Genomic DNA, 111,826 nt, shown 5'->3' with positions numbered 1-111,826 from the left:
GAGTGAAGGAAGACTGAAAAGATTGCTTTGTAAGAGAATGGCTCTTTCAACCTGAACGCTTGCACTGATGCGGGAACACTAAATATATAGCTTTGTGATTATAATAAAAATATAAATATATGTGCACACACAGTATCAGCAGAAATCCTGACAGCTGTTAGCTGTAACATTACTGAAGCACCTTGCTAAAGACAAGCAGTTACTGAAAGCTGCAGTGAAAAACTTCAGCTCAGATCACCCTATTTCTCTCAAATCTACTTCATGTTTAACTAACCTAAAAACATTTGGAAAAAATGGAACAAATCTGTGTCCTGTAAGATTAATTTTTAATCTAAATCTTTATTAATTTATATCGTACAATCATTGTAACGACTTTAAGGAGACAATCTTCAGGGACTAGCAGCAATGCCTCACCCTATGTAATTCAGCGTTTGTTCTTATCAGATCTTCGGAGATACTGGAAAGTTTTATTTGAACAGTTTGAATAAAACTCCCAAAATCACTTTACTGACCCTCCAAGTCCTTTTTGTTAATTTTCCACAAATATTCACTAGAGTTTTTTGGTTTTGGTTTGTGGAAAAATCATTCAAATACTTGTGCAAATGTGTCTGTGGAAATGTTGGGGGTGGAAGTATCTGACCTTTCAGATTTCCCTACCCTATTTATGAAAGCTTGCCATCCAATTAGGGCACAGAATCCATAAATCATGCCATACACAACTAATCACACAAGTAATTAATAGCAGAGCACTGCAGTAACTAGCGAACAACTCATCACCAGAAATCGGTTCACATAGGATGTTCCAAGAATTTGGAGTAATGAACCGAAGTTTGAAGATAAAATTAAACAGAAAAAGAGGCCTAAATTAATAAAATTATTTTCTACAAAATTTGCACCTAGGTGAAATTTTCATTATAATCACGAAGATAGTTACTGAAACTTTGCCTCCATCTAGTGCTTTAAAAGCTCCTTGGGGCTGCAGGGTGCTCATGACCAGAGCTCTTCTTATATGGCCACCAAATCTAGTAATAGACAAGCAGGGACAGACACTTGTTTAGGCCTCAGCACTCTTGGACTGATCTAATTCTGTCTTAATGTGTTAGGGTCTTTGTGCACAGCACATGTACAGTGCCAGTGATTTGCTTGGACAGGATTTCTGGTTTTCATATCCAAATTATTCTCAGTGTAAATCACCAAAGGAAACTTGGAACTTCATGAAAAGCTTGGATCACAGGTATTAAATTATTTCTCTCTGTACTGAGACTATTTTTCTTTTTTCCGCTCTTTTCTTTAAGCACAAATCAAACACCTCAAGATGATTTTACCACTGAAAACTGATTCTTGACCTAATTTTTAAACTCATTATATGCAAGCTTGTTTGCATCCTCAACAAAATCTGCTTGTTCTTACAAAACCCCAGCAAAGCTCTGAGTTTAAAATCAACAATAGCCAGGGAGCTGAAAGGGAAGAGTCAGTCAAGAACCAGGGACTGTTAATTGAATGAGTCGAAAGAATAGTAAATATGGCAGGCGACCAGCTTGGCTTAATGGTGAAATCCTAGCGGATCTTAAACATAAAAAAGAAGCTTACAAGAAGTGGAAGGTTGGACATATGACCAGGGAAGAGTATAAAAATATTGCTCGGGCATGTAGGAATGATATCAGGAGGGCCAAATCGCACCTGGAGCTGCAGCTAGCAAGAGATGTTAAGAGTAACAAGAAGGGTTTCTTCAGGTATGTTGGCAACAAGAAGAAAGCCAAGGAAAGTATGGGCCCCTTACTGAATGAGGGAGGCAACCTAGTGACAGAGGATGTGGAAAAAGCTAATGTGCTCAATGCTTTTTTTGCCTCTGTCTTCACTAACAAGGACAGCTCCCAGACTGCTGCGCTGGGCATCACAAAATGGGGAAGAGATGGCCAGCCCTCTGTGGAGATAGAGGTGGTTAGGGACTATTTAGAAAAGCTGGACGTGCACAAGTCCATGGGGCCAGATGAGTTGTATCCGAGAGTGCTAAAGGAACTGGCGGCTGTGATTGCACAAAGAAAAGGAGTACTTGTGGCACCTTAGAGACTAACCAATTTATTTGAGCATGAGCTTTCGTGAGCTACAGCTCACGCCATATTTTTGAAAACTCGTGGCGAACCGGGGAAGTCCCGGATGACTGGAAAAAGGCTAATGTAGTGCCAATCTTTAAAAAAGGGAAGGAGGAGGATCCTGGGAACTACAGGCCAGTCAGCCTCACCTCAGTCCCTGGAAAAATCATGGAGCAGGTCCTCAAAGAATCAATCCTGAAGCACTTGCATGAGAGGAAAGTGATCAGGAACAGCCAGCATGGATTCACCAAGGGAAGGTCATGCCTGACTAATCTAATCGCCTTTTATGATGAGATTACTGGTTCTGTGGATGAAGGGAAAGCAGTGGATATATTGTTTCTTGACTTTAGCAAAGCTTTTGACACGGTCTCCCACAGTATTCTTGTCAACAATAAGGAAGTATGGGCTGGATGAATGCACTATAAGGTGGGTAGAAAGCTGGCTAGATTGTCGGGCTCAACGGGTAGTGATCAATGGCTCCATGTCTAGTTGGCAGCCGGTATCAAGTGGAGTGCCCCAAGGGTCGGTCCTGGGGCCGGTTTTGTTCAATATCTTCATCAATGATCTGGAGGATGGTGTGGATTGCACTCTCAGCAAATTTGCGGATGATACTAAACTGGGAGGAGTGGTAGATACGCTGGAGGGGAGGGATAGGATACAGAAGGACCTAGACAAATTGGAGGATTGGGCCAAAAGAAATCTGATGAGGTTCAATAAGGATAAGTGCAGGGTCCTGCACTTAGGACGGAAGAACCCACTGCACAGCTACAGACTAGGGACCGAATGGCTAGGCAGCAGTTCTGCGGAAAAGGACCTAGGGGGTGACAGTGGACGAGAAGCTGGATATGAGTCAGCAGTGTGCCCTTGTTGCCAAGAAGGCCAATGGCATTTTGGGATGTATAAGTAGGGGCATAGCGAGCAGATCGAGGGACATGATCGTTCCTCTCTATTCGACATTGGTGAGGCCTCATCTGGAGTACTGTGTCCAGTTTTGGGCCCCACACTACAAGAAGGATGTGGATAAATTGGAGAGAGTCCAGCGAAGGGCAACAAAAATGATTAGGGGTCTGGAACACATGAGTTATGAGGAGAGGCTGAGGGAGCTGGGATTGTTTAGTCTGCAGAAGAGAAGAATGAGGGGGGATTTGATAGCTACTTTCAACTACCTGAAAGGGGGTTCCAAAGAGGATGGCTCTAGACTGTTCTCAATGGTAGCAGATGACAGAACGAGGAGTAATGGTCTCAAGTTGCAGAGGGGGAGGTTTAGATTGGATATTAGGAAAAACTTTTTCACTAAGAGGGTGGTGAAACACTGGAATGCGTTACCTAGGGAGGTGGTGGAATCTCCTTCCTTAGAGGTTTTTAAGGTCAGGCTTGACAAAGCCCTGGCTGGGATGATTTAACTGGGAATTGGTCCTGCTTCGAGCAGGGGGTTGGACTAGATGACCTTCTGGGGTCCCTGCCAACCCTGATATTCTATGATTCTATGAATGTTGCAGTTATGAGCCAGCTCAGGCCAGAAACTGGGTTCCTACTGCTACACTAATTTTTAACTTAACTTTTAGTAATAGTCTGAAAATCCGGGAGGCCACCATTATAGTGGAAGCCCCTTCCCCATCTTTCCAGAGTTTGCCAAGGTCTCACTGCTGACCAGAGACAGAAAGCATTTCCTAAGCTGTCACAAAGTACAAAGGTTTCAGAGTAGCAGCCATGTTAGTCTGTATTCGCAAAAAGAAAAGGAGTACTTGTGGCACCTTAGAGACTAACCAATGTATTTGAGCATAAGCTTTCGTGAGCCACAGCTCACTCCATCGGATGCATCAGATGAAGTGAGCTGTAGCTCACGAAAGCTTATGCTCAAATAAATTGGTTAGTCTCTAAGGTGCCACAAGTACTCCTTTTCTTTTTACAAAGTACAAAAACTGGCAAAGTGTCAGTCAGGAGGTTGTTCTCTCCTGATAACTTTCCTGAAGAGGGAGCACTAGGCCCGGTCTGCATAAAAGAAATGGTCACATTTAATACACTTGTAAAAACATGGTCAAGTGGCAGAAGGGTACAGTCTTGTGGCTAAGACACCATAGGATGACCAGATAGCTAGTGTGAAAAATTGCGACAGGGTGATAGCGACCTATATAAGATAAAGCCCCATATACCAGGACTGTCCCTGTAAAATAAAGACATCTGGTCACCCTAAGGCACTGGGCTGTGACTCGGCTGATTTGGGTTCAGTTCTTGGCGCCGTTACAGGTGCCCTGTGTATAATCTCTGTGCTTCAACTCCCACATCTGCAAAAAGGGGGATAAGCAAAGCAGGGAAGTGTTATCCCCCATTTTGCAGAAGTGCTCAGATACTCTGCTGATGGGGGCTATGGAAGCAGAGATAGGTCTGACTGGTTTATAATTAGTTCATATATGTGGACAGAAAAAAAACATGACCATCATGTTTTTATGGTATTAGCCTAAGTAATTTATAGGGTTAAAACATGGTTTCCAACATCGGTTTTTCTGTTCTCACAGGCAACAGAAAACATGTTGTAACTCAGAGGGGCCACACCAATATTTTCAAACTTTGTGTAATCATTGTTACTTTGTAGCTGAGACATACTAATACCAGGCAGCATGCAATGCCAGGGAACCAACAGGCAGTTTTTATCTCAATTTTATCACACCTGTACTGTGGCTGACAACAAATATTTCTCCAAATAAAATGAAGTTGCCTATTGTTCTGGTTTTTACTTTTTTGGGATGCAAATGCCTGTGCAGATAGGCAGCTGGGGTGAACCCCTCATACACCCAAACTAGGGTGACCAGACATCCTGATTGTATAGGGACAGTCCCGATATTCGGGGCTTTGTCCTATATAGGCACCTATTACTTCCCACCCGCCTCCTGTCTGGTCACCCTAATCCAAACCACCTATTACTCCCCACCCGCCTCATCCCTTTGGGCAGGAAGAAAGAAGCTGACAATTTAGTCAAAGCTTTGGCAAGCTTGTAGTGAGGGGGTTTAAAGAAATTGATTTCCGAGAGCAGGCCTTACACTCTTGAGAGAAAGGTTCAGTTTTCTTTGATGTGCAGCTTCTACTCAGAGGAGGTAACATTATGGGCAGAGATTGTTCTTGGATTTAGGTGCACAGTCTCCCTAAGGTACTGTACCTCTTCTGGATCAACAGTCATACAAGAAGGAATTAAATCTACAGACCCTGGCAACAGTTACAGGATTAAATTCTCAAATGCTCTGGAGGAAGAAAAATTCCACATGCACAACAGACATCCAAAATGGCTCAACATAATTTATTTTTTTATGTTAAAATGTACAGAGTTCTTTTGAAAGTACTTGCTAGAAAGGGGAAAAAAAGTGATATTACATACAAGGAGAGGAAGGGAGGCCCGCCGGCCAGGAGCGCATGACATGGAGAATTACAAAGGCATCTAGGCCCCCCTTCCCCTTAGCTTACAAGTCACCATGAACAAAGTACAAAGAGGTTACAAAACAGGAAAAGCAAATATAAACAGACAGGAATAGACTTAGCTTCATTTGTACATGCGGCTTTTAGAGGCATCTGGAGCTCTATTCACACACTCTAGAGATCTCTTTAAAGAGAATTTTTATCTTTCTTAAAATAGTTTTTAATATTCTACAACAAAGATAAAAAATTTTAAAGATGGAATGAAATGAAAAAGCTCTTATTTTAAAAGGCATCAAAGTCACTAACAGTGATTTTTTTAAATTTCTTTTAGAAGATTACCCAAGTTATTTTGCTAAAAATACATTTTTTTTAAACAGAAGTGAAAAAATGGTAGGTACCAATATTACTTGTGTTGGATAATTTCTTTTATAATATAGAAAAGAACTTTTTTTCTACAATAGTTCTACAGTCACAAAGGCTTGTGGAAAAGGGAGCTGCCCAATTGATTAAAAAAAACATACAAAACCCAAACCAAACAGCAAACAAACTAAATTCACGGCCCTCATTTCAACAGCTTCTCCTCCTGTCTTTAACCCTCTCTCTCCCTGCTCCCCCGCCTTCCCTCCCGCAACCACGAAGCAATGAAACAGCTGAAGATCTAGGAAGGAGAGGGCAGCACGGTGCGCTTTCTACATGGATGAGTTAAAACCGGAATAGTATATACAGAGAAACGGGATCCTACACAGCCTCGCACATGCTCAAAACAAAGAAATAAGGAGTGGAAGTCCTTGGAATTCTGCCTTTTTATATTTGGCAGTTATTGAAGAAAGGTCCGTTTTAGTGCATCTGAAGAAACCTCAAACCTTCATTTGGATGTTTTTTTATGTTGTTTACAACTAATTGGTTTTATTATTGTCTGTATCTCTACAGAATATACAATAAAAGAGAACTTTACACTAAAGGGTAAATAGTGTCCCTTCTTTTTGTATGTGACGGCATGCCGACAGGTGCAGCCCCTCTCTTTTATCACACACAGCTGAGCAGCAGAAAGAAAATGGGAACGGGGGTGTGCACAAGCACCCTACAAAACCCTGCTGACTAGGTCTCACTGCGGTATGCTGATTGTCCCACTCCCATTTCCTCCCTTGAGGAGCTGAAACTCCCTTCACTTCCCACACACAGACTCAAAGGTGATGATGTCAAAAGAAACTGGGAAAGCAGGAATGTGCCTGTTTTAACACCATGACTCCTCTGGAAGAAGGACACACTCAGCAGTTTCTCCTCACATGCACAGGAATGGAATAGTGACACAGACTCTGTAGGTTTCTTGTCAAGTCACTTAAACGTACGCTTCATCTTCCAAGATTATGTGAGTAAAGGAACTTAGAGGCAGACTACTGGCAATGGCTGCTCGAGCTCAGTCAGACTCCAAGGCTCAGAACCAAGACCTTTAGCATTTCAAAGCAGATATTAAAGAAGAGTTTGGGATCTCAGAGTTATGGCTGATTTGCAGGTTGTCAAAACGAGACCCTGTAGCCATTTTCGTCTCTTTCTGATGCACAGTAACCATCTCTTATCCTTCTAGTGGCTGCATTAGGGTTCCATAAAGTTCTCCTTTGAGATGCTAATGCTAGTTCAGACTGACAATGTGTTTGTGTGCTGAATGGGAACATTTTAAAGTGACATTATACTTTCAGAATGAAACATACAGACTGTATTTCAATTAATCAATCTATGAAGACATCACTGTGAGAAGAATTTATGTTTATATATAATTCCAAATTGTACTAAGGGGTAAGAAGGTCAGAAAGGATTAAGAGGAGAAATTTTCCTGCCTCATTGGAATAAAGAGTTAGTTTGTCCTCCATGTCTCCTTCTGAGTCTCCCATAAGTGCCTCCTGCTGGACTTAAGTAGGAAATGCAAAGTGGGGACTAGAGGGATGGGTTTTGTTACCCTTTGAGATGTCTGACATTTTAATGACTGCAGCATTGGGAGCTGCACACAGAGGGACATACAGGAGGAAGAGGAAGGAGTGGGGAACATACACTTGAAAATAAAATTTAAAAAGATGATTCACTGTTAAAGATATTCTGTCTGTGTGGTCAGCAAAGTAAGGCTCTCTTTAAATTATGAAAAGATTTTTGTGCACATTTTCCCCCTAAAACCATTTGAAAATGACTTCAGCTGTAAAACGTTTCAGGATTCTGAAGGAAACAAAAACCCAAAATGAACGAACAAAAAAGAATAAAGACCAGGCTTCCTAAAAAATAAAATAAACCAAAGAAAAACCCTCTAAATCTACAGCAATATTTTTAACTGGGAAAAGGTCCATTTTCTCTGGTTCGTCAGTATAAAAGGTTCCTTTATTTATATATATTTAAGTTTTTAGGTTGCAAGTTCATTTCGCTCATCTTCTCATGTACGGTCCGTTGAGCGACTGCTTGGGCACCCCAGCAGCATTCATGTAGCTGTGATGGGAGGGGCCAGTATACATCATGTTTCCATGAGGGTTTGGCTGCATAGGCTGCTGGGTATAGGCCTGGCTCCCCATCATTCCCATCTGCATCTGCATAGGATACTGTGCTGTCTGGTTCATGTATGCAGGGTTACTATGGTAACTGCTGTTCATCATGGGCTGTGTCATTCTGTAGCTGTTCATGGCATTCAGGGTGTTCATATTCATGGAATTGACATTGTAGGGGGGAGTTGGCATCAAGTTAACCCCCATGTTCATACCTCGCTGAACAGCTAGTGCACGAGGGCCAGCCTGCATGGCAACTGCCGGTGGGCTGCGGCCATAGAGCTGCTGCTGGTGTGCAGTTGCAGAGGGCAGTGGTGCTGATTTAGAACGAATGGAAATGTGCCCCTTAACTGGCATTTGCCCCTGCAACCTTTGTGTGTGGGGGATACCAATGTTGGTAGCAGACATGTTACACTGAAGCAGAGGTGATGTGAGGTTCATGGTGGTGGATGCCAAGTTTGGTGGGGGTGTCATGGTGGCTTGTGCTTGCGGTGTCCCAGCTAATGGATGAGATGGAGCTAGCTGAGGCAATCCTGTGTTGGACAGAGAAACACTGGTTGCATAGGAAGTCACAGCAGGAGAATGGCTATAAGGCATGGCATGAGGGTCCATAATGGTGTTTGTCAGCTGCTGCAACTTGGCTAAACTGAATGTGGCTGATGGCTGAGAGTAGCTCCCAGCACCAAAATCTCCTGGAATCCTCTCATAGATACTTATGTTGCCAGTGCTTCCTGATTCAGGTATTTCCATGATCATAGGTGCTGGGGTGAAACTATTATTCATGCTACACTGAGACAGCGGAGGCTGCTGCTGGGGTGGAGGTGGGGGCTGAGGCTGTTGTGACTGAGGCTGCTGCTGCTGCTGAGGCTGTGGCTGTGTTGCTGGTTGCTGGTTGCTTGGAGGCCTTTCTACCACACAGCTCTGAGGTGACTTAATGTTGCAGTTTGCAGGAGGCTGGACAGTGCTCTGTTGCATCATGCTGCAGCTGTTGCCAATGTTTGCCATTTGCTGAGTGACAACACAACTGTTCTGAGTTAGGCTACTAGAGGAGGACAATCCTCCATAGGAGCAGCTGCTCTGCGAAGAGTTATTTCCACAAATGCTGCCTCCCATAGTGGAGTCATAACTGCTGGGATTTTCATAGTTCTCTGTGGTGCTCTCAATGCTGCCAAGGTCACTGAAGCCACTATCCACCACCTGCTGAGAGTGGTCTGATACAGAAGGCACATCCATCATGGGGCTGGTCTCCATGTTCTGCATAGAAGGTGCGGACAGGGATCCTTGTTCAGGGCTTATCTGGGTGTAACCACTCTCCAGAGCAGGCACGTTGGGACTGCTGACGGAACGCACAGATTGGCTAGGATGGGACTGAACAGAGGATATTGGACTGTTGTGTTCTGACGCATGGCAATCTTCAACCATTGATATTTGAGGGTCCTCATCAGCTTGAGTGTAACTCTGCAGAGTCTGACAAGCTGCAAGAGTTTCCTCACAGTCCTGGTACGCTACGTCATGTTCATTACTTTCCTCCTGCGTCAAGGACTGGACTGCTTGGACAGTTTCTAGATCTAGTTCACTATGAGGAATCTCTTCCTCTTCTTTTAATTCAATTAACCTTTCTTTAGTATTTTGCTCTTCTTCAGGATCATCTTCAGAGCCAGGGACATGCTCTGAGCCCACTGACGTCTCATGGGAAGCCTGCTCTTCCTCAGAATCTGCCTCCGCTTCATTTTTGCCTTTTACCTCTTCTCTACTGCTCTGTATGCTTGTTTCTAAAAAAGACTCCTGGACATCAGGCTCCTCCTTTACTTCTTCTCTAATTGGCAGTTCCTCCAATTCTTTCTTCTTTGCAGATTCCAGATGACCATCGTCTTCATCATCTGCATCATGGTCTTCATTTTGGTTTGTAACTACTGCAACCTCATCCTCTTCTTCCTCATGGTCATGCTCAGGTTCTTCTAATTCTTGCTGTTCTTCTTCTGATTGCCTTTGCTCTTCTAATACCCGTGGCTTCTCCTCTACTTCTTCCTCTACCTCAGGCTCCTTAACATCTGCTGCTGGACTGCTGCTGCTGTCCATAGGAGAAACTGCTCTCACTTCACTGCTGGTTGTATCTTCCTCTTCTCCCTCTCCCACCTCCTCTGTTTCCATATGCACATCTTCCTCCTTCTTTTCCTCAGCGAGGGGTTGCTCTTCTTTCTTCTCAAGAGGCTCTTCTTTCTCCTGCATTTTGGGTTTACGCCCTGGTTTTGAATTAGTTACCATAGCATCAACTCCCTCATCCTGAGCAGATACTGGCACCTTTTCCCGGTTCAGTTTAAACCCTGGTTTTCTACCAGGTCTTTTCTTCCAGTGGATTGGTTTGCGACTTTTGCCTTTTGGCCATCCCTTTTTCTTTTTCATGGGTGTGGAAGTATCTGGCTCAAATGGAGAAATCTTTGCTTCACATTTTCTGAGCACAGATACTGGCTTCAAGGTAGGGGTGCCTGGAAACACAAAACAAAAATACCACTTAAACTTTCCATAATTACTTGAATGTTTCCTCTTTCCTGCCTTCAAAGGAATCCTCCCCCCATTTCAAAGTCCCAAGCATTCCACCCCATATATTAATTCAATGTTCATGAACAATAAAAGAGAACAAAGAATTTTTAACCCTTTCTCTCATTTAAACATTTGCTCATTAATAACACATTAAATTAACTGCATTTGCAAAGAACATCTTTTCAGAGTTTTGAGCCTTTAATATGTAATCCAAATTCAGTGACATACCATATGCTAGATCAGAAGAACTAGAAAGGACCATCATAACTTTGCAAGTACAATTAATGTAATGTGTTTTAATAGGAAAATATTCCACTTGAGCAAGATACTTCCCACACCCATGAACGTACATTGCACATGTTTACATTTAGTTCTGCTCTTCAGAAGAGATCTAAGGTCCAGAACTATTTCTCTTACCAGTCATTGCTGAAACTGATTAAAAATCAAAGTAATTATTTAGATCCAATAGAACACCAGAGTTACGAATTCACCAGTCAACCACACATCTCATTTGGAACCGAAAGTCAGCAATCAGGCAGCAGAGACAAAAACAGCAAATACTATACAGTACAGTACTGTGTTAAACATAAAATACTAAAAAAAAAAAGGGAAAGTTTAAAAAAGAAGATTTGACAAGGTAAGGAAACTTTCTGTGCTTGCTTCATTTAAATTAAGATGGTTAAAAAAGCAGCATTTTTCTTCTGCAAAATAAAGTTTCAAAGCTGTATTAAGTCAATGTTCAGTTGTAAACTTTTGAAAGAACAACCATAACATTTTTTCAGAGTTGCAGACAACCTCCATTCCCAAGGTGTTCATAACTCTGAGATTCTACTGTAATTTTATTTGGCAGCTGAAGAACACTTTGTTTCTGCATAAATAATAAAAGGAAGCCAAAATTTTCTCTCTTTTGTCTATTTTTTGATGGATCTTTTTCATATTTAAGCTACTTTCCAAATGTTATTATAGATTCATAGATATAAGGCCAGAAAGGAGCACTGTGATCATCTAGTCTGACCACTGGTATAGCACAGGCCCTAGGACTTCCTTGAATTAATTCATGTTTGAACTAGAGCATTTCTCTTACAAAAATATCCAATCTTGATTTAAAGTTTTGAGTGATGAAGAATCCAACACAGCCCTTGATAAACTGTTCCAATAGTTACAAATTTGAACCTTATTTCAAGTTTGAATGTATCAACCTTCAACTTCCAGGTACTGGATTACATTACACTTTTCTCTGGTAGAAGGAAGAGCCCTCTATTTCTGCTCCCCAAGTTGGCACTTATAAATTGTGATCAAGTCACTCTTAACCTTTTCTTTATTAACTTAAACAGACTAAGCTCCTTGAGTCTCACTACAAGGCATGTTTTCCAGTCCTTTAATAATTGTTGTCTAACTGATCACTGTATTTGGGGTTGGGAAGGAATTTTCCCCCGGGTCAGATTGGCAGAGACCCTGGGGTTTTTTTTGCCTGCCTCTGCAACATGGGGCACGGGTCACTTGAAGGTTTTTACTAGAGTAAATCGTGAATTCTCTGTAACTTGAAGTCTTTAAACCATGATTTAAGGATGTCAGTGAAGGCTAGGACTATAACAGGGTTTAAAAGAGAACTGGATATGGCCATTCTTATGTTCGGTAACTCAGCCAGAGGTTAGGGGTCTAATACAGGAGCGGGTGGGTGAGGTTCTGTGGCCTGCAATGTGCAGGTGGTCAGACTAGATGATCACAATGCTCCCTTCTGACATTAAAGTCTATAAATCTTGTGGACATCAGACCTGAACATAATATTCCAGTCGTGGTCGCAGTACCAAATACAGAGATAATGTAACCTGCCTACTCCTACTCAAGACTTCCCTGTCTATACATACCAGGATCACATTAGCTCTTTTGGCCACAGCATCACACTGGGAGCTCATGTTCAGGTGATTATCTACCATGAGCCTGAAGTACTTTTCAGAGTCACAGCTTTCCACGACAGACTTCCCCGTGCTGCAAGTATGGCCTACATTCTTTGTTCCTACAGTGTAATTTTATATTTGGCTGTATTAGCACACATATTGTTTGCTTAAACCCAGATAACCCAGAGATCTAGATTGCTCTATACCAGTGGCCTGTAGTCTTCATCATTTACCACAGACATCCTTGCTCTTTATGGGCCTGTTCCTACAAGGTGCTGAGTGCTGTCAAGTAGAGTTTGTGAAGTCAAGGGGAGGTTGGAAGTTTTTGACACTTCTATTAGTCTCTCAGCACCGTGTAGGACCCATCCTACCCGCAGTAAATCGTTGAAAAATTATTAGTTGCTATATGTTTTCATACTTTGACTTTAAACCAATGGAGCCACCCTAAACAATTTGTCTCTCTCTTTAGTGTTAAATACTTCAAAAGTATTTGAAAGGTGTTGTCCTACTTCCCATTCAATTGACATTTAGTCATGCTGTTCCATTTGGTTCTTTAAAAAAAGTTACTAACCTTCCATAACTGATGTTCTTCGAGATGTGTTGCTCATGCCCATTCCATGTTAGGTGTGTGCGCTTGCCACATGCACTGGGGCCAGAAGTTTTCCCTGTAGTGGTATCCATAGGGGGACTGGCTCTGGTCCCCTCTGGAGCGGTGTGCATGTGTGTCGGTATAAGGGATGCTGCCAGGTCCCCCCTTCCTCAGCTCCTTCTTGCAGAAACTCCGACAGAGGGGAAGGAGGGCAGGTCATGGAATGGACATGAGCAACATCTTGAAGAACAACAGTCATGGTGGTAAGTAACCGTTTTTTCTTCTTCTTCGAGTGCTTGCTCATGTTCATTCCATGTTAGGTGACTTCCAAGCAGTATCTGTGGAGGCGGGTAGGAGTTCATGGATGTGTTGATTGCAACACAGCTCTGCCAAAGCCAGTGTCATCTCTGGCCTGCTGGGTGATGGCGTAGTGGGTCGTGAAGGTGTGCTGCTCTGCAGATATCCTTGATAGGGACTTGTGCTAGGAAGGCTGCCAGATGCAGCCTTGAATGAGCTGTCACTATCAGTGCAGGTACAACCTGTGTCAAATCGTAGCAAGTACAGATGCAGGAAGTAATCCAAGACGAAAGTCTTTAAAAAGACACTGGGAGGCCTTTCATCCGATCAGCCACTGTGACAGAATCGAGTCAATCTACGGAAGGGCTTGGAATGCTCTAAGTAGAAAGCCTGAGCCCGCCTGACATCTAGAGCGTGCAAACGCCTCTCCTCGTTGGACACGTGAGGCTTTGGGCAGAACACCGGGAGGAAAATGTCCTGGTTAACATGAAAACGCAACACCACCTTTGGAAGGAAAGCAGGATGGGGAGGCAACTGACCCTTGTCCTTGAAGAACACCGTGTAAGGGGGCTCTGAGGAAAGGGCTTTAATCTCAGAGACTCGCCTCGCTCAAGTGATAGCCAAAAGGAAAACAACCTTCCACGACAGATGCGCAAGAGAACAGGAGGCTAGAAGGCTCAAAGGGAGGGCCAGTGAGCCTAGAAAGGACTAGGTTAAGGTCCCATTGGGGTACCAGGTCCTGGACTGTGGGGAAATGTCTTTCAAGGCCCTTAAGAAATCTGATCGTCATTTCATGCAAGAATACCGATCTGCCCTGGACGTGAGGATGGAAGGCCAAAATGGCTGCCAGGTGCACCTAGATCGAAGAGAAGGCCAGACCTTCATGTTTTAGGTGAAGCAGGTAGTTCAGAATGGACTGCAGAGATGACTGGGTCCTCCGCTCTGACGCCCAGCAGGAGAAGCACTTCCACTTTGCCAGGTAAGACACTCTAGTGAAGGGTTTTCTACTCTCTAACAGAATGCGCTGGACTTGACTAGAGCAGGCGTGCTCCTTTGGGTTCAGCCACACAGCATCCATGATGTGAGGTGGAGAGAGGCGAGGTTCATAGAATCCTAGAATATCAGGGTTGGAAGAGACCTCAGGAGGTCATCTAGTCCAATCCCCTGCTCAAAGCAAGACCAATATCAACTAAATCATCCCAGCCAAGGCTTTGTCAAGCCGGGCCTTAAAAACCTCTAAGGATGTAGATTCCACCACCTCCCTAGGTAACCCATTCCAGTGTTTCACCACCCTCCTAGTGAAACAGTGTTTCCAAATATCCAACCTCCCCAACTGCAATTTGAGACCATTGTTTCTTGTTCTGTCATCTGCCACCACTGAGAACAGCCTAGCTCCCTCCTCTTTGGAACCCCTCTTCAGGTAGTTGAAGGCTGCTATCAAATCCCCCTTCAGTCTTCTCTTCTGCAGACTAAATAACCCCAGTTCCCTCAGCCTCAGCCTCTCCTCGTAGGTCATGTGCCCCAGCTCCTTTATCATTTTTGTTGCTCTCCGCTGGACATTTTTGTTGCTCTCCAATTTGTCCACATCCCTTCTGTAGTGGGGGGACCAAAACTGGACGCAATACTCCAGGTGTGGCCTGACCAGTGCCGAATAGAGGGAATAATCACTTTCCTTGATCTGCTGGCAATGCTCCTACTAATGCAGCCCAATATGCCGTTAGCCTTCTTGGCAACGAGGGCACACTGCTGACTCATATCCAGCTTCTCATCCACTGTAATCCCAGGTCCTTTTCTGCAGAACTGCTGTTTAGCCAGTCGGTCCACAGCATGTAGCAGTGCATGGGATTCTTCCTTCCTAAGTGCAGGCCTCTGCACTTGTCCTTGTTGAACCTCATCAGATTTCTTTTGGCCAGTCCTCCAATTTCTCTAGGTCACTCTGGACCCTATCCCTACCCTCTAGTGTATCTACCTCTCCCCTCATCTTAGTATCATCTGCAAACTTGCCGAGGATGTAATTAATCCCATCATCCAGATCATTGACAAAGATGTTGAACAAAACCAACCCCAGGACTGGCCCCTGGGGCACTCTGCTTGATACTGGCTGCCAACTAAACATGGAGCCATTGATCACTACCCATTGAGCCCGACAATCTAGCCAGCTTTCTATCCACCTTATAGTCCATTCATCCAATCCATACTTTTTTAACTTGCTGGCAAGAATACTGTGGGAGACCGTGTCAAAAGCTTTACTGAAGTCAAGATATATCACATCCACCGCTTTCCCCATATCCACAGAGCCAATTATCTCATGATGCAGCAATCTCCCATGATCCTGAGAGCAGGTCTGGGTGGTTAGGAAGTGTCCATGGGGATGCTGTTGCCAAATCCACGAGCATGCTGAACCAATGCTGAGGCGATCATGATGACTTGGCCCGGTGCCTCTAAATTGTCAGGAGGGTCCTGCTGATAAGCGGGATTGGTGGGAAGGTGTACATCAGGTCTTCTGTCCAAGACAGGAAAAAAGCATCTGAGAGCGATCCGCTGTCAAGCCCTTGAAAGGAGCAGAACTGGTGGTACTTCCTGTTCTGCCTGTTGGCGAACAGGTCCACTTGGGGAGTTCCCCAGCTCTGTAAGATCATTCTGATGACTTCTGAGTGGAGGGACCACTCGTGGTGAGAAAAGAACGACCTGCTAAGGCAATCAGCCAGCATGTTTCGGACGCCAGGAGATGTAGAGCCTCTATTTATATGGGGTTCCAGATAGAAGAAATCCCACAGCCGGAGGGCTTCTCGACAGAGGACCGTGCTCCTCCTTGCCTGCTGACATAAAACATGGAGGCCATATTGTCCGTCAACACCTGTATCACCTGATGGAATAGTTGCAAAAGGAACACTTTGCAAGCTGAATGGATGGCCCTGAACTCCCTGACACTGATGTGCAATGCCAAGTCTTCCTGGGATCACAACCGCTGGGTCTTTAGTGATCCAAATTGGCTTCCCACGCATCCAACACTAGCACCATTATGGGTTTTGGGGTCGCAAAGGGTACTACTTCGGGCATATTTACTGGGTTGGACCACCATTCCAGAGCAGTAACTACTTGTGGTGGAATTGTGAGGACTCTGTCCAGGTGGTGCCTGGCTGGGGTGTAGACCAATGCCAGCCACATCTGGAGGGGTCTGAGACGTAGTCGTGTGCGTTGAATTACATATGTGCATGCCGCCATGTGCCCTAGCAACCAGATGCATACCCTGGCCATGGTGATTGCGTGACCAGTGAGTTGGGTAATGAGATCCTACAGGCCTTGAATCCGGGTTCTGGGAGAAAGGCCCTGGCTCGGATAGAGTCCAGAACTGCCCTCAATGAACTCTATTCTCCGTACTGGGACCAATGTGGATTTTTGTTCGTTTATCAACAGACCCAATGCTCAGCAAGTGACTTGGACCAAATCGACGCTGCGATGAACTTGTACCCTTGAACGACCCATGATGAGCCATGAGGTACAGGTAGATTTGAACGCCCTGGCGCCTCAGATAAGCTGTGAACACCCATGCATTTTGTGACCACCATTGACACTGTAGCCAGGCCAAATGGAAGCACTACGAACTGTTAGTGAGCTCACTCCATTACAAACCACAGGAAACTTCTGTGTCCATGGAAAACTGAAATATGAAAAATACGCATCCTTCAAGTCGAGGGCGGTGTACCAGTTTCCAGGAAGGGGATAATGGAGGCCAAGGAGACCATGCAGAACTTCAACTTTTTGAGATATTTGTTGATGCCTCACAGGTCCAATATGGGACACAGGCCCCTTTTGGCCTTCGGTATCAGAAAGTACCAAAAGTAGAAACCTTTCCCTCTTAGATGCATGGGGACTTCCTCTGCGGCCCCTACTTGCAGGACGGCTTGCCCCTCTTGGGTGATAAGTTGCTCCTGAGAAGGGTCCCTGAAGAGGCACACCCTCAAAATACCCACTTGCTTCCAGGCAGGTGGTGGAAGGAGCCCAAGTGGGAAGAAGGAGCTAGTTGTTGGCCTTGACTGCGCTTGTAGCCCTTGCCCTTCTTACAGCAGAGCTCCGGTCAGGCCTGACCACTTGGTCTTTGAGGTTGCTGCGGCTTAAACCTCTTTCTAGAAGAGGCTGGTGTATAGAGACCCAGGGAACATAGAGTAGCCCATGAGTCCTTAAGCCCATGTAACTGTTTCTGTTTGTTCTGCAAACAGGGCTAGGCATCAAAAGGTGGGTTCTGAATTGATTGTTGAGCCTCCGTCGACAGCCGTAGCGATGGACCTGGCAGCTGAGTCTGCCAAGTCAGAGGTGGCCTGAAGGGAGGACCTTGCCACATTTCTCCCTTCATCTAAAATGACAAGGAACTCCTGCTTGGAGTCCTCTGGCAGTGAGTCTGCGAACTTGGCCACAGATTGCCACACATTAAAATCATACCTCCCGAGTAAGGCCTGATGGTTTGCCACTCGTAACTGGAGGCTGGCAGACAAATAAACTTTTCTGCCAAATAAGTCTAACCTCTTGCCGTCTTTGTTTTTGGGAGTTGGGCCAGGTTGTCTCTGCCTGTCTCTCTCGTTGGCCGCAGAGACCACTAGAGAGTTCGGAGCCAGGTGGGAATATAAATACTCAAAGCCCTTTACAGGGACATAATACTTCCACTCTGCTCATTTGGAGATAGGCGGGAGAGAGGACGGAGTCTGCATAAGGCTTTCACCATCTTTACTATTCCTTCGTGGATCGGGAATGCAACCCTAGACAAGTCCACCATGGGCAAAATGTCAAAGTATCAGAGGTTTCTGCCAGTTCCTCTGCTTCCCATCCCTGGTTTGCGGCCACTTTAGCAGCTCCTGGTATGCCTTGGCATCGTCCTGTGGCACTATTTGGGACGGTCCCGCCACTGCCTTGTTGGGTGAGGGCGGGAGGAGGGGCTGGCTCAAAGTCCCCCGCATGGGTGGCCTCCACCAAGGTCGGAGGGCTCCTGGGGACCTTGCTCGGACTCTTCCTCTGAATCTGGAGGGGGGTGGGGGACTGTTGCCGACCTCCTCTCTGACACCCCCGACACTGAACACTGCATCTGGGTTTCTGATTCCTAGGAGAACCCCCACGGGTTACAAAAGTGCCACGAGTTAGGCCATTGACCCCGGGGCCATTCACCAGCGGGTAGCCCTGGTGGAACCCCTACAGATCTGGCTGGGTGTGCCTGGCTCAAGGAACCCGCCATCTCCTCAGCCTTTGAGGCTGAGGAAGAAAGTTCCTCCCTTGGGGACCACAGTGGCACTGACGCCATGTCCATGTCCCCTCTGCGTCTACCATTCCAGCGTCTGCAGAAGAAGTGCTGGGGCTCAGGGTCCCAGTGCGCCTGTCTGGGGACTGGTGGTGGAGATCGACGGATCGGTGACGGTACACGAGCGATCGACACCTAGAGCTCTGGGAACGACGCTGGGAGTCTGGCAACCGACAATGGGGCAACAGAGAATGCAGTCTCGACTCTGGAGATTGGTGCAGCAAGTCTGGGAATCTGCGTCTCGGCCCCGGGGACCAGTCACGTGGTTCTGGGGATCAGTGTTGTGGTGCGGATGATCTCTGTTGCCCCGAGGAGTGACGCCCATGCTCTGGTGACTGGTGCCATGATCCCGGAGACCAGTGGCATGCTTCGGCTCTGCATCGCCTGTTCGGCGAGTGATGCCACGCCTCGGGGGACCAATGCCAAGAGTCCAGCAAATGGTGCCAGGAGCTCTGGTTGTTGTGGGCAGGTCAGAAGTGCATCCCTGGGAATCGCTGCTTCGATGCCGACCGCTGTGGAATGATGCTGCACCGATGGAGACCGTTGCACAAGCCCCAGTGCCGGCTTCCCTCTGGAGATGACGAGGTCTTGACGGGGCATCGGTGGCACCAGCAAAGACATGATGTCTTTTGCAGCCTGGAAGGCCTCTGGCTGGAATCTCCTGGTGCCCATCCCTGGGCTAAGTCCCTTAGGGGGCTAACTTACCTGCAGTACTATTTCGCTAACTATTAAGAGAGCAATGAAAAATACTTATCTAAGAACTATTTACACAATGAGTGACAGGAAAAAAGAACCACTTCCCAAAGCAAGGAGATGGGTGAGGAGCATCACTGGCGGTAAGAAGGAGCTGAGGGAGGGGGGAGCCGGCGGCACCCCTTATACTGGCGCATGTGCGCACCACTCCAGAGGGCACCAGAGCCGGTCCCCTACGGATACCACTGAGGGAAAAACTTCCTGCACCGGTACCTGTGGTGAGCACACACCCCTAACATGGAATGGACATGAGCAAGCACTTGAAGAAGAACTTAAATTTTCCATATCAATAAGTTCAATATAGATTTACAGGTTTTAAGGGGCCTCCCACCACTTCCCTTACATTTTTTGAGAGATTGATGCCGTAGGGTTTGAATCCATAAAAATGTTTCTTTAATTATAAATTGAATATTCCATATATTACAGCCTTCATGGTTATGAAATTTTTTTCCTTCATAAAAGCTGACCAAATGAATGGAACAATCCAGCTGAAATTTAAATGCAAAATGTCAGGAAAGTCAAAGTTATTGCCAGAAATGAAACTTTCTAGAAGCGCAGTACTGCCATATCACCTATATAATAACCCAGTTAAAGTCACTAATATCATCCTCTTTTTAAAAACCAAAACGTCAAGATTCACAAATGCCAAAATTGAGTAAATGTGTTTTTCTTCCACTTCTGTTCACCTTTCTTATTAGTTACCCTCTTCTTGTGTAAACTCTATAATTAGATTTTAATTTTAATTTCTTCTGGGCATGGACCTTTTATTTTTATTTGTACTGTTAAGGATCCAGAACATTTTTGGGCACTGTAAAAACAATAGTGAATCAATCATATCTTGGTCCCCTTATGATGATGTAACGTTTTCTGTTATAAGGATATATACGCATGCACATCTGTGTAGTATATGTGACTAATCGAAATCAGTGTCTACTTAAATCTAAACAGAAGGAGCCTGGTAGCAATCATACTGAAAATTGCCCTTCCTTGTTCTAACTGTAAGTTCTAAGAATTTTAGTCTTACATGGAAAAAAGATCACTCTCTTCCATCATGTAAACGACTGGACACTATGGTATTGGATGTTTTAGAAATGTTAGTAATTTAGAGAGCAGAGTACATTGAAAGGATACATTTTGTCTCTCTAGAGCACAGACTTGCTCACAGAGGCATCTCTGAAGCCAAGATTCCTTTTAAATTCAGGCCTTGGACAATGTACCACCCCTTTCCCCATTCTATCTAGTGGCCCCAATGTGGCCAAGACACAACTCACCCTCTGGCCTGAGACCAAATTTCAGACCATAAGGTGACGTTTTGGGGACGTAATAAAACATTTTAAATGTTTGTCTTAGCCTAAAGATAAATTATTCTGGAAAATTTGAGCCAAATCCCTCCTAGACAGGGCCTAAAAAATCCACTTGCCTGGTATGACATCAGTTTCTGGCGAATGACATAAGTTTCTGCAGAATCTGAGCTTTCGTTAAAAAACTTCCTAGCCTTTATGGTTGTGAAGAAAATCTTCTCAATGTGAACTGACTGTAAATGAATCCAATGTAGTCTTTCTGAGACTGAAACCTCCTCCTGTGCACCTGCTCAGAGCTTTCTCAAACTGCAGCAAACTAAAAACTGATTCAAGTTTTTGATTAATCTATAAATTCTTCTCCAAAAATGGCCTGCACTGAACTAGTTATAATGACCTTTAAATTGTTATCTTGTTAAATGAGAGAAATTCACATTTTTCTTAAAGCCCAATGCCATTTTCTGCAGGATCTGCAAAGACGTCAGCATCAAAAGACACAGGAGTACACAGTAAATGATTCCAGTGCAACAATATCTGATATAGTGTGCTCATTTCTGGGAACATATTACTTGAAAGATACTGACAAATTTGAGGAAGTTTGGAGAAAAGCAACAGAACTGACTGGGGGCAAGCAGGATTAAGTCACATGGGAAGATAAAGAAAATTAAATATATGTAGCTTGATTAAGCAACAACTGGAAGGACAGGAATTATTTGGTATGGTAAACACAGCCATAACTAGGAGACATGAGATAAAATTAAGAGAAGAAAAATGTAAGTCAAACATCAGGGGAAACCTGGAAATGTGATGTATTAGTTTATATAATAGTTTCCCAGGGAAAGTACTGGAAGTCTCATTGCTTAAAATGGACCGGATAGATCTTTTCTCATCTCAAGTTATTTTTTTTAATCTTAACTATTGCATGTTATGACATTTTGTTATTCTTTCTGCCCAATCCATGTTGCATTCACACTTTTTTTTTAATTTAATTTTAATGTAAATGGGGATTAGCACTGTAGGAACACAATGGTGATTGTTGCTATATAAATAGCAAAGACAGACAGAATTACATCATTACCTCTTCAACATGTAAATACAATTAGGGATGATTCTCCTCTACTAATGAGAGGCCAGTTGAGTGCTATAAATTACTTAGGAAGTTCCAGTAAGAATCACTGAAGGTGGGATGAGAACACCAAACATCTCCTTCTTATGGTCCTTTATTTTTATTTGGCGGTTTGCCCTCATAAAATGTAGGCAATCAAAGAGCTCCCACAGGGTATATGCAATGTATTAAGCAATAGTGGAGCATATAACAACTGTGAATTAGGTTATTAGTGAAATACCTGAATGAGAGATGCTACATCTATAGTGTTACAGCACACTAAATGCCACAGTTCAGACCAAATTTATTTTTCTTGTCTGTATTAAAGGTTTAGTACCAGAGTACTTTGGGGAAGGACGAGAAATTGAGGGCAAGTATACCCAATATAAATGAGGAACAGATCCCAAATAGACCCTTTACTGTCTATTCCTCCTACTTTATTTAGTCACTGTAAGGGGAGGCTGAGTAAGAGGTTGCTGCGATTTGCTTTGCTTTTATTTCTCTAAGTGATACATTTGCGTAACCATTACTACAGCCACATATATTTCCTTCACTAAGGAAGTTGAATAGGTGAAATGTGAAGATGACCTGTTATCTCTTCACATGCTGAGATGATCTTTAAATATAAAAATACATTTTTCACATGAGTTATAAATATCAGAGGTTGGTTTGATTGGTAATCTGTGCCTAATTAGATATTTTATCTGGAAATTACATGGCAGTGTATACCACTTCCTGAGGGATTCAGGCTCATCAACTCATTCAGTACCCTTAACTATATCAAGGTGCCAATTCACAGCTTGCTCATGAAACATACCGTTAGTGTCATCAGACTCCTCTTCATCTTTGGACTTCCTCTTAGAGGAGGGTCTGCGCCTGAGGGTATCCTGGGGGGGTAAGTGGCGAAAGTAGCCCCGGGTGAACAGTTCACTCTCATCCTCTTCCTCTTCCTCCTCGATCTCAAAGGTAGGCTCTAATCGGGGCATTGGTCTCTCGGAGTCAGAGTCCTCAAAAGGTTCGTCTAGTACCTCTGTGGTCTCAGAGATTGTTTCAGTGACAACACTGCTGTTGTGGTGCTTGCGCTTACGGACTCGCCTCTTCCGATGGAGAATTGGTTTCTGGGAGGAGGGGGAAAAGGCATTTGATCACATACAGCAAAAATAAACCACTGAAAAAATGGAAAAAAAAAGACTTCTGAACTCAGTCTGCGTTGGCTCAGCCTCCAAAATCTAGACACTCTTGAAACCATGGCCCAGACTCTCCCCTCAGTGATGAAGGTGAAAATACAGAGGAATACTACTACTACTACTGCCCCCCTCTTGTACAGCAATTTTGTCAGTAGATCTCAAAGCACTTTGTAAAGGAGATCAGAGTCGTCATCCCCATTTTACAGATGGGGAAACTGAGGCACAGAGCAGTGATGTTAGTTGCCTAAGCTTACCCTACAGGCTAGTAGCAGAGATGGGGCTAGAACCCAGCTCTTCTGAGTTCCAGTCCAGTGTTTTATTCACTCAGCCACACTTCTATGAAGTTAACTGGATTTACACCAGTGTAACACAACAGAATCTGTTTGTAAGAGCTGAGGATCAACAATCCATCAATGGCCTGCTATATAACAGTTCGACAGGTTTACTGTCCAACAGCTAACTAACTAACTAACAGCTAACTAACATAATTTCAGCACATACGTATGTGAATTAAAACCATCTACACAGATCATGCCGAAAAGATGACTTCTACTTTTTGTTTGCAGCATCCTGCTACTAACCACAAGGCTTTCTTGGTCATGTTTATAGAATTCATATCTCCAAAGTCAGGCATGGTGAAGTCCGCACATTGCAATTTATTTTAATCTTGCTGATTAGTTAACGTTGTTTTGTGAAGCTCCTTTTCTAATGAATGCTATTTCCATGTTTATTGTGTTGTATATGACATAAAATAGATGTATTTTGTAACAGAAGAGACTGGAAAATCAAAAGCCTTGGGGAACGGAGAAAAGTGAGCTGTAGCTCACGAAAGCTTATGCTCAAATAAATTGGTTAGTCTCTAAGGTGCCACAAGTACTCCTTTTCTTTTTGCGAATACAGACTAACACAGCTGTTACTCTGAAACCTCTACTAAAAGAGTTAGCAAAAGTGTTCTCCACACATTGCCTTCTCCACACATTCGAGAAACAAGGACAGTCTCTTAGATTCTTTGAAAAGAGGCAGATCAGACGCTATATTGTAACTTGTATAGCTTTAAACCAAGTATCTTCAGCAATGTACCCCAAAATGGTACCAATCCAGGGAGAACGCGTACTGCAGCATGCAGCCAGAGATGAAGGAGCACAAGAAGCACGTACCTTTCGTTTTAATGTTGGCTTGGTGAGAACTGGTGGAGAGTTTGAACGAGGACTCACGGGCTCATCCTCCTCGTCTTCGCTACTCTCACTAAAGCACCTCAGGAGAGTCCTATCCCCATCACTATAGCGCCGGGGCAATCTGTCACACTCCTCTGTAAATCTGCATTTCAGGGGCTCGGTGCTGTTCTTTAGCTGCCCCCTCCACATTTCCATGCCTTCACTATATCGCCTCCGGGGTGCTGATGACTTTTCAGCTTTGCCATACTGTCCCTGAGGGACTGCAGACTTTTCCTCATCTTCACCATAGCGCCCCCGTGCAGCTGGAGATTTCTCCTCACATTCTCCACATCGCCCCTGGGAGGCTGCTGACTTCTCCTCGCATTCTCCACATCGCCCCCGCGAGGCTGCCGACTTCTCCTCGCATTCACTACATCGCCCACTGGGGACTGCTGACTTTTCCTCCATGAGAAGTTTCTGTTCCTTCTCACTAAAGGGCTCCTGCAGCTTTTTTCCTTTTCGGCTCCATCGGCCTCTCCGTGATGTCTGGCTGTTTGCAGGAAGACTGTCCAGGGGAAGAACTTGTTTATTTGGCCGTATAGAATTGTTTGGAATTACGTCTGGCTTTTTTTCACTCTCTGTAGGAGAATAAGGCTCTTGCTCCTTCTTCTCCCACAATACAGATTTTACCACCTGAATTAAATAAAAACAAATAAATTTCACATATTTTATTTAAATTATGTTTCCATCCTGAACCCCACCCTAAAAAAGCTCTTGACCAAGACAAGGGACAGTACTGGAAACTGAAGGACTCAGAACAAGGTATCAGGGATGACTCCTGGGAACTGTAGAATGGCAAATAGATAGATCTCGAAGGGCTGCAAAGGGGGGTCCAAAATCCCCGTTTGATAATGTTCTCCCACAAGCTGCCTGACAGCTTATTTCTGTTACCAGTGACCATATTAGTTTACTGATACCTGCTGGAATGAAAATACAATAATCTTACACCAAAGCCCAGTATCTGTTAAACCTTGGAGGAAGCGGGATGTAAAAGCCCTTTTTTCATATATTGCATATGGTCAAAGACAACAGAAGTAATTTTCTGTAGCAATGTAGAGTCAAGTGTATTTCACAGTTTAAATGCTATAGCAGTGTGCAATCAGCTTGTCAACAAGAGTAAGGTAATCTATTTAGGTCACTCCTCAACGCTGTTACTGACGTGACAAAGTGAAGTGCTTGAGGATATGATGGCCTCCTGGTTTCCCATGCTTTGTGGGCAGTGATACAAGGGCAGGGTCACACTGCTTTGGTGTTCTTCAATGTGTATTTTCATACTGGCTAATGTCTTCTGCGTTTTTAACTGTAAACTTATCTTTGAATATCTACGTTGTCTAATGTTTTTGAAAAAAACAAATATTATTTAAGGGAAAAAATCCATAGGAGAATTTCTAAATTATTACAACCTTGGTTCCATTTTTACAGTGTGTGGCCTGTGCATTTCTGTAGGTTAAAACAAATTAGTAATTGTTCAGTGACAGCAGCCCTGTGGAATTTCTAACCACGCTGCACCAGGATGGGCTCTACTTCCCTCCAGACTATGCCCCATTTGGATTTCACTTTTCTGGTTTCTGATCTGAAAATAGACAAGCAACCTAACCAAAATTCTGATGTCTTCTACCATTAAATAAAACCCCATAGCTTCCTATTTAAATTTCTCGTCTGGAAACAAAACACCGTATTGTCTGGGGAGGTACAAGAGCTGTCCAAGTAGGACTCAAATGGCACACTATGGTCTATATACAGAGAACAGATTCACTCTTACACTGACCTCTCTCTCCTTCTGCTGCTGCTCTTCATTTTCTCCTTCCTCAGTCTCTTCGTCTTCATCCTCAGAGACAACAGTGTTGGAAACTATAACAGGTGTCCAACGCAGACATTCTGGATCTACATCTACGGGCCGGAGATTCACCTGGAGCTTTGCCATATGATCCTGGATAAGTTTCTCCCGACGAACAATAACAAATCTGTGAATAGAGAAAAATCCTTCAGTCTGCCATATGTGTGGTGCACACTTTAAACACAGACAGAGAGAAACTGATGCAAAGCAAGATATGAAAGAAGGACTCTGTACCATCAATCGATGCCCATCATGTCAGACTTCAGGAAGGAAAAGTAGCAGAGGACAGTCTGAGGGGACAACATTCTATCATCTTAGATATCCTAAGACTGGGAGGGAGGACACCTTCAGTCTTTAGAGCAGCGGTTCTCAACTTATTTATCGTTGTATTAGCTGGGCCACAGGTTGAGAACCACAGTGCCCCCCACCTAACCCCCTATGCTCAGAGCCCTCCGCCCAGAGACCTCTCTACAGAGTGGGGCTAGGTGCGGAGAGCCGGTCGTGTGACAGGGACCTGACCCCAGACCCTGCTGCTTGGGGATGGGGGGCAGTTGGCTGCCTGGACCCAGCTGCGTGAGGCCAGCCGGCAGCCCGGACCCCAGAGCCCGCCCCGAGGCAGGGCCACCCGGAGCATGGACCCCGCCATGCGTCAGGGCAGCCAGCAGCTCAGAGCCTTTAGCACATAGCTGAGCTGGGCCGCAGCTGTGTGCTAATTGGGCCGCATGTTCAGAGCCGCCACTAATGTCTTCCCATTCCTTGCCACTGCTAACAGTGATATTGTTAGCTACAGAGCAAACTGCAAGTTGAATGTTACAACCTCATTTGACTTTAGGGGTAAATAGTGAGGTGGCAAAGTTTGCAGGTGATACAAAATTACTCAAAATAGTCAAGTCCAAAGCTGACTGCAAAGAGTTACAAAGGAATCTCACAAAACTGCGTGACCAGACAACAAAATGGCAGGTGAAATTCAATGGTGATAAGTACAAAGGAATGCACATTGGAAAACATAATCCCAACTATACACACAAAATGATGGGGGTCTAAGTTAGCTGTTTCCACTCAGGAACGAGATCTTGGAGTCATCATGGATAGTCCTCTGAAAACATCTGCTCAATGTGCAGCAGCAGAAAGAAAAGCTAACAAAATATTAGGAACCATTCGTAACGGGATAGATAATAAGACACAAAATATCATAATGATACTATATAAATCCATGGTATGCCCACACCTTGAATACTGCCTGCAGTACTGGTTGCCCCATCTAAAAAATATATATATTATAATTGGAAAAAGTAAAGAGAAGGGCCACAATGATTAGGAGTATGGAACAGTATCCGTAGAAGGAGAGAGTAAAATGACTTGGACTGTTAATCTTAGAAAAGAGACAACTGAGGTAAGATGTGACAGAGATCTATAACATCATGAATGGTGAGGAGAAAGTGAATAAGGAAGTGCTATTTATCCCTTCACTTAACACAAGAACCAGGGGTCACCCAATGAAATTAATAGTCAGCAGGTTTAAAACAAATGAAAGGATGTACATCACACAACGCCCAGTCAACCTGTGCAACTTGTTGCCAGGGGATGTTGTGAAGGCCAAAAATATAACTAGGTTAAAAAAAAAATTAGATAAGTTTATGGAAGATAGGTGCATCAATGGCTATTAGCCAAGATGGTCAGGGATGCAACTCCATGCTCTGGGTGTCCCGAAGCCTCTGACTGCCAGAAGTTGGAACTGGACGACTAGATGGATCACTTTATAAACTGCCCTGTTTTGTTCATTACCTCTAAAGCATCTGACACCGGCCACTGTCAGAAGACAGGATACTGGGCTAGACTGACCATTGGTCTGACCCAGTATGGCCATTCTTATGTTCTTAGATGAGGGTATTAAGACTGTGGGATTGGGTGTATATACACTGAGGGAGAGGCAGCCTAAAATGAAGGGAAGGAAACGATGAGAGAGACACACTCATTACTTAGGGTACATATCAAAGGCTTAATGCTACTCAAGAACACAGTCAAAAGGCTAAGTCCCAACTACAAAAATGTGCTTTAACTGTGTTCGGGGACATCAGTGTTATAACTTGAGCTGCTGACATGGTCACTTTTAGAATGTAAACAAGACCTTTGTTGCAGGACAAAGAGTACCTTTGCTCATGTGATTTTGAATGACACAATTCCATACTACCTCCACAAAGAAACAGGAAAAGTAAAAAGACACATCACTGCTATTGTGTAAGAGCTGATGGTATGTTACTTGGCTTTGATGCTCAGATTATATATTTGCCCTTCTCAACATTCACCCTGGCATATTACTGTGTGATCTGTCCTGCTAATGCTGTCTGAGCAGTCAGAGCCAGCTCCTGGGGAGCAGGGGAGATGTTACACCACCCAAGTGTATGAATATGACCCCTCCCCCAGCTCTGTACAGTTGTATCTGGATCCCAGTTGAGAAGCCGTGCGATTGCTATACTCACTGGTCCTTGCGGAAGTCAAGCATTCGCAGGTGATGCAGAGTGGAAGTGATGTCTTGAGGGCAGATTCCAGTGAGTTTGCTTAACTTTTTGATGCTGATTTGCTTGTCATTTTGATGATAAAGGCACTCCAATATTACACTTTTCCAATAAGCCATGTATGAAAGACGGCCCAGATCAGACAATGGCTTCTCTGGGGACCCTGCTTGGCCCTCACGCTTTGATAGCAGATAGCCTAAGGAAACACAAAGCAACTTCTCACAAGGACTGGCATATGTAGTCATCCTACATATGGATGTAGGATGCATATGTTACATCCTATCCCAGTGGCAACATTATAGAGAAGTTTGTACAGTGGCATTCTTCCAAAAAAGGGACAGAAAGTGTTTGAAAACCAAGACTATATCCTGCATCTACAGGAGACACCGAATAATCGGTCAGATCTTTTCCATCTCTAACCTCCATTATTCTATAGTACATTCAGACATTTATAAACTGCATCCTGCTTTGATTACAGATTATGAGCTATTACCACTAGATGGCATAATCTGCCTATTTTGAACCTAGAGAGACAAGATGGGTGAGCTATCTTTTATTGGACTACTGTTGGTGAGAGAGAAAAGCTTTTTAGCTTACACTGAACTCTTCTTCAGGTGAAGAAGGACAATATAATGAGAAAGTGCCTTGGAACTGTTATCTGGATATTGAGCATGCAGTTAAAGTGCAGAAAGCCTTCTAAATATCCTTTTCAAATTTATTTTAGAGTACACTAATATAGTAATTACAAAACAAAAAGAAAAGGAGTACTTGTGGCACCTTAGAGACTAACCAATTTATTTGAGCATGAGCTTTCGTGAGCTACAGCTCACTTCATCGGATGCATAACATGGAAACTGCAGCAGAGTTCCATGGTATGCATCCGATGAAGTGAGCTGTAGCTCACGAAAGCTCATGCTCAAATAAATTGGTTAGTCTCTAAGGTGCCACAAGTACTCCTTTTCTTTTTGCGAATACAGACTAACACGGCTGTTACTCTGAAACCTGTAATTACAAAACAGTGTACTGTCACTCTATTGTCTTTAATCATTAATGAAAGACAAGAGGGAAAAGAACTATTTCATAACCGACTTCAGCCTAAAACAGCAGTAACCTTCTCCTCAGAGCACACCCAGATATTTTTGTGCTTGTGAAATTGAATATTCCAGGCACAAAACGTGATTGAAATGATGACTGAGGATTTCAAGGGGAAGCACATATTTCCACCACTTGGCTAAACCAAAAAAATCCCAAACCTTTTAAAAAAATATTATGTTGGGAAACTTCAATTAGATCCCTGAGCTTCTCATATTCTGGTACTGACCTATAGAGCCCTAATGGGCCTAAGACTGCCTATTTTCCTGTGATATACTACCATAGTTGTGATCAGAGGAGGCAAGGATGCTAGATAGAACAAAGAGGCAGTTGCTGGCAGACAAGTCATTCCCTATCAGAGCCGGGGGCTCCCACTCCTGATCTGAAATAACCTAGATTTGTTGATTTTCAGGGCATTTTGTAGGGCCCATGTATTTTACCTGGTCCTTGAAGAGAGTTAGGACTGGTCTACCCAGGGAAATTTATTGGCAGAACTATTCCAGTATAGTTGTACCATTATAACAACCTGTGTGGACACTAATTCCAGAATAAGAGTGGCCACACAGGGGTTACCTCAGTATAAGTAAAGTGGTTTAATTATACCAGTATCGTTGTACTGGTAAGTGCAGACAAGCTGACAGTGGAGACTGAGGTACTGGCCAATGTAATGGGGTGTTATTGTTTGTATTTAGAGCTGCTGGTCAGTAAGAGGAGCTGACTGAAATTTGTATTTGAGTTCGTAATTTTATACAAATGACAGAGTGCTCAGAGCCTGTGTATAGATGTTTTTGATTACTCTAAATCAAAAGATAAAATAAACAAACTATTATTAGCATCTGCTTGAGAAACTATAAGTCTCTTAGTTCAGCTGCTGACAGTTTCAACAAGCAATGTAGTTTTAGGGTTTACTTGATTTCAGAAAGAACTACTAAAGTATTACCTATTACCAGCAGGAGAGTGAGTGTTTGTGTGTGTGTGTGTGGGGGTGGGGGGGTGGGGCGCGGAGGGTGAGAAAACCTGGATTTGTGCTGGAAATGGCCCAACTTGATGATCACTTTAGATAAGCTATTACCAGCAGGACAGTGGGGTGGGAGGAGGTATTGTTTCATATTCTCTGTGTATATATAAAGCCTGCTGCAGTTTCCACGATATGCATCTGAGGAAGTGAGCTGTAGCTCACGAAAGCTCATGCTCAAATAAATTGGTTAGTCTCTAAGGTGCCACAAGTACTCCTTTTCTTTTTGTGAATACAGACTAACACGGCTGTTACTCTGAAACCTACTAAAGTAGGGTTACCTTTTGCCAGAAACTCTGCACTGAGCATCTCTACAGCTTTTGGCATGAGGCACTTATGTGGTAAACATGGGAATCAGAGGGAGAATCATGTATTTGTTTTCAGCATTTAGCTTTCCACCAGTTTAAAGAGCAGAGCCCAGAAGCCTGGATGTTTTCTGGTGCTCTCAGAATACAGCTAATTCTGGAGAAGGTATTTCACCCAAGAAAGTTCCTGGATACCTGTACATCTTCCACGTCTAAAAATATGAAAGGCCAAACAAATATGAAAAGGTGAAAAAAACATGAATGTGAAAGTGATCCTTACTGAAGTCAATGAGGAACCTGCCATAGCCCTTACGCTGGTACTGGGGAAGAATCATTATACAGGAAACGTTGTACTTCTGTTGGCAGTGCTTCTCCTGATAGAGAAAAGAGAAAGAAACTTGAAAAACAATGGTTTAGTGAGATGGAAAAGAAGCTGCTGTGTGTGAGCTAGTAATTAATCCTGAACTAAAGACTAAGAATGAAAGCCCCAGTCACAGCTCCTTGGGGACAGCAATGCGCAGCAGCGAAGCACAGTCCCCAGTGAGTTAAGATGGAACAGTACCAAGTCATTGTCATTACTACTGAAACAACCACCCCAGGAGGGGGGAAAGAATGAGACAGTGACATCTGCTACCTTCTTTGACTTAGAAACAAAGATAAATTCCTACACTGACGGTCATTTTTAAGTCCCCACCAATCACTCAAAAGCACCAAAATGGAGGTGCTAAAGACATAGAGATAGATTCTCATATCCAAGTAACACTGGTGTAAATCTAGAGTGAACCAAGATTCACACCACTGTAACTGAAATCAAAATCCAAGCCATTGTGTGCTGGTCTAGAAGTTGAAAGATGACCATTGATTACTGCCACTGGGGTTTTTTTGTTTGGTTTTTGCCTTGTTTCTCTGATGGCTAGGATTGCAAGCAAAACAACTACTGCTGGGACAAAGAGACTTGAAAATGTAGCTATTTGAAATCTTTGTTTGGCTTCCTATGCCTGGCTTCTATATGGGGAACACTAAGATATATTCAGCACCAGTGGACTCCGCATTCCTAGCATACAAAATAAAAGGTTTGAAAGGAGGTTCAAATTGCAGACCAAGAAAAGACATTCTCTGCCGAGGAAGAGCTTAGATAGCTTTATGTGGGTAACAATGTTTACTTCACAAGCAGTTCTACCTATCACCATCAAGGGAATAGGAAGTCATTTAAAAACTTTTCCCTTTGAGCTGCTAAGTGCTGTACTAGTTCCTTTGAGGATATGCTCTGTTCAACAATATGAAGAGGAAATTTGGCTTTATTAGTTGCTACATGTCCCTGAATTCTTCATACACTGTCTAAGACCAGGACTGCCACAATTAACGAAAGACCCTTTGGCAACACTATATTTCAAACCGACACAGAACAGGTCCAGCTCCAAGTCCGAATCCAAGATTACTCCATGCTAAAATACTTACTTTCGAGAAATAGCCTACAAGGTGGCAGCCCTTGACATCATTCTGTGTCAGCACATAGAAAAGAAATGGCTCCACATCATAATAGAGTGTCTTGTGGTCCAGGAAGAGTTTTGCCAGCAAGCACAGGTTCTGGCAGTAAATGGTACTGACATTGCCATCAACCTTACAGAAACAGAGAACAAATGAAGTCATTACACTTATCACCATACAATTATCTGATTCTGTTGGATATCTCAATTCATTCTAACCCTCAAACATTAAAGAAAGGATTTCCAGATAATGCATAGTGGCTCAGATGATTGTCAAAGTGGTAGAGTACACTTAGGGGGCACTGATCACTCTGTTATATTAATATATCAGCCTGAAGGAGAAATTAACCCCATTTATGGCTTTTAACATATTTTGAGGTCACTAATCTACTCATGAACTTAGCAGCACTATGACACTCAGGGCTATCATTCACTTCTTCATTCTTTACAGAGCTGAATGATTTAAGGACAAAGAGAAGGCAAGATTTTTAAGGGTATATGAATCCCACGTGATCTATATGAATGTTGTAAAGGCATCAGTGTCACATTTTAAATGACACAGGAAAGCAGCAGTTATCAATCATTTTCCTAACTTACCTCAAAGACTGAAATATTGCTCTTTCTGTAAATTTCATTGGCTGGAGGATGAAACCAGCCACATTTCTTCATATGCTGCTGGAGGATAGTTCTACTTTTCATATACTTTAGACAGAATTCACAAAGGTACAATTTAGGTAGCCTGTAAGTAAAGGTAAAGAAAATCAAAATCTATAAATACATTGTATGCTTTTGCTTATTAACTATAACAAAAGTACCAAATTCCTCAGTCCTGCCAATACAGAACTTGAGGGAAAAGAAAATGATAAAAGCAGTCTCACTAACCAAACAACTTAACCAAATATCTACTTCAGCCAAAAATATAAAATAAATCTAAAGCTACCCCATTTCTTTATTCTATAATGAATACACATTTTACATATACACAGTGTTCCACGTACTGAGCTCTGCTTAAGTGTGAAACAGTATCCAATGGAAGTGGTGAAGGTCCCATTGTGTGCGTCAGCTAAAACTCTGGAGAAATACTGTAAGGAACTGTTCTGCATTGGGGGGAGGGCTTTGTAATTTTCAGTCTCTAAAATTCAATCTCTAATTTCTATGAAGCCTTTCTCTGTTCAAGTCATTCACTGTGATGGGGTTGATGGTGAGCCTGCTATTATTGACTTGACTCCAATTACTCTCTCCAGCTACAGTGTTAATTACAGTTATTTTAACTAATCCCACAGCATTTGGAAGAGTAAGAATTATTTTTTACAGTGATCCCCGTGCTGCATGACTGGGTGAGAGAGTGTGTTTTGTGGTTTCATTCTTTCCCCTCTATGGTCTTATTTAAAGCTGGTCCACATTCTGAACTGACTTTTTTTCTGAAGGTTGGATAGCTTGTGGTTTAGACAGTTTGCAAGGTTTTCAGTGAATAGAAAACAATATAAAAGCGACCAAATAAATTTTACTCTCTGCTACATGGCAGTCTCCTAGGTCAGGAAACAGACAAATTTACCATATTTGGGTTTGGTAAATGTGAGGCATTATGCTGATGACAACTGTAAATAAATATCTGGAACCAAAAATAATTTAGCAACAGTTCATATAGTGTAATTTTAAACAAATTATTCTTAGCAACTTTTCTGCTTATTTCTTTTTCCATTTCCTTCAAGAATGCATCCTGCCATTTCACAGCTCTAAATCAGATTTCAAAGTTCACCTCAGCACAAGCTTTAACAGTTTATATTGTAATGTATGCTAATGAATATTGTTTATATTGTAATGTATGCTAAAACTAAAGAACTGATGAGACCTCAAACTCAACTTCTCCAGTCATCTACATGTTTAGTAACAATGTATTGCCAGATCACTTAGCCTGGGAGTGCTCTCTCCCTTGGGAACACAGCATCTCAACTCTCTGCATATCCATCTTATGATACCTTTCGAAAGCATTTGTAATACTTGCAGTATATAGAGACATGAGAGAATTTATCAATTTTTTGATTAGGCCTAAATGGACCCCAAGATACTCATTTCATTATTTATCATAAATCACATATATGCTCTTTATATACTAAAATTCCAGTTCACCAGCCTGGGATTTCTGCACCTGCCAGAGTAACTATCACACAATTTGTAAACACCAATGAAGGTGAAGAGTTTGCACAGTGTACCTTGAGTATTCCTGTGGGTATGGGGAGGAGTACCAGGTGTGGATTTCATACTTCCCAAACTCGATAACCGAAGGGCAGCGGACTTGTGGATCAGGAGGCCCTGTCACCCCTACTTTCTGTTCAAGAAAAAAATATTTTTGTAAATTAGAAAATCAAATACTTATCAGTTTCAGGAGTACAGGGGGGAGGAGGGGAGGAGAAATATGTTTATATCCATCTAGTCTGTCTTCCTCTACATGGCTCCACAGAGAAACAGGAAGATGCTGACATCCGCTTTTAAAGCCAACAGCAATACCACTTACTCTTCATGTATGGCACCCAATCCAGAGACGGGAGAGCTAGCAAACACCTTCATGACAATCAGATGCATTTAATATTACCCACATTTGCTGCAGGTCATAGCCCCAGATATAGCCAGCACGCAACAAACACTCTTATAAATCACTCAACCTAATCTTCTTTCAGTCTAGGTGCTTTTGTGTCCCCACCACTGCAATATCTAAGCAGAGAAATAGATAACTGCTGATGGTGTTTGGACATACACGTACATATATCCAGTGATAATGTATACCCACACACACCACATGCACTGCTGTGAGTTACAACAGTGGCAAACAAATCTCTATTCAGGGTATGGTCATTGGTTTAAGATGTTACCCAAACTCCTATTGACAGTTCCTTATCTGAGTTTGCTGGCAAACATTCTCCAGGATATAAGCTTTGGAATCCAGGAATTGCACACCCTCTCAATTTTTTTCAACTTTTTGTCAGTCCATGATCACATTACTTCAAAAGGCTCCAACACTCACATGGTTAAAATCCAAAGGTTTTCAGTGACTTTGCATTGTCACATGTCTCAGCATGGACTGCATAGCTATTAATAAATGAGACCACTTAGCAGTAGGCTGTCAGATATTAATATGAAGAGTGTCAGTGAAATGCCTATAAATAAATGTATTCCAGTAGAATGAAATAGCTAAAAACATCCTTGGCATTTGGGTTACGGCATGAGATGCTACCATCCCAAATCCAGATTTTTCCATTTAGTATAACTCTATCTGTTAAGTAGGACTAATGAAGAAGGAGGAAAGCTCAGATTATTATTCATTCAGCTCTCCTAGGTGTACACGTTTGAACAAAATACCTCAAGATACAGAAAAGAACAAAAGCCTCCTGTCCTAGAGTTTTATCCAAAAGCACCACATGCGTTAATCAGCAACGGAGGTGCTCGGTTCATATTTCCTTCCATTCTTATCAAGGCTAAGTTTTTTCAGAGGTTGATAAAAAAAATCTCAAAAATTATAGTTTGGTATCTGTTTATGATCAAAAGTTCCACTAATTGAAAAAATGCCTTTCTCCCTCAGCTTATTGATTCCATAGGCCCTTCCCTTTTAGGAAAAGGCCTGGGGGGTTGTCTCAGGTTCTCTAATAGGAAGGGAGCTAAATGAAGGAGTGAATTTACCTTCCTTTGAACAGTAAAAAGGTTTTACTGAAAGACAAAAAATCCTGTGCTAGCTGGATTAAAACAACCTTTGGTGCTAAAAGCTAACACTAGTGTTAGGCTAGTATTTGGATCCCATGGTGAAATGAAAGTGCAATCACCCAACACTTTTCAGAATTGGATATATGCAACATGAAAATTTCACCTGTTAACAAAAGCCAATTTATAAAGAAAGGAGTAGGGATCTTTTAATATCTGTGCAAATCCATAGTGAAGAATCTCCTACACTGTATTCTGATAGGAATCTCTATTCTTGTCTAGTCGAACACTACTGCATACTCTTCCTTCACTGTTCCTGAGAGCAACAATGCAGAGTTGGCAGTCAGTCACCAACACAATCATCCCAGGCATCGCCAGGCATGTTTCAAGGAAGAACAAAGAGTAATGTGCACCTGTGGCAATGTCTCCTGCGTCTGTGCCCTCGCATCAACAATCAACCTCTCGTCCAAATGAATGCCCAGTGTAAATGTGGAGACCCGGCTCCAGTACAGCTGTTTGCACATTGCAGTGGTCAAGAGAAAGCTCTCACCAAGAGATGTACTGAACAACTCGCAGGCTTGCTGTGGTCTGCCCCTACACTACTTCCATCTCACACACTTACAGATTCAGTCTCTTCCCTGCGATACTTCATTCAGCTTGTGCATTTCCGTTTGTTCAGGTGCAGCATTTAGCTCAGCTCTACACAGGCACTTGCATCAACTGCATCTCAACCACTGTTTAACCCAATCCCTGCCAAAACCAATCCACCAGCTACTTCACTTTAAAATTACATTTGCCTTCACCAGATTATTTGCAATATCAAATACATTACATCTAAAGTTTGTTTTTCAAAAACTTGTTCCTTTTCTGTCCAGCAACTGTTTGACAAGGGCATCTATTTACTAAATTTCTGTCCAAACTATTGGAAGTTTAGATTCAGATTTTCATTTACTTTTCTAAGCCAAAATTCTCTGACTGAAAAAGCTAGTCATTACAGCACTTTATTATGAGTTTTTTGTTTTGTTTTTTTTAAAATCACCCATGTAATAGTATCAGAAATAAGCAATTATGTACAGCATTGCTGCATTTGTGCTGGGATCTGAAGGGTTAATGGCTCTCATATTAGTTTGGTTTATCTCACTGCTGTGGTTTAGTGCAGACTTATCACAACTCATTATTCATTAAGGCTCTTTGTATATAGTGACTATATTTAGGTTGGGTTCATTCCAATTACTATGGAACAACAAAAGGTAAACAAACAGAAGCCCAAATATCTGGAGTAAGGGGAGGGAACAAACTGCGTAGGGATAGTTATACTTAAGGAAAGAGCAAAACTTGTAATTTTAGAAGGAATAGATCATTCAAGACTGTGAAAACTATAAAAATGGACAGAACAACACAGAGGCCCACAGGCAGATGGTGATTTTATATAGGCTAATGCAATTTTTATATAGGAAAACAGAGTTCAGAGAGCTGGCAATTTCTCAAGGAGACAATATTGAAAGCAGAAGTACAAACTATCCCCATGCAAAGGAAAACTAGAAAGAATAGTAAGAAGCCAATATGGCTCCATTAGGAGCTCTTTAATGACCTGAAAATCAAACAGGAATCCTACAGAAAGTGGAAACATGGATGAACTGCTAAGGAGGAGCACAAAATAGCAGCAAAAGTATGTAGGGACAAAATCAGGAAGATTAAAGCACAAAATGAGTTATACCTACTAACAAGAAAGATAAAGGCAATATGAAGAGGTTCTTTAAATACATTAAGAGCAGAGGAAAGACAAAGGGAAGTATAGACCCTCTGCTTAACAGGGAAGGAGAGATGATAACCTATGACATTAGGAAGGCTGAGGTGTTAACTATTTTGCTTCAGTTTTCACTAAAAAAAAGTGAATGATGACCACATACTTAACACAATCAATATTAACAGGGGAAGGAACAAAAGCCGAAGTAGGAAAAAAAACAGGTTAAAGAATATTTAGAGAAGATAGATGTATTCAAGTTGGTAGGGCCTGATAAAATTCATCATAGGATACTTAAGGAACTAGCTGAAGCGATTTTAGAACTGTTCAAGAATCCATGGAGGATGGATGAAGGCCAAGAGGACGTGAGAAGGGGCAAACATAGTACGTATCTTTAAAAAGGGGAACAAAGAGGACCCAGGGAATTATATAACAGTCGGCATAACTTTGATAACTGGAAAGATACTGGAACAAATTATTAAACAATCAATTTGTAAGCAACTGGAGGATAACAGGGTTATAAGGAATAGACAGCATGGACTTGGCTAGAGCAAATCATGCCAAATCAACCTAATTTCCTTCTTTGACAGGGTTACTGGCCCACTGAATGAGAGGAAAGCAGGAGATCTTGATTTTAGTAAGGTTTTTGACACAGTCCCACGAGACAGTCTCATAAGCAAACTAGGGAAATGCAGTCTAGATGAAGTTATTATAAGGTGGGTACACAACTGGTTTAAAGACTGTACTGAAAGAGTAGTTATCAACTGTTCATTGTCAAACTTGGAGGGCGTATTTAGTGGAGTCCCATCACAAGGGTCAGTCCTGGGTCCAGTATTATTCAATATATTAATTAATTACTGGGATAATGGAATGGAGAGTATGCTTATAACATTTGAAAGACAGGATTAGAATTCAAAACAACCTTGACAAATTGGAGAATTGATCTGAAATCAACAAGATGAAATTCAATACAGACAAGTTCAAAGTACGTCACTTAGGAAGGAAAAATCACATGCACAACTACAAAATGGGGAATAACTGGCATGACATTACTACTGAAAAGGATCGGGGGGGTTACAGTGAATATGAGTCAACAATGTGATGCAGTTGTGAAAAAGGCTAATATTTTGGGAAGCATTAACAGGAGTAAACATAAGACACAGGAAGTAATTGTCCTGCTCTACTTGGCACTGGTGAGGCCTCAGTTGGAGTATTGGGTCCAATACCAGGCACCACACTTTAGGAAAGATATGGACAAATTGGAGAGACTCCAGAGGAGAACAACAAAAACTATAAAAGGCTTAGAAAACCTGACCTATAAGGAAAGGTTAAAAAAAATGAGGCATATTTATTCTTGAGAGAAGACAACTGAGATGGACCTGATAACAGTCTATGGGTATGTTAAGGGCTGTTATAAGAGGTTGGGGATAACTTGTTCTCCATGTCCACTGATGTAGGACAAGAACTAATCGGTTGAATCTGCAGCAAGGGTGATTTAGGTTAGATATTAGGCAAAACTTTCTAACTGTAAGAGTAGTTAATCTCTGGAACAGGTTTCCAAAAAAGGTTTTAGAATCCCCATCGTTGGAGGGTTTTTAAGAACAGGTTGGACAAACACCTGTCAGGGATGGTGTAGGTGTACTGGGTCCTGCCTCAGCGCAAGGGGCTGGATTTGATGACTTCTCAAGGTCCCTTTCAGTCCTACAGATCTATGATTCTATCATCACCCTGGGCCAGAAACAGAGCAATTACTTACAGAATACCATTCTAAGGAAGCTAGAGGCTCCATACAATACACTTCCTAATATTTAGGCTCCAAATTGCTACTGTTTAGGCAGTCCAAATATACAACAGCTCCCATCAGCCAGTCCTGCTCTACTCTGACCCTTCTAATGCAACACCCTTCAAGGCCATCCACAGCTCTATTGTTACCTACTGCTCATCTTGTTCGCCGGTATTCTTATGTTCATGTCCTATGACTTGCCAATTCAGTGCATTTTTAGCTCCCTCAAAGATGAAACAAAATATAAACAACAAGAGATGTATGCATCAAAAGTGTTTTATAATCTTTTACTGCAGCTCTCACCTTCCCTATTTTTGGCACCTTAGAGACTAACCAATTTATTAGAGCATAAGCTTTCGTGAGCTACAGCTCACTTCCTCAGATGCATATCGTGGAAACTGCAGCAGGCTTTATATATACACAGAGAATATGAAACAATACCTCCTCCCACCCCACTGTCCTGCTGGTAATAGCTTATCTAAAGTGATCATCAGGTGGGCCATTTCCAGCACAAATCCAGGTTTTCTCACCCTCCACCCCCCCACACAAATTCACTCTCCTGCTGGTGATAGCCCATCCAAAGTGACAACTCTTTACACAATGTGCATGACAATCAAGTTGGGCTATTTCCTGCACAAATCCAGGTTTTCTCACATCCCCCCCACCCCCATACACACACAAACTCACTCTCCTGCTGGTAATAGCTCATCCAAACTGACCACTCCCCCAGATGTTCTGGTTTAACTTGGATTTAAACTTGAAGAGTGGTCAGTTTGGCTGAGCTATTACCAGCAGGAGAGTGAGTTTGTGTGTGTATGGGGGTGGGGGGGATGTGAGAAAACCTGGATTTGTGCAGGAAATAGCCCAACTTGATTGTCATGCACATTGTGTAAAGAGTTGTCACTTTGGATGGGCTATCACCAGCAGGAGAGTGAATTTGTGTGGGGGGGTGGAGGGTGAGAAAACCTGGATTTGTGCTGGAAATGGCCCACCTGATGATCACTTTAGATAAGCTATTACCAGCAGGACAGTGGGGTGGGAGGAGGTATTGTTTCATATTCTCTGTGTATATATAAAGCCTGCTGCAGTTTCCACGATATGCATCTGAGGAAGTGAGCTGTAGCTCACGAAAGCTTATGCTCTAATAAATTGGTTAGTCTCTAAGGTGCCACAAGTACTCCTTTTCTTTTTGCGAATACAGACTAACACGGCTGTTACTCTGAAACCTTCCCTATTTTGTTTGCTGCCTCCATCTGACCTTTGTCTAACAGACTGTAAGCTACTCATGGCAAGAATCTGTACTTTCAGTTTACCTGTAAAATGCTATGCATGCCTAATGATTAAGGCTGTGAGTCTGTCATGGAAGTCACAGATTCTGTGACTTTCTGGGACCTCCAGGACTTCTGCAGCTGCTGGTGAGGCTCAGGCAGCCCCTGGGCCAGCCACACCGGCTGCTGCTGTGGCAGTCTCGGGCCACCGCTCCCCGAGCAACAGCAAGAGTTTGGCTGTGGGAGGGGGCTCAAGGCTGGGTCAGTGGAATGGGGCACGGGAGGGGATGAGGGCTCCGGGCGGCGCTTACCTTGGGGGCTCCCTGGAAGCAGCAACATATCCCGGGGCGAAGGAGCGGCCAGGCGGCTCTGCGTGTTGCCTCCGCTCCCAGGCACCACTGCCCCAGCACCCCCGGGAACCATGGCCAATGGAAGCTGCGGAGCCGATACTCAGGGCAGGGGCAGTGCACTGAGCCCTCCTGGCCATACTTCCACCTAGGAGCCGAGGGACATGTCGCTACTTCCGGGGAGCCGTGTGGAGGCAGGTAGGGAGCCTGCCACCCTTCCCAAACTCCTCCGCCATGCAGCAGCGGTACCCCCAGGCTGTGCCCCACCCCCAGAGCACTCAAGATTTAGTCAGGGGTATATAGTACAAGTCATTGACAGGTCACGGGCTATGAATTTTTGTTTACTGCCCGTGACCTGTCCATGACTTTTACTAAAAACACCTGTGACTAAAATATAGCTTTACGAATGATGCTATAGGAATAACTGCACTACATTCAGTTTCAAACCGCATATGTGGACAGAGGTCCTGAACTAATCAGATAGGTCATGCCTGACTAATCTAATCGCCTTCTATGATGAGATTACTGGTTCTGTGGATGAAGGGAAAGCAGTGGATGTATTGTATCTTGACTTTAGCAAAGCTTTTGACACGGTCTCCCACAGTATTCTTGTCAGCAAGTTAAGGAAATATGGGCGGGATGAATGCACTGTAAGGTGGGTAGAAAGTTGGCTAGATTGTCGGGCTCAACGGGTAGTGATCAATGGCTCCATGTCTAGTTGGCAGCCGGTGTCAAGTGGAGTGCCCCAGGGGTCGGTCCTGGGGCCGGTTTTGTTCAATATCTTCATCAATGATCTGGAGGATGGTGTGGATTGCACTCTCAGCAAATTTGCGGATGATACTAAACTGGGAGGAGTGGTAGATATGCTGGAGGGCAGGGATAGGATACAGAGGGACCTAGACAAATTGGAGGATTGGGCCAAAAGAAATCTGATGAGGTTCAATAAGGATAAGTGCAGGGTCCTGCACTTAGGACGGAAGAACCCACTGCACAGCTACAGACTAGGGACCGAATGGCTAGGCAGCAGTTCTGCGGAAAAGGACCTAGGGGTGACAGTGGACGAGAAGCTGGATATGAGCCAGCAGTGTGCCCTTGTTGCCAAGAAGGCCAATGGCATTTTGGGATGTATAAGTAGGGGCATAGCGAGCAGATCGAGGGACGTGATCGTCTCCCTCTATTCGACATTGGTGAGGCCTCATCTGGAGTACTGTGTCCAGTTTTGGGCCCCACACTACAAGAAGGACGTGGATAAATTGGAGAGAGTCCAGCGAAGGGCAACAAAAATGATTAGGGGTCTGGAACACATGAGTTATGAGGAGAGGCTGAGGGAACTGGGATTGTTTAGTCTGCAGAAGAGAAGAATGAGGGGGGATTTGATAGCTGCTTTCAACTACCTGAGAGGTAGTTCCAGAGAGGATGGTTCTAGACTATTCTCAGTGGTGGAAGAGGACAGGACAAGGAGTAATGGTCTCAAGTTGCAGTGGGGGAGGTTTAGGTTGGATATTAGGAAAAACTTTTTCACTAGGAGGGTGGTGAAACACTGGAATGCGTTGCCTAGGGAGGTGGTGGAATCTCCTTCCTTAGAAGTTTTTAAGGTCAGGCTTGACAAAGCCCTGGCTGGGATGATTTAATTGGGGATGGGTCCTGCTTTTGAGCAGGGGGTTGGACTAGATGACCTCCTGAGGTCCCTTCCAACCCTGATATTCTATGATTCTATGATTCTAGGGCAGGGCAGTGCCTGACAGATACAAACCCCCAAAGCACTTAGTATAGATTTTCTATTTCCTTAGGCCCAGATCTCAAATTTTGCAGAGAATGAAGATGGGGACGTGCAGGAAAAATACTACTAAAATGTTCACAGATATTCCACACAAGATTGTTTTACAGTATAAAACAGACATTGCTTATATTTTTTTATATCCGTCTCTCACTCACTCTGAATGGGATCTTTCTCAGTTTGACCAAAAATACCTAAAAATATCATTGGAGAGACAAGGTGAGTAAGGTAATATCTTTCATTGGACCAACTTCTGTTGGTGAGAGGAACAAGCTTTTGAGCTTACACACAACTTTTCTTCAGAAGCTCTGTGTAAGCATGAAAGCGTGGCTCTCTCACCAACAGAAGTTGGTCCAATAAAAGACATTACCTCATCCACCTTGTCTCTTTCATATCCTGAGACCAACATGGCTACAACTACACTATATACAACAATAAAAACGTAAAAAGAAAAGGAGTTCTTGTGGCACCTTAGAGACTAACATTAGTCTCTAAGGTGCCACAAGTACTCCTTTTGTTTTTGCGGATACAGACTAACATGGCTGCTACTCTGAAACCTGTCAATAAAAATGTAATGATTTTTAAGTCCAATATCTCAAAATCTTCCAAAAATAGAAGCTATGATGATCTCTCCTTTTCGATGCCAAAATATTTCTGATTTCTGCACTGCAAGATCTGAAATATCAGATTTTATCAAAAATGTGGTCACTGGACTACAGCTGAATCTTGACCATGTTGGGCTTCAGGCAGACGCTTTTTTGTTTTGTTTTCTGTGGGTGTTCTGTCTGTTTGTTTGTTTGTTTTTGGGGAGGGAGTGTTTGAGGGAAAGGGAGGATTTCCTTATTTGGGGAAGAGAACATTTACCTTACAGGTGGTGGTTGTTTTTTAATGATTGCTGGATCTTAGAATGTTAGAATAAGTCTCAGGAGGTGTGCACTACTGAGTGGACAGAGGGCATGTAAGATGGTCAAAGGTGCATGATTAACATATATTATTTTAGAACATAAACCTCTTCTTCTCATGAACTTTTTGCAATTTGTGAAGCTAATCAGTCACAACGTTCAGCATCCTTGAATCAACTACCCATTACTATGCATTCTCTCAGAAAGGGGGATAGGGCAATTAGCTGCTCTGACAGACTGATTCAGCAGTAGGAGTTCTTTTTCTCTCCGTTTATATTTATAGCACAGGTTTAAGATTTCCCAGACACTAACAGTTTGACTTTACCTGCAGTGCTTGCTCCTGAATATCTTGGAACAACTCCATATCTTTTTCAGTCATGACATCCTGGCTCCCAAGAAGCCGCTCCTCATTTTCTTGTTTTCCATCCCAGCCATCCTGATTGTCTGTGAATGAGAGAGAAATTTCTCACTGATCATTAGCAAAGCTATAAGTGCATTCTAGTAAGAAGAGGCTCAGCTGCATTTAGGCTATGTCTACACAAGCATTTTTGTCAGTAAAACATAGGTTGCTCAGGGGCGTGAAAAAAGACACCCCTGACCAACATAAGTTACACTGACAGAAGCAGCAATGTGGAAGGAGACACTCTCCCGCTGATATAGCTACCGCTGCTTGCTGGGGGTGGTTTAATTATGCCGCCCAGAGAGCTCTCTCTACAGTTGGCATAGTGCGGCTACACAGGAGACCTTACAGCGGTGCAGCTGCAGCAGTACAGCTGTGCTGCTGTAAGGTTTCTAGTGTAGACATAGCCTTAGTCACTTTGCCACGTTTCTGATGTTTGAGACCATACAGGAATAGATAGTTTTGGATCAATGGCCCTGAAAGAGATAATGCAAACATACTGGACCTGGTTAAATAGCTGGTCTCTTAAGTTTTCATGTTGTTATAATGACATGCACACAATGAGAATTCAGAAACAAAGGAAATTACATATGGCTTACTGCTTTATGTCTGGTAAGCAGGGATCCAGTCAAACAAACATGGGCTTTTTCTGCCCCTCCCAGAACAGACTGGGCTATATACCTCTCAACCACCAGAAAAGATATTCCACTTTATGAAAAATCTGAGTGAAAACTGTAAGGCTCTTGCATCTTTTCCCATCTTTTCACCAGCCCCAGAGAAGGCACTTGAACTCCACAGAGCTACAACATTCTTGGCTCAATATTCAAGTAACCGTCCCTGCAGCCACATCAGCAATTTGACAGCCTGCTTGCTGGGGATTATTTGAGAGTGGTGGAGATTACAGCACTTCATCCCATCCCACAACCATCAAGTGCCCATTTTACACTTCCAAAGTCAACCAGTCTGATGTTCATAATTAAGGATACAATTTGGTCACAGAGGTCACGGATTCCATGACTTTAACAGATCTCCATGACTTCTTCAGCTCTGGCTGTCAGCGCCTTGCATGGTGGGGCTCTGGCTTCGTCTTCAGCCCTGCTGGGACCATATCCTGATTTTGTCCTTTTTTCCCCCGCCATGACTGTTCTGTGAATTTTGCTTAATTTTACTGTGACAAAACTGTATCCATGTTAATAATTATTTCTAAAGACAGATTTCCTGCATGGCATTGCTGAATATTATCCATTGGTTATACAGGGGCAGTTAAAGTTATCAGTGACTAAGTGATCAATCATCTTATTGGTTTCTGGTGCTTTGGAAAAGGGGATATTACTTGACATATAATACAGGAAATTACACAAGACTGAAAAGAGCATAAACACTGTCACTTGATTTGCAACCCAGACAGCATTCTTTAGCTGAAAAAAGTGCTTGAAACTTGGAGACGGAGTGAGGAGATGACAGGTTTCAGTGAGCTGTAGCTCACAAAAGCTTATGCTCAAATAAATTTGTTAGTCCCTAAGGTGCCACAAGTCCTCCTTTTCTTAGAGTGAGGAGAGTTAATGCCCTCCAGAGTGCCATCTAGTGGCATGTAAGAATGTGTCCAGGACTACTCAAAGCAGAACCTCTCATATTCCAGAACAGTACATACCTTCTACATATGCCACACAAAAGAAACTCACAAGGGTTCTTTCTATCATACAAGTTTGTTTTTAGTTGTTCCCTGTTTCATACTTTCACCTCCCTATTTATAAGAAAACTTTTATTAAGTTAGCCCTGGCCTCCGAGTCACTCACTTTTCCCAAACAATATTTGACATGACTTTACAGATTTCTCAGGCCACCCTTAGCCCCTTCCTTTTGGACTGGAACTGTATCTATCTATCTATCTATGACCTTCTATGCTTATATATATATATACACATATACATACACACATACGTATCTTCCATTCTCCAACTTGCTATTCTATCATGGTATCATTGCAGTGTTGTAGCCGTGCTGGCGCCTGGATATTAGAGACACAAGGAAGATGAAGTAATACATTTTATTGCACCAACCTCTGTTGGTGAGATAGGCAAGCTTTCGAGCTTACACAGAGCTCTTCTCCAGGTTTGGGAAATGTACTCTGCGTCACAGCTAAATACAAGGTGGAACAGATTGTTTAGCACAAGCAGTTAACACACATGCCAAAGGACCATTCAAGGTGAAGTGGCCCATTAACACCTCTCCAGTCATAGGATGGAAAGGAAAACAAAAACAAAAAGCAAACAAAAAAACAGGGGGAACCTGCATAACACCTTCAAAAGACAAGCCTGGGACCTTAAATTCATAACATTGCTCGATACTAAAAACAATGGACTGAACAGAGACACTGGATTTATGAAAACAACAAGGAGTCCGGTGGCACCTTAAAGACTAACAGATTTATTTGGGCATAATCTGTTGTTTTTGTGGATACAGACTAACATGGCTACCCCCTGAATCATAGAATATCAGGGTTGGAAGGGACCTCATGAGATCATCTAGTCCAACCCCCTGCTCAAAGCAGGACCAACCCCCAATTTTTGCCCCAAATGGCCCCCTCAAGGATTGAACTCACAACCCTGGGTTTAGCAGGCCAATGCTCAAACCACTGCGCTATCCCTCCCTCTTGTTGGTTTATTACAACAATCTATAACCCACTTAACCCCTTCCCTTCCCGCTTCCTCACCTGTCCCCGCTATGACTGGAAAGGTGTTAACTGGCCACTTCACCTTGAACAGTCCCTTGAAATATGTCTTAACTACTTATGCTAAACAATCTGTTCCATCTTGTATTTAGCTGTGACACTGAGTACGTTTCCTAAAGGAGAGCTCTGTGTAAGCTCAAAAGCTTGTCTCTCTCACCAACAGAAACTGGTCCTATAAAAGATATTACCTCACCCACTTTGTCACTCTATTATGATGTCCAATTCATTTTTGCACTTGAATCTGTTACTCTCTAGATCAAATTTCTACCATCTACCAGCTCTGTTCAATATCTTCTACCTCAGTGAACCCTTTCCTGGCTTAAAAGAGGCTGCCTTGACTGACAAGGGGACAGATCCTTTACCTGTGGGCCAGTCTGAAGTGCTAGATCTTCTGGTGCCCTTTTTCCTGATCCTATATTGCTGAGAATAGTCCACCATTTCCCCTCGGGCTTTCCGCCCATCAGGGGAGGGGGTGAAGAATTTGGTAAGGCCATCAATGAGCCCTTTGGTTTTCTTGTTAAATTTCAAGGTGGTGCTGCTGTCTCTGTAGAAGTCCAGGGCATCTATCCGTTCCAGGTATCCTCCTTCTGCCGATGACGCTGACTGGCTGGATAGAGTGATCTTGCGCTTCCGGCCCCGACCAGGGCCAGTTCGAACTTTACTGAAGGGGCCTTTCGATCTAAAGAACCAGGAGGCGAAAAAAGGGCCAGACAGTAGATGTGGCAGAGAGAGAGAGAGAGAGAGAGAGAGATTTAGGTAAGGTAATAAACTGGTTTAACATCTATGTACCACGCCAATCACCACGGTATCTAGACATCAACTGCACAATTCAATAAAGCCCTGTTTACTGCATGACAGTCTGGGCCTAAGTTCCACAGCAAAATCCTAGACTATTCCTGCTTACTGGAAACTCTCTAGCAGATTATTTAAATATAAAAATGTAGGTTTTTACTGAATGAAAAGTGAAATTGAATTATACAATCTGTACTGCAGCCACAGTATTAGTAATGTTCATGTTAAAGTCAGTTTATTTATGCTGTCCCCACATCTTCATTTTCTGATATGCCAAAGATTTTATATTGCCAGCACACCTGCATTGTAGAAACCATCAGGAAGAAGCTGAAGGCTTTGACAGCTGAGCGAACAATTAAGGACTGTGGGATATGCACATTAGCTGGCTGTTTCTGCTAAAACAATCACCAGTGAAAAAATTAAGAATGTTGAGATTTAAACTGTCATCTTTTAGGTTTTAGGCTTAAAAACCCATTGAAACGGATAAGACAGTTCATGCTTCTCCGAGCTGTTGTTTCAGAATATCTGTTGACTCAGGCAGACATCAATGAAACAACTGCTATTTTCTTCACAGGTTTACTTTGCAACCTAATGGTATGTCTACACAGCAAAGAAAAACTCGTGGCTGGGCTGTGCCAGCCAACTCGGGCTCATGGGGCTCTGGCTGCAGGGCTATTTCATTGCCTACCTCCTCCCTGTCTGGTCCCCTCCTCCAAGGTCCGAGAGCCTGGGCTCCAGCCCGAGCCTGGTAGTCTACACAGCTGTTAAACATCCCCGCAGCCCAAGCCAGAGATGGTTGGCATGGGTCAGGCGCAGGTTTTATTTTGCTGTGTGGACATACTCATAGGGGCAAGAAACGTGTTTTTTTAAATGCAAGCTTGGTATCTGAATGTTGCAACTAAGTCTGCAGTCATGAAACTGTGAAATACACATGACCTGCCTTTCTTGTACTCTATTAGGTTTAAGAGTGGTCTCATCTAAGCCCATTATGTTGTAGAACTCCCCACTACAATGAAGGAACAAAAGAGAATGCTCCCTCCACTGACCTAAACATCAGTGCCCCTTTAAGACCATCACAAAATATCATTTTAATGGGTTGCTCACATTCAGCAACTTCTGTTTCAGATTTCTCATTCATTGTTGCAGTGTATGTAATCTACAACTTTTCTAACTCCTACCAATATTTCCTGAGGACTAGAGTGCAACTAGCCTACGTTGACAGGAGCGGTGCCTTGCTGCAATAGAGTCTTGCTGTAAACCAGCAAAGCTAGTCTGAAGTAACAAGGGTTAAATACTTTAAATCTAAACCTCTAGTTACAGCAAAGGGAGAAAGAACTGAACAAATGCCCCAACACTCCTTGACTGTACACAGTAGTCTGAGAAATCAAATTCTGTATAAAACAGTTAATATTAGTACTGTGAAAAAAATTATGTACTAAGGGTATGCCTACACTTAAAATGTTACTGTGGCACAACTGCAGCCGTGCCACTGTAGTGCTTCAGTGTAGACACTACCTACACAGATGGGAGGGATTCTCCTGTCGACGTAGGTAATTCACCTCCCTGAGAGGTTGTAACTAGTTTGACAAAAGAATTCTTCCATCAATTTAGGGCAGGGGTTAGGTTGGTATAGCTACATCTCTCAGGAGTATGGATTTTTTAACACCCCTGAGACATAGCTATACCAATGTAAGTTCCTAACGTAGACCAGGGCTAGAGATATTCACCTTAAGTAGGACACTAAGCCCTGCACAGAAGTCCCATTTATTCCCCCGCCCCTGCCCCTACTTTCTTTTTCTCCTTAAAGCAACTTACGCTGTGTTTTGGTTCTTTAACCTGTTTTTGGGACGTCCTATTGGGTTGGCATAGCGTCGTTTTATCTGTGCTGCCTTCTTGTGTAAAAGTTTTCTTCCTTTCTTCCGTGGCCGGCATATCTGACATATCCACATACCTGTAAGACACAAAGCCTCATCACAGGATGAAAGAAAAAACAGAGGCAAGAAAGGTCCCCTCCAGATGGAGTGAAGAACAGTCTGACAGACCCCCATTACTATAAGGTTGTAAGAAAACTATCTTTCTGTCCTAGCAACCTAAACTCAAATCCTGCCTTAGTGGAAGCACTCACTCCAGAAAGGCTCTATAGGTAAGTTTTTAAGCATGCTTCCTGCAAGCATAGAGGAGCCCAGGCATCAGATTATCAGAAGAATAGTACAGAAGGAAATCCATTGAATGAGTTCCTACTTTACTTAAGGATAGTGCCTCCAAACTAGGTGGAGACATCACCACACCATGTGGGAAGACTTCGATATAGACTTCCCTTATACATGGCCTTTGAGGTACGAGAAGAACAGAATAAATTGAGCTTATGCTCCAGGAGCTACTAACTGCACAAACAGAAATATCTGCTGCCACTTGAAGGACTGCATATCAGTTTTTTTCTTCTACACAAAGCTACTCACTCACCCAAAGAAGTTGATAATGATAATCTGCTACCATAACCTCCATCCCCTCAGACCTCTGAAAACTTTTAAACCAGGAATTTAACATTTTGATTCTTTCTATTGAAAGTAGAAAAGGAAGAGAATAAAGGATTCTCATCTGAAGGTTACATGGAAAGTACATGCTCTCCTCACTCTATGGCTTTTAATACTGGAAAAGTGGTGCAATGAGTGAGATGAGTGGTGCAATGAGTGGGTAAGGAGGAGACGGGAATTCTCTTATTTTCTGATATGCCAATACTTTCAATTTGCCTCTCTCCCAACATATCTTTTAATTCCCCCATTTGTTACACAGAATCCTCACCTTTCGGCATCCTGGTGAGAGGTGGGTCACAGCACTCCATGTGAAAACCTCGGTCACATGAGTCACAAAATAGCATATTATCCTGCGAAAAAGACAGACAGCTCTAGTTAGCTTCACATCAGAGGACTGCACCAGGTCCAGCTCTCAGTTGCCACTGACCCCAGACAGGCTACGTCAAGTTCCCAACCATAAATGTACAGAGTACTGGTTAGTTCTGAGTCTCACTAGGTAACCAAAGATAAGCCAAGCAGAAGCTGTAAATGTTTGGTTCCAGAAGTACTCACTGCATTTTTGCCCTGATCTCGACAGGAGCTGCAAGTTTTGCACTCAATGCACTGCCATCGTAAGGCCTTCACTCGAACTGTTAGCTCTGGAGAGAACTTCAAACAGGACGGATGACCTATGAAAAAAGGATAGATAACCCCAAGGAAGCAATTCTGCTGCTGTCATTGCTCTGGGACAGACATAGAGGAGGCCTAATTAGTCATATCTTTCACATACAGTTTCAGATACCCAGAAGCGCCTTCTATTTCAACACAGATCTCACCAGGACTTGGTGCTCCAGCTCATATAAACTTACAGCTCAAAATCAGATATATTGCATGAAGTTTGGCAGCCCCTTTCCTAGTTGAATACATTTGGACTTAACTGAAGAAATTTTTGTGAACTGATTGATTCTTTCTCATAGAGACAAATAAAGATCTTTTTATAGCTAAACTGTCCTTTGTATATCATTTTGAACACATGAGCAGATGACTAAAGTGAACTTCTAACTTGATATTTTTTGTAGTCATTTGTAACTCGTTTTAGATCAGAGCCACACTGCAGGCACTTTATAACTACATAACAAAAAGGCTGTCCCTGCCACCAACAGTTTACAATCTAAGTACAGGACAAGGTACAGCAGATGGATACAAATAGGGAGCACAAGGAAACAATGAGACAGTAATGGTTGCGAAGTTAAGCAGTGGTCACAGTACATCAGCTACCTAACCACTGTCAAGTTTTTTGCAGGCATCATGGCAGAACAGAGTTTTAAGGAAGGATTGGCAAGGGGACAACGAGGTGGCTTTGTAGATGTTTAAGGGGAAGTTCTCCGAGGCATATGGTGCAGCATGAGAGAAAAATTTTCAAATAAGCATATTTGGGCTAACAAATGGACAATGAATGCTGGCATCACTGGTAGTAGAGGAGACAGATTATAGGTGGTGAAGTGAAGATAAGTAGTTTGCATTTGATGTGGTGTAGAGAAGAAATAGCAGTGAGTCTGAAAATTGATGTTTCCAGCAAGCGTTCTGAATGGATATAAATGAGGCAAGACAGCAAAGTCTGGGTCTTAGAGAAGTTATGCAAGAAAAAGTGGCAAGATTTAGGGTGGCCATTATGGTCAATGGGAGAGCTGATCCAGTGCTGCAGGTAAAATGAGGTGAGGGCAAGGAGTCGAGCAGCTAAAGAATCAAGTGAGTCATCAACATGGAACAAAGGCACAGAGGATGACTGTGGGATACTAAGATGAGAGACAGATTTTGGAAAAAGAAAAGGAGTACTTGTGGCACCTTAGAGACTAACAGATTTATTTGAGCATAAGCTTTCGTGAGCTACAGCTCACTTCATTGGGTACATGCATCTGATGAAGTGAGCTGTAGCTCACGAAAGCTTATGCTCAAATAAATCTGTTAGTCTCTAAGGTGCCACAAGTACTCCTTTTCCTTTTTGGAGACAGACTAACACGGCTGCTACTCTGAAACCACAGATTTTGGAGAAGTCCTACAGCCTGTGTTATACAGGAGGTTGGACCAGATGATCACAATGGTCCCTTCTGGCCCTGGAATTGATGACGAGATCACTGTGATCATCTAGGCAGACTTCCTGTGTAACACTGGCCATAGAACTTCCCCAAACTAATTCCCAGAGCAGATCATTTAAAAAAAATATCCAGTGCTTCATTTAAAAATTGCCAGTGATGGAGAATCCACCATGAGTCTTGGTAAATTGTTTCAATAGTTAATTACTCTCATTGTTAAAAATTTACACCTTCAGGATGTCTTGGATAAGTGTGGTATAAATGCCTCATTTAGCAAAGCACTTAAGTACCTACTTAAATGCCTAAGTGCTTTGCTGAACTCGGGTCAAAGAAATGACAAAATTAGCCATAAAGAAGACAGCTTTCTAAAAAGTTTACAACGGGCTTACTGGACTAGTTATGTGGCACTTAAATGCAACTGTCCCCCAAGCTGAAGGAGCACAAAGATCAGCTAGCCAAACCCTATTGTTCCCCATCCAGGACAGTCATGTGGGCACATCATATTAGATCAGAGGTTCTCAGGACAAAATTTTTGGTGGTCACTCTCACACTTTTTCCTAAAATACTTAATTAGCTTTAGGAAAACCAAATAAATATGCATAAATTATAATGATCTGGATATGTATATTATTTACTGATAGCTAGTAAGTCTGTTGTGAAAAGTGATATTAACAAACATACAAGTATCACTTTTCACAGCAGACTTACTCAACCCTGGCAAGCCTGGGGACAAATTAAGCCCTGGATGGAGGGTCAGGGGAGGCAGTGGGACCAGCGGAGACAGGGGTTGAGGGAGGTAGCGGGGGGCTGGAGCCTGGAGCCCCATGTCCAGAACCTGCCACCCCAGGGCTGAAGCCCAACGCCCCTGGGAAGGCGGGAAACTTGTTGGCTGCCTGCTCCTACAGCATTGTGCCCCAGGTGACTCCAGAGGGGGCAGGGCCCAATCCCTGCTGGTAGCCCCAGCAATCAACACCAAGGCAGTGCATCCAGGAGCAACAGGGAGGGGAAGGGGGCGGGACTTTGCCCTTCCTCCCCCACTCATCACAGCTCAGGAGGCTGTGGCCACAAGGAAGGCCCATGGTGGCCGCATTTGAGAGATACAGTTGTTTCCAGGAGCACTACAAGTGGTCACCTACCACTGTTGCCACAATCAGCACACGAGATGAGCTCCTCAGGTTTTTTCTCACGATTCTGTTCTTTTGTACCAAGGCAGAAACTGCAGATGGGAATTGGTTCAGCAACCGGCTGTGAGAGAAAAGCAGAGATCAAAGTGCTCAATAATTTATCATTCTATAGCCTGTTGAACAAATTTTCAACTAATTATACAACTTACATAGCATGCAGAGGAAAAATTATATAGAATTATATACAAGTTAGTGCTAACCTCATGATACAACATATATTGTATTGATGTGGCTGGGAATTGTAGCTTTAAGAGGAAATTAACATACACATAAAATTCCATTAAAAAACTATATCAAGAGAACACTAAGGTTGCAGGTTAAGCACTCAACCTTAATTCTGGCATTTCCCAACTTTAATTCTGTACTTTCAGTGTGCCCCCCTTTGTACATCTGCATTAAGATACAGTTTTTAATTACACAATCACACACTAAAGTGCTCCAATATATTATACAATCTTAGATGTTCATCACATCTACTACTGGATGCAACTCTATGCCAGAAAGAAATGCGCAGATCTCATTTATATACAAGATGCTTCAATGTAGCTGGACCAATCCAACAGTGGTCTTTTTGCAAGCAAAAGACTGATTTTATGTAACAGTAATACAACTTGGGGGATGCTATTGTCACTTCTCTCTGTCAGACTTCAGTGCACACCACACACCGGACAGAGACTGGGTTGTGTTTTCCACAGTGTCCACCAGATGGAAGCACTCAAGACAAATGCTGTAGAAAATTCCCACAGTGTGTATCTTGGGGCTAGATGCTAACTGCATAGCAGGATCTGGAAAGGAATGACTATTTGGGGGAAAAAAAACAACAAAAAATGTATGGATAAAATCAGAAGTTTTAATCCTCACCCTCAGATTAAGGAGATTTTAAGAGTAACCTACTGAGAAATGTCCAAGTGGCTATCCCACTGGTTCTGTATCTAATTATATCCCTGGGATAGCTAAGGGATTCCCTTCCATTTCCTCCATTCTTGGTTAGCATTCTGGATAAGAGACCAAACAACACGACAATAGATGGATGCAACACACAGACACTTTCTTCTCTTGTTTGAAGGAGGAAGCTAGGCAGGGTTTGACATGTTTCTTGATGGAAGGGAAAACCAGGTAAAATGAGCCATGTGTAAATATCTCCATCCACAGTTAGGATGGTGATGTGCATGGATCCCTTGTCTTCATTTAAAATTGCGAGAGGAGAGGATAATACCAGGCACCCACAAACCTTATCTTTCCATTCCTGGTTAGGCTTAGGATACTAGACAGTTAGTTGTTCAAGGTTAGTTCTGGGAAATACATGATTTGCTGGTGCATTAATTTATGTTATGTGAATTGATACATTTTAGGAAATTGCCTTTACTCTCTTCCTTTTGTATTTTCCTGTCAGATGTTTTTATCCCACTGCCTCTCCTTAGCTGCAGTGTCCTCTTTCTATGCAGCATTTATTACTCCAAGTGCAAATTACCTTATTATTAAACAAACATGATCTTTGCCATAACATTACCACCTCTCTCTTACACAGCTATTTTCATCAGAAGACCTCACAGCACTTTACAAAGGAGGCAAAGTATCATTATCTGCATTTTACAAATGGGGATACATAGGCACAGAGAGGTGAAGTGACTTGCCCAGGGTCACTTAGCAGGCCAGTGGCAGAGCTGGAAACAGACCCCACATCCCTCTAGTCCTAGTCTTGTACTCTGTCCTCTGGGCCACTGCAGCTCCTACTCAATAAGAATCCCAACAAGAATAGCTATTCTCTTTCAAAGCAATGGTACATGCAGTACAATCCTTTTAGGGTTTAAACTCATCAAAACAACCATTACTGACATTTTTAATTCATTATTTATAATCAGAGATAGATTAGATCAATCATTAACATTTATTAATCAGAAAATATTTCTCATTCATGAACTTCTTTTAAAACTAGTATGTTAATTTGTTTTCAATTCTACCTGTCTAATTCTGCCAGCAACCTGATCACTAAAAATAAGACCATTTCACATCTTGGATTTCATTGTGCCCCATTCTCTCATCGCCCCTCCAAGAGGATATTTTGTTTCAGACTAAAGTCCTATGGTCCATTTGCATAATGAATCTGAACTACATCAGAATAATCTTTCTGACATAAGTTAGTATATGAAACATAAATGCTGTTGCTAACAGAAAATTATTTTACATAACTGACCATTAGACAATAAATAATGATATCTCTATGCCAACATCTGAAACTGTATAGATTTCCAATTCAGTCAGAATTAAGGGCTATCATGATGCTAATGTTCCTTTGGTTAAATTCTATTTGATAGAAGCAATGTAACTAGAAGAGAGCGCTACAATTACATCCAAGTTGTGATTTTATATTATGCTACTTTGTTTCAAAGGTGGCAAAACACCACCAACGCAGAAAGTAAAATTTAAGCAATTAAGGGTACTTACAGATTTGCTTTGAACATAAAAGTTCTGTTCTGTTATAACAGAGCTGGGATAAATACTCAATATAAACAATAAACTTCATCATTTTAGGACTGAATTCTGTGTCAGATCCTAATCTCAGTCACTCACATATCTCAAGGAAAACTTTACAGGCTACTGGTAGTGAAGCCTCATCATCTTTAAAGGACTGTAGGATGATAAAATTACTTCATACATTCCAATAAGCCTGAAGTATTTCTGATCTACTCTTCAAAGCCATAAGAGTGTTCAAGTCTCACACTAAGATGTCATCTGGAAATATGAATTGCTAATGCAAATCACATAGAAAGAAGTCACCACTGCAAGAGAATACAACGTCAAAAGAATGCAAAGCTGTAATTAAACTACTAGCAGCCTGCTCTCCCACTTGTATGTATATGTGCATCACAGAGGCACCAGGAGACTGCAGGTACATACATCACACAGGATAAAGAAACAGGAAATCACAACTGGAACACTGTGCACGGTTCTGGTGATTACAGTAAAAATCCATGTATTTCCCCTGACATTCAGGAGTTACATCAGGGATGTATTTGGCCCAGGGTCCAAAGCTGTGGTCTAATGGACTAAACACTTGGCTGAGAGTCAGAAGACCTGTGTTGTATTCCCATCTTTGCTACTGACCCATAGTATGGCTTCGAACATGTGATTTAACCCATTGGTATACTAGTTAGCCCATCTGTAAAACTGGGATGCCACCACCCACTTTTAGAAAGAACTCTGAGATCTATGAATTTAAAGAACTATACTCACAAGATATTGTTAAAGCAATATCCAAAAAGTTTCACTAGTAAAACTAAAAATTTTTATTTTTTTATAATTTTTATTTTTTTGGACTAAAAATTTACAGCTATTGATTCATTGTACTGATGACTGGTTGCAAAACCGTTTCAAATAAAGACCTTGGCTGCTTTCATACACAAAAAACTTCTTAACACTGTAACCTTGAATCAAATTTTCTGTACTTGATCTCTGCCCAAAACTGCACTTTTTTGCTGCTGCTGAAGGTTTGAGCAATATCCCTTCAAACTTTCACCATGAAAAAAAAATTGTCATCACACTTAAGATAGGTCTTTGGCCAAACAGCTAAATTTGAAACATGAAACAAAGGAGATAATCCTCGAATGAAAACCAGCAATCTGGACTGGTTTTGTTTTAATCAAGGTATGGCTATTTGAAAACTGCAAACTCAGTATATACAGCAGAAAACTACCTTAAACCTACATGTGCACATTTAAACAGATCAACTACACATGCACAACTAGTTAAGTGCACATATGTTAGTTTCAAGAATTTTCAAGCCCTCTGGTGAAGCTCAAAGAGAATGTAAGTGACACAAACCAGTAACCCACAGATTTTAATTCCTTCCCCCAAGACATTAGTTTGTCCATTTTGCACACATGCACTGCAGTATTGGCACTGAAGAATTTTCTCTCTCTCTCACACTTGTTAAATGCAACATCTTACAGAATTACCATGAAATGTGCTAGATGTGCAATATGGTCAAGTTAATGTTGCCAGAGAAACTTTAATTTTGGACTTTTCTAACTTTTGAGTGTTTGATCTCAAAACCTTAATGTTGCATTAGTGTTAGTTTTGTATTTACACATGCCATAGTTTGGGGACCTTTGGTTTATTCCAAAGAGCCTATCATGTGGACCACATACATATATCAATAGGGCCAGATTAGGTTCGTGATATATGGGTGTTTTGTGTCATTGTTTCCTTCTACTCCATCAGTCTCTCTGTATCCATTTGTTGTTTCTTGTTCTATACTTAGATTGTAAGCTCCATGGGCAGGGACTGTCTTTTTATTCTGTGTTTGTACAGTACCTAGCACACTGAGGTCCTGGTCTCTGACTAGAGCTCTTAGGTGATATGATTATAACAATCATTGACATTTTAGGGCTATATTTGACTTAAATACTGAGACTAGAAAATAATTTATTTTAATGATGTAACCTTTTCAGAAACTGGTAAGATTTTTATTTAATTTAGATGTTATATATACTTTCATCATGCTCATGTAACTACAATTAATTGAAGTTACTAAGTGACAAGACTTAAGAGGAAATAGACTGAGAATGATTAAATAGTGAACTCCTGTTTGTAATACCTTATGCCCTGATTCTGCAAACACGTGCTTAATTTTAAACACATACGTAGTTCCAATGAGATCAAGTTCAAACTAAGCATACACATAAATCTCTGCAGAATCTGAACCTGACTGAATATGTACTGTGGGTTATTGCCCACTTTGATAGAAGATTTACTGACTAATAATAAATTAGAAGATTGCAGGTATCCTAATTAAATCTACACAATCTTGATAGAGGTTATATGACTAGGTTAACAGTAATTATAAGATACATAAGGGTTGCAGTCTATTACAAACACTAATCTTAAAATGTAAAAATATCGTAAAAATCATGGCACAATTTATGAGCCAATCATAACAGTTCAATCACCTTTTTATGTTACTTCTTGTGCATCCTTTGTATGTGTTTTGTTTTTTTATTAAGGTAATTTCTTTGGGACAAGGACATGTCATCTTACATATCTGTAAAATGCCTAGTAAATTTTGGGGCACTGTATTAAAATGAAAACAGATATGGCCCTAAAGAAGGCAGATATTTGCTGAAATATCAGCTAACAGTTATTTTCCTTCCAAACATAAATTGCTTGAAAATATGTAAAGGATATGCAAGGAATCTGGTTGAGGACTGTGATTAGAGCTGGGAGAACCTTGCTCCAATGACTATTTATAAAAAGTAGAAAGAAAGGGAGTACTTGTGGCACTGAGAGACTAACAAATTTATTTGAGCATAAGCTTTCGTGAGCTACAGCTCACTTCATCGGATGCATTCAGTGGAAAATACAGTGGGGAGATTTTATATACACAGAGAACATAAAACAATGGGTGTTACCATGCACACTGGAACAAGACTGATCAGGTAAAGTGAGCTATTACCAGCAGGAGAGATGAGATGATAAACATGGGGAAATAGTTTTACTTTGTGTCATGACCCATCCACTCCCAGTCTTTATTCAAACCTAAGTTAATGGTGTCCAGTTTGCAAATTAATTCCAATTCAGCAGTCTCTCGTTGGAGTCTGTTTTTGAAGTTTTTTTTGTTGAAGAATTGCCACTTTTAGGTCTATAATCGAGTGACCAAAGAGACTGAAGTGTTCTCCAACTGGTTTTTGAATGTTATAATTCTTGAGGTCTGATTTGTGTCCACTTATTCTTTTATGTAGAGACTATCCAGTTTGACCAATGTACATGGCAGAGGGGCACTGCTGGCACATGACGGCATATATCACATTGGCAGATGTGCAGGTGAATGAAGAAACAGATTGACAGAGCCAGAAGAGTACCCAGAAGTTACCTACTACAGGACAGGCCCAACAAAGAAAATAACAGAACGTCACTAGCCATCACCTTCAGCCCCCAACTAAAACCTCTCCAACGCATCATCAAGGATCTACAACCTATCCTGAGGGATGACCCAACATTCTCACAAATCTTGGGAGACAGGCCAGTCCTTGCTTACAGACAGCCCCCCAACCTGAAGCAAATACTCACCAGCAACCACACAACAAAAACACTAACCCAGGAACCTATCCTTGCAACAAAGCCCGTTGTCAACTGTGTCCACATATCTATTCAGGGGACACCATCATAGGACCTAATCACATCAGCCACACTATCAGAGGCTCATTCACCTGCACATCTGCCAATGGTTATAGGGAGTCTGCTTTCTCCTTCCCCCTACCGTTTTATGAATCTAGTTCTCCTTTGTTTTTGTCAAATTGCCCAAAATTGAAACAAAAAATTTTGAGTTGGGTCATCTTCCTATGCAGCATGTGGGACACTTGCCAAAATTATCTGGGTGGGTATATCTCACTTAATAATTTCCCTGCCATTGCAGGGCCTCAAGCACTTTGCACTGTAGTCCCTCCTATTTTCTGCCTGTGGGACATAATAGCTAGATGAGAGGAAAAACAGTCCACCACTTTCTCACTTCACCCCACTCTAGAGCCTCCTGGTGGGAGGCCTGTGTACATCTGGTGTACATGTCATTGCTACAATACTTCTGCACAGTGAATCACTCCAGGGTCAGTCCCTGCTGCTGCTCAATTTTCTCAAGCTACACAAGTTTTGACTGACTTAAAAATATGAGTTAGTCTGCAAGAGTAAAGCTAAAAGGAAAGGAGTTCAATTAGGAACACAAGGAATTAAGACAGTGAATCAGACCCATAACCCAGTTAGTCCAAAATCTTGTCACTGACAGCAGCCAGTACCAGTTATTACAGAGGAAAGTGCAAGAGCTCTGAAGTGGGGTAGTTATGGGACAATCTGACAACAGGAAAGTTTCCTCCTAATCCCCAACAGCTAGAGGTTGGTGCCCGCCCTGAAACAGGGTTTATAACCCTTTTAAACAGTTCCCTGCTCCCCCAACAACTCTAGATATTCATGTTAGAGTGTGTGTGTGTGTACATACATGTTAGGGAGAGAGAGAGAGTGTGTGTGTGTGTACAGACACACACACACAAAATCCTTTTTTAATTCTGCTAAGATCTTGGTCTCAGTGATATTTTATGGCAAGGAATTCCACAGGCTAATAGAGTATTGTGTGAAGAAGAGTTTCTCTTTCTCAGTCTTGGATTTGTAACCTTACAATTTCATTGAATGTCTCTTTGTTTTTGTATTATGGGATTTGGTGAAGAGAAGATCCCAACTGGCATTCTCTATACCATTCATTATTTTGTATATTTTTATCATGTCCCCTCTTATTTGTCTCCTCTCCAAAGTAAACAGTTTCAGCCTTTTCAATCTCCCTTAATATATGAGTATTCCCATGATCCTAACCATTCTTGTTGTCAGACTCTGAACCCTCTCTAATTCTGTTATTTTATTTTTTGAGCTGTGATGACCAGAATAGGGATATAAATACTGTTTAAAAAGTTAACCGTTTAAACAATTAAAATTATATAGTTTAAATGTTTAACTGATTAAAAGGAGAGGGGCTGGGGCGACTCCAGCCGCCTGGGCTGGGGTCGGCCAGTGCAGGGCCACTGGGGTCAGCCAGCCGACCTGGGGGTTAACAGGTAAGGCAGGTTAACTGGTAAGACTAATGCTTATTGGCTAACATTTTACATCCCTAGACCAGAACTGAACAGTTAATTTAGAACCCAGTAAGGTGTATGAGAAGTTCAAATAATTCCCTCCAATATGTATTACTTTGCATTTATCCATACTGACTTTCGTATGTCATTGTGCAACCATTTTACTTAGCTTAGTTAGATCTTTTTTGAAGTTCTTCAGTCTTCTGTGGGCTTAATTAACCTCAATAATTTGTGTCACCTGAACATTTTGCCACCTGACAACTCACCCCCCTTTTCATATAATTAATAAATATATTTAACATCACCCCACTATTAACTTTCTCCCCTGGTGAAAACTAATCATCTAGTCCTATTTTTTGTTTTTTATCTCAGTCAGTTTCTGATCCATACAGAACTTTGCCTCTCATCTGACTGCTTAGTTTCTTTAGGAATCCCTTGTAAAAGACTTTTTCCAGGGTCTTTAGAAAATCTAAATAAATGTCAGCTAGTTCCCGTCTATCCACCAATATCCTGACACATTCAAAGAATTCGAGTAGATTAGTGAGGCATGATTTTCCACTGCAGAATCTGTGCTGGTTAGTCCCTATCATACCATGATTTAAGTACTTTATAGTTCTATTTTTAATTGTAAATTCAACTGGTTTACCAGGAACAGCAGTAAGATTTACTTGTATAATCCCTGGGTCACCCCTACTGTCTTTTTTAAATATAGGTACAACAGCTGCTACTCTCCAATCCTTCAGGATTGTAGCTGATTTTAATGAGATTGGCTATTTTAGCTGGCAGCTTTACCACTTCATTCCAAAGGGATGTGTGTATTTCCTGCTCCTTTATTTCTCTGTCCCCTCACCTCCCACAGAAACATGCTGACACCTAGGAAGGGAGCCAAAGCATAAAGAAATGCAAAAAGCACACAGTATTTTTTTTAAGTAGAAATTAAAGCCTTGTTTTAAATAAAAATCCCTCACACATTTTAATACAAGAAGTCAGCAGCAGTGCATTCTAGAACTCATGCCTGCAAGAGGTCTGCCAGAACCCAAACCAGGTAACCAAAATAACAGAATAAAGAGTGATTCCCTTTAATGGTAAGTGCTCGACTCCCCTAGAGTACACTCCCAGAAGGCATGCACTGTTTTTCTGGAACAGAAAGTGAATTCCCTTCTACTTACTAATGGGAAAGATGACAAGTAATTTCACTAGTCTCTGGTTCCGTTTATTAATACATAAAATGGGGATAACACTTACCTGCCCTCATAAAAATTTGCAGAATTCTTCAGCAATGGTCCAGACTCACCATGTTATCCAGATTCACAGTGTTACGACAACATTTTAGACCGCAGAGTAGTGCGTAAGCTTGAAAACTTGTCTCTCGCACCAACAGAAATTGATCCAATAAAAGATATTACCTTACCCACCTTGTGTCTCTGTCTTTTTGATTGTTAAATATGACACTTTTATGATATAAAGAACACAAAGTCCAGATTTTTAGAAAAGCTGAGCACCCAATACTCTAACTAAAGGCAACGTGAGCTACAGGCACTCAACACCTCTGAAAATCAAGCCCATAGTTACTAGGATGATGGATGCTTCAGACATACATACATACATGTAATTCAGTGCTGAGTAATTCACAAAACTGGGTGACGAGGCAACAGAATGACAGCTGAAATTCAATGATGATAAATGCAAAGTAATGCATATTGGGAAACATAATCCCAATTACACATACATAATGATGTGGTCTAAATTAGGTGTTACCACTCAAGAAAAAGATGTTGGAGTCACTGTGGATAGGTCTCTGCAAACATCTGCTCAATGTGCAGTGGCAATCAAAAAAGCTAATACAATGTTAGGAACTATTAGGAAAGGGTAGATAATAAGACAGTAAATATAATAATACCATTATATAAATCCATGGTACGCCCACACTTGAATACTGTATGCAGTTCTGGTCACCCCATCTCAAAAAACATACATTACAAATGGAAAAGGTACAGAGAAGGGCAACGAAAATTATTAAGGGTATGGAACAGCTTCCATTTGAGGAGAGATTAAAAAGACTGGGACTGGTCAGTTTGGAAAACACACAACTAAGGTGAGATATGGTAAAGGTCTATAAAATGATGAATGGTGTGGAGAAACTGAATATGCAAGTGTTATTTACTCCTTCACATAGCACAAGAACCAGAGGTCGCCTGATTAAATTAATATGTAGCAGATTTAAGACAAAAAAAAAGGAAGTACTAGTCACACAGCGCACAACCTGTGGAACACGTTGCCAGGGGATGTTGTGAAAGCCAAAACTATGGCTGGGCTCAAAAAAGATTTAGATAAGTTCATGGAGGATAGGTCCATCTGTGGTTATTAGCCAAGGTGGTCAGGGATGCAATCGCATGCTCCGGGTGTCCCTAAAGCTAGGGCTGCCAGATGTTGGGACTGGATCACTTGAAAACTGCCATGTTCTATTCATTCCCTTTGAAGAATCTGAAAAGTTCTCCTTTTTCCACAATTTTTTTTGGGGGGGGGGCAAGTTTCCATGGATAAGTATATCTAACTAAGTGGCCTCTCCCCATTCAACTTTTACGTATTAATGATAATACAGTATTCCAAAACTCCGGGGATGTATATTACATTAACACCATTCAGCTGTTCAGATGCTGTGCCCTATACTTCCTTACACAGTGGGATGACTAATATCCACAACACGGAAAATATTTCCTTGTCAAGGGCCCTATGCCCAATAGTATTTTCATTCACAGAATTACATTTCCACCTCATAACTCTTGTTTTATACAAATACATATGAAAAATGTTACTTTAAAATTTCACATTACGCATATTGCTTTTTTCATAAGGCATCTGGGGAGGCAATATTTAAAATCAGCAAGGGACTGTGGAAATCCTACCTTTCTGTAATTTTAAAATCCTACATAGGAGAAAACTGTACTCATTCCTCTGCAACACAGTGAAATAGACATGATCCTTGCTAGAATCAATTATTCGCCAAAGAAATGTGCTCTAGAATCATGGGCCGCGGATATTGAAGGCAGGGGAAGGCTGAGCCTCCCCAAACAGCCTTGCGTGGCCCTGCCCATTGCTCCACCCTCAAAAGCCCCTTTCTGCTTCCTGGCACTGTGTTACGGGGGGCTCTTCCCCCTGGGGCCGGGGCCAGAGGCTGGGGTTAATGGGAGCTGGCCTGCGCACTGGGGCTGAGGGGAGGAGGAGGCCCGTGCCGCCCGCCCACCCGGCGCTCCGGGGCTGCGGGCCACGCCGCCCGCCCACCCGGCGCTCTGGGCTGCGGGCCACGCCGCCCGCCCACCCGGCGCTCCGGGGCTGGGGGCCATGCTGTCCCACCAGTGCACTGGGGGTGGGACGTGCTCGGGCGGCCTGAGCCTGTGGGGCTGGTGGCTGCATGGGGAAGGGGAGACCCCTGGGCTTCAGTGGGAGGGGAGGGGCCTCGGGCAGAAGGGGCAGGTGAGCCAGGGGGCTAGGCTCCCTGAGCCCGGGGTTCACCCACCACCCATGTCTAGAATCTAAATTTTTGTAGCCATCATGATTGAGAGAAAAGACTTTAAAATCTGAATCTCTGACCTAAGGCAAAATTTCTTTTCTAAGGACTCTACCCATATAGTGCATCTGGTGAAGACACTCTATCCTGACAGGAGAGAGCTCTCCTGTTGGCACAATAAACCCACCTCCATGAGAGGCATTAGCTATGTCGGCGGGAGAAGCTTTCTCATGGACATAGTGCTGTCCACACCGGCGTTTATGTTGGTGTAACTTACGTCACTCAGGGGCATGGTTTATTCACACCCCTGAGCGATGTAAGTTCTGCTGACAAAAGCTGAAGTGTAGATATAGTCTAAGTATGTGAACAGTCTGTCTAAAGCAATCACTGACAGGTGAAATGTCCCAATCCATTTCAGTATAGTTTTTATGCTGAAACCTATTGACAGTTTAAAGGCCATCATTGCTATTTCACTGTTCAATCATTTTGGCAGAAACAAGCAGTTAATATTTATCCATCATTGCTGAATGTAGTAGTGGCATGGGGATAGTTGGTTTATGCCAAGGGTTTCAGGGGCAGATAGCTCAAGCCACCACTCAAGTTTCTAGTCCTCTATGCTCCTACTCCAGGGCCAGGAAAAATGGATATGCATGTCCTCTCCAGCTCAAGCATATTCTAAGTGCTAAAATCCCAAGCCACTTCTCCCCATGTCCCCAACTAGCCCTTTATCCAGTAGCCAAAAGCTACATCTTTCCTCTGACAAATTCCTGTGTTTCCTGATTGCTTTTACCTACCAGGAACGTTGCCAATACAAGTCCAGTGCCACATCATCAAGTGAATATTGGGGGCAGCGGTGGAAACGTTATAAAAACTGATCTGAAATTAATTTAACATGAAAATAAACACATGGAATACTAAATTGATTGCAGTATTTGTTTTTATTTTTAAATAAAAACCTGTTTCTGAATTTACTTGAAATTGTCAAAATGTCATAATATCTAGTGCAGTTGACCATAAGAAATTGAGGGTGGTTACTGCAGGATTTAGGTCCAGCAGGCTACACTATGGCACTAAGCAAGCAGGAGCAAACAAGAGAGGTACAATCTAATGAGCAAGGATCTAATTAACTAATAGGTGGGTGTGAGAGGCATGTTCCAGTGAGTGTACTTCATTACATTGTTTATCCCAGCATCCTCCTCCCAAGGAACTAACTTCCAAGATCACCTCCACAGAAGAAAAGAACTCCCACTTTTACATGTGCTTTTCTCATACTTTACCCATCTCAGAGATCACTTCTCAGTGATTGGTAACCATGCCTTTATCTTTGCCAGGGAAGCAACTTTGTTTAAAATATTTCAGGAATACTAAAGATTTGGGGTGAAATCCTGCCCCTACTGCAGTCAATGGGAGTTTTGCCATTGACCTCAATGGGGATTTCATCCATAAATGAAATATAGTTGAAACTTCCTGTCAGAGAGCTATAGACTATGTCAATGGGAGTTTCCTGAGAAGCTGAAAAGGGCCAAATCTCATGTAAAGGACAAACTTTTCTGCTGCAGGATCTTCCTATCCCCCTTATTACAACTGAATCTAAAACCACTCATTACCATTAAAATGTGCATATGCATCATGCTTCTGTTTATCTCCTACACGAGTTCTCAGACAGATGAAACATTGTGTAAGATGACACCCTGAAGCAACCCAGCATGTTATTAAAGATGAACTGCAAAACTAAAATAAAAATTGAATCCCAGATGTGTACTAAATACAACCAACCATGTTTTAAGGGGCATTCCACAACTACTAACCTAAAATATTAACTAAATCTTCATTTAGTTTTGCAGTTCACTTTTGAATGGTTTCAGACAATCTCATTAACAGTTTCTGTTTCAGATAAAAATAAGCATGTCAGATTTCCAGCTATTCTATTCAAGTTCTTATATCATGCCTATCAAAGGGGTATCCGCATGCTTTCCAGTGGTGCATGAAGTGATGTGAAGCTTCTGTCACATGTGTTTTTCTCTTTCCTTCTCTCTTTTCCTCTCCCCAGGAGGGAAAATGTATGTGGCTGTATGTTTGGGACAGGGTAGGAGGACAACTGGCAAAGCTTAAGAGCTGGATGCACTAACTATCTTGCAAATTGGGGTTTTTTTGTCCTTAAATACAATTTTTTTCTGCAGCCTGGAGTGGAGGAACTAAGTGTATATCCCTCCACTGAAAACAAGTTCACTCAGGATAGTTGTGCTCAACCAGCAGCCACTGCCCTCTGTGGATAATCCAATTTGGCAGCCACGCCGTGCCATTTATTAAAGTAACCCACTAGTACAGCAGGGGAAAGCGTTATGGTACTTCCTTTGGGAATAAGCATTGGTCTACTTCATGCAGCTGATGCCTGCAGAGAGTTCACATAGAACTCACTTATCTTAAGAGAATTTTAAGAAGTCTCAGTACAATTAAAAACCTGAGTTATCTCTTTCTTGATCTTCTGTGCTGTTCTTATCACTGATTCTTTCACCTTCTTGCCCACAGTCTTCTACAGTAAGGGATCTTGTAAACGTAGCACTCTTTCAAAGAGAACAGAAAGAATTTAACCCTGCTCCAGCAGCACAAGGTGAAAAATCTTTTTCTTCACAACTAGGAGACTTCCTGTTTTCATCAATTCTGAGACTCAACAAACAAGACACTAAAAGCAAACACTTTTACATGTCCAATCAGCTCCAATTTTTGTATTTAATATCCCACCCTATAAAACATTTTTAATATTATTAAGATAATTATAATAAGGCTGAATGGAGATGGGAGCCTCGGGAGAGTATCCCTGTATCAGAGAAAACATAATTGTAAGGATGGAGAGATCTCATTGCTGGTCTGTTTGCTCAGCAAAGAAAATCCTGGCAAGTGAAGAATACATGCACACAATAAGAGATCCGGGAAAACAAGATGAGAAGCAGCCAGCTTAGCTTCATGCTGCAGATTTTTGGCAGACATTCAAAACTCCTTCTGCTGTTTTTCTTGCAAGCACATCTATCTGTGTAATGTCATCAGATCCAGAGAGGGAGGGAGGCAGAGCGAGAGAGAGTGACAGTGTTTTATAGGCTGCCAACCTCTCAGCACATGCTGTTACTATACAAAGGATGTTTAGAAAACCAATGTGCTGTACAGATTCAGAGACTGCACCCCCTCCTAGAAACATCTGCAGGAAGAGAACTGCCTATGGAAAGGAAAAAAGCCTTTAATTAAAAAGACTGTTTTCAGCCAGTGAGACAAGGTGGGCAAGGTAAGATCTTTTATCGGAACAACTTCTGTTGGTGAGAGAGACAAGCTTTCGAGCTTACACAGAGAGCTCTTCTCCAGACCTGAAGAAGAGCTCCGTGTAAGCTCGAAAGCTTGTCCCTCTCACCAACAGAAGTTGTTCCAGTAAAAGGTGTTACCTCCCAACCTTGCTTCTCTAATATCCTGGGACCAATACAGCTACAAAAACATTGCATTCTGCTAGTGGCTCAATTTTGCAACTCACATAATTCATGGAGGAAAAAAATCTATCCTATAACCCCACAGAAAAACCTCCTGGGTTACACCAGTGACCCATAGAATCAGTGCAAGTCATTGTCAACAACTTGAATGTGCTCCGCTTCCTACAGACATTTCAGTGCTGTCAGATGCTCATCAGATATCAGCACCACCTCTACTGCATATATGTCCACATACACCAGAAGGTTTAGTACACAATCCTGCTTTGGGGAAGAAGGACCTACATAGTCATGGAGCTAGGAAATAGAAGTACTGAAACGTTGCAGGCACAGAATTAAAATCACATTGTACAAACATACACTTAGGTGTTTGAGTTGCTCTTGTAAGGGAATGTATAACCTACCACACAGTGACTATTAAGAGAACTGCCACAGCTATAGCGTATTACATTTACCAGATAGGACTAAGCCACAACCCATTTATTCTGGTTCAAAATACTCAATGCTATTTCAAAAGGTACTTGCTGCTCAAATTGATCCAATATCTGCTTCATGTGACAGCAACTGCAAGAAGAGGGGAAAGTCTGGAACCAGAGAAGTAACACCCGTATCCTGTGAAGAAAATTATTTGGAATGGAAGAAACCATGGTCCTGTGGGCAGGACAATGGATTAGGGAGCCAAGAGACCTGGGAATCTATTCCCAGCCTTATCAATCTTGGCAAAATCACTTCACCTCTGTGCCCCCAGTTTCCTCCTCTGTAAAATGAAACTAATGATATTTACCTTCCCTTGTAAACAGCTCTGAGAACTGTGGCTGAAAAGCCCTACAGGGCTAGTAGGCAAAGGTCATTTTATAAGACTGCTTTGGACCACAGTTGGGTGCAGGTTTAGGAACTGCAGAATCAGCCACCACTCCTCCTCTCACTGAGTGCCAACAAATCACAATTCCTGCTGCTCTCTGCAAACAAGATGATCAAGGGGCAATCATAAGGCAGCATGAATTGAAAACACCAGAAACTACTTAAAATACATTTTTGTGCCCAAGGAAATAGCCTCAGCAGTTTATTTTTAGAAAGTATTTGAAGGAAAGCTCCACTGCAATAATCCATTCCTCTGTGTACCTGCATGTTGGTGGGCATTTTCCTTAGAAGAGATTCACTGAAGTGAGTCACGTTTGATAGACTGCTGCCCAAAAGCAAAGTGATTTGGCTCTTCATGAGAGAGACATACAGCTTTGCTCAAGCTAGCATGTTAAACACAGCCGCGTGGATGCAGAGCCATGGGTTAGCCACCCGGATACAAGCCTGCCCAACCCTGTGGGTCCATATTTGGGCAATGACTATGGCCCTACAAAATTCACGGTCCATTTGGGTCTATTTCATGGTCATAGGATTTTTTAATTCGTAAATTCATGATTTCAGCTATTTAAATCTGAAATTTCACGGTGTTGTAATTGTAGGGGTCCTGACCCAAAAAGTAGTTGGGGGGGGTCCACAAGGTTATGGGGGGGTGGGTTGCAGTACTGCTATCCTTACTTCTGCGCCGCTGTTGGCGGTGGCTCTGCCTTCAGAGCTGGGCACCTAGAGAGTAGTGGCAGAGCCAGTGCCAGCAGCAGCGCAGCAGTAAGGGTGGCAATACCAGACCGTGCCACCCTTACCTCTGTGCTGCTGCCTCCAGAGCTTGGCCCTCAGTCAGAAGCCGCCACTCTCTGGCGGGCCAGCTCTGAAGGCAGCAGAGCAGAAGTAAGGGTGGCACGGTATGGTATTGCCACTCTTAGTTCTGCGCTGCTGCTGCGGGTGCCTCCTTCAGAGCTGGGTGCCCGGCCAACAGCCGCTGCTCTCCGAACACTCAGCTCTGCAGGCAGCGGAGAAGTAAGGCTGGCAATACTGCTACCCCCCTGCAACTTCCTTTTGGATCAGGACCCCCACTTTGAGAAACGCTGGTCTCCCCCATGAAGTCTGTATAGTATAGGGTAAAAGCACACAAAAGACCAGATTTCATGGGAAGAGACCAGATATCACGGTCCGTGACATGTTTTTCATGGCCGGAATTTGATAGAGCCCTAGCGATGACACAGCCTAGCCACCTGAGCATAGATCTAGGGTCCTAGGGTGTTGGGCAGGCTTGTATTCAGGTGGCTAGCCCCTGCCACAATGTCTGTGCTGCTACTTTTCGTACACTAACGTGAGCAGAGTTACCGCATGCATGTCTGGCCTAGGAAGCACTCTCCCAGCTGAAGTGCAGACATTCTCATGGAGGCCGAATTATTACACCGCACTACTAAGAAGATTAAGAAAATACAACATTTGTCTTTATGGCATTATACAAATAGACAATACATCCTGACCTTAAATACAGTGGTCAAGTTTGGTCACCTCATCTCAAGAACTACACCTGAAAAAGCTGGGGTCCAAAGAAGGACAACGAAAATAATTTAGAGGCAGGAAGTGAGGACAGGGATTACAGACAAGAAAAAGGAGAGATGGCAATAGAAATATAAAATAATGGTCACACAAGCTCTTTTAATTTATCCCTTCTCATAATGTAAATGTAAGAGGCATGTGAAGCTAAAAGGAAAAACAATACAAATACCTGCTCTTTTTGTTTTTATGAAGGGGGGCTTATGTCACACTGGAGGGGACATCTGAAAGAGTGCCATATTTGTGGGGCTGGGGTGAGATAGGGAAAATAATTGCTCATATTTTAGCATGGCACATCAAGGCTGAACTCATGGCAGCTACGTCATCATGTGAAAGGCCAACTGAAAAAACGGCAGAAATGTTAGTCAGGGGATGAAATTTCAAACGTATAACAAAGAGAAACAAATTTTTATTTTGCAATTAAAAATTTATTAGTAAGTCATCACAAAGGAACTTTATAGCATGATGGGGACAATATAGATATCTAAGTAAATAGAAAATGTTTTTTCATTTGTAATTCACCTTTGAAACACACCAATTCTAAACCCATGACATGCGGCAGGGGCGCTTGGAGTGCTTGTTGATAATGGGCCTTTGTCTCATATGACTGAGACTCCCGAATTACCATCAGCACTATATAGCTCTGGATACATCTCCTGAACCATTCCAGAACCATTAGAACATCAGCTCAAATGCTGACAATCTTGTAGATAGTATGCCTAACAGGAGGAGAAAATCCCAGGCTCACGTGAGTGTAACTTCTCCCAAAACCAACATGTCCTTGATTCAATTCTGAGAGTCGGGGACTTTGTTTGCAGAGGTCTGATTCACCTGGAAGAAGTCTCCATCTCCAAGTTATCAGCCAATGAAGTATGGAGTTGGGTTCCAATTCCCCAATCTGCATGCAGATCATATCTGGCCCTTTGATTCAGGACTCTTAATACTAGTTACTGATAATAATATGAAGTTTTTCTCTACCCAAAGCAGCATTCTGCAAATATCCCCTGCCTTGCTCTTGTTGCAGGTACTTCCCCAATTTTTCACGAAAGCTATGGTGTCATCTTTACGCGTGAGGAGTCTGAAAATTGTAGCTGGTCATAACACTCCTTTTCAGCTAGTGAGATTTTTCTCCAAGAGGCCATAGCTTTATACAGCCATGGCAGAGAAATATATCAACCAAACCACCAGCATTATGTTGGTTCAAAATCCCAACCCCTGCTGAACACCAGTAAATAAATGTCTTTTTATCGTTTCTAACAATAACAAGGTTTCTTCTGGTCATTACGCAAATAATTTCCACAATCAAAGTGACTCTTTCTAGCTTTGGGTACTATTACAGCTTCAGGCCATGATTAGTCATTCCTGTCACAGGTAAGAAACAACACCTTGATCAGAGTCTGAATCTGAACTGCCATTAACACAGGAGCATCCAATATGATACAGCGCCCTACATAAAAACACTGCCTGACGAAGACAGAGTGGTTATAAAGGGATTAAAAAGACATTAGAATTCACTGTCTGGTGAAAAATTTGAACTTAAGAATTCTATTTCCAATTTACTCAGCCCTACCACACAGGTGAAATTATGGGTTTCAGAGTAGCAGCCGTGTTAGTCTGTATCCGCAAAAAGAAAAGGAGTACTTGTGGCACCTTAGAGACTAACAAATTTATTTGAGCATAAGCTTTCGTGAAACTATGTGATCCAGCCTCACAACTACAGTTAAGCTCTATTTACCTAATTATGCAATGCAAAGAACTAACTCTACATATACCCCTTCTCTACCAAAAGCCACTATAAACAGCTTTCTCAGGCGTCCCTTCACAGCAAGATTTAACCAAGTCTCATGTCCTTGAGCCATAGTCTTCATGAATATGTTCAACACAGCACAAAGCCTTCAGACTCACTCTCCTTCCCTATCCCATGTACTGACTGGACAAGCATATAGATCAGTCCTCCAGAGCACAGAAAAAGCCCTGACACATACAAAAAGATCCCCTCCACCACCAGCAAACATATTTGCTGCTGATAGACTGGATATGCACAGGTATCCTGTTTGCCTTACAGGCAGACGAAACGTCCTTGCTGACTGAGAGGTAAGCTAGTCACCACAGTTTTACTGATGGACAATTAAGAGAATATACAATATTGTAACACATCCAAATATAATACAAGAAATATCTTTCTATTTTTCTCTATGTAGACGAAGATAACCCAGATACCACTATCTCTCTTTTGTATGTATATTAATGGTCATCACATCCTGAAGCTTACACAGACCATTTAGGAGTAATATTCCCTCTTTTTCTTTCATACACTCTCCCAGGGAGTTCACTCCAATCATATAAGTTGGCAGACACAAGCCCTCATTCAAAGCCCACCAACGTTAAACACTTAGGAGGAAGCCTTGAAGATTTTAAGAATCCACATGGCTGACAATCCATTCTTTAAAAAAATCTTAAAAAAAGAAAAAAATCCCACAACAAACAAGTTCACAACCCCTCAACTGGAGGTGCTGTGCAAAAGAGTTGAGACTTCTAAAACCAGACTGGACCAAACACTAGAAAGCAAGGGCAAGGAGTCAGAATGGGTGACCCTTTCTACGATTCGCAGAACCCCTGTAATTTCGGCAATATCCATTTTATAGGTAAGTAAACAAAGTGGTGGATTAAATTGCCCAGGGCCCAGTAAAGGAACTAACAAGCCAGGAGAATCCGAACTCCCAGTCCCACATTTAAGTAACAATACTCTGTGTACATAGCAGTACAGTGAGATATGGAATTTGTTCTGCCCAATTAATTCTTAAAAATGTGCTGAACTGATAAGGGAGTATGCACAATTAAGAAAGCATAGGTGATTCAGAAGAATTCCAGCATGTGTGGTACACATCTAACACTGCCTACACTACTATGGCAAAACTTCTTAAGCAGTCTACAGGTTTTACTGTATTACGGATAAATACTGCGGATCTCTGGATAATGAACAGGCTTTAAACTAACACCATTCCTACAGTATCCCACCTGATGTGGGCAGCAGAACTGGCATCTGCTCCACAGAAAGGTATTCACATATCCTCCAAGATCCCTTAGGGGATAAGGATTCTCACTGTAGTCCTCAGATTTGGAAAATAAAGGGACAAAGCTGCTAAGTAAAACAGAATGGAGATTAACACTACTTATAACAGCTCTCTAGGTCAAATTTAGTTCATGATCCTTTGGAAATGCAAACAGCAATACACACCGACCTACCTTCTCTGCAGAGAGAGCAGAGGTCAAAGGAATTCTGTCACACACAGGATTTGTATTGCCATATTTTCTATTGCTAGCATATCAAGTATTTCTTTTTTAATAAGAATTCAGAATTTTCCTTTGGCTAATAGGCAATTATTTTATCCAAAGTTTAAACCATTCTTAACTAGCTCATTTCAACCACAGCAGTGACATTCAGGGAGTGGAAAAACGAAAGCAGTGCATCAACTTAGCCAGGAACCTGGAGGCGAGTTGGTGACCTGCTGTCATTCTCAGTGCTGTTTGTTCTCCTTACATAACAGCTTTAACACCAGAATCAAGCTCTTGTGTACTTAGCAACGTACTCCAGCATCCACCCTCCCAGTCTGTCCATATTTTAAAGCTCTCTGTGATAAATAAGGTTCCTTTATTAACTGCACTTCAGGGATGTGCCATTCCACATCCGCCAACAGTCTGCTGCATAGAAAGTACAAACACTAGGGTTCCAGCCAACATGCTGGGCCAATTTCATTTCATTAAAGGTCGGTATCCTGTATTCAACTCCTATTGAAATTGTGTCCAAATATGCTGTTTAGAACCCAATTTTTCTAACGTGCACAGCTGAGACAACTCTATCACCACAACACTCCAATGTCTTTGCATAGGCTCACCAACTTTTGGATTTTTTTTTAGCACCAATATTCCAGAGTCAGCCACGCCCTTTGACAAAGTCCCACACAGACTGTGCTGCCCTCATAGTGCATTGTCTCCTGTTACTATCAAGGAAACCCAAATACGGAATCCATTTCTGACACCTTTGTTATTAGAAACTACTTCACTTGTTCATTAAAATCAAGCAAATCAAGTTTACAGTAATTTTATGACACTTGGGTTTCCAGAGTTAAACAAAGTGCAGATGGAGGCCATCTGTTAGAAGCCATGACTTTCCTGTCAGAGGAGAACAGTCTCCCCTTTCCAAGGAACAAGCTGGAACAGAGCAAATCCTAATCCTGCTCCAGCTGGGAGCCAATGCCAGCACAACTAGACTCTGAGTCTAATTACATCACTGTAGCTGCTGCAGATCCTTTGTGCACAGTCTCCAGCATGTGAATAAAGCCCCCTCCTCCCCAGACCATCCACAACGCATATCTGCCTTTGACAAGTGAGTTTTCTTCTTGGATAAATGAAGTTTAGCTTTAACTTTGACAATCCTGGCCTAGAGCTGCCTCTGTGTTTTTTGCGACGGAGCAGGAGAGCCCCACAAGAACAAGACCTTAAGGATGTTGTGTCCATTATATTCTCCAATACAAGTGACAAACCTATAGTGCAATAAATATAGACGGATACAAATAGCAGCTAGTTTGCTTACTAATTTTGCACAGCCATATCAGATATGCTCCTTATGGCAAATAGATTATTACTGCACTAAAGTAAACACTTCTCCCATGACACTATTCAATGATAGAAACTCTCCTACTGTTCAGCACCAGAATTGCTTGTGCATAGTTCTGTGATTATAGGAACATCTCCTACAGGATAGTGTTTAAATATTTTCAGAATAACACAACCCTCTCTACTTTTAACTGACATAATAAAAATTCCATGGAAAGTAGAAATGGGAATCAAATGGGAAAGTAGAAATGGGAATCACAAGCGGTACAGGTCCTTCCAGGTGATTTTAAAAAGACTGTCCCATTCTCATTCATGCCGGAAATGCCCAGCTTCCTCACCAATATGTTGATAAATGCAAAGTAATACATACTGGAAACCATAATCTCAACTATACATACAAAATGATGGGGTCTAAATTAGCTGTTACCACTCAAGAAAGATCTTGGAGTCATTGTGGATAGGTCTCTGCAAACATCTGCTCAATGTGCAGTGGCAGTCAAAAATGCTAATGCAATGTTAGCAACCATTAGGAAAGGGGTAGATAATAAGACAGTAAATATCATAATGTCACTATATTAATCCATGGTACACCCACACTTTGAATACTGTGTGCAGTTCTGGTCGTCCCATCTCAAAAACATACATTAGAAATGGAAAAGGTACAGAGAAGGGCAACAAAAATTATTAAGGGTATGGAACAGCTTCCGTATGAGGAGAGATTAAAAAGACTGGGACTGTTCAGCTTGGAAAACACACGACTAAGGTGGGATACGATAGAGGTCTATAAAATCATGAATGGTGTGGAGAAAGTGAATAAGGAAGTGCTATCCACCCCTTCACATAACACAAGAACCAGAAGTTGCCAAATGAAAACAACATGCAGCAGGTTTAAGACAAACGAAGGGAAGTACCTCTTTACACAATGCACAGTCAACCTGTGGAACACGTTGCCAGGAGATGTTGTGAAAGGTCAGAACTATAACTGGGCTCAAAAAAGATTTAGATAAGTTCATTGAGGATAGGTCCATCAATGGCTATTAGTCAAGATGGTCAGGGACGCAACTGCATGCTCTGGGTGTCCCTAAGCCTATGACTGCCAGATGCTAGGACTGGAAGACGGGATGAATCACTTGAGAATTGTCCTATTCTGTTCATTCCCTTTGAAGCATCTAGCAGTGGCCACTGTTGGAAAACAGGATACTGTGCTAGATGGACTGTTGGTCTGACCCAGTATGGCCATTCTTACATTCTAACTACTCAGAAGAACATAAGAACGGCCATACTGGGTCAGACCTTTCTAACTATAAGACAAAACTTTCTAACTACCGTATAAGACAACTGGACAATACTGTCAGGAATAGTCCAGGTTTACTTGGTCCTGCAATAGCACAGGAGGCTAGACTTGATGACTTCTCAGGGTCCCTTCCACCCTTACATTTCTATGATTCTGTGATTCCATAGTACAGTTTAATTCCTGAAAACAGGCCACCAGGACAGGGACAGTCTCTCCGCTAAGCAATATCATTCATCAGGACAAAATAAAAGTTAACTACGAAAACATTATTCGGTCAAGTCAAATAGCAATGCTGGTTAAAAATAAGCCAGCCTGCAATTTCTTTATGACTTTTGGAGAATCCTGAATTTCGGGAATCAGGACTTTGGGGTTCTATAAGAACTTTGCCACTAATGTGCAGTGTAACCCTGGGCATCAGTTCACCTGTCTATAAAACAGGGATAACATCTACTGTATCATAAACAGACTTAAAGTAACAGTCCACAGCACCACATATAATTGTACTGCAACCTTTAGCACCATTAGGGTAGAATATTGTATCTTATTAATGAAAAAAAACTACATTGATGGAATCTTAAAGTTACATTAAAATCAAGGTCGTACAGCAAAAATAACTGACTTGTTGCATATGAGATGAGTAAATTTTATTCCTGTTGCTTGTTAAACATTTCTGTTGTTTAGTAAATACAATAAAATATGCAACATCTGCTATGTGGCCAACTTATAGTTGCTGTAATAAGATTATCTTCTGCATTTGACTTCTTTTAAACTATGCAACCTTAACACTGCATTAATAAAGTAATGCAATATACTTGAGCTTCTCACAGGTTGTTTAAGGGACTGCAAATGAAAAAAGGGAGAAAACCACTGCACTAGTTCAACCTCTGTCCTTGCTCCCAAATCCCTCAATCACACACTAGGCAACTTACAGATTGTGCCAAACAACCCTCACAGCGGCCTAGGCTTCACCTTCTGTCAGGCTCAATCATGATAGTATATACGCTATACGTTTTGAGATCTTGGAACTATGGATGTAGTGTTTTGCTCCTACTGTTGCTAGGATAGAATAGAGTCAAAAACTCAGCTATGACTAGTTTCAGAGTAGCAGCCGCGTTACTCTGTATTTGCAAAAAGAAAAGGAGTACTTGTGGCACCTTAGAGACTAACCAATTTATTTGAGTATAAGCTTCCGTGAGCTACAGCTCTCATCGGATGCATTCAGTGGAAAATACAGCGGGGAGATTTATATACACAGAGAACATGAAACAATGGGTGTTATCATACACACTGTAAGGAGAGGGATCACGTAAGATGAGCTAATACCAGCAGGAGAGCTGGCTCATCTTAACTGATCACTCTCCTTACAGTGTGTATGAGAAAGCCCATTGTTTCATGTTCTCTGTGTATATAAATCTCCCCACTTTGTATTTTCCACTGAATGCATCCGATGAAGTGAGCCGTAGCTCACGAAAGCTTATGCTCAAATAAATTGGTTAGTCTCTAAGGTGCCACAAGTCCTCCTTTTCTTTTAGCTATGACTAGGTAGCTAGTGTGCTGTGAAGGATGCTTATCATACAGATTAGAACAATCTTACTGTTATCTTGTGCTTCCCCCCATGTTTGTTGTAACCACCTGTTCTATACTTAAATTGTAAGCTTTTTGGAGCAGTGACTGTATTTATTATGTGTTTTTACAGTGCCTAGCACAGGGAGTCTGGGGCCTGCAGGAGCTACCACACTAGAAGTAGTTAATTATGAGTTCTCCTGTGACAAATGTTATCAGTTGATGAAGAGCCTTTAAACCAGAAACCTGTGGTCAGATGTGCAGATTTAACAGGTGCTTAGAATACAATGCAGTCCCTTGGCAAGAAAAATTAGAAATCCCTGCTTTTTGATGCAAAGTTGCTTATTTTGAGATTTTCAATACCCAGGGAAGACTTTCTTTTGAAATACTGCAATTCCCTCTACAAATATCCAGAATCTCACAAAAGCTCTAGGAAATTTCCCAGCATTAAACACAGTACATAACACATATTTCATATATGCAAACTTACTTAGATATGAATTACTGTTTACGTTTCACAATTCAGTCAAATTAACCACAGAGCTCAAACACAAGTAATCTTATGAGAAATTAACATTTATTGCCGGACACTTGCAAACTTTTGTACCTGAAGTTAAGCACAGAACTAAAAGTATTGCTGCACAGATATATGAAGTAAAGAAATAGCAGGTAGGACAGAAACTTATCATGTAAAAACTAAAACGATCTTAAAACAGCTATGTTAACCACACCCCAATTATCCCAGAACATTTCAGCCTGTTGCTCTCCAATTTACTGTACAAGCCTACCCCAACAGAAAATAGGGCCAACAGAAGCTACAGAATAAAGCATAGAGAAGTGAACAACAATAACAAAAAAAGACAATACTTTCCACCTACTAGAGAACAGAAATGAGGGCAAGCACAGCACTTTAGAACTTTAAGGTGTCTATGATTAACTATCATCATAAACAGATGATACCAAACCTCAGTGCTGAATTCTGCATCGAAAATCCATTTCAAAATCTAGATAATGTTTCTGGGAGACTTCAGACTTAGCAGTTGGGAGGGTGTTTCTATTGCATTAATCTCTGAAGCCAAAGTTTATGTTTTGGATTTTTCCTTGCCTTGAATGCTTATGCGGTATTAAAAGGACACTCAGCTAAAATTTGGCATAAAAGTTATATTTTACAAAAAGAGGTTTTCTTTACACGTCAATAGAAACATTTTTAAATAAACCTTCCCCTGGAGGGTTTGCAACCCAAACATAACTGTGCACTTAACATGAGAACCTGAAAGTGAAACTGACTAGAAACTAGTTATAGACAATTGATACTTGGTTTTCAGTTTCATTGTTCAAGCTAAGAGAAATGCACATACTAAATTGCAAAAGACATAAATTAAATTTGTCAAGTGTCCTGTTTCTAACTTAAAGCATTATTAATAGTGTAGCAAAGAAAGTTCATTGAAAAATTCCTGGGTAAAATTTTCTACATCAAGTGCCCACACTTGGCTCCTAAATCCATATTTAAGCACCTAAATAAGTATGGCGCATTCATCAAAGATGCTGAGTACTTGCAGTGTTTACTGACTTCAGAGGAAACTCTTTTTGCTCAGCATCTCTGAAAGTCAGGCTAGCGTTATTTAGATAACTAAACATTGCTTTAGGATCCTAAATTTGAACCATATGATTCTTTAAACTGGCAACATCCCTTTAACAGTTATTTAAATACAATGAAAGGTTAAGAGAAAGTGGCAGTGGGGAAACCCAAATGATCTCTCTTTTATTCATGGTTTTTCTAGACTGATTGAGGTTCATCTGTTGCAAATAAATGTTAAAATTATACAATTATCACTCTTCTAAAAACATAGGTAGGATGAACAGTTCAGGGGATTGATTATAATACAGTGAGCCTTTCACATCTGGATTGCTAGTTCAAATCCAGCCCAGAACAGCAGTGAGTGAAAGTAACCACCAACTAATGGCTATTCCATACATGGTCTACAAAGGAAATAAATTGTGTCTCAGGTCAATTCCTACTAGACAGTTCTTCACACTCAAAGGGTATGATAACACTACAATTAAACATCCATGGCTGGCCCATGTCATTCAACTCTGGCTCAGGCTATGGAGCCATTAATTGCGGCGTAGATTTTCGGGCTCGGGTTGGAACCTGGGCTCTGAGACCCTGCTCCCCTGCAGATTCCCAGAGAGCCAGGGCTCCAGCCTGAGCCCAAAAATCTACACACAATTAAATGGCCCCAGAGCCTGAGTCCAAGTCAGCTGACAGTGGTCAGCCTTAGGTTTTCAATTGCAGCGTTGACATAGTCTCAGTTATGGTCTTTGGGTAATTAACCACCTTGTTGATAGTTTCAGCAGCAAATCCATGCCCTGAATTGGATACAGAGACTGAGCTCTCTTCTCAACCTGAGCCATCTCACTATATCACAGTCAAAGGCTATGAGGGGGAACACTGTACTACCATTACTCGTACTGTACTTGTTCTGTGGATAACGGAACTAAAGTCTCCAGGGCTGACAATAAACATCAGATTCATTAAAACAAAAGGGCAACAGAAACAAAGAATATCTTTCTCAACCTTTAACATTCAAATAAATTACAAAAAGTTGGATGTCCTGCCTTTGTCACATTACAAGTACATCCCTCCCCATCACGCAAATGCCTGTGGCTTTAACTATGTCATGACCTGCAGACCAATTAGAACTGGCAGTAATGACCCTAGTGAAGCAGGTTAGAAACTCAGCATGGGTCATGCAGCGTACGCCAAGAGTATTTGAAGAGAAACATTGTGGAGTTCAAGAAGGAGCATAGTTAAAGTCAGCAGGATTGGTCATTATAGTTTTCTTCAGTACATGGCCAGATGAACTTTCTGTCATAGCTCCAGTGCAGAGGTTACAGGAGAAATCTCAGATCTGAGCAGTTACAAGGAAGTGCATGTGTTCGTTATTCCAGAGGGGGTTGGGCATTTTAAATCATCTTTATTGAAATTTTCATTAATGTTTTACTGGGGGATATACTTGGGGAACAAAAAAAATAAGACACAGGATTTGTGGTATTCCGTATTCCTTCACCGCATTTACACACCCTCATTTTAAGACACTGCCATGGAATAATCCCACTGAAGGATCATACTGGTGCCACAGTATTAATACACAACCCGCTCCACAGCCTAGATATTCTCTGTCAGACAGCTGACACTAAGATGTGCTATGGTTTCCCACTGTTACTACCATCAGTTCAGCTGCTACTGGTTTTACTGCTTGTGTACACACATTTCCATACTGCTATAACTATTTTGGTTTAGTAACCAATATTGTTAAAGTAGTACAAAAACTGTGTAGACCAGACTTTACTAATAGTAAGAACATTATTTTAGACTAGAGTAGACAGAGTTCCAGGAAGCCACAGGGATTAAGTATACTGTTCTCTAATCCTACTCAGTGCAGGTCTACGTCCCACAGTGCTGAAAGTAACAGTGCTCTGTTTACAATAGTGCTCTCACCTGTACAGTCATTGGTGGATTTTCACTAGTGGTAGCAGTAGTGGGAAATTTTAGAAAAGAAACTTCCTAATGCCATCAAGGCCTCAAAGCTTTTTAAGACCATAGGAAAGAACCCTGCCTGGAGCATGAAGCTGATTAGAGAGGCATTGAGATCTCATCAGTAACAAAAGGACGTCAGCAACAAGACCCCTCCATCAGATTTTCATGAAAGTTGAAAATAATTTAGCCAGTAGTGTGGATGGGACAAAGACACTTTCAGCACTGTTGCAGAAGGCATTAGAGACTTGCAGTGCAAAGAGATCCTTTGTTGGCAACTCTTGTCTTTACTTGAAAATAAACTCATTGACATAACATCCCCAGTGGTAAAACAGGGGCAAGAAAGAAACTGACTGGGTGTCAATTTCACTCTGCCAACTTGATGATGAAGTTGGAGAGGTCAAAAATCTTATACAGAGAGAGGAATAGAAAGAAACAAGCCAAAAATAAGCACAGAAAAGGAGACACTAAAATACAGAAGATAAGTGTTTCATTTTACAATGAGTCTATACCTGAGTTTCTGTATGACACAGTAAAAATAACTTGATTTCACTAAGATACATAAGAAGTGTTCATTCCACTATTACCTTCCCTGTACCCTATCTCTTCCCTCATTTGCTCTATCCAACTGTTGACTTTTCAGAAGCTAAAACTTAATTCTTTGAGGCAAGAACCCTCATTCATTATGTGCGCTAAAAAAACACTTAGCACAATAGGGTTCAGATAGATGATTAGGGCTTCTAGATGGTATCAGAATACAAATAAATAATAAAATAATGGGTCCAAAATAGTGAATTGGGCTGGTAGCTAAATGAAACTTAATCCAATTTGAAAATCCATCCAATTTGAAAGTGTGTGAGGATAATTCTCTACTTTTCCTATTGATATAAATGGAGTTAAACATATACATACATACACAACCTTGTATTCTGGAGAGTCTCCAACCAACCCTTTGATTCAACACCATGAATACTGGGGAGGGAAATTTGTCATTTGCAGTTTCCAAGCGGCAGGCACAAATTACCAATCATGAGGTTTTCTCTGCTCATGCTCAGAAACTGGGAGGAAACAGAACCATTCATTTGTTGTAGAGTTCTCAAAGCCTCCTGCCCATTTTCAACTTACCAGTTACATATTAAAGAGAGTGACCTCAAATTTTGAGCCTGTATCACCATGTTTCATCAGCTCCAAGGAAATGTTGGTGTATACTTGGCTCTTACCTTATCCTTTTCATGAGGAAGGAGTGACACTGGAGGCAGACAGGAAAGAGACTCACAACTCTCTTTCCCATCAGCATTGATGGCTGCTTTAGTGTTGAGTTGGTACAAAGGTCCATCTTTAAGGAGTCTGCCGTGGCCAACAGCACGCTTGACAGCCAGTCGCAATTGCTGGTGAAAAATGGAAGTGCCACTACCTCCAAACAATGTAGACACATCCTTCTGACCTTTCAAAAAGCGTTCAATATTCTTCAAGGATGAACCACTGGACTCTGCCAAGCCCTCAATTGCCCGTTTGATCAGTTTATTCCAGTCCACGTTTGGCTTACCATCCAACTTTCCATGGTTTCGAGGTTTAGGAAGTGCTATTCTCCCAGGATTATCAGGATCCTTGTAGGAATTGAGACCTTTGTTGGAGACTTTTAATATAGTTCCATCTTTAACACTCAATTCTAGTTGTTCCAGAACAGTTTTACGGTCCAAACCATGGGATGAAGACACTGCATTGCATATCCTCTCCTCTGAAGGGCGCTGTTTTTGCTTCTTCACCTTTTTGATCGCCTCCAAAATCCACTCCGTATACAGCGGGTTAGCGAGTTTTACCATGGTGAAGAATTCTGTATATCCATAGAGTCGTTATCCTTTATCCCGATGCTGAATAAGTTTCACACCGTGGGAAAACAGATTTTTGGAGGATGGGAACCAGTTAACCATAGCATACACGTTTTTGGAGCTGAATTACTCTGTTTCTCAAACATTAATATTTTTAAACTGAAAGTAGAAAAATGATATATTCTGTTAGGAATTTCTTCATGCTTTCAATAAATCCATCAACAGCTCCAGAGCAAGGTTTTCACGAAGTTGTAAAGAACTCAGCACTTCTCACCTCAGCTTTGGATTTCCAATCTCACATCAGCAAAACTGGAACATTAAATCTGAAAGAAAATGAGAAAATAGTCACACCCACAAAGAAAGTCACAAGTGTCCCATTCCAGTTTGTATATTCACAAATATACAAGAATATTGTAAGTTCTTCTAATCTATCACTGAAGTTTTGAAGCACATTTTATAACAATACTGAAGTAACATTTAGGCTATGTCTTCACTTAAAAACAAAGTTTGGATTTTACATTGAGACAGCTAACAATGTAAAATCCTACTGGAGATAAAGCACTGTAGTTTCTGCCTGGATGTAGCTAGTCAACATAACTCCCAGGTGGGAGATATAGGGTTGACCTCAGTTAGCTACATCAAGGTAAAAACTACCTGGTGCCTTACCTCCATTACAATTTTATATCATGACAGCTATCCTGATGCAATAAACGCACCTAATTTTGCAGTGAAGACATAGCCTTAACCTGAGACTTCAATACAAAGTAACTAAAGGATTCTGACTGCCACAGGCAGATGGTACTTTTTGCCTCTTGCATTGACATTCAAGGAGTTGTGAACAGTTTATTGCAAACATCACCATTTTTATAGGTGAGATTTTATAAGTTCCAAGTTAGTCAACATATTACCTCTAGCTCTTCCTTCCCGTACCCTGCTTTCTAGTAACTGTTAGAGAATCTGTCAGTAACAAAGGATTTTAAAACACCAAAATTAGATCATCTACACTGTCCCCCACATACAGGTTTAAGTTTAATAATTAGGTAGAAGTTTAGAACCTCTGCCTAAAACAAAATCTACACAGAAGGAAAATAGTATTTAAATAAGGGTTGTATTACCACTATAACAGACATAAGGGTAGGTATGACCACACATACACCTGTCTGCACTTTTCTGTTTAAACTGTACCTGGCAGGGGATGCCCCGAGCCACCCCGTACATGGACCCCCAGGGAAGGGGACCCTGCGATCTGCCATCAGGACATTTCACTGTCCTTGAACACTCTTAATAGTGAGGCCAGGCTGAGGCTGGTGTCTCACAGGGGTGATGGCCCCAGTGCCAGAGGTCACTCACTCATTCTCCAGCTGCATCACAAGTACCCCTGCACCTGTCACAGCCGCTCCCCACCCATGCTATGGGGTGGGCCACAGTACAGAAGTGCCCACGGGATGGCGCCCCCGGCCGGACACCCCGGACTCTGTCCCGGGGAATCAGGGCACCGACCCCAGCGGCAGACGGCACCCCGGGGGCACGGCGCTGCCCTCCCCCTAGTAATGGGCAGTCCAGCCCGGACCAGTGTTCCCGCATCGCCGGGCCCGCCGGAGCCGCGCCACCAGGAGCCGCAGTCGGAGGCCGACTCAGCCCAAGCGCCGCGGCCCGCGCCGCCGGCCTCATCCGCGGCCTCCCGTGGGCGCCGCCTGCTCGGCTGCTGGGCTGGAGCGCGCTGCGGGGGAGCGCGGCGGCCGGGCCCGGGCTTGGCGCAGAGCGGCGGCGGGGCCGGAACAGGCCGCGGGGCCTGGAGCACCCAGCGGGCCTCCCGCTCCCTCGGGCGGCAGGGCCCGGCCAGCCGCCGGCCCCCGGCCCCCGCGGCGCCGGGCACCCGAGCCAAGAGCGGCCGAGACGACGCCACTTACCGGGGCCTGCGAGAGACGCAAACCGCGAGCCGGAGGCCGGACGGCGGCGAAGCCCCAAACTGACACGGCGGCCATCTTGGGTCCGGAGCGCTGCGGCGGGGGGAGGGGGCGATGGAGGGGAATCGCCTGCGGCGGGAGGGGGATTCGCCGAGAGAATAGCCTGGCTGCGCGGGGTCGGGGAGCCGCCGGGGTGCCGGGCCGAGAGCAGCGCGCCTGAGGGGAGCGAGCGGGCCAGCCGGAGGAGGGAAGGAGCTGGGGGAGGGGTTGTGAGGGGCTGGGGAGTGGTCTGGGGGGAAGAGGGGTTTGGGGAGAAGGGTCTAGGGGAGGGTAGAGGGGGATGGGGAGGGGCGGGGGGTTTGGAGGGGAGGAGGGGGTCTGTGGGGGACGGGGGGGTGGGGAGGGGTTTATTTATGGGGGAATGGAGGGGGTTGGGGAAAGGGCTGTGGGAGGGATGGAAAGGCTTGGGTGGTGGTTGGGGGGATGGAAGAGTTTGGGGAGAGGATGAACAAGCAGGAGGAGTGATAGGGGTGGATGGGGTTTGAGGAAGGGTTGACAGGAATGGGGCAGGGGATAGATAACTGGAGGGAGGGATGGGGGGTTAGAGGGAGAGGGGATAAGGAATCATGTGTGATCTGATAATTAGCGGGACTGGAGGACCCCCGCAGTGATCTAGGCCCAGTACTAGACAGGGATGGTAAAATGGACAAGTGTTCAATAAATATTTCTGTCCTGTATTTGTAAAGAAGTGGCATGGCATATCCATATCTTACAATATTAAAGAAATACTTTCTATTTCAACAGTAACTGTGGAGGATGCCAAACAGCATCCGCTAAAATTGGAGCTCGTCTACACTTGAAATGGTACAGCGGCACAGCCGCAGTGCTTCAGTGTAGACACTCACTTCTGCAACAGGAGAGGTTCTCCTGTCACTATAGTTAATCCACTTCCCCCAGGAGATGGTAGCCAGATCGGCAGAAGAATCTTTCAATTGATTTAGTGCTGGTCTACTCCAGGGGTTAGGTCCGCTTAACTACATCACTCAGGGGTGTGGATTTTTCACACCCCTGAGCGACGTAGCTGGGTTGACTTAACTTTGTATAGACCTGACCTTAAACTTTTAAAATATGTAGGAGTGGGGCCATGTTTACACTACAAACTTACACAAGTGATGTTGGCATAAAGCTGTCACAGTTAGTATGGCACTTGTATTCATGCATACTTGGCTTCTTGTGTCAGCGCTGTGCATATTCACCAGGAGTGCTTGTGTCAATGCACAGTGCAGTGCTCCATGGGTCGGTATCCCAGTGCGCAACCTGACACCATCCAGCACACTGTCTTTTGGAAAGTTTTGGCAATACATTGTGGGGCAGAAAGGAGTTGTTCAGGGGTGACTGGTAGCAAGGGGTTAACCTCCCGCCATGCAACTGTCTCCGTCTCATAATGTCACTTATATCCCATACTTTTCAGACCTTTTTTAAAAATCCCACAAAGCCACACAGCCTTTCTCGCTGTCAGCCATCTCTGACGGACTCTCCACTATTGTCATAAGCATTACAAGGACAGGACATGCATTCCTCCAGTATTTGTAGAGCTGCAAGAAGAACTGAATGAGCAGGTAACATGGTGAGTTATTGGAGGACAAGCTGCTGCGGGACATAGAAAGAAACAATTCAAGGTTGTTGATGGCATTCACAGAGCAGCTGCTGCGGCTGGAGCACTGCACCTGCATGGGATTGTATTGTAATACAGGTTTGGGATGAGGAGCATTGGCTGTAGAACTTTCAAATGCACAAGGTCCCATTTCTGGATGTGAGTGCCGAGCTCGCCCCAGGACTCCAGTGCCGGGACACTAAAATGAGAGTTGCACTGGCAGTAGAGAAGCTAGTGGCAATTGCACTGTGGAAACTCGCAGAGCTGGATTGCTACCAGTCATTGGGAAATCATTTTGGAGATGGAAAATCCACTGTGGGGTCTGTTGTCATGCAAGTGTGCAGGGCCATTAATCATCTCCTGCTATGTAGGACTGTGACTCTCGGCAATGTGCAGGACGTAGTGGATGGATTTTCAGCAGTGAGGTTCCCAAACTGCGGTGGAGCAATAGACAGCACACACATCCCTATTTTGGTACCAGACCACCTTGCCACAGAGTATATCAACAGAAAGGGCTACTTTTTTATGGTTATGCAAGCATTGGTGGATCGCTGGGGTTGCTTCACTGACGTCAATTTTAGCCAGTCAGGGAAGGTCCATGATGCTCATATCTTTAAGAACACAGGACTGTTCAGAAAGCTACAAACAGAGACTTTCTTGCTCAAATGGCAAATTAACTACGGTGATGTTGAATTGCCAATAGTGATCCTGGAGGACCCAGCCTACCCCTTGCCCCCGGCTCATGAAGCTGTAGACCAACCACCTTGATAGCGCCAAGGAAAGAGTCGACCACCAGCTCAGGAGGTGCAGAATGACAGTTGAATGTGCTTTTGGTAAATTGAAGGTACACTGATGTTGTTTACTCACAAAAATGGATCTCGATGAAAAACAAATCCCAATGGTTCTTCCTTCCTGCTGTGTCCTGCACATTTGTGAAGCAAAGGGGGAAAAGTTGCCACCAGGATGGATGGTTGAGGTGGAGCGGCTGTCTGCTGAGTTTGAACAGCCAGACACAAGGGCTATTAGAAAAGCTCAATGCAGATCTATACGGTTCAGGGAGGCTTTGAAAGAGCTCTTTAATGGTAAGCCACAGTAATGCATTTTGTTGTACTGTGCTCTACCTGGCCCTTCTCTTTTGGGGCGTGTTAGGAATTATGTGGTGTACATTTATGAATATAATGCTGTTAATTCACCTATGAATTTTTTTATGCTTGCTGTACATTTAGGATTTTTACACCGTTACTGGTCATATGAGTTATGTCATACCTGTACAGTAACAAGTGGGTGCTTTCAGAACTGCTAGGCATTCCGCAGCTTATGCTGTGAACTAATAAAGATTAATTTCCAAATAATAGAATTTTATTCAGTAACAAAACCAGTGCAAAGAAAAGTTTGTGCAGTTTAAAAACAAATACATTAAAAACTTAATACATTAATGGAAGGGACCTTAACAAAGGGAAAAAATATTCATGCCATTTTACCTATACATATAGCAACCATCACTTTCACAGGTCAATGCCTGTGAAGCTGTGATTGTCCTTAATGTCCATGGTGTGGAATGGTAGGGGTAGATATGTGGCCCCTGATATCAGGTGGAATGTTGAGGGCGCTTTAGGGAGATGCTGTAATAAGTTCTCCATGGACTGCTATAGGAGGTGAACCTATGATTGTTGAACCTGTAGGTCCACAAGAGTCTGCAGCATCTGTGTTTGCTGCCGGATAAGCTCCATTACATCCTGGTGCATCTCCCTCTCCTTTTACTGCTGAAATTCCTGGTCCTTTCTCTTGTCTGCTCTTTCCTTCTCCAGGTTGTTTGCAGTGTTCACCCTCCAGGCCCTGTGCTCACAGTCTGATGCAGCATGGGCTTGCAGGATTGCACTGAACATGTCATCCCAAATTGTCTTATTTTTTCTCCTTATCTGACTCCCCTTCCCACAGGTGTGGAAGGGGAACCCCTTAAGGCCGCAACAGCAGCAGCTACAGATAAAACATACAGAGATACCATTGTCAATATAGTCACAACAGAAAGTAAAAGTTAAGATTCAGAGCTCCCTTCCCTTGCTCCTCTAAAGATTTAAACAAGACATGCTTATTGACACTTCTGCTTCAGAATGCTTGTGCACGTCCCCACTCACAGCACCAGTTGTGGTGAGTATAGCTTACCAGGAGTAAGGGAAATGAGGAGGGAATTGTTTAGTTGCATGCTACTATGAGTACTAAGCAGTGGCACTGAATACTGGCACTGAATACTGGCATCATTTTCCACAGGCAGAGTTAATTTTAGCTGATAACTCACTCCTGAGTGTAACAAAGGCATAGAGAATACAGCTGCTGCTGGCATCCCGAAGCTGCCTGGGCCTGTATGCTGCTAGCCTGTATACTACAATGGTGCCTGCCGAAGTTGCAGCTAACTAACATGGGAAAGTGTCCTACCCTTGAGGAAGAAGTAATGCTGCCATCCCTAGAAACCTTCAGGAGAGGATTGCAGAGTACCTCTATGAACATTTCATCAAAATCTCTCAGGAGGATTCAAGGGACCACCCCCATGTACACAGGTGAGAGGGGGCCATGCAGAGCAGTTTGTTTGTTTGTTTGTTTGAATGAATGAATGAATGATATATGTATGTAGCAGAATGTACAGATAATGCTACATCTCTTTGTTGTACCACTACCTCTTCTAGCACAAGTAAATTAATGAAAAGTTGATAGGTGTGTCCTGTTTTGGGCAGGGCAGCGGGCAAAGTCAGCGGAAGGCTCAGCCTACCCAAACTGCCTTCGTGGCCCCACCCACACTCCACCCCCAGGCTTCCTCCAGCTTCCCACTGCACTCTGCTGCGGCTCTTCCTTTCCCTGTGGCTCGGGCCCTGGGCCAGTGGCACCAGAACCAGGGGATCATAGCCCTCCTACTTTTTGAAAATGGATGGGCCTGGCCCTACCACTTTTCGCCAGGGCTGACCCCGCCCCTCTCTCCTCTTCTTCCTCGAGGCCTCACCCCATGGCCAGGCCAGTGTGGAGCCTGGCCGGGGAGCCCCGGCAGCTGTGGGGAGCCACCGTGGACCCTCCACCTGCTCAGGGTGTGGGGAGCTGAGAGCAGTCCGCAGCCCACGTCCCCACTCTCCAGCCACCCAGGGCAGGAGGAGGGTCCACGACTCCATGCTGGCTCCCCACATCTGCCCACGCGGCTCTCCCTGACCTGGCTCCGGCCAGGGGGAGGGCCTCGGAGCTACAGCCTGGCCTTGGTAAGAGTTGCGTGGGCAGCTGTGAGGAGCCACGGAGTAGTGGACCCTCCACCTTCCCCAGGCGGGCAGGGAATCCGGGGGGCAGGGACACAGGCCAGGGGCTGCTTGGGCCCCTCACACTGCGGGCAGGTAGAGAGTCCGCCACAGCTCCCCAAACCTTGCAGCGTGGCTCTTATCATGGCCGGGCTGCGGCTCCAAGGCCCCCCACTCCGGCTGGAGCTCTGGGGAGAGCTGCGTGGGCAGTGGTGGGAAGCCTGAGTCCTTCCACCTGCCCTGGGCGGGGGGCCTGGGATATGGGCAGGGAGCTGCCTTCGCCTCCACCTTGGGTAGGGGCTCCCAGCTCCCCCCAGTTTTGGGAGGGCTCCAGTGCCCTTGCTACCTCTGAGGCTAGTGGGGGCTGGCCTGCAGCCAGGTACTGCGGGTGGCTGGAAATGCTGCTCATGCTGCCTGCCCTGTGCTGTCCGGCCCCCCTCACACTCTGGGGCGGGAGAGCCGCGTTGCCTGCCCACCATGCTGGGGGCCTGCACTCAGCTGTCTGCCGCTCCAGGGCTGGGGGTGACCCTATGGGCTCTGGCGGGGTAAGGGGCTTGGGGGGGGGCAGGGCCCCGGGGAGAGGGAGGCGGGCTGCCGGGGGCTAGCTTTCCCAAGCCCACGGTTCACCCACCACCCATGTTTTGGGGTGCCATCAATACATCATTGTAATGGGAAATACAAATACACATTACTTAAGATTTCTTACGCTGCATTGGGCTCACCCATGCTTTATTGTTGGGACTGATTGGACTGCGGTGGAGTCTCAGATAGGTCCTGGCTCACAACATAACTGAGCCTCTCCAGTCACATGTTTTCCTCTTCCTCCTCTTCTCTATCTCTTTCTTGTCCTCGCTGTTCACACCAATGGCCTGTGACTCGGCTTCTTGGAGGTATCCACGGTGGTGTGCAGTGTAGTGGTGGGATCTCCACCCAGTTTGGCATGTAAAAATGGTAGGTCTGTGGCTTGGTATCGGATTGACTGTTGGCCTCCTTGGCCCTTGTGCTTTGCCTGCCACAGTTCCTTCACTTTCACGTGGCACTGCTGCTGGTCCCTATTATACCCTTTCTTCTGCAACCTCTGTCCCTTCTGTGCAGGCTGCTTGTATGATGTCCACGCTTCTGTAGCTGGTCCATAGCTGTGCTTGCACAGCCTCTTGTCCCCTCAGGCCCAGGAGATCCAATATCTTCTGTGTACGCCAAGCCAGAGCATTTCTAGAGTGTGTATCTGGCCTGGTCAGCTTGGCGATTGCACATAACGCTGGAGAGCTGCTAGATGTGCTCACCAAGCTGGACAATCATGAAAAGGCATTTCAAAAATTTGCAGGTCTTTAAAGTGAGGGAGGCCTCCTGGTCTCTCACACCGAACATTGGAGTTCACAGTTGTGACCAGAGCGGTCAGTGGCAGGCATTGTGAAACAGCTGCTGGTGGACTGTTAGGGTCGACATAAGTAACACAACAGCTATACTCATACTCACGCTGCATTGACCTCAGTGTGTCAACCGTGGCTCCATGCCATTTGGGGAAGTGGTGTCACTGCATTGCTATAACGGGGCACTTACATCAGTGGGAAACAAATTTAAGTGTAGACACATGCACAGCTAGATTAACACAAGGCAGTGTGTGTTGACCTAATTTTGTAGTGTAAACCAGGATTGGATGACTTGCACCCAAGAGTTTTAAAAGTATTGGCCAAGGAGCTCTCTGTGGGCTGGTCTACACTGTGAATTTACATCAGCATTGCTATGTTTCTCCTGCGTATGAAAAATCCACACCCCTGAGAGACATAGCTATGCGGATCTAACCACCAGTGTAGACCGTACTAGGTTGACAGAAGAATTCTTCCTAGCTACCACTTCTTGGGGATGTGAATTACCTATACCGATAAGAGAATCCTTACCTAGTGATGTGGTGGATTCTCCAGTACTTGAAGTTTTTAAATCAAGATTGAATGTCTTTCTAAAAAAGATGCTGTAGCTCAGCTGGAAGATATGGGCTTGATGCAGGAATTACTGGGTGAAATTCTGTGGTATGCAGGAAGTCAGAATGGTTCCTTCAGGACTTAAAATCTATGAATTAAGGGCTGCATGTCATACATGCACAAGGAGGCACAGTTAAAGTTGCACTTGCAACTTTAATTTGGCATTTTCTGGCTTCTGAATGCTGAACTGGTGTAGAATTTTTAAACTATAGTAAAGCCTAATTTAGCTTGGGCGGCACCTCTATCTAGCCTATACCAGTTTTGTTGATTGAGGATTCCCTTCTATTTTTAGTGGGTTTCTTCCATGGAATGGTTTATAGCTAATTTCAAAAATATATCCCCTAAAATTGCTATAAAGTTATTCTCTTGACTCTTTAATTAATTTACCTAGAATCTCTTGGCAGGAGGAGCTGAATGCATGAGATCACTAAGATGAACACTGACATCTCTTAGTTTCTTGCATGATGGAAGATATGCAGTTCAAATGAATGCAGTTCCACTCTTCTTAATTTAGATCAATGTGCAGCAAGTCAGGACTTGTCTACGCTGCGAATTCTACAGGGCCATCACTATGTTGCTGTAACCCCATAGTGTAGATGTGGACTACAGTAGCAGAAAGTTTTTTTCCGTCACTGTAGAAACTTCACCTCTCTTATTTAATTTAGCATGTGTATAATAATCTAGCCAAGCGATGGCATCTTCAGTGGCGTGATGCATAGGTGCCGACTCTGTGGGTACTCTGGGGCTGGAGCACCCACGGGGAAAAATTAGTGGGTGCTCTGCACCCACCAGCAGCCAAGCTCCCCACCCCACTCCCCCTGCCTCACCTTGCCTCCGCCTCCTCCCCTGAGCATGCCGCATCTCCGCTTCTCCCTCCCTCCCTCCCTCCCCGCGCTTGCTGCCGCCAAACAGCTGTAGCAAGCTCTGGGAGGGAGGGGATAGGAGCGGGAACGTGGCACGGTCAGGGGAGGAGGCAGGGAAGAGGCGGGACCAGGACGGGGATTTGGGGAAGGAGTTGAATAGGGGCAGGGAGGGGGCGGAGTTAGGGTGGGGACTTTGGGGAAGGGATTGGAATGGGGGTGGGCAGGGGTGGAGTTGGGGTACGTCCGGGGAGAGGGGTTGAGCACCCACCGGTGCCAGAAGAAGTCAGCGCCTATGGCATGATGCAGTAGGCCATCGCTGAACTTAGTCAGCGGGCATTCATCGACGATGTGCGTCATCGTCTGTGTTGCACCACAGCTGCACAAAGAGCTGTCATGAAGGCCCCAGCGATACTGGTTGGCTGCAAAGAGACCTTGCCTGGTCCGGAACCTGTTCAACAGGGACCATTGGCGATGGGGCAGGTCAAAACCAGGTGGAAACATTGTGGGGTTGGCAGCAAGGGACTGGTTGGGGATTATAACAGATATCCATTCCTCTAGCCAGAGTGTTTCTGCCCTAACATCCTGCCGTGGCAGATGAGACCATAATGGGCAACATGACAGCAAACACGCAGCTAGTGGTTTAAAAAGATCATTATGCAGCAGCAGGCTTGAGTTGGCACATACTTTCTCCACTAACTTGCCAGTGGCAGCCTCTTGTCTGATAGGAGGAGGAGCAATATTGCTCAGAACTGGAAGCCATGGGAGTGGAGTCGGATGCAGGGTGCCGGAGATGATACGCATGGCGGCATGTAACTGCGTATCCACCAGTTAGGTGTGTGATGATCGACTCCAAACTGGTGCACAGTACTCCACCACCGAATACGAGGTGGAAAGAGCTAACGTCCGCAAAGTTGGAGCACGAGTACCCCATGACGAACCTGCCAGTTTGCTAAGACGATTGTTGCACTGTTTTCTTCAGGTGGGTATGGTAACGCAGTGTGTGGTCTAAGGTCACACCTAGATAGACTGGTTCTACTTCATGCTTCACCTTCTGACCATTCAGATAAACTTTCAATTCTCGGGTGGCGCTGGAGTGGTGAAGATGGAACAAACCGGAGACTGTTTTTACCTCTCTGAGCAAGGGTAACTAGGTCGACGAAAGCATTCTTCCATTGCCCTAGCTGCATCTACACCAGGGGTGTGCTCGGCATAGCTATGGTGCTCAGAAGTGTGGATTTTTCAGACCCTCAGCAGCCTTGCTGTGCCAGCCTAAGTTTTAAGTGCAGCCCAGGCCTCAGTCTTTTTGTTGCAGTGGGTGTAAAAGAGTACGGCCTGTTCTACAGTTAACTTTTAAGTCGACACAGGTAGGACACTTAGAGGTGTGAAAAATTCACACCCTTAGCATCATAGTTAAGCTGATCTACCCACCAATCTAGACATAGCTAGATCGACAGAGGAATTTCTCTGCCAATCTAGCTACCACTTCCCTGGGAAGTGGATTACTTACATGGATGGAAAAACCCTTTCCGTTGCTGTAGGAAGCATCTACACTATGGCACTACAGTGGTGTAGCTGCAGCACTGTAGCACCCATAGTGTAGATGTGGCCTAAGAGTCACAATAGGGCATGTTTTGGGAATGCTCTCTAGCTCAGATATTTTGGGACTCTAATTTGTGTTGAGTTTCTGACATCTCATCATCCTTCCCCCCCACCCCCGAAAAGGTAATACACTACAAGCTTTTGTGTGTTACCAGAAAGACAAGCCTTCTGTCCTGGAAAGACTCAGGATCTGTATACAAACTTAGGTCTCAAAGGTAGTGGGGCTCTGTGTGAGTACAAGGGCTCTTCTTCATGGCTCTAATTGCAAGATTGGGGCTTGGTTCTTCTCAGCGCTGCACCTCTATGATGCTGAACCAGCACGTGTAAGATTTGAGGAAAATCTCATTTTCCAGGATTAAGGATATTCACTCTAGATAATGTCGTTTGCCTTTGCAAGTTTGATCTGCTTTTTTGTTTTGCATTGCATGTACTGTATGGTCTCATTCCCTGTGTTATTCACAGTTCCTTAGAAAGTTGAGTTTGCTTTAGATCTGACTTTTGGTTTGTATCCTTAGGCAAACATAATTTTATCTATACAGTGTTATAGGCAGTTTTCTGATTGTGATCAATAACTTGCAGGACAGGTGTCTTCTGTAGTTTTGGGTGGACCTTCTTGTATTTAAATGTATATTTTAATAAAAGCAAGAATAGGTTTGTCCTATTATTGTAAGCTGTTTTGAGACAGGGAATTAGTAAAGTAAACTTGTGGCTTTTTCTAATTTTCTTTCCATTTAATGTCTTGAATTCAGAAACTTCTCTTTTGGGGCAAGAGGAAGTTGTTTAACATTAACCACAATAATTTATCCAAGTTAAAAGGGACTGTTTGGGTGAGTTACTATTTATTATTTGCATTATGGTACTGCCTCAGGAGCAACCGAGAACAAGTTCTCATTGTGCTAGGCACTGTAGAGAGTACTAGACAGTCCCTGCCCTGAAGGGTTTTCAGTCTAAATTGACATCACAGGCAAAGGTTAGGGGAAAAGACCAAACTCACAAGCAGAGTGATGGTTTGCAAATGTCATGCTGGTGTCAAGATTGTTTTGTGGGGATCTGATGGGTTGTTGTTTAATTCTTTGGGGGAATTGTTATGGGATTAACTAAATGGAAACACAGCGGACAGGCGAAGGCAGGGAGGGGAGCATGCAGGGCAGGCAGAAGAGACAGAAGGGGGCAGAGGTTGTTGGAGTAAGCAGCTGAAGGGCAGAGTCCGAAAGCAGAAAGGAGTCTGACATCCGTGTCCACAAGTCCCTGTTCCAGCGACTTCTGCATCTGCTCCTGCAGGCTTAAGAATTTCTCGGCCTCCTCCCTTTCCTCTCCCCTCCCCGCTCCAAGCTGGCTCCTTCCTGCAGTTTCTTTTCCCCCAAACCCACATGGCTCAGGTGTGGGGGTGCTGCACAGGTCCTGTGGTCCCAGAGCTGTAATGATGAATATGAGAAAGATAATGAAGAGGAGGATAATTTCCAGGAGTTGAAGGTAAGGAAAGTGAAACTGAAAGGATTGAACACACAGACGTGAAACTGAATGATGCCTTCCTCTGATTACGTTAGGTTGGACTTACTAGTATCAAATTAGAAAATGTTCAAAGTGATACAATTAAAATAAGGAATTTTTTCAGAAGTCAAATACTGCCTGTTCTCCCCCTCGCCCCACTTTCCATTTTTACAGCACAAGCTGACAGTTACACCAGCAAGATCATTGCATATGGCATGCTGCAGATAATAAAAAGTTGTTTTACCCATTGAGATAATGTACACTTTGGCAACATCATTTCTCAAATGCCCAGTCCTTTGGCTGTGGCTGCACCGATCTTTCACTGGGCTGTGCACTTCTTAACTCAGCTGTGGCTTTTTGCTGACTTTTGATTCCTCAGGCTCTTCCTATACTAGCCAACAACACTCTGAATTCAGCGCTGGAAGCATCTTTCACTGGATTCTTCTCCTTTTAGTTTCTCCTTTAGGTTTATAGTAAAATTCTCAGCAATCCTGGGAAGAGCTTTTATTTAGTTTAGAATGAAATATGGTCTCCACTTTGACAGCTCAGAAGCAGTCAAGCTGCGTTTCTGCAGCAGTAAACAGTTGTGTAACTGCAAATTGCTCTTCACAGGTACTAGCAGGACACCAGAACATTCTTGGAAAAGTTTGAATTTCAGAGTAGTGTCCCAACTGATCCAGGTGTCTCTCAAAGGCCAGAAGAGCTTACAGGATCTTTTCAAGGTATCTTACATAATAATTTTATGATTTAGTTTTCCATAACTCCTTGGAAGCTTGAAACGGAAATCTATTTCCTTGACAAAAACTGTTCTGTTGTGTGCTCATTAGTTTACTGTAGGGTTGCTTATGAGTTGGCATGAGAACTTGTGCAGATAAAAGATGTACAATTCTTTTTTTTTTTTAAATGCAGAAAGAATAACAATATTTTGGAAATAGATGAATGGAAAATAGTAATACTAACATTGCTTTTCTTTGCCTGGGCAGGACTCTTAACTTTTTTTTTAAACAATAAAATAATTAATCTTGGGAAAGAAGAGTCCATGATTTTTCATGACAAAGTTATAGAGAAGAAAAGACCTGTACAGAGCTGTTTACAGAGTTTCCTGCTGTATTTTCTGTTTGGCACGGCTCTGTAGCAGGCTTAGCCAATGCAGGAAAACTTGTTTCTTTTAAAAAGGAAAAAGTATTGTGATAACAAATATCCCATTTGTTTAGGGGTTTACCCAAACCAAACAAATGGTATTTATTTAATAGTAATTTTTATAATAATAATATGCATGGCATCATTAATGCCACAAATATTATGGTGATTAAAAATAACATGCATTACTATCCATTCCTTGTTGTTTTTCAGCCGTTTTCACCTGGTAATAATGTTGCTTTTATTCACATATATCCTTATGTTGAATATCAAATGTTTACGATTTCTCCCTCAAATAAAATCTACTAGTATAAACATATTATCTATTAGGATCAATTAACATCCAACTCTCTCAAAATCCATGTAAAGGTGAGATCTGTGCAGACATAGAGTTCTCAACCCATTGACCCACAGCTGTGCTATATTAGAGGCATATTGATGATCTGGCATATAAATTGGCTCTTTCTTCTTCCTACTCCAGAGAGCTCTTTTTAGCCACAGATCCCAAATAGTTTACAGCCTTAAACAGAGACACAAGCTCTACTCAAGGATCACTTCACCCAAAACTGACATGTATCTGCGTTGGGGTCAAAGGCAGCTGCTGTCTGACAGTACACGCTAACACTACATAACCGTTTTGGAGAGGAAGTGAAGGGGAATCCTGTATCCAACTGCAGAGGGGGCATTTAGGAAGGCTGGATGTAGTTCCTAAGCTGGAAGTTGGCCAGGCCATCTGGGTTAACATCCATAATGTTATAAAAAGCGTCACAGGATCTTTAATGTTCACGAATGGTCAGGACCTTAATGTATAATAGAAAATATAAATATACTATAATAAATAATACATCTTTATTTTTAATCTCTCCTTGCTGAAGGATTCTGGATGTTGTACAATGAATAAACTAAGAGCAATTAATAAGCTTTAGGACATTGGCTCATCTTCATTGCTTCAGGACTGGCCAGTTCCTTAGGGGTTGGGGAGGCCTGTGTGGTCTTTGTACTAGGAAAGGGATGAGGGAGAACCGTTCATTTTGGTTTTCCTGGACAAGGTTAGTTAGGTTACTGTGAAAATGTCAAAGTCTGGAAGGAAAGGCTGAAATTTCTGACCATTCTAGAGATGAAAAACCACTGCGGAAAAGATGGCCTTCTGCATTCAGCTCACAATCACAAAGTCTGTAGACTAACTCATAATATTTGGGGCAGACTTCATCAATACAGATAAGACCCTTTCAAACTGCAGAGACTCTCAGTTTTATCCAATAGAGAGCAGAAGATAAAAGCCCTAATGATCCCAATTAGACACACTGATTTAATTATGTTTGGGAAAAATCATGAACTTTTTACAGTTTGTTACAATGCGGTTATGTGGCCATGTCTGTGACATTTCATGCTTTTTTCTAGAGTTCATTTACCTTTTGGCCTTTTGTCATAACAATGCCTCGGTATTCCCAAATGCCCAGCACGGCTGTTGACTTGTGCAGAAAATAGGGAATGGTTAGAGCTGCCAAGTTTTGTACAGTTCCATGTGAGACTTTTTATGCAAATGATTTAATTAGCTAAATTGTATATCATCTTTGGCTTTAAAAAATTGTGTAGATTTAGTGCTGATGAAAGGCATTGGCTTGGTCTTCTATTCAGCTAAAGCGGAACAGCAGGGCAGGCTTTCCACAAACACTACCCATCCAGCATGCCTCACCCCTGATCTTGGGGAAGGGGAAAGGACTTTCCTGCAGAGATAGTAGGGATAGTTCTTAAAAGGGAGTCATATATGTATTCTCAGACAAAAAAAAAAAAAAACCTACATGAAGGTGGAACTGAGTTTGAGAATACATATTAGTAAATTAAGAGTAAAAATATAACTAATGGGGATATTATATTTATCCCCAAATGAAGCATAATAAATCCACAAAATTCCTAGTTAAGGTTACACTTGAAAGAAATCCAAAGATGCAAAGATAAGAAATGTTATGTGCAGTGTAGTTGTAGCCATGTCAGTCCCAGGATATTAGAGAGATAAGGTGTGTGAGGTCATATCTTTTCTTGGACCAGATTCTCTCGCCAACAGAAGTTGGTCCAATAAAATATGTTACCTCACTTACCTTGTCTCTCTCGGGTAAGAAATGCACAATTAAGGCCTGGTCTACATTAGGAATTTACAATGGTATAGCTATGTCTCTCAGGGAAATCCATACCCCTGAGAGACATCGCTATACCAACCTAACCTCCAGTGTAGACCAGCACTAGGTCAACGGAACAGTTCTTTCATTGACCTAGCTACTGCCTCTTGGGGAGGCCTACAATGATGGGAGGACTTCTCCCATCAGCATGGGTGGTATTTACACTGAAGAGCTACAGCTGCAGCAGTGCCACTGCAGCCTTTTACATGTAGACAAGTCCTGATGAATTCAAACAGCATTCATTGTCAAAGGCAGAGATGAACATAATTTGTTGGGGAAACGTCAACATAGGTTTTGTAAAGGGAAATCATGACTCACCAATCTACTAGAATTCTTTGAGGGGGGTCAACAAGCATGGACAAGGAGAATCCAGTGGATTTAGTGTACTTTGATTTTCAGAAAGCCTTTGACAAGGTCCATCACCAAATGCTCTTAAACAAACTAAGCTGTCATGGGATAAGAGGGAAGGTCCTCCCATGGATTGGTAACTCGTTAAAAGATAGGAAACAAAGGGTTGGAATAAATGGTTAGTTTTCAGAATGGAGAGAGGTAAATAGTGGTGTCCCCCAGGGGTCTGTACTGGGACCAGTCTTAGTCAACATATTCATAAATGATCTGGAAAAAAGGGGTAAACAGTGAGGTGGCAAAACTTGCAGATGATACAAAACTACTCAAGATAATTAAGTCCCAATCAGACTGCAAAGAGCTACAAAAGGTTTTCACAAAACTGGGTGACTGGGCAACAAAATGGCAGATGAAATTTAATGCTGATAAATGCAAACTAATGCACATTGGAAAACATAATCCCAACTATATGTAACCCTTCTGCCCGTCAGAGTTGGCAGCAACAAGGGCCGGTTTCAATATCTAGGGGATCCATTCCAATAACACAATGCAAACCGGCTCGAGCCCCCACCCAGTGACCTGGGACAAATATATACCACCCCCACTGGGCGCCTCCAAGAGGCAATACTTCCCCTCTCGCAAGCACATAGTCTGAGTGTAGCAAAAAGCCTTTTAATAACAGAGAGAAACAATGTGGCATTATGTTGGGGAAACACCACCAGCAGGATTCATAACACAACCCATGAGCAAAAAAAACCCACCCCAAGCAAATTGGGGCATGCCCTTTTCCCTTAGGTTCTTGAGTCCAGCATCCCCAAATCACCCAAAGTCCCAAAAGTCCAATGACCCAAAAATCTCTGTCCCTGGTCAGGGCAGCCCCAGAGTTTTCAAAAGTTTATCTGCAGAGCTTTACCTCCCAACCCGGGTGGAGATGGGACGGGGGTAAGAGGCACCTTACATGATCTGAAGCTGACCGCTCCATAGTTTCACTCCGCTCCGCCAGCCGCCCCACAAACTCCTTCGCTCAGCTGTGCTCCGCTCCGCCAGCCGCCCACGAACTCCTTCGCTCAGCTCCATGGCCCACAAGCAGCTCCTGCCATCCACAAACTGCTCCGCGTCGAACTGCTTCACCAGCCTGTCCATAAGGCACTCTAGCCATCCCGCAAACTGCTCCACAATATATCGTCAGGCTCTCCCACTACTTAACACAACGCTCAGTGATTTCAGCTCTTAGGTGAATTCAGCTTGTTGTAGGGGAGCCCCAGTGCTGGTGCACTGTTAGCCCAAAGTGAGGTCACCAGCCTATAACTAGACTTCTAATGAAATCAAAATTAGCTCTGATATTCCACAGTGGAGAGAGGAGGAAGTGCAATTAGCATGTAAGGCCCTCACCAAGGGGCCCATATCACCAAACATTAATACTTGTCCCCAGCCTCTCTCAATTCACAGAGTTTTGGAACCCATGACCCTTGCCTAGTGAGTGCTACTTAATTGATGGTGAATCCCTCCATCATAACAAAAGGCCACATACAGTTCCAAGCACAGTTCCCATAATCAGGGTAATAACAATTTATTCTTCCTGCCCCAATAACAGAGACATTGGGGATCCCACAGCAGCCAAAGTGACCATTTGGGCAGCTATGGTCTCATTCTAGGCTTGGTGGGTGTGCCTATGCAAATGAGATCAGCCCCTGAAGTTCTTTTCCACAACTTGCCACACCTCACCACCAGATGTCAGGGTGGAGCTCATCCTGACACTGCTTACATCTATGTATAAAATGATGAGGTCTAAATTAGCTGTTACCACTCAAGAAAGAGATCTCAGAATTATTGTGAATAGTTCTCTGAAGACATCCACTCAATGTGCAGCGATAGTCAAAAAAGCGAACAGAATGTTGGGAATCATTAAGAAAGGGATAGATAATAAAACTGAAAATATCATAATGCCTCTGGATAAATACATGGTGTGCCCACATCTTGAATACTGAGTGCAGATATGGTCACCACATCTCAAAAAAGATATATTGGAATTGGAAAAGGTTCAGAAAGAGGCAACAAAAATTATTAGGGGTATGGAATGACTTCTGTATAAGGAGAGATTAATAAAACTGGGACTTTTCATCTTGGAAAAGAGATGACTAAGGGGTGATATGATAGAGGTCTATAAAATTATGACTGGTGTGGAAAAAGTAAATAAGTGTTATTTACTCCTCAGAACATGAGAGCTAGGGTTCACCAAATAAAATAATAGGCAGCAGGTTTAAAACAAAAGGAAGTATTTTTTCATACAACGCACCGTCAACCTGTGGAACTCCTTGCCAGAGGATGTTGTGAAGGTGAAGACTATAACAGGTTTCAAAAAAGAAATAGATATGTTCATGGAGGATAGGTCCATCAAAGGCTTTTAGCCAGGATGGGCAGGGATGGTGTCCCTATCCTCAGTTTGCCAGAAGCTGGGAATGAGCGAAGGGATGAATCACTTGATGATTACCTGTTCTGTTCATTCCCTCAGGGGCATCTGGCATTGGCAACTGTTAGAAGACAGGATACTGTGCTAGATGGACCTTTGGTCTGACCCAGTATGGCCGTTCTGATATTCTTATGTTCTTAACTCTGCCCTGTAGTGGTGTCATGTGGAAAACATAGGGTTATAATTAAGGGATTTTAGTTCTTGTGGTCCTAGATTAAGATTAAAATGATTTTGATACTTTTCTCACCTTGTGGTATATTCAAATTCTACAGAATTTAAATTTTCATTTAAAAATATGTAGCTCTTATGGTTGCAAAGAGAACCTTCCAAATGTGAAACAAGTAACTAGATTCAATATTTTCTTCGTGGGTCTTCACACAACATGAAAAAACTACTCTGGGAAATGCAAACTGCCTTGCTCCCTTAATCTCAATATGGTGATAACTTTAAAGGCCAATGATGACATTTTAAGTGTCTGCATTAACTACTTAATTGTTTATAAGTTTAGTGGTGGAATGGGGAAGAGGGAGGAAATTGGGCGTTACTGCAGGGAAGGAAGTGCAGAAGGCAAAAAAGAGGAGAGACAGAGTGGGCACAATTTGCAGTGGTATCACGGAGAGCTGTCAGAAAGCGACCATAAAACTACTGTAAATACCTCCCAATGGGTGTAGAGTTCCTATATCCTAGCTATCAGACTCAGAGGTCCATGTTTCTGCCATGTATACCTGGAATACACCTCTCATTAAGGAAGCCATTTGGCATGTCATTTAAATTTATTCTGCATGTTATTTGGAATATATTTAAGGCAGAGTTAGGATACTGGTGATAAAACAGCAGTATAATAATGAGAAGCTTTTGTATAATAGCAGTATAATGATGAGAAGTTGCTCCTCAGGGCAGAGGCACATATTATCTACTGAACAGCTCCGTGTACGTCTTTGGTGCTATATTAAGTATAATTAAATGTTGTTGTGATACAGTAACAACTCCTTTCATTGATATGGTGCTCCAACAGCTCACCATGTGTGCATGTTGCATTGCAGAGGGTCACAGTCATTGGACTAATTTAGAAGCCTCATTGATAAAGGGTGACTTATATTCTGGATTTACAAAGGAAAAGAAAGAAATATTCCTGGCATCTCCAACTCTAGAGCCGAAATGGGGAAAAAAGCAGCTGACATCACCATAAGGAGGGAGAAATGATCTTCAGACGGACAGGTAACAAAGGGCTGTGTGTGTTTATGTATAATTAACTGACCTGCACAGTGAAGCAGGTAGGTGTTACTCTGCTGCATATATTGCATGTAAGCAGCTCATTCAGAAGGCCAGAAAGGGTGCCCTTCTTAAACCAGTATGTTGTAAGAGAAAGACAGTACCCAGGGATTTCCAAAAGTAAAGGCTACTTGAACACACTTGATTAATTGCTTTTGGAAAATGACAATGAGAACAGACAGTAGTGAAGCAGCAAAATAAAAGGCTATCTAATATTAGCAACTGAATTACTCAATTGCATAACAAGTGACTTAGTAACAGAGATGAGAGAATTATAGTAAATGGTTACAGAACAGGTAGCAGAGGAGTGACAAATAACATGTTGCAGGCATTGCTGTTGGGCCCAGTTTTGCTCACAATATATCAATGACACAGAAAAGGGAATATGCAAGGAGTGCAAATTTGCTGAAGACATAACTAGGAAGGCCAGCTGGTACCATAGAGCAGGGCATTGGATTGAAAGGCACTAAATGGGGACTGGAGCTGACAAGAGACTTTTGCGTTTTAATGTAGAAAAATATAATAATATAATAGGGATAGGACTGAAAAGGACAAAGTGGATTCTGCCCTAAATTATCCCTATCAACAAGGCACTGATTAGAAGAAGGGTCTGGAGAACAATGATAACAGAAAACTAAACTTAGCAGCTCAGCCAACAAGAAATCAAAGCACAAAAAGGAGAGAGTGATAGAGGGATAAGGCAGAAATGAGAAAGGGTCACAGGGTCAGCGAGACCAAACCTGGAGTGCTGGACACAGTTCAGGGTTCCATATAGCAAAGAGGATACTGAACATTACTCTTGTTTCTAGTAGTGCTCACGCTATGCTAGGCACACCCCCAAGAGAGCAGTGAGGGTGCTAAAATTCTCAGAGGGTACATACATAAGCCAAAGTTAGAGGAAAGGGTTTGTATTCCCTGGAAGAGAAGAGGGTATGACTGAGGGATAGCCATTTTTGAAGGATGGAGGGAATGTGAGTGTCAGAAATGCATTTGTCGGGGTAACAGGCTGAGAAAGAAAAGGGCATAAACTAAAGCTAAGAAATGTGTGAGTACTAGTTGCCAAAATCTGTTTAATGAGCGGTAAAATGATGTGTTCCTTTCTGCTACTTGTCTCTGATTGAAAACGGATTAATTCAACATATATTTAAACATAGCATAATCAAATCATAGAAGAAAACACGTGAATCGTCATTTACATTTTATCCATACCCTTTTTTCTATATTTTTGTTTTGTTGCCAGTGCTAGAAACCCAATTGCTAATCTAGGGTCATTCAGATTTCACCATCAAGGGCCACGTTATCAATTGCCAGGAACATGAGAGAGACAGGTAATTTGCATCTATATACTTTTACAACTAAAAAGTAAATGTACTCTAGTATTTGTGTTTTTATCTTCCTGAGTAGATTAACAGAAATTTCTTCCTGGCTGAGTTTACCTGCAATGGAAAAACAAAACCGTTCTTAGAAGGGAAAAGCAGAAATGAGATTTGGCCTAATAGAATTTGTAGTGTCCATGAATGTACCTCCAAGCTCCTTTATTGCAACTCATATCTAGGAATGAAGCTTCACATCTGGAAAATCATCAACCAGTACAAAATGCAGTTGTCTTCTTAGTGAACACATCACCCCAGTGTTCCTTCCTCTGTATTTGGTCCTCACTGAATAGAGTCTATTTCAAGGTATCGGTTCAGATATTCAAAACCATCCATGCAAATGGCGCTGGCTACCCAAGATGTCCACAGTGTCCACAGTGATGACCTCCCACAACAGATGCTTTCCACAAAAACAATGAAACTGTTGACCAATAGTAGGAGGCTCATGAGTGTGAGGGACAGAACTTTCACAGCAGCCAGATGTACACGATGAAACTCACTTCTGCAAGAGATGAGTGACACCAAGCCTCACCCTATTCAGAACTAAGATCTTGTCTACAAGAAAGTTGTACCAATGTAATTAAGTTGGTTTCTAAATGTAAATCTCATCTCTTCAGTTTAGTTTCCCTTCAATAATTTCTTCACACACAAATGGATACCCAAGACACCCACTCATGCACACAAACTGCCTATAAACTAATCAAATTATTTCTCTTACAGGCTGGGAAGGAAGAGAGACTATTATTATTCTTTCAGTTTGGGAGGCAACAGATGCTAAGGCAATGGGGTTTAGAAAGTACCTAAATAGAAAGGTAGATCTCCCAATCCAAGTGTGCATCCACACTAGGAAGAAAAGGTGTTTTACCATATATTAGCTAACGCATGGTAACATCCTAGTGTGGACAGGGCAGTCTTAGTTCTCACATGTTAGCAGGTTGAGGTAAATGCTAACTAGGGGAAGCCTAAAGCTAATATATGGCAAAATACTCCTTTTTTCCTAGTGAAGACAAGGCCTAAGATAAATTAAACTGGAGGGTAGCCAAAGCTGCACTTACTCCACATTCTCCACATTGAGCCATTAGAGCACTCTTTTGGGACTCTTCTTCTAACCCCTCTTCACCATAAATTGCTTTCTGTCTGTCCTGGTTCTCAGCTTTTGGTTACGGAGCAAGTTGGAAGATCATTTGTATTTAGAGTTTTTAACAGCTGAAGTCCAACCTAAGCCTCTCAGTTCAAGCCTTTACTGCATTTGAAAAGGGGAAGTAAAATCCCCAAAAGAAGTCCCTTGAACATTGACAGGGAAAGTGAAAACTTATAAATAACCGATTGCTTGGTACTAAGTGCATGGATGATCCCAGTAAGGACAGATGCTGTGGTTACTGATTTATGGCTATGGAGGACTTAAGAACAGTTCCAATGTCAATGGAGTTTCAGACATGCTAATAGCAGCTCTTTGCTGCTTGCTGCCCAGAAGCTGCTTGGCAGGGTCTCATTTCACATTACTTAATTTTCGTCTGAAAATTGTGTTTTCTGGCCTAAATTGATGGTTATAATTATTATTCCTCTGAATTATTTCTAATATGAAATGCAGCAACCGTTTAATAGTTCACAGAAACAGTATACAGCAGTTTTAGATCAGAAACAAGGGAGAATCTGCAGAGGACTTTAAGGAGGTGGATATCTTGATTCTCATTAAGTTTATTACACTCCATGTTTTAATCTTGTCTTTAGTCCTTGAATTCGTACTTGTGTTATTGTAGACCACCCATGATACACTAGCTGAAGGTTCTGTGGAGATAACATTACCATGTATTTTTGAGGTATGTATTGGTTTTTTCAATTACTTTTCAACCAAGTCAGAGAAAGGACATCATTCACCAGGGTTATCACCTTAAATTTGAAATATATATTGGTACATTTGTGTAAACATCACATGGGAGACACAAGAAGAATTGGAGTCTTGCCATTTTTAGGACACAGTGAAAGATTTCTTTTTGTGCAAATCTGTTCACAGAAACAGAGGTCTACAATGATCTGTATGTTCTCCAGGTGCAGATTTAGCCTTTTTAGGGTTCTGGATAAATCAAGGGAGGAGAGGAGAGTTTAGGCCAATATAGGGAGAACCAGTGTGAATCTAATTTTTGTTACATGACACCTATAGAGGTAGGGGAATTAGAAGTATAGACAGCAGACTTTCAGTGTCCTGCATGCAAATCTCAATGGTGCCCCCTGCTGGTTTGGGTTGGTTTCAAAAGGTTTTGTTTAAGGCATCTTACATCTAGAGCTGGGTAAATAATTTATTTTTTGGTTCAACCTGCAAACCGAAAAATCAGAAACAATAGTTAGATAGATTCCAAAAATGTTCAGAATTTGTCAGCAAATATGTGTGTGACCTTTAGACGAGTGCAGGGGTGGCCAACCTGTGGCTCTGGAGCCACATGCAGCTCTTCAGAAGTTAATATGCGGCTCCTTGTATAGACAGGCACTGACTCTGGGGCTGGAGCTATACATGCGAACTTTCCAATGTGCCGGGGGTGCTCATAGCTCAACCCCTGGCACTGCCACAGGCCCTGTCCCCACTCCAGCCCTTCCCATCCCCTCCCCTAAGTTTGCTGTGCCCTCGCTCCTCCCCCCCAGCCCCAGCCTCCTGCACACCACGAAACAGCTGATTGGGAGGTGGGGGAGGGAGAGGGTGGCGCTGATCAGCAGGGCTGCCGGTGGGTGGGAGGCACTGGGAATGGTGGGGGGAAACTGATGGGGGGCTGCTGACGTACATGGCTCTTTGGCAATATACATTGGTAAATTCTGGCTCCTTCTCAGGCTGGTCACGCCCGGCCTAGTGGTTAAGGGCACTTGCTTGGGAAGGAAAAAACTAAGGTTTGAATCCCCACATTGGAGCAGGGATTCAATTGAAAGCTGTACTCTCCTAGATGAGCATTCTAACCACCAGGCTACAGACAATTCTGAGATGGGTCACTCTCAGTCTCTCCTGTTAAAGGTGTTCTACTTTGTATAAATACTTAAATATTCATTGGACCAAAGAGAGAGAGTTAGTGAAAATGACAGTTCCCTGGTGATTAAGCCACTCACTGGGAGGTAGGAGTTGTGGATTCAAATCTTCTCTCTGCCTGATTTAGAGGAGTGATTTGAATTCACATCTCCCACATCCCAGGTAAGTGCTCTAACTGCTAGGCTGACAGATGAATGGACATGCTCTCTCTCACTTCCCTGAAGCTGGCCCAAACTAACTGGGTCAAATTCATGATAGTTTCAGCTCAATCAAAAGTGCATTTTTGGCACATAACATATTTGTTGAAAAAATGTCATCCTACTTCACTCTGATGGAGGAAGGTGGATTGCCCAGTGTGGCTTTCAAGAGACCAAGGATTGTTAATGCCTTCAGTGCTGCATTAGAACGGGGGAGACTACAAGGACTCACACTCTTGTCGCCTTCTTTGCCATATATTCTGTGTTGTGGTGTACAGCATATTCAGTTATTTACAGTAAGAGTACCAAATTAATTCTGTTGAGAAGACAAATTGCTGTTTAAAATTATTTGGTTTTTTTTGTGCACGCAAATAACTGATTTGTTGACCAAGTGGTAATAACCATGCAAGTTACATGATCAGTCATGTACCTTTATTATTGTAAAATATGGCTCATGACGTGATTCAAGAGTTGGAATCCAATTAGATGACTCGTTCACGTCTCTTAGAGCTGTTATTTCAGGCTGTGTACAGATTCAGGAAAACCGCTCTGCCTCAGTTATGTATAGGCTACACGTGTTTCATATTTTTAAGATTTTCTTTACAATAGTAAGAGCTAGAGATATGCTTCTTTTCATGAACACTTGCATTCTGCAAAATCTGTCATGTTGGCTGAATAAATAACAGAAACAGACCATATCTGGCTCATGGGTCCTATGTTTAAAACCTGTTTGAGTTTCTTTCCATAGATCTATGTTACTAAAAGCTTTAAATTCAGAATAAATTAATAGTGTGAGAATGGATCTTAATAATTAAAACTAACTAAATAATAGGCAGATAACTGTTGCATCTAACAGTGATGTCATGGTATCATGTGTGTTCTTATGTGGCTGTATAGTCCAATCCGCGAAGAGCAAGATCACAAACAGATATCTACACAGGAATGTGCAGGCTCCCACTTGATACTTGGCTGTCTTTTCGATCGATTTTTCACATCTGTCTTCCTCTAAGTGTTTACAACTTTTATGGATAGTTGCTTTCCATTCAGATCTGTCTGTGGCTCTGTCTTCAAAGTTATCAGTAGTTATGCTGCATGAGGTGAGATTCTGCTGATGTCTGTCCTAGCAGGGCTTTCATTGACTACCCCTCTTGCATTTTCTGAGTTTCAGCTCACCATAGAAAAGTTTTGTTGGGAGTCTATCGTCGCCCATTCTTACACTATGACCTGTCTGTCCAAGCCAGGGGTGGGCAAACGTTTTGGCCTGAGGGCCACATCGGAGTTGCAAAACAGTATGGAGGGCCTGGTAGGGAAGGCTGTGCCTCCGCAAACAGCCTGGCCCCGCCCTGTATCCGCCCCCCCACTTCCCGCTCCCTGACTGCCCGCCTCAGAACCCCTAACCCATCCAACCCCCCTCCCGGGACCCCCCACCCCTAACCGCCCCCGCAGGACCCCGCCCCCTATCTAAACCGCCCCGTGCTCCCTGTCCCCTGACTGCCCCGACCCCTATCCACCCCCCCACCCCCCAACAGCCCCCTGGGGACCCCTGACCCATCCACGCCCCCCCACTCCTTGTCCTCTGACCGTCCCCTTCTGGGACCTCCGTCCCTAACTGCCTCCCCAGGATCCCACCCCCTATCCAACCCCCACTGCTCCCTGTCCCCCCCCCCCACCCGGGACTCCCAACCCCCCAGGACCTCACCCCTGATCCAAGCCCCCCTGCTCTCTGTCTCCTGACCGCTCCCCTCCCCAAATCTCCACTGCATCCCATCCCCTGACTGTCCCCCTGGACCTTCTGCGACTTATCCAACCTCCCCCCGCCCCCTTACCATGTCGCTCAGAGCGGCAGGACAGGCTTATTGGAAAGCCTGGTAGGTGGGCGGGCTCAAGCTGCACTGCCCGTGCGGCGGCGTAGCTACAGGGGAGGGGGGACAGCGGGGGAGAGGCTGGGGGCTAGTCTCCCTGGTCAGGAGCTCAGGGGCTGGGCAGGATGGTCCCGCAGGCCGGGTGTGGCCCGCAGGCCGTAGTTTGCCCACCTCTGGTCTAAGCAGAGCTTTGATTACATTGCCTTGTTGCTGGTTGTTTTTGCTTTTTCAAGTACTTCAATGTTTGAGACTTTGTCTCACCAGTGGAGCTTTAGAATAGAGCAGATATAGCACATATGAAATTTTACAAGATATTTAATGTGTTTGCAGTAAACTGTCCATGTTTCACATGATTATAAATGGGGTGCTATCTCTGCTGAATTTTATATCATAGACTCCAAGGCCAGTAGAGAGCACTGTGATAATAAAATCTGATCTCCTGTATAACACAGGCCATAGAACTCCCCCCCCCCAGCCAATTATTAGAGTACATTTTTTAGAAAAACATCCAAGCTTGATTTAAAAACAGTCAGTGATCGGAGAATCCACCACAATCCTTGGTAAATTGTTCCAATGATTAATTACCCTCACTGTCAAAAATTTATACCTAATTTCTCACATATATTTGTCTAGCTTCAACTTCCAGTACTGTATTGGGTTATATCTTTCTCTGCTAGATTGAAGAGCCCATTATTCCATATAGATGCTTATAGATTGTAATCAAGTCACCCCTTAACCTTATCTTTGTTAGACTCAAAGAGTTCAATCTATTTAGTTTATCACTACAAAGCATGTTTTCTAATACTCAGGGGTTAAAGTAAGTTAGAGGACTTACCGGTACGCCAGAGTCCTGACCAGGGAGCATGGCCTCAACCGGAAGAGGGGTGGCCTTAACCAGAAGAGGCAGGGCCTTAAATCTCCAGGCCCTTTAAATCTTGATTTCAAGGGCCAGGGCTCCAGCTGCAGTAGTGGCGGCTGGGAGCCCAGGGCCTTTTAAATCACCCCCGAGCTACCAGCTGCAGAGGCATCTGGGAACCCTGGGGCTCGGGGGCGATTTAAAGGGCCTGGGGCTCCAGCTGCTGCTATCAGAGCCCCGGGCCCTTTAAATCACTGAGGAGCCCTGGGGGCTCCCGGCTGCCACCGCTGCTCTGGGCTCTGGCAGAGCTTTAAAGGGCCTGGGGCTCCACTGTGGTAGCGGCTGCCGGAGCCCTGAGCCCTTTAAATCCCCACCTGAGCCCTGCTGCCCGAACCCTGGGGTAGCGGTGGTGGGGATTTAAAGGGGCGGTAGCGGGGGCTGGAGCTCCGGGGCCCTTTAAATCCCCGCCAGAGTCCTGCCGCTGCTACACCAGGGCTTGGGCAGCAGGGCTCAGGTGGAGATTTAAAGGGCCGGGGCGGTAGCAGTGGCTGGAGCTCTAGGGCCCTTTAAATCCCCGTCGCAGCCCCGCCGCCGCTACCCCAGGGCTTTAAATTGCCCTCTGGGAAAGCCAGTCCCGGTATGGCACACTGGCTCTTACCGGTACACCGTACCGGGGCGTAGTGGCTTACTTTCACCTCTGCTAATACCTTAATCATACTCGTGGCTTTCTCTGAACCCTCTCCTGTCTATCAACATCCTTGAATTGTGGACACCAGAACTGGATGCAGTATTACAGCAGCAGTTACATCACTACCAAATACAGAGGTTAAAATAATCTC

At 43.1% G+C, this 111,826-nt stretch overlaps 1 protein-coding gene and 1 long non-coding RNA gene across 5 annotated transcripts; one reads left to right on the top strand and one right to left on the bottom strand.

The window, feature by feature from the left end:
• Window positions 1-5,364: 5,364 nt before the first annotated feature.
• KAT6A (lysine acetyltransferase 6A) lies at window positions 5,365-85,523 on the bottom strand. The gene is made up of 17 exons (XM_084614930.1): window positions 85,431-85,523; window positions 82,912-83,843; window positions 53,623-53,731; window positions 50,967-51,082; window positions 50,683-50,764; window positions 49,696-49,831; window positions 47,451-47,767; window positions 44,284-44,402; window positions 34,658-34,773; window positions 33,042-33,183; window positions 32,416-32,577; window positions 31,238-31,331; window positions 28,510-28,741; window positions 25,961-26,156; window positions 24,136-24,825; window positions 22,609-22,909; window positions 5,365-10,509 (listed from the first exon to the last, which is right to left on the bottom strand). Exons 2-17 carry the CDS (start codon window positions 83,512-83,514, stop codon window positions 7,910-7,912), a joined length of 6,015 nt encoding a protein of 2,004 aa, XP_084471056.1. The 5' UTR covers window positions 83,515-83,843; window positions 85,431-85,523; the 3' UTR covers window positions 5,365-7,909.
• Window positions 85,524-86,066: 543 nt separating this feature from the next.
• Window positions 86,067-105,678, top strand: LOC311513430. 4 transcript variants are annotated; one of them, XR_014709724.1, is made up of 8 exons: window positions 86,067-88,163; window positions 89,020-89,229; window positions 89,350-89,636; window positions 93,906-94,174; window positions 96,898-97,007; window positions 103,461-103,635; window positions 104,930-105,017; window positions 105,094-105,678. It is a non-coding gene; the product is annotated as an uncharacterized lncRNA (long non-coding RNA). The 4 variants fall into 4 exon arrangements; XR_014709725.1 differs by having other exon boundaries at window positions 93,900-94,174; window positions 104,930-105,678; XR_014709722.1 differs by lacking the exon at window positions 89,020-89,229 and having other exon boundaries at window positions 104,930-105,678.
• Window positions 105,679-111,826: the final 6,148 nt, after the last annotated feature.

The sequence above is a fragment of the Lepidochelys olivacea genome (assembly GCF_965140295.1).
Source record: "Lepidochelys olivacea isolate rLepOli2 genome assembly, chromosome: 26".
In the NCBI taxonomy this organism is placed as follows: Eukaryota; Metazoa; Chordata; order Testudines; family Cheloniidae; genus Lepidochelys; species Lepidochelys olivacea.
Note: the sequence above shows the minus strand (reverse complement) of the source record. Positions and strands in the feature narration are given on the sequence as shown.

Excerpts from the sequence above, each read along its gene's own strand:
- KAT6A (XM_084614930.1), bottom strand. The coding sequence starts at position 83,514 with ATGGTAAAACTCGCTAACCCGCTGTATACGGAGTGGATTTTGGAGGCG. Across the intron at positions 47,768-49,695 it reads TTAAAGAACCAAAACACAGC|ATCGAAAGGCCCCTTCAGTA; the intron begins GTAAGTTGCTTT and ends CTGGTTCTTTAG. Across the intron at positions 26,157-28,509 it reads CTTGACTTCCGCAAGGACCA|ATTTGTTATTGTTCGTCGGG; the intron begins GTGAGTATAGCA and ends CTCTATTCACAG.